This window comes from Ambystoma mexicanum, chromosome 6p, assembly GCF_040938575.1.
Source record: "Ambystoma mexicanum isolate Mex_15411 chromosome 6p, UKY_AmexF1_1, whole genome shotgun sequence".
Classification (NCBI taxonomy): domain Eukaryota; kingdom Metazoa; phylum Chordata; class Amphibia; order Caudata; family Ambystomatidae; genus Ambystoma; species Ambystoma mexicanum.
Window position 1 is genome coordinate 249,746,205 of NC_090935.1, and position 144,179 is coordinate 249,890,383.

General features: G+C 44.1%; 1 long non-coding RNA gene across 1 annotated transcript; it reads left to right on the plus strand.

Annotated features, from left to right (window-relative positions):
- Window positions 1-50,874: 50,874 nt before the first annotated feature.
- On the plus strand, window positions 50,875-115,566 carry LOC138510904 (uncharacterized). Its single transcript, XR_011280455.1, has 3 exons — window positions 50,875-51,558; window positions 69,407-69,534; window positions 115,169-115,566. It is a non-coding gene; the product is annotated as an uncharacterized lncRNA (long non-coding RNA).
- The last annotated feature ends 28,613 nt before the right edge of the window (window positions 115,567-144,179 follow it).

Sequence of the window (144,179 nt, forward strand, 5' to 3'; positions counted from 1 at the left end):
GAATGGGAGACAACAGCGGAAGAGGTCAACTATTTATGCAAATGCCTACGTACACCTCTCAATAAGGAAGCAAGAAGTAATTTGAGGGTGGAATGCCCCAGACCATCGTTACCAGACAAGGTGGCAGAAACACCTGAGGTAGATCCACATATGCTGACTTTTGTGGCAAAATATGCCATAGATGTTAAGAAGGGCATAGATCGTGGAAGGCTTGCCAGGACATTCTCCTCGATATGGAGGGCCCTCTCGCCAAAATCCTTCAGATGGCAGAGGAAGCAAAAGGAGAAGCCATCGACCCGGACATCCTGGCAGGATGGGCAAAGTGAGCGGTGTGGCTATTGGGCAACACGTACTGGACCACTGCCGTAGAATTCTGAGGATGGATCCTAGTCAAAATTGATGCCAAGCTGGGCTAACTGGCGTCCTCCGAAGCCGATCAGTGGCTAAAGAACTCCCCTTTGGCAATAACTTTGTAAAGGACATGTCGAAATTCGTGAGTACATTTGCCGCCTTGGATAACGCCCAGTCCTCCCTCAGAGAGTGTCTGCGCCTCAGGTTTTTGCCAGAGTTGGTAGAGGCAGCGGTCACTCAGACAGCCACAGAGGGAGTTAAAGGCCCTACAGGAGCAGTAACTGGCAAGATGGCAGCAGACCCAGCCCATTCTTCCCCTCTGCAGGCGTGGCTGAGGCAGAGGTTGGCTTGGCAGCTAACGGACCTAGGATACTGTTGCAGGTGAGACTGCAGGTGCAAGCGGTCAATGCAGCAGCAAGCAGTGCAATCCCACCCATCGGGGGAAGGCTGGAAGCACACAAACTGGCTTGGCAAGAGCTTACAGCGGATTCATGTCTCTTGGACACTGTGCAAGGGTTCCGTCTTGATTTTTTGTAGGCGCCAGTGCAAGCAAAACTGCCCCTCCCTTGTGTAATGTCAGACGCTGATCAGGTCCTCTTGGACATGGAGTTAAAAAGGCAATAAGGCAGGTGGTTGAGAGAGAGCAAGGCTCCCTGAGCAATGTCTCTCCAGTAAAAAGGAAGCTGAAGGTCAAGCCAGTGATCAACTGCAGAGGGATGAATGCTTTCCTTGTACCAGCATTTAAAGATGGAGGGAATCCACCTCCTCAGAGCTATCCTTCAGAAGGGAGACTGGCTACCCCACATAGACCTGGGAGATGCCTATCTAGTGGTCCCTGTTACACTCACCTGGACCCCACAGGGGTGTCGATCGGACCCGGACAGCTGCGGTCTCCTTCAACGTGATGCGTAGTGCAGAGATGACTGTCTGGACTGGCCCGCCTAGTCTTGTCTGCTGGACCTGAAGAAGTATTTTCCTGCAAGTGGAGACAGGGATTAACCACCTGTGGGTTTTAGTGATGGCCTCCCAACTGTTCTCGCTCTCCCCCACTAATCACCTCCGATATCCCCTTAGTAACCTCACCTTATGTTCATAAAAGATGAGCTCTCCATCCTGCGTGTCTTGCAGGGGTGCGTAGATACCAGTTACTTCACTGGTTTGAAGGCGTTGGGAGAGTTCCGGTAAGTATTGACTCTGAAGTCGTTGGCGGGAATGGTAAGTATCAAGTTCAAAGAGTTCAATGTGCCCGATGTTCACTCTTGTCCCTTCCTTCCTTAAGTTGCAACTGAGTTTGTGAGAAGAAGGTCTCGTAGCTGCTGCTGGCGTTCAGGTAAGAGTCTGTGTTATCCAACGCTGTCCGGTAACTATTGCATGCGTTAACGTGTTGTTTTTCTCCCTCTTTACAGATGCGGCATATGAAAATGTGGAGAGTTATGGAATAATACCGCCGGTGGTAAGTCTATGGTGGTAAGAGGTTGTATTTGTTGATTCCCTTGGCTCACCTTGTTTTTTCTTGTGTCCCCTAGGTGCCGGATTACGGCGAAGAAATGATGGAGACAGTGCCAGATCGAAAGATGCTGTGAGAACTGGTGAGTATGGTGCCGTGCTGAGCTGGTCGAAGCGACGCGTGCAGGACTGATGTACTTTCCAGGTCCGGAGATGAAATGGTTCCGGAATTAGGTGAGGAATTTGAAATAAATTCGTTTTCTAACCTTGTCCTTTTCTTCTCCTTTATTCTAGGAGCTCCGGATTCGAGGCGGGTGTGGCAGAAGACTGGATTCTGGCTGCAGGCACGCGGGCGTGGCAGAAGACTGGATGCTGGCTGCAGGCACGGTGAGCGTCACGCTGCTGGATGCAGAATAACGCAAAGCATGTGCTGCTGTTCGGGTGTGGTTTAAATAGCCTCCAAAGTAGTTCCAGGTAAGAAGTTCCCTAGAGCCACGCCCGAGTAAAAAATAGTCCCTGTAAAAAAATAGTCCCATCCAGGCCTCATGTAGGCTTGGACTCTTTTGCAGCATGGTCTGCATCAGGTAAGTAAAGTCTATGAGTCTGGCGCCTACGGCGCCAGGACTGATTTCTATGATGAGCCTGGCGCCCAAGGCGCCAGGACTGAACCCAGACAGCCCCTAGCCGGGGCTGCTGAGGTTTAAACAAATGTCTGGATGCCTGCTCCCAGAGCTGAGGGCCTTGGTCCTGATGCCCGGGGGTAGCATCATGACAGTCCCCATCCACAAGTCGCGCCAGCAGTTCCTGCTTTTCCTTTGCCAGGACCTGAAATGGGAGTTCACCTGCCTTCCCTTCGGTCTAACGTTAGCACTCTGGTGTTTCACCAAGGTCCTCAAGTTGGGGTAGCAATGCTACGTGAAATAGGTGTGTGAATGATACTGTACCTAGACAACCTATGCCTCATGACAAAGGATCCGAAAAAGCTGCCAGAAGAAGGTAGCCCTCACGTCAGGCCTTCTGGACTCTCTAGGCTTTCTTGAAAACACAGATCAACGCACAGCAGAGAATGAAATTCCAGGTGTTTGTCACAGACTCCCTGGCGGGGACACTGAGCCTACCTCTCTCGAAGGTCAACGACATAAAGAATGAAATCAGAGCAGTTCTAGCGAAGGACCAGATTTCTCTCAGACAACTGGCAAGGATAGTGGGGCACCTTGTCTACCCAGGCAATTTCTCCAGGGCCCCTCCATTACGGTGCCCTTCAACGGCTTAAGATCCAGTTCCTCATACAGAGATGGTCATATGAGCAGCTGGTACCCACGTCCGAAGAAGCCAATACCGAGTTCAACTGGCGGCTCAGGCACATGGAATCATGGAACAGAAGGGCCTTTTTCGGCTCTGCTGCGGGACCTTATCATAGAGTTAAATTCCAGTCATAGGGGCTGAGGGCTCGCTGCAGGGACAGACAACTGGGGCACAGTGGTCCCTGGAGGAGTCCAGGCTTCACATCAATTGGCTGGAGCTTTTAGCTGGATCCTTTGCAATCAAGTCCCTATCCCAGGACAGAGTTCAGTGCTGCATCCTGCTGAAAATGGACAACATTTCAGCAGTCCGGTACATCGACCACCTGGGGGGGACGAGGTCCAGATGATTAGCAGAACTGGCCAAGGCCTGTTTCTTCCGCTTGGAGAGGGGTATCTACGTCACTGTGGAGTACCCCTCTGGAGCACCCAATCAAGTGGCAGACTGGAACTTCAGACATCTCAAGGACTCCAGCGACTGGAAACTGGATAGAGGTGTCATCCATGCCCTCATGCAGAAGACCGGTCCTTGTCAAACAGAACTTGTTTGCATCCAGGCTAAACTTCAGCTGGAGGTAGGATCCTAAAGCAGCAGCCACGGATGCTTTCCTGCAGTAGTGGGGTCCGCAGAGGAACAATGCCTTTCCTCCTTTTGCTATGATTGTGAGGACACTGGCGTATGAGAGACAGCAGCAAGCGAGGCTGATGATAGTGACCCCAGCCTGAGTTGGCCAAATAATGATGTCTTGTCCAGGAAGATTGCAGCCAAGTTAATGATGCTACTGTGTTTAGTCAAGCATGGTTCCCCGACCTGCTGGAACTCTCCTGCGACACCCCGCTTCTGCTGCCAGACTTCCCATACATACTGCTAGACCCAGCAGGGCTCCCACACCTGTTAGTTGGAATAGGGTGTCTACGCCTTATAGCTTGGGCGATTTCAGGGGTACCTGGCAAAATCCAGGACTATCAGGAGAGGCTGAGCACCTCATCAGAGAATCCTGGGCTCCCAAGACCGCTAAGGCCTACAGGTCAGCTTGGCACAGATGGCACAGCTGGTGTGTGGCTAGGAACGTGCATCCCACTTCAGCGGATGTAGTTTGCATAGTTAATTTTCTAGCTAATCTCCCCGTGCAAGGCCAAGCCTATCGGACAGTTAACACATTAAGGTCTGCCATCTCCACGGGGCATGATCAGGTCGATCTAGGTGCAGATGTTATAATGCTTGCTCAGTTTAAGTATAATCACCAAATTCCTAAATCAAATGAACAAAAACGTTTTCAGCTTTGAGCGAAAGCAGCAATAGAAGGGGCCTTCCACAACTCAGCTGGGAGTGAGTTACAGAGGCCAGGACCTTTGATGCAGAAACAACGATCCCAGCGGGTAGCGTGATAAGAAAGGGGAAAGACCAAAACATTTTGGCTGAATGAACACAACGCTTGAAAGGGCTGATAAAGCTGCATTTTGGATATCCAATATCTGGGTGCCGTTCCTTGAATACATTTGTAAATCAAACAAATTGTTCTAAACTCAGTCCTTTTTCTGACAGGCAGCCAGTGCAATATGTGGAGATGGGAGCACGTTTTGGAAGGTTATAAATCAGTCTGACGGCAGCATTCTGCGCTAACTTCAGATGATGTAATTGACTTTCTGAGGCACCCAAAGGTACGGTGCCACAGTAATCAGGCCTAGAATTTACCATGGTATCCACAACCACCGCCCAATCTATTTATGGAATGTACTGTGGAATAGGTTTCAGTAGCATAATTTCATCAAAAACGGCTTTCATTGTCTGTGATACCTGTGCATTATAATCCAACGATGCTTGCCAAATGGAACCTAGATTTTTTATTTACTGGAAAAGGAAGTGTTTGCATCAAAGATAGCAGGACAGGGATAGGTGGCATGGTAATCCTTACAAATAAATTTGGTCCAAACACTATCACCTCTGTTTTTGGGGGATTAAGCTGAAATTTGCCTATCATCCTCATAGGAATGGTACTCCAGATTAAATCTTGAAAAATTATCCATTAAAGGACAAAGATACATATTAAATATAGGGGACAGTGTTGACCCCTGTCGAACTCCACAGAGGACTGGCAGGTAATTAGAATTAAGGGCTCTAAGATTGAGTACTTGGGTCCTATGTTCCAAAAAAGAGAACCATTTCAAAGTGTCCTCCGAGACCTGAGCAACCATCGAGATTATCTTCAGCAATTGACAAAAGTCACATGTTTTAAAAGCGCCGACAGATCAAGCATGATCAGCATGCGCAGATCACCTTCATCAGTGGCTCTTAAAATGTCATCCTACAAACCGGGTCTGAAACCAGACTGAAGATATCTAAAATAGCATTTTCCTCCAGGTAAGTCTGCAGCTGTGTGGGGATTGTCTTTTCCAATGTATTTGCTGTCCAAGGCAAGTTTGCAATCTGCCGATAATTTCCTAACACCTGATGATCCAGGGTGGATTTTTTTTTAACAAGGATGTAAGGACCGATTTCTTTAATTCTTGTGGCACCAGCCCCTCGGTTAGGGAAGAATTCACAAAATTCATCAGAAAAGGTTTAAGAGATGACGCATATTGGACTGCCAGATTAGCTGGGATAGGGTCATAATCATGATTAGTGGGCTTCAAATTAAGAATGAAGGCCTCAATATGCTGTGAGTCTACTAGTGAGAATGAGAGAGTAGATGTCGCAGAAGTAGGAGCCTTTGAACAAACCTATCAATTCCTAATCACCCCATGTGGAATGTAAACGATGTTCTCCATCTTTTCCTGAGTTGGCCAAATAATGATGTCTTGTCCAGGAAGATTGCAGCCAAATTAATGATGCTACTGTGTTTAGTAGCCTGCAAGAGAGTATCAGACGTAGGAACTCTAGAGGTGGGGAGTAAATCCTTTTATCCAGACGGAGTCACCTTCCACGTTATGTGCAGTACTAAAACCTCCATCAGAACGGCCATTTTCCAGGCTTTCCTGAAACAGCCTAAACTCTGTCCGGTCAGATGCCTAAATAAGTACGAGTGGCAGGCCAACAGAGGAGTGCAGCCTTTTCATCGCACTCTGAAAGCCATTCAAAGTGGTATCCACCACCACCCTAGCCAGATGGGTGATGCAGGAAGCAGGGATAGATATCTCTCTTTTTAGAGCCCACTCAGCACGAGTAGCCATGCCATCTAAAGCTTTTGCCAGCAGCGCTCAACTACAGGGCATCCTAAAAGCCACAGACTGGTTGAATGTCGAGCAAGTGGCTTTGTTGGTGGTGAGCTTTGAACAAGCATAATATGAGCCTCCAGGTCTTAACATAGAAATACGATGTTTGAAGTAAAGTTCAGTAAAAGCAGAGCACTGCAAGCACAAGAGGTGCAGCCAGGAGGCAAAGCTGAGCAGCAATTCCTCACCCACAGTTAGTCTGAAAGTTGGTTGCGTTTGTTCCCTCATTTCATCCATGCAGGTTCAGACACTAAACAGACAGGCTCCTGAGTGCCATCAGGGAAGCCAAGCAGCAGTAAAACAGTTTGCAAGTTCCAAGGACACCGTTCGTAGAAAGTTTGAGTTACATTATTTCAACAGTTAAGCCGAATCGTCTCAACAAAGGGCTGCAGCGAGTCAGTAGAAGAAAGAATGTGTTGTGAGGAGGATTTGAAGAAGTGATAGCACCGAGAGGTCATGATTGGTTGACTGTGACATTCAAGTTCATAGACTACATTGGCTAGCAAGTTGTAGTTCTTTCCTAGTATATTGTTGTTTATTTGTATAAGGGCTGCTCCAGTATTCAGTAAAGGAAGCGAAAGCATAAATCTTTTCCTCATGAACAAAATAATGACTTTCCGGAACGTTAGTATAGAAAATCTGAATTGTTCCTGGATGGCTATCAACCAAGGAAAAATGTTCCACCTCGGAGTTAAGAGTAACATTACAGACAACGCAAGCTTTTCTGTCGTCTATCAAATTGGACTCTCACCTCTTTGGTGGAATATTTCCCCATGGGTTAATAACACAAATATATATTTTTTTAACCATATAATTATATCATTAAGCAAAGTTTGGTAAAGAAAAATACTTTTGATTCTCGACTATTTTTACTTTCATTTGATCCCAATTGCCTACTTAGGGGTTAATTCACAAAGATTTTTCCAGGAGTAAGTTTGACAAACTCCTGTAATAAATAGTAGCTGACTTAGGAGTAAACTACTAACAATTCACAAACAGATTGTTCTTGTTTACCAACACCTAAAAACACTGGATTTAGGTCATCTGGAAATTATTAATGATGACCATGTCAGAAATGTATCTGCTCAAGGATCGATTCTTGTAGGTAAACATTCAATAACAGACGAGTAGTTTCCCGGTGTTCACTGACATTAGTTCAGAAGTCTGTTTAGTAAATTACAATATCTGGAAACGTTGTGAAAGTGGCGTGGTATCCCCTGTCCTTGGTGGAGCTGATTAGCTCCACTCCAAGGCAAGGAAACTTAATTCTTTAAGCAATTGATATACTATATTTTGTCCTGAGGGGGTTATAAAGATTTCCGCAGGGTTTTATGTGCGACCCTTCCAAGTGTGTTGCCCTTGTAAAATGGTGTGTCACTGCCGATGTGGACTTGCAGTTCAAAATGAGACACAGACTCAGTCATTCCATTCTTGGGGTCTGCAAGCCATTCTCACGCAAGCGCCTGCAGTTGCTCCTTTTATTAGATTGGGCCATGACACAATCATGGCCCATATTAAAAGGGCAATACACTTGTGAGGGTCAATCATAACACTCCTCGTTTTTCATAACGAACAAAACAAAAGTTACTGAAACATAAATGATTCTCCCCCCACCTCTACCCGCCATTACAGAACATCAATACTTATACCACTAGGGAATTGTAGGGTAGACAAATCATGGAATAGACCAATGATACACATACATAGGGACTCAGATAATTGCAGACATGTGACACATATCGATCACCCTAGACATATTTAGCGGGTGACAGTTAGGGTTGCTGGTGGAATATTGGCAGTTCTACCACATTTTATAAGACCCTTTATTAACCTGGGGTAAGTTAAACTTCAACCATTGAATGACGCCATTGTTAGCAGCTGGCACCATTTAGAGCATGCCTACAAACTAAGGGAGCACAACTGCACATCCATCTAGCTGGGACCACTTTAAGCATATAACCTACATGCAGGCTCACAGAATGTAAACACATGTTTACTGACTCCTCTTGGAGAATTTGCAGGACTGCAGGAGACCAGTTCAATTTGCATCAGTGTCGGGTCAGGATAGTCACTACCACACGTCAAGGTCCATTAATGGCACAGTTCAAAGGCCAGCCAAGCCGCACCTGGGATCAACAGTGGCCACATTGGCTTTGTCCCTTGATGTTGGGGCAGGCAGCGAGAAGCGGGTAGCAGGGCGTCTAGGCTGCATCACATGATGTTGACAGGGCATAGGGTGACACCATGTTTTTCATCCCCTCTTCTTGGCCACGATCCCCCAGGCAGGAGTGTCTCTTTACTGTAGTGGCACTGGAGGGCGCTCAAGCACTCATACAGACCTGCAACCTTCTCTTGCTCGTTACACTGTTTCTTGGTGGCAGGTGGCAGGTGGCAGGCAAGACGTTGGTTGACCGTACACAGGTGACAGGGTGTCTGGGCCACTTCTTATACTGCTCTGGGTAGAGGCCACTGCCCCATAACACAGGGGTGGACTGGAAACCAAAAGAAGCCCATGGAACTATTTTCAAAGTGGCCCCATATTACACATTTTCAGCAAGCCCAACCCCTTTCCTGTTTTATGAGAACATTTGAAAATAAAATAGATTACCACAAAAAAGGGGCCGCAGGGTGCAGAAGCCTCCTGGGATAAAGGCCAGTTCACCCCTGACCGTACATCATTCATAACGTTTCCAGGATATTGCAATTTGGTAAACATACTTACGGATCCACAAATGCTGGGAAACTACCCATACCATATTGAATGCTTCACCAATTGCGAAGAACACGGATCTATTTAGGGAAGTTATCCAGTTAGATTACATGTCTGAACATTTTAATTCTAGTAGTGAAACACGTGATACATGTAGGCACAATGTGTATAGCACTATGCGTAATGTGGTCATTTTGGTCCAATGACTTGCAAAAAAAAATGCTTTATAAAATCCAGCCTTGGACAGATATATTTCCAACAAAGTCATCAACTGATCATTTCCAGAATACTAATATCCAGCTCTGGTTCCTTAAATGTTTGTTCCATTTTGAATTAGATAGAAATAGGGTGGAATGTCCTTGCCAATGGTTACCACCTGGAGCCAATGCTGCAGCCAATATGGTTGCTCAGAACACAGGCTGAATCTCATGATAAAAGCCTGCAATCCGAGCAAGCACACTGCTGTTCACATCCATCCGCCATCTTCCCTCCCACTCCCTGCCTCACTTTCTGACTCCCACTCACATGTAGGTGTTGCAGCACAGTCGCTTTGCTCCTCTCTTGACCCTCCAGGCCATCATAAAAATGGAAGAGGGGCTCCGCTTGGAGCCTCGCTTCCATTGCCATGGTGGCCATGTTGTGTGAGCAATTGTCTGAAATAAATGCTTAAGCATTCACTGAGACCGTTGACACAAACAAAAAATACATTGCTATTTGCACTCTGGGGTTTTAATCAGGGTGTTAATAGCAATCATTTCTTTTACTGATAAGTATGTTACTCTGAAGCCTTACAAGGGGTTCACCGAAGGAGTTTTGTCTTGTCTGTTGACCACAAGACCAGTGAAAGTGGGGTTTTCCCAGGTGTGTGTTTGGGAGTTGTGGCTGTATCAGGAGGAGTTCCCAAATGAGGAGCTAGTAAAGGGCAACACAGGTTTAACTTTACATCTATTCACAAACTGCATAATTGTCTTACACTTAAACATTCCAGGCGAAAATGTTGGATGTGCAGTGGGCAAGTGAAAGTGGATCTGTGGAATGTGTAGAAAAAGAAAAGATTTGTGATGGAAAAATATTTGAGTCTTACAAAGGTCAGACCATCAGTTTCGGTGTGAATGTTACCTTTCTGTGAGTCAGATGCAATGCTCATGTATTTTCTGACAGTAGTAAGTTACAGCTAATTTCAGATGGGGATGCTATTTTGAGGTGTCTTCTATGACCACACTTATAGGGAACTTCACCTATGAGTAACTTAAACCTAATAATAGATTATTTGTGAATCAGACCCTTGGTGTTCGGGTCTTACAGCCTAGAAGGTATTATTCATGAGTAGAAATATGGTGAAAGGAACTTTCTGTACAATATATATGGTGTGCTTACAGGCAGCTTACCCAACACAAACCCGCACCAATTGTCACTTATATGCAAATGATTAACCACTGGTATGAATGTTAACATATTTCTGACAACCAATTCAAGGCAGAAAGAGGATAACTATTTCCATTTCTCTGGGTTTTTCCATTTCTTTCAGGGCTCCAATGTTTGATCCCGGTTCTCAAGGGCAGCTTCCGCTATCTACAAGTTCCTCTGCGGTTGGTAATCTCAAGAGATGCCAGTTTCGTTTTTAGTTTGTTCATAACGGAATTCTGAAATTTAGCTCGCCCTTTATACTGACTTTGCAATCTCAAACTTGGCGCACCGAATGAGCTTTAGCCCTGAACTGCCTAGAAGGTAAGATATGGCCCAAGAACTACAATTGCAAAACCTTGTGCTGCACAGACACATTAATATCACATTTTATATAGCACTTCATGACAGATTCCTTCCACTTCCAGGCACTGTAAGAAAAGGTGTTATTGTTGCACAGTTTGCAATGGTTCTCAAATGATCAACCTGTTATGATAAAGAACTGGGTGGGCCTTGCTGGGATTCAAATCAGCGTCCAGAAAGCTGAACACAGATGACTCAGGCAAGTGTTTTACTCGCTGGGTTAGCCTATCATGTGAATGTACTGGAAAGCCTACCACTGCTACCAAACAATGACCAACTGGAGAACTTTAAGGCAAGGATCTGCAGACTGCAGCTCTGTGAGGTCGGCCAGGCAGGAGTACAAGGATGAGCAGAGGCTAAAGCCGCCTACTCAGCCCTCACACTTTTACAAACCAAGAGTAAACTCAATCTTAAAGTTAAAACAGGCACAGTTAAGAGATATACCTCTTCATCTTTTGTGGTGTGGGTCGAGGGAAGGCCCTACTTCCAAGAGGGCTGTGAATGTGATTCAGTAGCAAACCAAACAGCAAAGTATAACAGTCCAACATAAAAGGGATGTTCAATCAAGGTTTTATAAATAAATATGGATACTTTAATTAAACACACAGTGTGCAAAAATAACTAAATTAAATATATTACTAAAGCCTGCCCCTGTTGGAAGAGATAGAAAGATGCAGCACTCTGGGTAATGACACGGTGAAAGGTAATCAAAAGCAACAATGCTCTTTAAAAAGGATATGGTCTTGTATACTGATTAAAGTGGCCTTTCCAGTGTCAAGGGCCTAAAACTGGACCAGAACCGCAGTTATCAATCAATGAATACATTTCTGTTCTTGGTGGTTCGACAACTGAATCAGTTTGATTCAGGCTCGAATGCAGCGGTCGTGGTAGTTCAAATTGCATGCAGAGATTGAGGCGGCATCAAACTGAAGGTTGCTGAGGTTCAAAGCGATGCTCTATCGATGAGAGGCCATCAGGTTTCGTTTGGCGGTCAAGGTTTGACTGTGGGCGAGCTGATAATGGGATGTGCTGGGGGAGTTGGTTCGATGCAGTGCTCGAAGGTCACAGTTGGGGAAGAACACCAGTGTCAGTTTGACCGCTGACTGGGTCACTGACAAAAAGTGCTGGAGTTTCAGATGGTAGTTTTAAAGCGTTGCAGATGCAGCAATGCTTCTTTATTCGAGCCAAGGAAAGGACGTGCTCAGCGCATGTGGAAAGTGCAGTACAGCGGTTGGATATAGAGAGAAACAAGATGGTAGAATCTTTCCCCAGTTGTGTGCAGTTTCCTCTGTCTACACAACCCCCACCCCTTCCTGTGTCAATACCATCAAAGGCCCATTTGGTATGCAGCACACTGGTGTGAGACTAGTGCTTTTGGGATGGGTGTGCCCTTTAATTGCTGTTTCCCAGGCCAGCTCCTGCTGGGAGGCTAGCTTGCTGTAGCCCAACCTCACAGTGGACCATAAGGGGATACATAGCCATTCAGTCTCCTGACTCGTCACTTGGTAGAGCGAAGCTCTCTGACCAGAATAAACATGACTCTTACACAGCTAAATTTAGCCCACAGTGCCTACAAAAGCCACACATGTTGGCTTAACCAGCTGATGTTATATGTGTGTTTTGTAGCTTACTGATCTGGTTTCCTTTGTTGTGTATTCTTACTTTCAGGTGTTTGCACTGGGTATTGTGGATGGTTTGAATTATACTCTTTTTTTCATGCATGTATTAATTTGTTAATTGGGGTGTTGGATCCATTTTGTAGGTTTGAAAAAGAAACTATTCATTTTTATTGGATTTTAACATATCAACAATAAAGACAGCAAAGCCCCCAACATGAACAGTCCCATTATAGTGTGAACCACCCAGAGCACAGTAAGTTGCCATTTGCCAAAACAACAACATGGGGTGGCAGGTGTTTTTCATCCTTTGGCCCCCGTTCTTGTAACTCTTTACCAAGGGACCTTCGACAGATTGAATCTCTATCTATTTTTAGGCAGAAACTAAAAACGTATCTTTTCATGTAATTCGTCCTTACCAATTAAAACAAACTTTAAGCAATACCCTAGTAAAGTCTATGACCAGCTATTAATTTCCATCTGTGCCTAGATGCAGTTCTGCTTCGACCCTATGTGGTATGCGCGTTACAAATATTTAAATCAAACAAATCAAAAACATTAATTTGTTACTCATACATTTGAATGATCCGATTTTGATCAAATAAAATAAAATGAAATAAAACAAATGAAATCAGAAAACTTCACAATAAGCTGATGGGCCTCTTCTGATAGTCCTCTATACGATGTAGGGGGGGGGGGCGGTGAGAGGGCGACAAGTTGCTTCTCCATAACACCTACTTCTTCAGGCTCTGATGACTCAAACTAATCGGAAGGCATACTAAGGCACAAACACCTACCAACTCCACTCCACATTCCCCTCCTCTGTACTCATACTGCTGTACCTAACCCTTCCATGCGGTTATCTCCCATAGGCCACCCCTGGACTAATAAGACATCCAAACCACACGCTCCAACTAGCCAAACGTACAATGCTGCTTAACATTCTAGCCCCATAAACTGTTCTTAACTCCTTAAACACCTTTCTTAGATATGTCCACCAGGGACGTCATTTCACCAAAATGCCAGGGGTAGCGGAAGTGACATCACACGACTCTTGACCCCTGATTACATCACAGGAAGTGACAGGAAATGATGTCATTTGACCCCACCCCGAAGTGATATCGCGAGAAGTGATGGAACACGACCTTTCACCAGTTGACAAAACAGGAAGTGACATCACATAGCATTGTACACTACGAAAAATATGGTTACGATATCACTATAATGTGATGTACATTTCATGCAAGAATGGATCGCCATATATAGCGTTAAGATCAGTGTGTATACGCCCATATTATCAAATGACTGTGAATGCAAGCAGACGTCCATGACCAAATGATAACGATGTGTTATTATATAGCACTTATGCTTAAGCGCTTTATATAAAAAAATATACACCCGATATCATCCAACCTGTGTTGGTATTCATTTATCAACCTCAGAAGGATGAAAGGCTGAGTTGAGGCGTTTAAGAACAGGCCTGAACATGAAAGCCAGCCACTCCAGGACCTTGCATTACAAAAAACGAAGAAAAAAAAACCGTCGCAAGGGAGACCACAGAGGTCACAAGGGAGACCTCAGAGGTCGCAGTTGCGACCTCTGGCGACTCCCAAATGACGTCCCTGATGTCCACTCTGAAAAAGAGTAACCCCAATATGGCCAGCCATTGACTGCATCCACATCAGCTTCAACAGAGATCAATTTCAACGACTTCCCCGCTCTGTCCGCGTCCCAAAATATTTACTGTTTCTTTTGAGGTAACTCAAAGCTTGGCTGGCTGCAATAACCCTCCTTCACCCCGCATGTAAGAAAGAATATCTTAAGTGAGTCCAGGACCCTCCTCCTCTTCTCGGTCACCGATGCCAGATCAGGGAAGAGCAAGATGTTATGATGTTGGTAATAGAGGGAACCTTTTGCATTTGAGGCCTTCAGGATTCTTTCTTCATCTCTGGCATCAGAAAACTTTAACTGTCGGAGTTGGGGCCACTTAGGGATATCGCCTTTTATTTTAAGTACCACTCTTGATTCTTTAGCACTCTTCTATATATATCAGATCATTCTCAATCTCCAGGGCCAGCCTCTTCGGAAGCCAGTCTGCGGCAAAAGAGAATGGATCATCACCCTGCGTGCCATCTGGGAGGCCAATAACCCTAATTTGCTTAATTCGAGTCACATTCTCCACGTACTCAAGCCTCCATTCCATGGCTCTATGGCCTTTGACCACTGCTTCCATCTGCTTTGCCAGGCGATCCACTTTTTGAATCATACAAGTGCACCGTTGATCAAACTCTGTGGTTCGATGCTCTAAGGTGGAAGTCCTGGGTTCCAATTGTGCCACTTTCTGATTCAGCTTGTCAAACGTACCCTCCATGCATGACATTGTTTTCTCAATACGTCTCAAAGCCGGCATCCCTGGGTCCCTTGAGGGCGAGCAGGGTCTGGACACTTACTGGGCAGATGTAGGTAGGGGTGTGTGTGTGTGTGTGTGTGTGTTTGTGTGTGTGTGTGCTAAATGCTATTGTAATCTTTTCGTTTTCAGGCAAGTAGGTTGGATGGTACTATTTATGAGTTCTGTTATGCTTTCTTCTGTTGGGGTATTTGCCTGATTTAATAGGGTTATGGTCTACTAGCTTTTGTTTTCGGTGTGTTTGTGTTTTTGTGTGCATCTGTGTTTTGGATGTGTCTGTTATAAATTGTACTTTATAACATGAGATTGTCCTAGTAGCTATATTTCAAAGCGTCATTCTGTGCAATAGATTTTTCTATTTCTGTGCATTTAATATCTCCAGATAGCCAGCATATGTTAACAAATAAGACTGCAATCACTAGTTAGTTATGATTCCACTTATTTAATCTTTTTAGTATAGAGTGATGATATATGAATCATCACACTCTTGTTTTTTCATTTTTCAAAAATTACTACAACCAAAAACTTTTTGGGGCTTTTTTAGTGCAACACAATGATAGATTATGCAGCATCTAACAAGTTATGCTCCTGCATATGTTTATCATCTTCTCTAAACAGCATATATTGTGACATACATTCATTTCTAGAGGTTTCTTCAAGTCTGAAACACTTAATACAAACATAGAATTAATTTATAAAACATATACGTTCAGGTGGTACATTGTCAAGGGACGCTCCTGATGCTGGATCTCTTTTCACTCTACTCACTTCTACAGACCTCTTCTTTCTTCTTGCATCATCCATCCTGGGGAAGTCTTCTGTCTTGACATCCTTCTGTGGTACTACTAGTGCTGGTGTATTGATGTGTACCAATGAACATACTCCTCCCCAGTTGGGTGGAAATTTCTTGTACTCCATGGATCTGCAAGCCCAGTAATGATCCACTAATACTGCTGTCCCAACCTTCATTGCTGGATGCTTTTTTGTGTACTTGCACTCACGGTTTTCTGCAATCTTTACTGCGCCATCATCTGCAAACATAATGCTGGTTTCTTCAGTGGTATTATGGGCATTAGTCCAGCTTCATTGTCTACCCAGGTCAGTAACTTCATGCTCGTGTCCCATTCTTTCAGGCACTTGTCATTTCCTCCCTTTTCCGTGTTCACTGGAGCCTGTAGGAGGTGAAAGCCAGCACCCCTCCCCAAGGCCCCCTTACAAGGCCCCTGATTGTTCCCTGTTCGTGCGGTACCCCTCTAACCCTTGTTTTTCCATGGTTGGTCTTGTGCCCCCTACCCCGTCCCTGTCCCCTGTGATGTCTGTTGTGCCCCCCTTGTTGCCCCGTGATGCCCATTGTGCCCCCCTCCCTGATCCCCTGTGAGGTCTGTTGTTCCCCCCACCCCCTCCCTGTGCCCCAGTGATGTCTGTTGTGCCCCCCTCCCTGGTCCCTCATGATGTATGTTGAGCCCCCCCTCCCCCTCCCTGATCCCCCGTGTTGCCTGTTTTGACCCCCCCGGTCCCCTTGTCTGTTGCACCCCCACTCCCTCCCTGCTTTCCTGTTCTCTTCTTTCCTGCTCTCCCCTCCCCTTTCCCTTATTCTTAACCCCCTTACACTTCATCACTGCATGAGTTGTCTTGATTCACCATGGTTTCACCTCCTCCTCTCCCTTCTCTTCTCTCCTCCCACCCTCCTTACTTTCTTCTATGCACTTACTCTATCAGAATTGTCCCTGGACCTAGTATGATAGCAACAATTGCCTGTCTCCTCCCGCCTTCCCTTACCTGTTTCCACCCCCTCCCCCTCCAGCACTATTTGAAATGTCATCAGGCCTAGTACGATAGTCGCTTGTTTTGTTCCTCTTCCTCCTTTCTCTCCCCCTCTCCCTCACCTCTTGCAATCTCCAGCTCTACCAGAAATGTTATCAGGCCTAGTACAGTAGTCGCCTGTCTGTTTCCATTTCCCCCCCTCCCTTCCTTATCTGTGTTTTAGCTCTTGCACTATCTGAAATGTCGCCAGGCCGAGTACAATAGTTAATTTCACATTCTTGTTGTTCACAGCCTTATAAGAATGTCATTGTATTTTCCTTTGTTCCCTCCCTTCCCTTGAAGCACTTTGAAACACATTGTGTGTAGGCGCTATATAAATAAACTATCATAACAAACTACCATATCATAAACAAGGTGGTTTAACAAAACATTACATGTGGTGAGAAAAAGGAAAAAGGGAGGTTGATTATTAAGCCATGTCTAACGTAGGTATTGAGCTTAGTAGAATTTAAAAGCTTTTAGTGTTTCCGGCTTATGATTGCACCTCTGTTTCAAAGTTTGTTTTAGCACTATAATCAGTGGGAGTGTGCTTCTCTATGGTCCCTGGTAACAGAGATCTTGAGTATAAATTGAAGGTCTACGTCACTGTTTATTAGTAAAGAGCTGCGTGTAGGTCTTCCTATTTGCGAATCGTGGCACTTCTTTAGCTGTTTCGGCAGTTAACAATTGGGTGTGTCTTCACCTGGACCTGAATGGTGAGATCCCTATTGGGGAACACTAAATAGTGAAATTGTAAGATGGGACAACTTCTAGTAAAACAGAGAGTAGCCAGACTGCTACAGAAACTGATAAAAGGGCTAGAGGCTGGTCAAATTATTGCGGGTTGAAGACCCAAGTGTGGGTAGTGTCGGGGGGGTTGGAGCGTGTCTGTTACGAGACGCCCGCTCGCGCTGTGTATTCAGCACGTATGAAAACGGGCCGTTGTCATGGATACCAGTAAATAGAGGGCCACGCACGCATGGGTCGGTCTAACCAGCCGTGGGCTATCCGTTGCCTGGCTGTGTGGATTAAGGAGTAGAAATAAAGTGAGAGTCAGCGCGCATATATTTAAACATGGCGCATGTATGGATTAACATATCCGTATGCATGAACGTTTCCCTGAGGTTCTTATACTCTACACAATCAGCGTACATTCAAGGTGGACCTTCAGGGAGATCGTGGGTCACCAGCCACATGGCACCTGCACAGCATACCAGTTCACAAAGAAGATGAAAACCTCCACAGTGACAGAAAGGGTTTGGACCCTAGGACGTTTTACCAATTGCAAGACTTGCAAGGTGATCTACGTTATTCAGTATATATCATCGGTCTATACTAAAAGATTAAGGGGGTAATTCATGGATTATTTGCACCAAAAAAAACGGGATTTGTGCGCCATTCTGCCCGCAAATCCCTGTTTAACAAATGTGGATTTGCGGGCAGAATGGCGCACAAATCCCGTTTTTTTCAGCACAAATAATCCATGAATTACCCCCTAAATAAGTGGAATCATAACTAACTGGTGAGTGAAAACTTCTTTGTTGTTAACGTATGCTGGATATTTGGAGACATTAAATGCGCACAAATAGAAAAATCAATTGAACTGATTTATGCTTTGAAATATAGCTATTAGGACAATCTCATGTTATAAAGTATTCAGACCCCAGGTCCTAATGTAAGGTGTTAGCCCTCTGGTTAAATATGTTATACATTGTTACCTTTTTCTTTTGGGATTGTTTTCTGGGTTTACATACTTTATATGACTTTATTCTATTTCTACTCTTGTCCTTTTGCTGATTTTATGTACTTTTATAGTGGATTTTGCTTATTGAGTAGGTTTTGGTCTACTAGTTGTTTTTGGCGTGTGTTGGGGATGAGTTATTTTATGTTATTTAGAGTTAGAAAACACAGTGACACCACAAGTAGCTTCCAGGGCTAGCCTAGAATACCAAATAGCTGTAAATCTGTAAGGGAAAAGATGAGCAGGCCAATTGCCAATTGACGCCAGAAGAGAAGGAATGGATCTCACTGGGAGAGGGAGCAGATCCCAGATGGTGCGGGCAAGACTGGGTCAGACATTATATGGGTACCACCAACCGATTGTGATTAGTGGAACATAACATTAGTTCTTTCTGGATGTACTGCTTAATCCTAGATGGGAAAAACACCGGGCCAGTACGAGGCAGGAATCGATATACAAAACACACGGCTTTAAGATTTCCGGTGCTTGACCAGAAGCCAATGCAAGGAGTGGCATCCATCTATTCTGGGTAATCTGGAGGCGACTTAAATTACACATTGGAGGCCCCCAGCTATAAAGAGCTGGCATAATCCAGCCAATACTGTATTAACCCTTTAAGTGCCAAGGACGAGTATACTTGTTCTTTTTACATATACTTCAATAATAGCCTGGCACTTTGCAAATGCCCCCGATTTCCATGCTAACAAAAATAAAAAAAAATAAAAAATCATCTAGCCAATCAATTTGTTTACATTTTCTTATGGGCATTTATTAATCCATTTGCACACTGAAGCCTGTGTTGAATGACATTTTGGAAATAAAATGTAACTATCTACTGCAGAAGCCGTATCTGAAAAACCAGGAAGCGGAAACCATGTTAATCTGAGGCTCGGTGACAGTACATTGTCTAACTTAATCAACAGGGATCACTGGGAAAAGGCCCAAGTGTGAGAGGCCAAAATCGGGTGTCCCAGGGTGATTTGGGGAACCCAAAAACAATCTCTTCTGTGTTTTCAGAGTTCAGGTTGTGAAAGTTTGTTATTTATGCATTGGTTGGAGGGTCAGGGGGCGTTTCCCCAATATTTCAAAGCTACATGTCATCAGCATATGCATAACACAGGAATCCAAATGATGCCCGGGCTGCCAAAGTTCGAACATACCCATTAAACAAAGTACAGGAGAGGCAAGAACCCTGTACGACCTGGCACATGAGAGGTTACGCCTTTGCTAACAAGCATTGGCAATGCCAATAGTTTTGGCGATTGTAGTTCATTGCATTTTACATTTAGCATGGAGCGGAGGAATGAGGAATGACAACACAGGTACGAAGAAATGACAGCATGAAGGGAATTAATCTGAGTGCAGGAGGGAGTGATGGAAGCACTGTGGGGGGAGGAGTAAGAAATAAATGGCAACACGAGAGTGAATAAAATATCCAATTGTTTACAGCTAGGCCAGCAACAGTACAAAGGAGCATTGTACAACATAAGAAGGAAGAAGTGGCAGTGCAAATGGGGGGAAAGAGTGACCGCGCAAATGGAAGGAAGGAGTGACAGCAGAAGGTGGGAGGAGTCAAAGCACTAGGGGGAAAGAGTGACAGCACAAGAGGGAGGAGTAATAGCGCAAGGGGGAAGGAGCCACAGTACAAGAGGGGTAGAAGTGACAGCATAAGGAGGAAGAATCGACAGTGCAAGGGGGAAGTAGTGACAGCGCAAGGGGAAAGAGCGACAGCACAAGGTGGAAGGAGCAACAAACGAACAGGGGAAGGAATGACAGCGCAAAAGGGACTGAGCCACAGCGCAAGGTGTAGGGAGGGGCCATGCAAGTGAGGGAGGAGTGACACGGAAAGGAGGGGGAGGGCCAGTGCAAAGGGCGAGGAGGGAAAGCAGAAAGTGATAGGGGGGAAGCACAAGGGGCAGGAGAGACAGCGCAAGGCATGTAAGGAGCAACCGAGCCAGTGGGGAGTACATATGGTGGCTGTATGTATAATTGCAGCCTGGATGTAGTTGTCCAATATTGTAGTTTTGCTCTCAATGGGGCCCATTTTCATCCCGGTGGAGATGTCCTCAAAATGAATCTGACATTTCTTCATAGTCCTAGGTGAACACATTCTGATGCTCTTTTTCCCTTTTAATTTATAGGTTTTATGCTGTTGTTTCTAGGCATATTTTGATGTTAAATAATAAGAAAGGTGCCAAGTCCATTCAGCAGTTTTAATCCTATTTAATCACTTCTAATATAGGAGTGAAACACCTAGGTCGAATACATATAGTAACACGAATCACATATTTAACAGGAAGTCAATTATCTAGGGCTGTAGTAAGCCAGGAAATAAAAGCTGCCAATACTAATTTGCGGTCATTATCTCCTCTACCACCTCCTCATCGCTTCCTCCACTACTTTCTCTCCACTCAGCTCCTTCGCTACCTACTCTCTTCTTCACTACTTACTCTCTCCCTTGCTCTTCTGTCATCTCCTCTCCACTCATATCCTCAACTACATCCTCTCCCCTCTCTGTCTCTGTATCTGTATATCTCTCTCTCTCTCTGGGACTCATTACACGGATGGCGGAGAACCATGGCGCTATTAGCGCCATGGTTCATGCCGGTAAAATACCGGCACTGCCTTGGCGGAAAGGGGAATTACCGGCCCATTCCAAGGTTGGCGGGGCGGTAATTCCCCCTTCCACCATTTCCCTTCCCCATTCCCATTTTTGCCCCATAGGGCTCAATGGGAATGGGGAAGGCGCTAATTACGGTACCGCAAATTGCGGTACCGTAATTAGCTCCCTGGGTCCCTTTGCGGGTTGGTTTTTAACGCCTGAAAAAAGCAGGCGTTAAATCCCCCAACCCGCAAAGGGACCTCGTAGTAAGGTGGTAAGGATTTACCGGTACCTGTATTTTACCGGTACCGGTAAATCCTTACCGCCATCTGTGTAATGAGGTCCTTCTCTCTCTCTCTTTCTCCCTCTCCATCTCTCTCTCCATCCTGATCCAAAGTTGCCTTTTCCCTAAATGCCAACACACCATCAAATAACCCTCCTTTTAAGTGGAGCTGGCCCCACCCCAAGGACAGTTCGTGCTCTATTTGGCTCAGATGTGAGCGCTCTTCGTGTGGACTTGTGTGATTGGGTAATGCTTCCTCTTGTGCAGTCTTCTAGCTACTTTTATGGCTCTAATCCTACCCTCTTTTTACCCATGGACTGAGCATATTCCGCTTTCCTAATCAAGGCCTGTTGGAATAATGGAGTGCATGAATGAAATTTCAGTGGCACCACTCATTTCAACAGAAGCAGCGTGCACCAGTTTACAATGCCACTATGGGGTTTAGCATAGCATAGTGAAGTGTAGAGTGTTAACATCCTTAACCACTAACACTGCAAACAGTGACTAATTATAATCCTACTGACATTAGTAATTAGACTGGGGTTAGAGCAGGTTTGGTTAGGCCATAGCCTGTGCTGCAGGCTGTAAGTACATTAATTCACACTACAATATGGGTCTAGGAAATAAATACGAAAATTGAAAGCTGAACATAAGTGTGCTTTGTGGATGTTAGATTCAGAGCACAATGAGGTGGCAGAATGTGTGCTGGAAAAGAACTGTTTCTTTCTTCAAACAGGAATGCCAGGGAGGTGAAAGGATGCTATATTTCACATTTCATCTGGAATTGATGGCATAGTGAAGGGTGCTGTACAAAGGTCATTCTAGAAAAAGCCAGAAGCCTACACTGTAGCAAACAGAAATCCTTACATATTTGGTGGGGAATTCAGGCACTGTTGGCTAAGTACATTTGTTAGGTATGGCACTTTATAGTGGGATCATTCCAGACTGTGCTGGTCACGCTTTGAATTGTCTTTTGAATCAGTTTAGTAGTACTGTATGTTAGACATTGGTACACTATAGATATGACAGAAATTGAAATAGCTGATCCCTTCACATATGCAGAAACCAGGTTTTATGCTTTAGTGACTTTGACATCAGAAACTATCTTGGGTTGGCAAAAGAGAGTAGTCTCAGAACTTGATAAAGAATGCTCCGAGCAGTTGTTTGCAGAGGGGACGGTATTACAGTGATGTGTATTAAGGTCCCTTCAATCCGAGGACTGGAAGACACAAAAAGATTGTTTGATTTGTCTTGGCACGAAAACTTGATTTGCTTTACACAGGCTCATTGAACTGAGAATGAAGGATTGTGAGGACATTGCAGGCTTGCGATGTGACTTGGCAACAATGCGCAGAAAATGAATTCGGGACAATATGAGCTTAGTGCACAATTACAAACCAGATGTCATGCTTTAAATGTGCAGTTTGCACAGAAAGACAGGCGCATGATTGAAAATGAAGGGGCAATTGCCGGTTTAAAAATGGTTTTAGAAGATGTCCGGAAGGACAGAGACCTTGCTTTATCAGAAGTGCATGCACTACGCAAATGTGGTAGTTAATCTTCTAGGGCCTATGAAGCATTAGAGGATGAGATATTCAGATTAATGTCTGAGGATGATAGAAAGTTGAAAGCGATCGATAATTACAAGATGCAAAAGAAACCTCTACACTCTATAAGGAAACGCAAGAGCTCCATGCACAGTTTAGAAACATGAGGTGACAAAGTTCACATTTTAGAAATCCAGAACTGTTCTCAAAATCATGAGGCAACAGGGCATTACTCTCACTGAGGCCAGATTCAGTAACAGTCTGGGAACTCTGCCAGCTGACGTTCACTCGGCAAGAGCTGGCTACACTCCAGTACTAGAGATTGGGCCTATCTGCATGGAGCAGTGGGGGTGGGGGAGAGTTAAAATGAAGTAAACTTAATCGATTAAAATCATGAAAAATATTAAGAGCTTGATCAAACCATTCAGCATAGATTCAGGTATAAATATCGAGGAACATTTGGAAGCTGTTGTCGAGCTATTTCAGACTTTGAGGCATTCCTAAAAATCAGTATGTCCGATTTTTCCATCTCATGGTGGAGGACAGTTCTGCTAGCTTTATAACAGGTTTGAATGAACTGGAGAATTTCCCATGGGATGCTTTTGAAAGAGAGATTAGAAAAGAGAGATTAGAGAAGGAGAGTGTTCTCATGCACGGGGCAAATGTGTTGGCCCATAAGCAAATGATCATTTGTTGGGAAAATGGGTGTTAAGCAGGAGTGCTAAAGTTGTTAGTTATACCCTCAAGGTCGCATACAAATTATGCATGAAGTCTTCCAAGTTTGCTAAGGAGTAGCTAGTTTCATTGAAGGTGAAAAACAAAACATTGTCTTGGTGGGAGATATTAAGGGAATTTATGCCAATATAACTGAATATATATGCACTGACAAATTATTAAAGCTTTGTTTTTGCAAAACTATGTTTATGTCTTTCTTCTCGTTTCTTGCATGTGTTCAATGAGGATGTATTGCCAATATGTGCTATCACTACATATTTTTTTAATTCTGGTTTGTGGAATGAATACTAAGTGCCTGGGAGCATAATCGTGAAAGCCTGTGTGTGTTTATTATTGTGTGGCCTTTTCATTTTTTTTTTTACACGTGGTGAATTCTGCTGTATCCAGTATAGTCGATCTGAAAACTTAGTGTGCCTAGTGTAGTGCTAAGCCTGCCATTTTGCGAGCCAAGGATCCCAAATAAAAGCCTAGCAATAAACAGGTGACCAATGAACTAATTCCCTACACTGTAGCAAACAAATATCCTTACAGGCCACCCAAGTCTTTAGTCAAGTGTTTGCTGTGCGCTGAGCTGAACGTGGTACGCATGTGGGGGCCTCTCTCTTTCAATCCAAATTCAGCGGTGCAGCACTTCTCATGCAGCTTACTCGCGAGGTCTCCTAGTTTAATGTAACTTGGGTTTCTACTGCCATGGGGGAAATTTTGCAGAATCATATGGGTACTTGTCCTCTATTTATAATTCTTACAACAAGTGACTTTCTTAAAAGGGACAGTGTTCTCTAAACTCTCAATGTGGCAGTCCTTGCTTCCCTCGACTGGCATGGTCCCGATGATGCATCTGGGCCCATAATCATGCAGCTTGTGATGCCCCCTTTGGTGACTCAATCATCCACCCTAAAGGACATACAGGGTACCTTTCAAGGGCTAGTGTGCTTAGACAATGTTTACGGTCCTTGTTTGTTGTTTTGTTCTGGAAGCTTTTGTGTTGGCTTTGGCTTTGTAATTTTGCAATTTGTGTAGGCATGCTATGGAGACAAGAAATGTTCAAGTCTGTTAAGTGCTTGTAATTTGCTACAGATTTTTAGTGTATTCTGCATGCATGTTTTGACCTATATTGTATTCATATTTAACATATAAGGAATCCTGCATAACGGTATACACCAAATTGTTCATTTACAATTGTTCGAATGAACAATTGACCGATTTTAAAGGGTCACAATTGACCTTTTCACAATTGACCGCATATATATGTATAATAAATAACCAGGGTGATTTTTACAAATGCACAAAATGCAAGGCTTGTAAACACGGGGTATCTTTGAAACATTATGTACAACCACGAACCCAGAGGAAAGTGTTTATTAATAAACATATCACTTGTGCAACAACTTACGTAGTCTATGCAATCACATGTAGTTGTAACCTCTGGTATATAGGCAGTACAAAGTTAGAAGTGAAACTTCAAATATTGCAACATCTTCGAACCATTAAAAACAAAGATCCAACTTACCCCCTTGCTAAGCATTTTGAAGAGAAGCATAATGGAGACATTTCATCGTTTAAATACTTTGGCATAGATAAAATCTTACCACACCCGAGAGGAGGCAATCGAGAAGTTAAGCTGAGACAAACTGAATGCAAGTATATTGTTGACTATCAGACAAAAAATCTGTGTGGTCATAACAAGGACAAGAAACTCTACACTTTTGTGGGAAATTAGAACATTTTTGGGTATAACTGTAGCAAAACAATATTGATGCTGTGTTTGGAAGTATGAGATTACAATACTGCTGCTTAGCTTTGTGATACCTTTTTAATGCACCTTTTTCATATAATAGTTTTTACATTTCTTAACATGTAGGAAACTTTTTAACATTTATATATTTTTTAACATGTTTGCATTTTGTCAATCTGTTATAGGCTTTTTTGACACTTGAAAACACTTGAAAAATATGTCTTCTTTTTTGGCTTTCCTTATAATTAACATCTTATATATTTGAAAATTGAGAATACTGTGGATAATCAAATGGCTTTGTATATTGTGAGCACTAGGCACTTTATCTTGCCAATTGGGTCTTTTTAAGTGATGAATACTGCTGAATGATGGCTGCTTTAGTGCACTATGCACTTTATTCAAAGTACTACCTCGTCCCGGGAGGATAGCTCAGCGGCAGCGTGCGCGTATTGGAAGCAAGACGACACGGAGCAACAACAGGTTCGATCCCCGGGTCCGCGCTTAGAAACCTTTGGGTGTTTAAGCGCGTTATAAATACGTAACTAAGAAAACAAAAAACCACACAATTACGCAACTAAGAAAAAAAAAAAAGACAATTCCTGTAACAGCGCCTCGATGCCTGCGGGCTGTGTGAGCGCTTTATAAATGTGAAATAAATAAAATACTAGACATTTTGGAAATGTGTAATATTCACTGTTATAGTGCACAATGCACTTTATTCAAAGTATTAGGCACTTTAATAAATATGCAAAGCGCAATATAGGCATGACGCACTATGCACCTTATTAAAAGCATTAGCCACTTTGAGCTATCCGGGAAATGCAATATATGACGTAGACATATTGAATGTAGATTACATCGGGCTTTTCCTTTTGGCAAAGAATACTAACTCATATATGTAAAAACAAGTAAAGAAGTCATTTTTTCACAAAGTAAATCAAAAAATTATATTGACACGGAAGTGCAATTGCTATTTTATTATAAATGGCAAGCACTAGGCACTTTATGAAAATTATGAAAATATAAACAAAAATACAAACAACTGGGTTTTTTGGAAACATGACTGAACCATCAATATTGCTGATAGTTTGCCGTTGCATTTTTAAAACTATGCATGTCATGCAAAGCATAAAACAATCCGATCTGTCAGTATTCCCGAATGTATTTTGACTATTCCAAGATGTCACTCAGAGAAACATGTATTGTGAATAAGGACTTTGGTCAATGGAAAGCAAAGTAGGACTTTTTCTATTTTGTAAAAGTGTTTAAAAAGAGAAGCCTGTCATTTATGTCTACAATCTGACAAAGCCCATAAGGGTGAAAAACGTTGTTGTTTTGTTCTCTCCTCAGCAACTTGTCCACTGTATCTGTTAAATAAAGGAAGTTTGATGGAGATCCTTTTTTAACGTATCCGGGTGATTTTTACTACTGAGGAGAGTGCCGTCCAGAAAGCTGTAATTTGCTTTCAACTTTTTCTTTGTTTTGATATATATATATATATATATATATATATATATATATATATTACATGGACGCAGTAGCGTCCATGTAGTTATGGTTAAGTTGGTGTTTCCATAGGAAGAGCATTTGTTGGGTGGCTTATAACTTCGCTCCCTCTCGATGAATCCTCACCAAACTGTGCAAAAATAGTATATGGCCCACTCTGAATTATTTTGCAAAGTTTGGAGAGGTTTGGTCCAGGGGGGGCAAAGTTATAGGGGGGGTCCTAAAACTTTTGTTTTTTCCCATAGACATAATGGGAAAAAACTTTGCGCATGCCTACAGCCCAAACCGCTCAACGGATTTACACCAAATTTGTGGCAGGAGCGGGGGCTTGGTCCCGAAAGCGTGCTTTTGCAAATTTGGTGTAAATCCGTCCAGTAGTATTTTTTAAAATGACCAAAATGTAAGGCAAAAAAATTAGTGATAACTCCGTTCGCTTCGCGGACGGACTTCCCGGTTCGCTCCGCGGACAGTGCCCTGATTGGCCGAGCGGCTTGCGCGATGTCTGCGGACATCCGACTTGTTCGCTGATTGGATGGCGTGGGGCGTGGAGCGCGTCAGTTTTTTGGTGGCGCCCGACATCTTGCATTCGCGGACGACAGCGGACAGCGCAGTGAAACTTGGTTTAAAATTGTATTTAGTGGAGTGTGTTGGTGTGTAAGAGTGTTTGGGGACGGTGGGGGAGTATGAGATAGGTGCAATGTTGTATTTTTTTTATGTGCTAGACGCTTTTGTTGTGTTCGATTTGTCTGCGGACAACACGGCTGTTCTGAAATGTTCGTAAATAAACAGAATGGATTCTGTGTCAAGTTGAAAGTGTTCTAAGAAGACTCGTGGGGTCCTGGAATGTTCGCAGGGGGTGTCCTGAAGACGTTGTCTGTATTGTTCGTTGTCAAGCTGAAAGTGTTCTAAGAACACTTGCGGTGTCCTGAATTGTTCGTACATAAAGAAAATGGGGGTGTCCTGAGGACGCTGTCCGTATTGTACTCTGGCAAGTTGAAAGTGTTCTAAGAACCCTCCTTATGTCCGCTGATTTTACAATTTCCTATTGGCCTTACCTGACTTTTTGTCCACTAAACAAACGATAAATTAGGCTGCTGTGCGCCGACATTATGTGATAATCCTATCACTTGCCCCATCGACCTGGCTGACCTGCTTTTGCGACACTAAATCATATCTCCTGCCCCTAAGCCTGACATTATCAAAGCATTCATATTCCCTGCCTCTTTCCGTGACGTTACAGGGTGAGTAGTCAAACGTGCCCAGTCGTCTCCAGTCCTTTGCGACTTTACACAGAACCAGGAAAACAACACACATCATCTCACAACAGAGCGCGCCACAATTCGGAATATGAAACTGTGATTTAAAAGCAAACAGCAAGATTCTACATTTTGTAAAGTACATTTATTAGACATCAAATGTTTAGAGAATATTCAGCGATTTGCATTTGTCTTTGCTGTCGATCCGCAAACGTTCATCTTGAGCCACCCGCTGTTCTTTTGCGGTACAGAGGGTGTTAGATAATCTCACAACACAGTGTGCCACAATTTGGAATATGAAACTGTGGTTTAAAAGCAAACAGCAAGATTGTACATTTGGTAAAGTACATTTATTTCACATCAAATGTTAAGAGAATATTCAGCGATTTGCATTTGTCTTTGCTGTCGATCAGCAAAAGTTCATCTTGAGCCACGCGCTGTTCCAATGATCCTTGACACTTTTTTCACAACATTATAATAAGAATCCCTTGTACACATGTTTCATGAAAAGTACATACACATGTGATGTCATCAGTGATGTCATCAATGACATTTGTGATGTCATATTTGATGTCGTGGGTGTTAGTCTTAGCAGTGCACAGTGGTGGCGCGAGTTATGGTTGCTTAGCTTACCATAACTCGTGAATTTCAGGGGTTTTTCGGTTTTACTTGGAACCATAACGTCCCTTTAAGAAAGTTTTTTCACTGAATTTCATAGGTTTTTAGTAGCGCAACTTAACCATAACGCCCTGTTAACAACGTTTTTTTACTGAATATATATATATATATATTACACAGCCACGCTAGTGGCTGTGTGTTATGGTTAAGTTGCTGTTTCCATAGAAAGAGCCCTTTTTGGGTGGCTTATAACTTCGTTTTCCCTGGACGAATCCTCACCAAACTTTGCAAAAAAAGTATATAGGTCACTCTGAATTTTTTGGTGAAAAGTTTGGTGAGGTTTGGTCCAGGGGGGGCAAAGTTATAAGGGGGGTCCCAAAACTTCTTTTTTTCCCATAGACTGAATGGGGAAAAAACTTTGCTCACGCCTACACCCCAAACCGCTGGACGGATTTTCACCAAATTTGGACCAGGAGCAGCGGCTTTGTCCCGAAAGCGTGCTTTTGTAAATTTGGTGAAAATCCGTTCAGTAGTTTTTAATAAAATGAGCAAAAAATAGGTCAAAAAGAATTAGTGATATCTATGTTCGGTCCGCGGACACACTTCCCTGTTCATTCCGCAGACAATGTCCTGATTGGCCAACCGGCTAGTGTCATGTCCGCGGACATGCAACGTGTTCGTTGATTGGACGGTGAAGAGCGTGAAGCGCGTCAGATTTTTGGGAACGCCCGCTATCTTGGATTTGCGGATGTCTGCGGAGAGCGCAGTGAAACTTGGTGGAAAAATACTATTTAGTAGAGTGTGTTGGTGTGTAAAAGTGTTTGGGGAGGTGGGGGAGTAAGAGATGGGTTAAACGTTGTATTTTTTTAGGTGGTAGACCCCCCATTGTGTTCACTTTGTCCGCGGACAATGTGGATGTTCTGAAATGTTCTAAATAAACTAAATGGGGGTGTTCTGAAGACACTACGCCTGTACGTATTGTTCGCAAGCAAGCTGAAAGTGTTCTAAGAACACTGACGGTGTCCTGAAATGTTCGAAAATAAACAAAATGGGTGTGTTCTGAGGATGGTAAGCCTGTTCGTTTTGTTTGCAGGCAAGTTGAATCTGTTCTAAGAACACATCATGTGTCCTACGATGTTCGTCAATAAATAAAATGGGGGTGTCCTGAGGACGGTATGCCTGTCCGCTCTGTTAGCAAGCAAGTTCAAATTGTTCTAAGAACACATGTTCGCAAGCACGTTCAAAGTGTTCTTAGAACACATTATGTGTCCTGGGATGATCGTAAATAAACGAAATGAGGGTGTTCTGAGGACACTACGCCTGTCCGTACTGTTCGTAGGCAAGTTGAAACTGTTCTAAGAACACTCATGATGTCCGCGGACATTAAAAGTGTCCATATGGCATAGTTAAAATGTTTGACTCTATGGGTGTGATATGCTGCGGTGGTTTATAACTTTTGGGATCCATATGGCATAGTTAAAATGTATGACTCTATGGGTGTGATATGCTGCGGTGGTTGTGGGCAGGGCATAGAGTCTTGCACCCAAGACTCTATGCCCTGGCCACAACCACCGCAGCATATGACACCCATAGTGGCTTATAACTTTAGGATCCAGGAACAAATTTATAAGCAACGAAGTTATAAGCCACTATGGGTGTGATGTGCTATGGTGGTTGTGGGCAGGGCCTATAGTCTTGGGTGCATGGACAAGATCAAATTTATAGGCAGCAAATTTATAAGTCACTATGGGTGTGATTTTCTGTGATGGTTGTACTTAATATAATATACTTACTGTTTGGTTTAGTAACTGGAGTACATGTATTTCTAGTTTATTTCTGTGATAAAAGAAAAGATCATGTTAGTATTGGTATTGTGTAACAACTTAACATTGAATAATCAACATTTTTTTTACCCTCATATTTAGTAGATTACAAACCAGTGTACTGTGCAATTTGCTCAGTTTCTGTGTTTGTTGCTAACATCATTGGGTCTGTGGGAGAGAAAAAAATCCATGTTGGATTAAAAAACAAACTTTTTTTGTTATGCTACAGTCTATTTGTTTGTTTGTTTTCAGTGTTCACTTGTTGTTTCTGTCTAATGCTCTATATATTGGCTTGTTGCAGATTTTTGGAGTAGTTAGATACCAGTTGGCGTATTCTAACTGTTTATTTTTTTATATAATTTAGTGGTATTCATTTATCTGTTTAGTTGTTCTAGACTCTTGGGGCAGTTACATAGCTGTTGGCATATAGTTTTCTAATACAAGTTTAGTTAATGTTTAAGTACAGTTTAGTTAATAAAGTTTGGTTTTAAGAATATTAAATAAGCGTTTGTAAGATTTGCAGGTAATCTCTGCTTTAGAGTAATGGTACTATCATTACATTCGAACCATCCACCTCTTTTTTTTATATATGCAGTATAGTGACCTGCATTGGTTGTGGCTCCTGTGTGGTAGATTATACCTATTGTTGTGAAGGTTTTTTTGCCAAGTGATACTTGACCATGTGTGAATCCAGTCAGCTTGCAGTTGTTTTTGGTACCATCTGCATTGTAACTTAGAAGCATTAGTATTACGTATTTACTATGTGTTTGTATTAGTAAGGTGGAGTGATTATCCGAATTGCATGTAGTACATAATCTACCATGGTTTGCAGTTTGTACAAGTTGCTGAAATGGAACGGATTCACAATTCGTATTGATACATACACAAAGCGCTCATTGGGGATTTGTTCTTGTGTCACATTGTTGCACAGAGTGCATGTATGTTTCCACATGTATGAAATCTGGAAGATTTCATTTATAGGTATGTTTTTGTTTTCCAGTACTTGTAGTAAGTACATTAGACATTCATATGGATCTTCCTGTGAGTTTATAGTGAATTTCACCATTCCAGCACAGTAGTCCAATTGTTGTCTTATTCCATAAACACTATACGTGTTGTCAGGATTGTTTGTTGCGTTTCTATGAAGTACTAACATTTGCAAACACAATTGGTCTGTACTGTGTAATTAAATGTTGTCAACTATTGGTGGTAATTGAAATAGAATATTCATTGCTACATATGCGTAGCAACTTACACCAATTACATTTGAAAGTTTAAATGGACCAGGTAGTTCTGTATCTGAGTGCTTTTTTTGGAGTTTGTCTTCCTTCTTTGAAGAAGTACCTGGTTTACTTTCCCTAATAGGTTCTTTTTTGATTGTGCTACTTGATGAAGTATTAGTTTCTTTTAATCTCTTTGGAGGATTTGCAGTGACATCCTGTTGCATTTCTGTTTGATTTAGTTTTCTTTTAGAACATTTTACTTTTTGTGGAATAGGATATGTTTTAGATAGGGGGTGTATAGTGAATGGAGTCTATTGTATTCTAAAATGCAAGGAATATCAGTGTTTACTTTACTTGCATCAAAGTTGATTAGAAATAGACCGTCAAGTGTACGTAAGCGTGATAGTGCTACGTAGCTCATGCCTTCTTTAAAGACTGTGTTACCAATGTCTATCAATGCTTTGTCTAGGGTAAGACCTTGTGATTTATGAATGGTGACTGCGTATGCAAGAGTTAGAGAAAATTGTTCTCTTCGTACATACGTGTCTTTGAAGAGAAGGAATAGAGCTGTTGAGCGTCCTATCCTTTTCACTTCTGAAAGTTTGTCAAAGAGAATATTGACAAACTGAATGTTGTTGTCACGTGGGTATGTTTGAAAGCCAACAACTGTACCCAGTGCTCCATTAACTAGTCCTTGATCCACGTCAAGGTTACGTTTAAGCATTACTCTGCAATTTAAGAATAATTTTAATATTTTTTCCAATCCAGCTGTGTTGGAGATTGAATTTTCTAAACTATTTAGTCTCGTTGTGGTTTGTTCACACGTGGGTAGTGTCATACCATGTATGTCTAGTTTGTCTGTGGCGCTAATTTCAATTATTGGCTGCATTTATTTTTTTAACATTGTTTCATTGAATTTAAACAGCTTGCAAGAGTTGTCATTAAGGCCATCCAATTGACATTTTTGTAGGCTAATTGTTCCATAACATCCGTAGCACACGCATTATCGCCATAAAGTGCATGAATGTGCCGGGTTTTCAATATTGCCTGTGCTTCTTGAGATAATAATATACCAACTCTAATACTTTTAAAGATGTTGGCATAAGTGAGATCTGCAGATTGCCGCATGTTTTCTGTTAATTCTCTGTATTGGAAATGTTGCCAAAGGTTGACATTTCCAATGCTGCCAACAGTTTTATGGCAGAGTTTGTGTCCTAACGTTTTAAAAATAGGCTCACCTTTCACTGGTGTCAATTGAAGAAGATCTCCGAAAACAATAATGTGTTTTCCTCCAAAGAGCTCTTTGTAGTTTGTTTTGAGTACTTCTTGTAATCTGAGGTGAATCAAGGCCAACATTAGGTTGGTGACCATGCTCACTTCATCTATAAGTAGCATTTTCTTTTGTTTAATACTCTGCAGTAAAGTGACAACACCTATGTTGTAGGCCGCTAAACCTGTGGGGGCAGTGACAACAGCTGACAGTTTGTTGTTTGTCAATTGTTGAAGGAATTTACTGATGATTTTGATTAAGAATGTTTTGCCAGAACCAGCTTCACCAATGACGTACAGTAGTATAGGTTTGTAATTTTGGCAGGTGCATTCTTTGTTTTCATGTTGTACACCATGTGCAATTTCTTTTGTTACTTCTTCAAAAATGCTATGTTGCTCATTGTTTAGTTTTGATTGTAGTATAGTTAAGTCTTCTTTATCTTCATACTGACACATGGTGTTTTCTACTTCTGTCATAGCTAATTCTGCCTCATTTGTTATTAGTGGCTCTCGCAGTGGTTCTTGGCTTCCTGTTACAGAAGGTTGACTACTGTCAGGAGTGTCCTTATCTAGTTGGGCCTGCAGTTCTTCTTCGTGTTGCTGTTCATTGTGCAACATTGTTTTGTACTGTGTAAAGTTTACATCAGTTATAGTGCTTTCATTTGCTTTGAAAGCGTCTTCATAGGAGTCATAGTTATCTAGTATTTCTTCTTCTTTTCTGCATGGAGTTGTAGCAGGAACATTTAATATAGTTCTTTATGTTGAGCAGTCTTTAATGACAATTTGATATGATTAATTAAATTTGGTTTGGTGAGTTTTACTAAGCTGCCTTCACAAGTTGTCACTCTGTATCTACCTTTTTTTCATCAGGTTTTATATTATTTTTTGTATGTGAAGTTTGGGCTATTTGGTATAGACACATGGTTTCCAAAGTGGTACTTCTGTTTGGGTAGTATGTGTCCGGCAAATTGTTTTTTAAAATGTCTTGGCTGTTGGGATCATGTTTGGCTTTTGTTTCTATATCTTCATATGATTTTAGAACTCTTTTTCTAGATTTAGCTGGACCAATACTTAGCCATACTATATTTTAAGATTTTCCATACAAAGCAGTACCAGTTAAACGATCTGCTGCTTCATAGGAGCCACATTCTCTATGGTAGAGCATTTTTATGCCCAAGCTGTATAATTTCTGAGACAGTGTTTTGTCTGATGACAGGTCATTCCAGAGGTCTTGTAGCTCTGTTTTTTCTGCTCTGGTTAAGTATGCTGTAACATATCGTGCAGCAACTGCAGTGGAATTGTCTGCAATGCACTGCACATCTATGTCTGCATTCCATAAGTGGGCAATGATTGCATTGTAATCATTGATATATTTTTCTTCTTCTGTTCTTTTTATGAAATATGTATTTTTAGGTGATTTACTTTGAACACTATGTCTAACTGAAGACATGAAGTTGTTCACTTGACCTGTTTTTGTAACCGGTCTAGGGAAACCAAAGCGGCATTGGTGTAGTGTTTCCCTTTGTTTTTGTATTTGCGACGACAATATTTTCCACATTTGTGTCTTTGGAATTGTAAAATTTGTGCATGAAGATCACAATGTGTTGCTTCTGATGGAATTTGACAAGTGACATATTTTTCAATAAACTGTAAAACAGTGGCGTCACTGTCTTGACCAAATTTAGGAACATCTTTAATGCATAAAAGCATGTGGATATGTGGTGCTCCTCTGGCTTGGTATTCTTTTCTCCAAAAGTAGTGTTGCACTTCTCCAAGGGGAGGAGCAGTTTTATTACAAATAAAGTGTAGCATAGCAATGAAGCGATGGTGAAAATATCTTGAAACATTAACAGGATCTAGAGAACAAAGTTCTCCAGGCATTAGTATATCTTTGTTTGTTTTGTTTTTGTTTGATATGCGTAGAAAATCATGTAAATCTTTCCATGCATATTCTGCACAACTTAATGTAACAAACCAAGTGGGTGGGCCAAGGTTTCTTATCATACAACATATATCTCCATGACGTCGAAACCAGTATTCTTTAGTACCACGCATATTTTCTAATAGATTTGTAATATTTGATTGTAAAACCTCATCTTTTTGTTGCACCTTTTGTAATAATTGTGTAGCTGACATATTTTGAAAGTGGGATCCTAATTTTAATGTGTGTGCAACTCTGTAACATAAAGTTGCTAGTTCACTTTCAAAGAGTAGGTGAAATATGTATTCCACATTTTGTCTAAATCTGGGATCTTCAGAATACATCCGTAATGAGCGATATTCTGATGCTATTATCTGAATAGGTCTATCATCGTACCTTCCTCCTTTGCCAGTAGGAAAAAGTAGAGGAAAAGCACGTGCTTCTATACTTTTTTCCCATATGCTGATTGGTGATCCTTTTGTTTGACGCATTTGGTATGTTTCTAGTGCATCTTCTAGGGTGTCATTAGAGTGCAATGGGTGAATTGTATAATGGTCTAAAGTATTGGATATTGTAACAGGATCTAGGAGCTCAAATTGACCAGCTTCTTGTGTCTCTTGAATTATTTCAGTGGTATCCTTCAAGTTTTCTTCAATATTTAATTTCTTTGTAATATTCATTATTCTCTTTAAGCTATTGCAAGGCTTCTCTAACTTTATGTAAATCTACCAGCTGTTGCCAATTATTTTGTCTTTTGTAGGTACTCAATTTACCAAGATAATTAAAGATTGTTGCATTGGACGTTGCACTCCTAGAGTGTGCACATTTTCTTTTAGACCTAATGGTAAATACACTACTTTTTGTAGTATTCATTATTGTATTTTAGATATTGCAAGGCTTGTTTAACTTTATGTAAATCTACCAGTTGTTGCATATTTTCTTTGTCTTTTGTAGGTACACCATTTACTAAGATAATTAAAGATTGCTCCATTGGACCTTGCACTCCTAGAGTGTGCACATTTTCTTTTAGATCTAATGGTAAATACACTACTTTTCCCCGAATACCTTTCAGTAATTCAGAGGGAGGTAATTTTGCTGTTTTTGGTTGAAGGCGTATTAATGCTTGAAATGGGTGCACTGTTTGAATTATGATGCTTTCATATAAATTCAGTTGTTGTAGGGGTTTTGGTAGTGGAAATAATTCCAAATTATTTGTGATAGCACGTGAAGGAGTTTGGTTGTTGTCAAGTTGTGTAGTGCAGTAACTGCAAAGTATTAAGGGGTCAGTTATTTCATATTTGTTTTCTGCTATAAGGTAGAGAGCTAATTCAAACCATTTAGAATCTTCATTGTCTTCTATTTTGTATGTTAGGTCTACAGTTTTTGTGTTACTTTTATAAAAAGTTCTACGGCAACATACACACACATGGTTTGGTATTTCAGCAGATGTACTTTTAAATTTCAGTATTTCTTTTTTGTATGTGTGCAGTAGAAGGTTGCCATGCATAGAATTGTTGATAATTTGTTGTAAAGCTATTTCATTCTATAAGTCGCTTGCACTTCCAAAATATTTTTTCTGGATATAGTCGTTTTCTTCAAGTAGGTCTTTTGCTGTACCATGTTGAAGAATGTTATTTAAATTGCCTAGTGCTAAAGCAGGACTTTTAGCATAGTACAGTTTATAGACTAGATTTCTTATAGTTGAATGATGTGTTGATATCATTTTGATATAATGGAAGGTGGTTTTGCAAGAAGGTCCTAAAATGCAGGCCAATGAATGTCCTTGTAGTCCTGTGTACTTGTGCACTGGACAGGTATCCATATTTTGCTGTAGTTTAATTTTGATTTTGTCTTTGCCTTTCACATATTGATTGAGGAATTGGCGTAAAGACTTGAAAGATTCTTTGGGAATGTTACACATTGACCTGCATGGCCGTTTGTATACTAGACGTTCTGATTCAGTTGAATGGAGAGGTAATTCTAAGTCTTCTGGGGATATTTTTGTAAGCAGAATTTCTTGTTCCATTATGGTATTATTAACTTTTTCATAACCTCGTCCGCTGCTATGTATGGAAATTGTATTTGTTTGCTTTTGTTTGTACGCTTCTTCATTAAAGAATGGCTCTGTGCTCGTAGTGTGACTCCATTCACTTCCACAGATACATAAGAAGTTATTTCTGTTGACATTTTGTTTATTGAGAAGTCTTTTTTGTAATTTAGTCATTAGTTTTGTTAGTGGTTTCATTTTGTTTAACACTAAAATAAATAACTTTCTTTTGAGAAGGATTGCACTGCCTATCAGCGCTTCTAAGATGAATTTCCTACGATAGGTTATAAGGGTTGAGTTTGATTTCTCTCCTGTTTTTATAAGATTTTGAAGGACTCTGTGACGGAACATTTTTGCTAAAATACTTTTTTTGGTATGCTTAGTTTGCACTATATCAAGATTTATAGGAGCAGTTTTATCTGTTGTGGTAGCTGATTTTTTGTTAATTGTTTTGTGGTTTGTTTTACATTTTGATAGAGGAGGCAAAGTTTCTGTACTTGAAGCTTGTTTTGTTTTGCTAAATGACTGTATTAGCTGTTTTGTTTTAACTTTTTTTACAAATTCTGCTAGAGATGGATGCTTGTTTTAGACACTTCTATTTTCATTTGCTCTGCTTCTGCGTTGCTTTCTACGGACTTGATTTTTGGTAGGCATTCTTTAGGGTCTGTTGAAAAAAATAAAGAAGGTATGGGTTGGGGTGTTCTTAATGTATGTGTGCTGTGTGCATGAGTGTGTGAGTAAGATGATAAAGATGTATGTAATGGTGTATGATTGTGCATTGGGCAACTACAACTAGTTGGGATGGGTATTCTTGAATTTATGTGCTACTAAACTGGGGTTCAGATGATAGTAGAAAGTAATCTGGTAGTGTGGAGAAGTACAAATAGTAAATCTAATGGTAAACAATTACAACAGTTCTTTGTTCTATAATATCAAAATTCTAGGGGTTGAGTTGGGTTATTTGTGTGTTTTGTGCGCATTCTGCCTGTACATCTCTGTTTAAGAAATGGGCTTTGTAGACAGAATGGTGCACAATCTCAATTTTTAGACACTCTATTTTTAGACACAGAAAAAGCATGAATTAACCTTACAGTGTGTTTGAATAATAGTACAAAATAATATGGTGGTATTCAACTTTTTTTCTGAAATGAGCAGGTTTCTTCTTAGTTGTTCTTTGTACTTCAAATTCGGCTGCTTCTTTTCAGGAGAATGGTCTTCACTGCAATTGTAAAGGAAACAAATAGGGAATTTTGTTTGTATATAGCATTGTTTTTAATTGACATTGACCCTCAGCGCCTTCCTCAAAATCATGAAAACTATCTTATTCACATACGATGGGTCGCACCAGTTGAATACATATCATATGTTCTTAATGCATAAACTGTATTGTAATAACTAACTGTGACAACCAAAATATCATTTGTATGCCTTGTGGAATTAATAATGTACCACTGAATACCACTATTTCTGTAACTAAGCTCTTGTAAGTAACAGTGCCTCAATGCCATGGGTTGCTTGTGCAGCATATAAATATAAGTAAATAAATTTTTATATTTTTGTACAGGTATTGTTGTTTGATTTTTGAACATACTGTGTGCATGCAATTTTGTTTGAGTATGTTAACTCTTCATATTGTACTTTAAATATGTTAGTTCAACATGCTTTGAAAATGTGTGTGTAAAAAGAAATTAAATAGCAGATAGGTTTGGAAGTGACAGTTGATTTTAGGAGATGGAAAAAATGACAGTAAATTCATTTTATAGATTATACAAAAAGTCATTTAATCTGTTCATATGTATTTATAAAAATTGTACATGTACTATATAGAAAATATGCATACCTGTAGTTTGTGTTCATGCATATGGATATGCATGCAGCTGCAAGTAGAAATCTTGGAGACTTGTACAGTATTTCTGGTAGAAGGTGCTTTCCAATGATATGACACTTGTACTCAGAGAGATTAACAGTACATTTAAAGTGCTGATCTATGATGATGCAGTTAGATGTAGAGGTCTTGGATGTGATTGGTGGATGTTCATGTGACTTCTTAGCTATATCCAATGAGGGAATGGCACAGAAAGTGAAAAGGAATTGGTAGAAGGACTGTCCATGTTATGATATGTCCGCGGACATGGCAGTAATCCGCGGACATCGGGTGTTACATCCGGGGGTTTTTTGGATTGGGGAGCCATGCAAATGAGAATGAGCAGAGAAAGGGATTGGTCAGGAAAGTTTAGTGGGTGTGTTGTGCCAGGAGAGAGTTTCTCAGATACTCTTTTTGCTGAGAGAAGAACAGATAGCTATGGCTGTGTGTTTCAAAAAACAGATTCTTTGGATTTTGGGAGACTCGTGGATACATTGGTTGAAGGTGCATGCAGAAAGCTGTGGAGTAGCTGTAGATCTTGGATTCCCACATGTGGAAGTGTACTGGCATAGAGTACGTGGAATGAAGTGGTTGGACTTGCTACCTCTCTGTGCTACTTTGGAGACAGAGCAACATCCAGACATAATTGTAATTCATTGTGGAGGGAACAGTTTAGGACATGTGACTAGAATTTCTTTGCAATTTGCAATGAAAGAAGGACTTGGGAAGGTCATGGACATGTTTCCAAATTCTCAAGTAATTTTTTCACGGATTGTGCAGAGACAAATGTGGCTTCGTTCTTCTTCATTTGGTCGACAAATGGAGAAAGCAAGGCGCAATGTCAATAAGGCTGTTTGTGCCTTTCTAAGAGATTTTGGCATGTCCTCTTTTCACAATGAAAATATTATGTTTTGTAGTACATAGATTTTTCGCAGAGTCCATCTTACTTATGCTGGCAATCAGATTTTTTTGAGAAATGTACAAAATGCATTGGAATTACAGCATCCATTTTATAGTCGGTGTTGAGCATTTCACATTTTTCAAACACAAATAAACACCACCAAAAGGCTTTTTTCAGAGCCACCACTTCCTCCCAGATAAAACTTCAATGGTTATGATAGAGTAGCACCCCAAAATTTTAGATGTCCTTTCCGCGGACTTCTAAAAAATACACAGGGACCTGCTTCATTTATTTTCACTTCTATTTTTAACTGTGAAAGGCTGCTCTGAAAAGAGCCTTTTTTTTATTTTTGTTGTTTTATATTTTTTTGGGGTTTTCATACAAGACACACTAGGAGAGGAGGGGAAAAGGGGGTAAGGGGGGGTACCAACCACGGGGATAAGAAAGGGCGAGCTGAGAGAGGAAGATGTAGAGTGGTTTTCACTTGGGTAGTGAGCTGACCTTCTCGTGCTCTGAGACGATAGCCTCAAAAGCACTACGAAGTCTCTCCCCCCTGCATAGTACTGCATAGCTGTACATACACACAACTGTGACCCTCGAAAGGTAAGGGTCATCAGCATTGCGTATGGCCTGTGAGGCAGCTTGAGGAATACGCTGTCCCACAGGAGTGTTCCTTGTGGTGACAGGATCGGAAACAGAGGATGAAGTAGAGGAAGTCAGCCTGCTACGCTCCTCGCAAGGTACAACCTTGCAAACGGCCCCCGAGTGGAATGACTTTAGGTGTCGCTTCATGGTAGTTGTCCCAAGGCTGTATGAACCATGCCTCCCGCGACTGAGTACCATTTTGCACTCGTTGCAGGTGACTTGGTTCGCACGCGCCTTAGGACCATTACCACAAATGGTAAATAACCGCCACACCCAAGACTCACGCCGAGTGCTGGTAGTAGGGACTTCCACTACCTCATTCTCGTCATCCTCTTCATCCCCCTGTGCATCCTCACTCCTGTTCCCCTCTTCAGGCCCTTGGGGAGGTGGTGGAGGGGGTGGGGGTGGTGCTGATGCAGATGCAGCACCAGGTGGCAAGAGTGGAGCCATGGAAGCCATCAGCTTGGCGTTGAAAATCTGCAAATTTGCAGAAAAATTAGCTGTGCTCTGTAGGATAGCCAGAAACACAATGAGAATGAGCTCTAGGGCGTTGTCTTTTATAGGGGTGCTTTTGCGTGGTTCGCAGACATGCGCTCTGACAGCGGACAGATCGAACAGAAAAAGGGCTCAAATAGTCACAAAAAGTATGTAGAAACTCAGGATTACTATGTGGGACTTGTTCTATGATGAGTTTTTATTGGAAAATATTGTAGATTACTTGAAAAAGTAGTTTTAAATTGTTCGGGGACACGAACAGTGTTCGCAATCAGAACATACGCTGATCGTGGGCACGGTCACATGATAGGTTTGAGAACATGTTCGCGAAGGGAGCGGGTGCCCGCAGGACACCAAATGCACTGAAACTATTTTGCACATGCGCGTTGGTGTTCTACGGACACTGTTCGGGTCCTGAAGTGATTAAAAGTGCGTCACAAGTGAAACGAACAGTTACGGACAGGCGTTTGTTCTTAGAACAGTTTCAACTTGTCTGTGAACAATATGGATAGGCATAGCGTCCTCAGGACACTCCCATTTTGTTCCTTTACAAATATTTTAGGACACAGCCTGTGTTCTTAGAACAGTTTCAACTTGCCTGCGAACAATACAGACAGGCATAGCATCCTCAGGACTCCCCCATGTTCTTTATTTACGAACATCCTAGGACACATAATGTGTTCTAAGAACACTTTCATCTTGCCACCGAACAATACGGACAGCATCCTCAGGACACCCCAATTTCGTCCATTGACGAACATTTCAGGACACAGTTTGTGTTCTTAGAACAGTTTCAACTTGCCTGCGAACAATACGGACAGGCATTGCGTCCTCAGGAAACCCCCATTTTGTTTCTTTACGAACCTTTTAGGACACAGCCTGTGTTCTTAGAACAGTTTCAACTTACCTGCGAACAATACGGACAGGCATAGCGTCCTCAGGAAACCCCCATTTTGTTTATTTACGAACATCCCAGGACACATAATGTGTTCTAAGAACACTTTCATCTTGCCAGCGAACAATACGGACAGCGTCCTCAGGACACCCACATTTCATCCATTGACGAACATTTCAGGACTCCACGTGTGTTTTTAGACCAGTTTCAACTTGCCTGCAAACAATATGGACAGGCATAGCGTCCTCAGGACACTCCCATTTTGTTTCTTTACAAACATTTTAGGACACAGCCTGTGTTCTTAGAACAGTTTCAACTTGCCTGCGAACAATACGGACAGGCATAGCGTCCCCCATTTTGTTTATTTACGAACATCCCAGGACACTTAATGTGTTCTAAGAACACTTTCATCTTGCCACCGAACAGTACGGTCAGGTCCTCAGGAAACCCCCATTTCGTCCATTGACGAACATTTCAGGACACAGCTTGTGTTCTTAGAACTGTTTCAACTTGCCTGCGAACAATACGGACAGGCATTGCGTCCTCAGGACCCTCCCCTTTTGTTTCTTTACGAACATTTTAGGACACAGCCTGTGTTCTTAGAACAGTTTCAACTTGCCTGCGAACAATACGGCAGGCATAGCGTCATCAGGACACCCCCATTTTGTTTATTTACGGACATCCCAGGACACATAATGTGTTCTAAGAACACTTTCATCTTGCCAGCGAACAATACGGACAGCGTCCTCAGGACACTCACATTCGGTCCATTGATGAACATTTCAGGACACAGCGTGTGTTCTTAGAACAGTTTCAACTTGCTAGCGAACAGTACGGACAAGTATAGTGTTCTTAGGATACCTCCAATTTCGTTTCTTTACGAACATTTTAGGACACAGCCTGTGTTCTTAGAACAGTTTCAACTTGCCTGCGAACAATACGGACAGGCATAGCGTCCACAGGACTCCCCCATTTTGTTTATTTACGAACATCCCAGGACACATAATGTGTCTAAGCATACTTTCATCTTGCCACCGAACAATACGGACAGCGTCCTCAGGACATCCCCATTTCATCCATTGACAAACTTTTCAGGACACAGCTTGTGTTCTTAGAACAGTTTCAACTTGCCTGCGAACAATACGGACAGGCATAGCGTCCTCAGGACACTCCCATTTTGTTTCTTTACAAACATTTTAGGACACAGCCTGTGTTCTTAGAACAGTTTCAACTTGCCTGCGAACAATACGGACAGGCATAGCATCCACAGGACTCCCCCATTTTGCTTATTTACGAACATCCCAGGACAGATAATGTGTTCTAAGCACACTTTCATCTTGCCACCGAACAATACGGACAGCGTCCTCAGGACATCCCCATTTCGTCCATTGACGAACTTTTCAGGACACAGCTTGTGTTCTTAGAACAGTTTCAACTTGCCTGCGAACAATACGGACAGGCATTGCGTCCTCAGGACACTCCCATTTTGTTTCTTTACGAACATTTTAGGACACAGCCTGTGTCTTAGAACAGTTTCAACTTGCCTGCGAACAATACGGACAGGCATACCGTCCTCAGGACACCCCCATTTTGTTTATTTACGAACATCCCAGGACACATAATGTGTTCTAAGAACACTTTCATCTTGCCAGCGAACAATACGGACAGCGTCCTCAGGACACCCACATTTCGTCCATTGACAAACATTTCAGGACACCGCGTGTGTTCTTAGAACAATTTCAACTTCCTAGCGAAAAGTACAGACAAGTATAGTGGTCTTAGGACACCTCCATTTTCGTTTCTTTAAGAACATTTTAGGACACAGCCTGTGTTCTTAGAACAGTTTCAACTTGCCTGCGAACAATACGGACAGGCATAGCGTCCATAGGACTCCCCCATTTTGTTTATTTACGAACATCCCAGGACACATAATGTGTTCTAAGCACACTTTCATCTTGCCACCGAACAATAGGGACAGCGTCCTCATGACATCACCATTTCGTCCATTGACGAACATTTCAGGACACAGCTTGTGTTCTTAGAACAGTTTCAACTTGCCTGCAAACAATACGGACAGGCATAGCGTCCTCAGGACACTCCCATTTTGTTTCTTTACAAACATTTTAGGACACAGCCTGTGTTCTTAGAACAATTTCAACTTGCCTGCGAACAATACAGACAGGCATAGTGTCCTCAGGACACCCCCATTTTGTTTATTTACGAACATCACAGGACACATAATGTGTTCTAAGAACACTTTCATCTTGCCAGCGAACAATACGGACAGCGTCCTCAGGACACCCACATTTCGTCCATTGACGAACATTTCAGGACACCGCGTGTGTTCTTAGAACAGTTTCAACTTGCTAGCGAAAAGTACGGACAAGTATAGTGTTCTTAGGACACCTCCATTTTCGTTTCTTTACGAACATTTTAGGTCACAGCCTGTGTTCTTAGAACAGTTTCAACTTGCCTGCGAACAATACAGACAGGCATAGCGTCCTCAGGACTCCCCCATTTTGTTTATTTACGAACATCCCAGGACACATAATGTGTTCTAACAACACTTTCATCTTGCCACCGAACAATACGGACAGCGTCCTCAGGACACCCACATTTCGTCCATTGACGAACATTTCAGGACACCGCGTGTGTTCTTAGAACAGTTTGAACTTGCTAGTGAACAGTACGGACAAGTATAGGGTTCTTAGGACACCTCCATTTTTGTTTCTTTACGGACATTCCGGACACCCGTGCTGTCTGCGGACAGCTCAACTGCTTTTTTTAAAAAAAAACAAGAAATGAATTAGGACACAATATAATAATTTTACTTTATTTTACATGTTTGTTAAATTTATGACAGAGAAGGTGAGGCAGAAGCTGAAACAGAAACATGAGAATTGGGGGTTTCAATACAATTTATATGAGGTGAAGAAGGGATGGAAGTCTCATCAAAACGTTTTGGTTCATGGAGAGGGTTTGGGGATAATTGACTGGGATATGCTGAGGGGGGACAGGTACATGTGGGACAATGGTATGTAGTTGCTTGTTTGAAGTGATCCTCCGCAAAGTTTTTTAAATTATTAAAATTTGTCAAGAGTAGGTCCATTTTTTCTTCTATGTGCTGAAGAGTCTTATCCAATACAGCTTTTTCTTTAGTATTTTCAATTTTTGAATGGTCTGTACAAAAAAAATATATATGTTAAATGTATATAAAATAATATTAATTAATTGGTTTATATAGTAAAGTGTCTACCATTAGATTCACTATCTTCTGACATTTCCTCACGTGGGAAATGCTCCTCTAGCCACTCCAGAGTACTAGACATTTCTGTGAGAAAAAAAACATAATATCATTTTTTTTTGTATCTAATACAGAAAGTTTACAAATGCATGAGTAAAATGCAGTACACTTACTATTTCAGGTAAGGTGTGTTCTGAGTGGTCTGTAGATCTGCTGTTGCTCTTAGTTGTGGAGTTTCTGTGAGGTAATCCTGTTGGAAGCCTATCTTTCTTCTTTTCATATATTCCATTTTAGAAAATATTGTATTTAAATGAATGGTTAGTGTGTTATATATATGGGTTACAATTCTTATTTATTACTACATTATAATGTGTATTTGTGCTGGTTTGTGAATTTGTAAAATGTTCATATGTTATGATATAACTTTTTGGGTAGTGGTGCTGTTATCCGAACATGTCCGCGGACAGTAAAAGAGTTCACAGACATCAAATTCAGTAGAGGGGGTTCAGTATGTTCCATGTTACATGTACATAAAGTCAGAGTTATTATTGTTAAGTTGCGCTACTAAAAAACTATGAAATTCAGAAAAAAAACTTTGTTAAAGGGACGTTATGGTTAAGTTGCGCTACTAAAAACCTATGAAATTCAGTGAAAAAACTTTGTTAAAGGGACGTTATGGTTAAGTTGCGCTACTAAAAACCTATGAAATTCAGTGAAAAAACTTTGTTAAAGGGACGTTATGGTTTCAAGTAAAACCGAAAAACCCCTGAAATTCACCAGTTATGGTAAGCTAAGCAACCATAACTCGCGCCACCACCGTGCACTGCTAAGACTAACACCCACGACATCAAAGATGACATCACAAATGTCATTGATGACATCACTGATGACATCACATGTCTGGCTCACTCTTTTTCCCTTTACTGACATATCTAGGCCACATGGTTTTCTTCAGTAACTAAAAATTATAAACGTACTATATTTGTAGACTTATCATTCAAGTATGTTCTTACATTAATTCCCTTAGGGTCCAGTCATATCATATGAAACATATGCATATGGGAAGACACAAGCTTCAAAAACAGCAATTTTTTCTGTGCATGAAGATAATCAGTAGAGTTGTCAGCACTTTCTGATAGTTCTGTTGTTTTTTTTATTACTGTATTTTCCCTGTATATGCTCATATTTGTATACATTGTACTCACACTACTTTCCTTAGGGTCCAGTCACATCATGTGATACATGTACATAAGTTAATAGCAGCTTTGTAACAGAGCAATCATTTATTTGCGTAAAGATACTTCTGCTTTTTTGCTTACTTCACTTTCCCTGTATATACCCATATTTGTATGTGTTATTGTGTCTTTGTGTTTTGTCTGTAATAATGCAATTATGTTATACGTGGGTTTTATTAGCTATTTATTACGTATTTCACAGTACACAAAACTCTAATAAGAAAACAGTTATCATTTCATTATTCAACATATCAACATTATGAATATTATACCTTAATCATGTATGCTGCACACAATGCCTATGTTTCTGCATGAGTACCTTAGTATACTGGATAGAACTTCATAATAGAATGCTATTTATATCAATGCATTGCTTAATGCACTAATTAGCTCTTGATATTTATTCCAATGATCGTTGACACTTTTTTTCTCAACATTATAAGAAGAATCCCTTGTACAGACATTTCATGAAAAGTAAATGCACATGGTCGGGGGTTGTGGGGGTTCAATTGTAATTCGAACAGTTGTAAAATGAACAATTGTATACAACCTGCATAACATGTGTTACGTGCAGAAGTTCTCTTTTGTAGTTTATTGCAGAATCTTATTTCTACCACTAGAGTGCATTGTGCATTTCCATGCATACTCTTTTACAGCTGCTTATATAATTTATGATAATCTGTATTGTTTTTTATTCTACAACAATTATACATTTTCATTTTGTGTTTTTTTTATCTCACCACTACTTATTCATACAGGGAGTAATAGTTGTGAAGTGTGTACCACAGGCGGTCCCCCATGGTACCTTTTGTAATGGATACATAGTCAGTGTTTTCTCCTTAGAATAATGTATGTGAAGTTTGTACATTTGTACCGTTCTTATTTTTTATTTATTTTTTAAAATTATTTTTATTCAGTTTATTACAAACTTTTAAAAAAGGAGAAAAACAAAAGAAAGGATCAAAAGAAATCACAACATCGTCCTTCCAACTTAATTCATCACACTCCATTTACATTTCACAGCTTTCCTTAGTTAAGTATTCTTCATGTCAAGTCAATCATTCAGAGTCATGAGGACTAATCACCAAGGAATAGCAGTGATCAAAATGTTCCCATCACGTTATTTACTTTCATTGATCGACAGGTTGTAGGGCATCTTTCACATGACCCAAAAAGTAAATCAAGGCATAAGTCAGTTTATTATTCGATCCTTCGAATAGCGCGGACCACCATTCTTCACAACTCCAGGACGTTCTTTTTTCAATTTCTTTTCCAAAAGTTAAGGTCCTGTTGTCTCGTAAAACTGGACAAATGGCCACGAGATGTTTCAAAGTCTCTGTTGCATTTTTACAAGTAAGATCATTCGATGGTAATTTGTTCCTTTGTCTTAGTACTTCCTTATTTTCAAATTGATTCAACCTGAACCATAGAAAGATATCACTGAAGGTACTATCTGAGAACTTTGTTATATAACTTGCCAGAATGTTATAGGCTTTAGCTTCAATCGGCAACAGTTCCATGCATTTGTGGGCAGGCCTCTGTTGACATGTTTCTAGCCAGTCCCATTGCCAAAGTTTTTCCTTAACCTTGTTTGGATTACACCACAGGGTATCTTCACATATGCTCAGAATTTCAAGGATCGTCTTGCAATTCTTGGCCTAGAGGTTTTAGATTGATTGAACGTCCGTACCACACTGCATTTTTAATATTTTAACTTGTGGTGCGGAATTAGGATCCATTATTTTACCATATAATGATAGTGAATTCCAATACGATTTTTGCTGTAATCGAAGTTAAGCCCAGCTCATAACAGATACAAGTCTTTGGAACTCTGTTTCCCAGGTGTAAGATTGTTGTCCAAAATAAATGTTCACAGGTTTTCCACACCTTATATGCACAGCCAAAACTAGTCTCTGCTCCATATATTACAGTCTGTACAACCTTGAGCTTATAAAAGTCTATCACCGGTTTCAGGCTAAATTTTCCATATTTTTTGTTAATAAACAATCCTTGCGCCATTAGATGTTTACATTTTACCTTTACTGCTCTTGACATTGGTTCATCATTAATGTTCGCACTTATTATAGCTCCAAGGTATCTTATTTGGCTAGCTCTTTTTAGAGTATCAGATCCTATCTTCCATTGAAAGTTCAGTTTCCGAGTTCTCTTTTGCCCATGCAAGTTATTTAATTCAATTATCTCAGTTTTCATACTGTTAATAACCATGCCATTCTCTTCGATATATAGATGGAGAGCTGTTAATTTACGCTGTAGGGTGATCTCTGTTAGATCTATAAAAACGATGTCATCTGCATAGAGCATCCACTCAATTTTGATGTTATTAATTTTTGGGGAAAAAGATCTTATCTCATCGAACGAGGTTCCCACATCTGCAATAAAGAAGTTGAAAAGCACAGCTCCTAATGGGCAGCCCTGTTTCACACCACGTTCAGTATTTCTTGCACTTGACAGTGAGCCCTTTCTATCAAGCCGAATTCTTATATTGGTGTCCGTACATAATTGCTTTATTGCACGAATGAGATCTTCTTGACAGTTTTTTTTTTTTTTCAATTTGTTCCATAGCAGATTGTGATCCACTGCATCAAAAGCATGTGCAAGATCTACAAATGCTGCAAAGATGGTTTTATTCTTTTTTATTGCCTCTATTTTCAGGCAGTTGATCATGAATAAATTCAGATTACAACCAACACCTTTGATAAATCCTGATTGTCTTGTGTCGAATTCTCCCGAATGTTTAATCCATGCTGTTAACTGTGGCTGGAGCTGTGTTGCAAAAATCTTACCCACGACATCTAAAAGTGCAATTGGTCTATAATTTTTCGGGTCTGGACAGATCCCCTTTTTAAAAATCGGAACAATTATAGCACCCTTGCATGATGTCAGTATTTGTTTTCTTTTCATAACAATGGTAAAAACCACTTCACAGAAGTCAGCCTACTTCTCCGGATGTAATTTTAACATAAAGTTTGTTAGGCAATCTGGTCCAAAAGCCCTGAAGAGCTCAATCTTTTGATGTTGTCCAGAATATCAGATGTGTCGATAGCTAAATTCCAAGGTAAATCCTCGTCAAAAAAGACTTCATTCGTTCGATCCTGGCACTTGAATCATTCGGTATAGTGTTAAATCCACTGGACTTCACTAACCATATTACTTTTTAGTGCCTGCTGCTGTGCTTCACAGTTGTTAATTAATGCCCAAAAGTCTTGCAGCTGTTTATATAATTTACGTTAATCTGTATTGGTTTCAATGCTACAACAATTATACATTTTCATTTGTGTTTTTTTTTTATCTTACCACTTCTTATTTATACAGGGGGTAATAGTTGTGAAGTGTGTACCACAGGCGGTCCCCCATGGTACCTTTTGTAACAGATACATAGTCCGTGTTTTCTCCTTAGAATAATGTATTTGAAGTATCTACAATTGTACTGTTGTTATTATTTTAAAGTTTTGTTACTTTTATTTTCTGATTGTGTATATTTGCTGATGTTTGTGTAGCTCCTGATGCAAAGTGGGCCTGCCATGAATGGGCATTTTCTCTCCCCTGGGATTACCAAGTACATTTTGCCTCGAAAATATACACATTCGAAACTTTGTCATTTATTTAAAACCATTTATTTTATTCACCTAATTTAATTTTGTCATGTCTCAATGTCTCAATGTCTCAAAGGAAGCATTGCTTTACTCTAAGACCTTAACAGGTCTGGACTATGGGTGTGCAGGGGAGGGGGGGCATTTGAAACATTAAAAAAAGCTGTCAATGGACTATCCAGCCCTGGTTAGGGACAGAATGGTGTATGCCTCGTAATGGAAAAAACAGAAAACTCTGGCCTTGTCAGTGCTGGGATGGATCCAAGCCTGTGGGTGGAGGTGGAGCCCTGTAGTGCAACCCCGGGGAGGGAGGACACTGGGGTGACGTGGCCCAGAGAAGTTCCAGTGGCCAATAGTACACAGTGTGCCACACTGTGCACTATGCAGGAACACGAATGCATGGGTGGCAAAGTGAAGCGTCCTCCAGAAGTAAGAAAGTGTCTCAAGGAGTCATAGCAGCCCCATGGGGCCTGAAACCAGGTGAGGGAAAGAACTGGCATGGGCTTGCTCGTTCCAGTGCCACACCAGCGCTTTGCTATGAGGCAAGCTGGACACCTACTGGAGGTAAAGCGGCGAAGGTTATTGCCTTCATGGAGCAATGCCGGGGGATGGCAGCATGGTTGCATGCTAAGTGGCGCAAGCTCACTGCAAGGTGTTTCTGTCACAAAGTAGGCAGTGACCTTAAGCAAGGACCCGCAAAATTATCTCAGGCAAGGAGGTTGAATGAGGCAGGGGGGGGTCTACTGGAGAACAAGTATTGCAGAATGGCAGAACACATCGATGCATGGTGTGGAGCCGGTGTAATGCAGCAAGCATCAAACTGTGTCTAACGGCAGAGGATACAGGGAAAACCAGTATCTTGCATCTTCTGGAGGGAGAAAAATTGACATGCAGTTATTATATGTATTAATTTGTAGACATAATAAGAAAAAGCAGGAATATGAGATTGTTGACTTATAAAAAGCAATTAGTCTAAATGCGTTCAACCTGTTGAGTTACCAATACAAGGTGGGCCTAAGTTTAACCAGTCCTTATAAAGTCATGTAAGATCTGCAGAGTAATTAAGAATTGCCTGCCCCACACTCCGGTGTTTTGGTCGCGCATTGTCAGTGCAATCCATGGGATAATAAGGTCATGTCTGCACCACTCAATATGTATGTATAGTAGTGGCAAAAAAAAGAGTGTGTTCAATTGGTGTTAACTGCTTTACACTGTTAACGCTGATGGCCCCAGAGGGAGGCAAGAACCCGATTTGTAGTGGAAAATGTTGGAATAAAGGCTATTGAATGACTATGAACATAATGGGTAAATAAACCATGATCCAGGAACAGTATTCCAAACCTGCAGTATTATAATTATGTATGTGCCTGATAGTGTGTTATTTTTCTTTTTTTATAAATGGATATTGGATAGGAACATCCCAGCCTATTGGCTGTTGGTAATATGTGCACAGAGAGCTTCTACTAAAACTGACAAGTGCAAAAGGACTGCAGAGGCAGTGCTTTTGGGAGCTCTCCGGGGGGCACTGGGTGAAGGCCACCTGTACCCCCATCATGGATTGAACTAGCCTAAACCTGTTTTGACAATGAACCCTTATTCTCATCCAGATGTGCGTCATAGGACGTCGGCCCCCGACCCCTCACGTGAGGAAGATGACACAGATATCGTCAGAATGGAGTGACTGAGCTGAAAGCTGAGAAGCACGCGGTAATGGGAGAACGAACAGGAACTGAACAAGGACTACAATGGTATACAATGTTTCCCATTGACTTACCTGGAGTGGCAGGATGATCCAAATGGAAGTTATGTTTATTTTAAGGGGCCAGGACCATGAAGGGGATATAATGGAAGGCAACCTGTAGGCAGGTTGGGTTATTAGTTTAGGCAATGGGTTGATAGGATGCTCTCTGTTTATGATGGTTCCAACCAGGCAATAAATATAGTCTTGCTTTGTCTGTTCCAATACAACTCCTGAGTCCTTTGATTTTACGTTCCTCGATGCGGCCCAAGACTAGGACCTGCCACACAATGCTGCAGACCGCCGGACACCGCTCAACACGAAATTGTAGGAGACCTGCTTGCACATCTCCACAAGGGGCTTCCACAGGAGGTCAGGGCTGGTGAGAGTGCATACAAAGTCACACAGGGAATTCAGAGTCCTGCTTGGGATCAGGGAATGGACAACGTGGGATGGGATGTGTTTAGGGGATATGCTGAAATGGGATGGAGATTCTGGGCATGGTATTGAACATTGTTAGTAGTATTTGCATGTGTAATAACTGATTATTTTAATGTTGTCTATCTTTTGTGTAGAGATTAACATAATAAAATATCAAGGTTAGGAACGAAGCTTGGTACAACGCACTGGTATTGGTTAAAGTAATGTGTCTGGGAAAAGGGCAAACGCCCATCAGTAAATAGGAACAGGTGGACAAATGCATGCTGAGACCCCTTATCCCTACCAATACCACTCCGCTGTGTCTTCGGTTACTGATCTCTTTTCCGTCTCTGAACCACAAAGGAGTGGAGTCAAACAACAAGTAAAGCAGGGGTACCTGGGTAACGGAGCAAGTGAGGAGTTAAAGCAGGTTTAAAAAGGAAAAGTAAAATGGGCAAACAGCAGTTGAAAGAGGCAGAGGAAACCTCCAAAGGGGTCGCCCGCCCACTATATGTTCAGACAGTTTAACAGTTCAACTTGTGACTTTTTGGACTCCTGACATTATATGACATGACGAAACACCCAGCCTGTTTTCCCAATTGATGGAACGTTTAACATAGATAAACTAAGAGCCCTAAGATGGGTATTGGAAAAGGAAAGTATGTAATTACCAGAAGTACAATGCGGAGCGTTCGCTCTGTGACTGGAAGAGGCCACAGCTAGAAGAGATGACAGGAATGTTAGGGGATTAAGATAGAGTAATGATCAATTGAGAAGCCAAATAAAAATGTTGAGGGGTAGAGGGTATTAGAGAATATTAGATATTAGAGAAGAAGGGACTGATGGATGAGAACAAGACAGAGGATCCGGATATTAAGACACCGGAGGATATGCTAGAGCCGGAAGTGCCCGCCAGAAGTGCCTGCCTGTTACGCCTGCGGATCTCTGCTCAACTGTTAGAGCTTTGCATTATAGCATCTGGGACTCGCACCCTCACACGTGCGCCGAGCCAGAAGTGCCCGCCAGAAGTGCCTGCCTGTTACGTCTGTGGATCTCTGCTCAAATGTTGGAGCTTTGCTGACATTTTTGTATTTACTGGACATTGGGTGTGTAATTTTGCTGGCAATCATTGGACTGGCCCCGGCTCCCCACAATGACCTGGTAACGGTCCCCAACTTCGCTCTGTAATGGTCCTCTATCTTGCCTTTTAGGAACACGCCCCCTCTGCGCGTCCAGCCAGCTTTATAACATCCGGGACTCGCGCCGTCACGCGCGCACCCAAGCCAGATATGCCGGCCTGTTATGCCTGTTAGACCTGGGGCCGGGGGTTGGGGCTTCCCCCATTCCGTAACAGGCGGCCTTGGCGGGCAAAGTAGAGGGGCGGAAGGCAAGATAGGTATTTGTACTTTTACCGTACCTTTATTTCTTCATGGTTTAATTCACAGTCCATAGCTTTATTGTGCTACTACTTCAGTGTGCTTGCCTGTCCTATTTGCACTTTGTATTGCTGCTTGCTCCCTGCCCACAGTTATTATCCATAGAGTAACTCTTTGAGGGACACTTTGTGTGGCCAATGGCTGCTAGCCATGTCGAGAAGATGTAATAGCACGGAATACGTCTATACTCGACCTATATCAACGGGTCCTGCAACGAGGAGCTCAAAAATACAGGTGGTGCAGCTGTATGATGACATACTGTCCACACCCCTTGTATTTACTGTGAAAAACATGTTGCGTATGGCAATGAATATGCCTCTTCCACTGTCTCCCCCAGAACCAAGTGACTCTTTGTTGCTGGACTCTGAGGCAATGGCACACTCCTTGATGTTATCACTCGGAGGTCATGTGCAAGTACACCAAGAGGAAGCTTCAAGTTCTTGTCTCTTTGAAAACTCAATCCCAAAAAATATTTCCTCCTTGCCAGAAATATCCTTTTTTGATACTCCCCCAGATCCCCAGATTTTTTTACAGCTGATGCAGCACTACATGCAATATCTCACCATCTTCAAGAGACTTTCAGCTATATAGAACCCCAACACTCATCTCAGAAAGCGGATATGGCAGGGACCCTGCTATTAGTCCTACAGGAACTAAAAGCTCCCTCCACCTGTTTTATGGAACTGAGAATTCTCATGGAACGTTTAATAGTACAATCTAAAAGAGGCCTGGACATATTGGAATTGCTTCCTATAAAGTTGGCAACCCAGTTGACTGCCTTGGAAATTAATACAGACAAGAAATTAGATACTGAATTGATTCAATCTGTACCTTTTAATAATCTTTCACATGGATCAGTATCCCTAGAGCCACAACTACAAATATAAATCCCTATTGGTAAAAACCTTAAACCCCCCACAAAAAAAGGTCACAAAAAATAAGAAAAATAAAAAAAAATTGAATTCCTCTATATATAACCAGAGGAATAAATTCCCTAAACATACTTGGCGAAATGTTATCAGAGAGGAAAAAGAGCAATCCCTATCCTCGGAAGCGGAAGTGGTTGTGAGTCCCTCCACTAAATTAACTACCAATGGCGCAGAATATATTATTCCCACCAATACACTTTCAGATGAAATGAGCCACAAAACAATTATGAAAGAAACAAATGTGGCTTCAAAACCAAAGCAAGTCGCGGGCGTCCCCCGGTGAAGATTGTGCATCTTAAGGATAATTTGCCACCAATCTTGGGCCAGAAGGAAATCTATGGTCTATTTTCTAAGCCCAACTCGATAAATCAGGAAAAATTGACTACCTTTCCCGCTGCCCCAGTAATTTTGCCTCAATCAGATACTATCATACCAGAGGACCTCAATTTGAATCTGTATTCAAATCCAATTGATTGCCTCCCAAAGATAGTTGATTTAACTATAGAAAAAGATCCTCCGGGAAACCCATCACGAGGTGACCTGGATAAACGTGCAATGAGCGACCCTCATCTGGAATTGTTGATTCACACAGCTGTGGAAGTAGCATTGAAGGGTAGGGGTGCACCACGGGATGTAGCTGAAATTGATACTTATCAAGCCATGATGCCCTGTGCATCCACTAATGAGGCTTCCCTAGAAGAGGAGGAAAAACATACAAATCTGACTGGAGCTGCAGATGGCATTACTCCATTGTATATCAGTCCTCTACACCTCCCAAAAGTAGTGGATAAAGTCCAAACAACTCCTTCTTCAAAACTTCCGAATCCAATGCTAGCACGCCCTAGAGAAATGTTAGGGGAAGCAGTCACGAGGTTCCCAAAAAACTACCTAGAGACTGAATTAAGATATACTTTATGGAGGAAACCATGACATCTTGACCTTCCAAGTATCCTTTTATATCCCCTATTTGATTGTGGCATGCAGCCAGCAATGAATAGGGAAAGATCCCTGCAATTCCTTAATGATATTCCATCTTTGGCAAATCTGGTCTTGGCCGACATTAAGAGGATTGATTTTATCCACCCAATGTGTTACGATCATGTGAGGATAGTTTTCTATTCCAAGTTGGTCTACCAAAAAGTGCTTGCTGAATTGGATCAGTTTAATAGTAGGAGTTTTGATATATTAATCTTTGGGGATGGATTGGTACAACAAGATGGAAATAATCAAAACAAACTGTCACGATCCCTACATTCAGAGGTGTAGCATCAAACAAAGGAAACAGAAAGTCTCCCTGATCAGGAAACGAGTTGGAGGTGGTTGGCTTTGAGCCTTCTAGACTCTATATCACAGCTCTAATCACTAAAACAGCAACTGTAACCCAGAAAAAACAATATCCATACTTTGTTGGAACTCCCGCGGTAACTCTAATTTATAATCTTCTCCTGAAATATGTCAAAAGCTGAAAGTCAAATACGTACTGTGTATCTAGGAAAATTGGATGACGAGCCCTGCGCAGCTTGATGGCTTTCAATGTTGCCATCTATTAGCCACCAAGGGCCTCAAAGGTAGACCCTCGGGAGGCCTTCTCATCGCCATTATGCTGGGCGCAGGCCTTCATCTTATTGAAATCTTTCCTGTTCCGCCTCATGTCTTGGGAGTATTGGTGAAGTTAGATGGCAATCCTTATGTTTCACATTTCCTGATCTTGAATGTTTATTGGTCTCAGGGCTCTAACCTCTATGATCTAATTACAAAACAGGAAATAATCATGAAGAACTGCCTCTCCAAATGCATAGGTCTTCAGATCCTCATCATGGGTGATTTAAATACTAATATGAAGCTTGTGACTGATGATTTAGAGGTCGCCCCTGTTGTACCGATGAATGTGATTGGGCAATCCACTGGGGACAGAAACTCAGATTGTCTGGGGTATCTATATAAAAAATGTGATTCTATGCTGTGGGATATGCTATTTAAATCTTGGGGCTTGAGATCATTACATTCAATTTTGAGGTTGAAAGAGAATTATACAACCTGGTCATCGGGAAACAGGTCATCTGCAATTGATTACATTTTTGTTTCTGATTATATCCTTAATTTAGTGGAATCTTTCACCACAAATTCAACAATATTGAGTAATCACAAGATGCTTGAGTTACTTTTGCTTATTCCAAGAGGAGTTGTTCCGCTCAATGGACCGAACTTGATATGAATTCTGCCAATAATCGTATTATATGGCTTCCTGGAAACATCCAAGCATGCAGTGCCCTGTTTCGGAATGACAACGGCATATCGATTATGAAAAAAAACAAGTAAGATTTACTCATGCCCATTTCATTCCTTATGTCAAAACTCTTATAGATAGTTCAACGAGGCAAATAGGCAAAATTTAGAGAAAGAAATCTCACGCTCATAAATATGATAGCATTGTTCGGGCTAGCAAAATCCTTCTTCGCCGCTCCTTAAGAAAACTCAGATTATTAACAATCTCTGAAATATCTATGAAAGAGGGGGCAAAATGTTTGAAACAACTTCACAAAAATTGGCTAAGAGGCCATCAAAGCTTAATGTTTCAAGGGGATAACAAAGAAATGTTGCGCTCCTTGCAAGACAATTCTGCGAGACAATTCTGGCACCTTATTAATAAGAACTCCTCTTCTAATTTACATTGTGGCCTTAATCCAATCACTGAACAGGTCTGGTCTGGGCACTTTACTGATCTCTATGCAATAAGAGCCCCCTCGCCCCCGTTTCTAATCACTAACACTTTATCAACCTCCCAGTGGAATTAGAATTTTTCAATTGTTCAGATTCGGGATAGGATTCTCCTGGCCAGTCCGTCTAGGGCTGCCGGTCTTAACGGTTTATCCAATGCAGTATTGAAGGGTGACCCAGACATCTGGTCAAGAGCAGTATCCCTTCTTTTTGCAGACATAAGCCAAACTAAGATTATTCTGCATTCGTGGAATATGTCTTTTATTATTCCAATTTCCAAGAAGGGCGATAGATCTTCAACGCTAAATTATCGACCAATCGCATTATTAGATGCAGGCTCTAAAATCTTTGCTAGCCTTCTTCTTCAACGGGTTGAAGAGTGGTCATCTGATAATGCAATAATTTCGTCAGCACAATTTGGCTATAGGAAAGGGGTGGTGACCCTCGTGGGTGGACTTTTAATATGTCTCCTCCAAGAAATGGGATGCAAAAGAGGGGCTACCCCTATTTATTTAGTGAGTATGGACTTATCCCTAGCGTTTGATTTGGTTGATCGAGCCACATTATGGAGGAAATTAGATCTACTAGGCATTCCGCAGAAGATTTTGGCCATACTGATCCATCTTCATGAAGGCTCTAAAATTCAAATTCGCCTAAATAATGAAGGGCTCACCTCTTTTCCAATCAAAACGTCTAATGGATTAAGACAGGGCTGCATTTTTGCTCCCGCTCTCTATAATCTCTATACGTCTGACATTGGCCCTTGCTTACTGACTGCTTCCTTTATCCAACCTATGCTACAAGGGAAAAAAATGAGTTGGTGCTCTTATGCGGATGATTTTTTGCTATTTGATAGGACGTTGGGGCTTCAGCGTTTGCTAACAGCCTTTGCAGAATATATGGCTATACATGGCCTGATTGTAAACGTGCAAAAATCCCCTGTATTGCGTTTTAGCTGAAAGAAAAAGCAGCCACAGGAAAAATGGTTCTTGGCTAAGACTAAACTGGGAACTAGGCATTCTATGATATATCTTGTTTTTTTGGTAATTGACAGCCCAAATGGTTTCCAGACTAGAAATCATCACCTCATAAAAGCTAAATTATTTACTATCCAAATGCGAGTAGTGGATTGTAAGTTGGGCACATTTTCTTGCATTCCTTTTCTTTGATGCTATATACAAAAAACGATTCCAAAAATGTTGTATGGCCTTGAAATCTTGTTCATAATAGGCAATTCAGATCCATGGCACTTGCATCTGCACACCCTCCACCCTGAAGCCAGCATTCTAAGAGAAATGACATTCTGCCTCCCAAAATGCATCCATTTAGTAGCTCTGCGACATGAATTTGACTTGCAATCATTACAAAGCATTGTAGAGTGAAATGTCTCTTGTTATATTGAAATCTCATAAGACAAAATGGAAATACTGTGTATAATGACTTGGCTTACCATATGAATCTAGATATCTCAAAGTCTGCACTACTTAAGAATTTAATGGAAATATGCAAGAAATTATTGAGCATTGCGGGAGCATCTGTGAGTACATTATTGAATAACCCAAAAAGAGTAAAACAATTGCTTCAGAATAGAGACGGGGCCAACACAATTCATAAATTGACTAAACATAGTCTATATTGTCATATGGTTTCCTATTACAAATGTATGGGCTCATCAGAACCATATCTAATCTGCTTTCCAAATAGATGTTGGAGAAAATCATTCATGCGATTTCAATTTAATGTGTTGTTAACAGGAGAATTCATCGCAACACGTGCCAAATCTTTGGTCCTTATAATTTTATGTAGACACTGCAAGGAGACGGGGGTCAAAGAAACCTTGCGACATCTGTTGATTGAGTATCCAGCTTTAGCCTTAGTTAGACCACTTTATTTTGGCCGCTTTATTTCGGATCCAAATAATGTGGATCTTGACCTGCTATGGAAACGCATGTTATATGACAAAAAATACCTTTGCAATTAGCAGTCGTAAGATTTCTAAAGATGGACTGTGATCTTGTCTAGATACACTCTTAATTAGTTAAGACAAATGCTTAGCTCCATATGAAATTTGCTGAAATTTTGTTTTTCTTTTTACCTTCCTATTAGCTGTATTCTAGATGGAATGTTAAATATGCTTTGAACTGTTATGGGAAGTTTACCTTTTCTCTTTTCATATGAAATTTATTGAAATCTGTATACTTTTAGAATTATTGATTTCCTTTTTTATGATGTTTTAGTTTTAGTTGTATTTTAGATAGAATGTTAAAAGTATAATGATGTAGAATTGTATCTTTTGTATTGTTTATTCTTTCTCTTACAATTTTGTAAAGGTTTTTCTAAAACCATATACAAATAAATTAAAAAAATTAAAGAAAAGATATACTAGATATTTTCGCATACCTGAACAGACGAAATCTGGAGGGGAGGCCAATTGTGAAGAGAACTCCCTGTTAGTACCCACAGCACCAGAAATAGTTGGTCCAAGTGGACGGGAACCAGTGGAATGCCATCACTCATGGGACCTCCATCAGTGTACAATTCCTCAGTAACGAGGAGAGAAACGGTATATGGAAGGGAATCACATATATTTGAAGTTCCACTTAGACAAGTACCACCTGCACATGGAGATGGGGGAAATCCACATGTACTGCTGACAGTCCCTGTGACCCTGAAAGACCACAAGCATTCCTAATATGTGGGAAGAACCACAACCATTTGTGGAGGAACTACAGACAATAATGTAGTGATATAACCCATCATGGGAAGACATGAATCAACTTATGAGACTCATGATGGCAGCAGAGGTAAGACAACAATTAACAGAATGGGTGGCTTGGCCAGCTATCGATACAGGCACAGGGGACACTCTGATGTAGGCAAGGGACAGGATAGTGACGATGGTCGCGTAAGTATGGCCTAGAAAAACTGATTGGGCAAAAATATTGAATTGTAAACAAAATAAGGGCGAATGATCTGCAGACTAATTAGATAAACAGAAGGAGATGTTCACTCAGCACTCAGGTATTACAAACCCAGAAGATACAGCGAAGCAAGCTATAGCAAACTAATTTGATGCCAGGTTACTCCCGAAGGTACAAATGCAGCTAAAGAAAATACGCATAGGATGGCATGTCAAGCCTTTAGTGGAGCTGGTGGTGAATCATTGCCTTGCTTGCCAAGATCAAAGAAAGGAGTCATTTGATAGCAAACCTATGACATAATAGGTGCAGGAACAACAGCCATTGCAGGAAACGTTAAGGGGAATCAGGCCCAAAGGGGGGGGGTCGACCGAGAGGCAGAGGAAGAGGGGGAGGTTAGATGCGTCAGCAGATGTAGCAGAATCAGCAGGGGTTTATAGGGCACAGCAACACCAATCGAGATAGAGGGCACATTTTGAACAATAGGCATGGGGAGGTCAGGTTCAGCAGGTGCTGGGACATCTGAATAATCACGAGGATCCAAAAGCTATGGCATCAAATCCATTGATTTGTACTATTATAAACAGGAGTGCCATTGAAAATGTCAGTGCCCATTCAGACTGCACAGTACGCCACACCCACTAGAAGGCTGACGTCCAAACAATGCATAAATGCCACCACAGGGAGTACAGGTCCAGAGACAGACCTCACCCATGGGCCAGATGCCCCAGTTTCCAAAACCAAATTCTAATCTATTCATCCCAGGAGACCAACAAGTGCATGGAGGAGATTTGACTGGAAATTGACAATCAGAAGGGGAAGGGACTCTGGAAGTATCAATGATTCCAATTGACCAGGAGGGTCTGTATGTGCAGTGCCAGGTTCAGGTGATGCCAGTACCATGTCTGTCATATACGGGCCAAACCGATCCGCTTTACAAATTCATAATTTTTCACAAGTCCCTACATCAGAGGAGATGGTAAGAGTGGTAGGAATATCAAATACTACTGTCATAAACCAGGTGACTGAACCCCTCTCTGTTACAATAGGCCGCATCACCAATCGACATGCATTTTTGTTAAGCCCCACTTCTCCCATGAATTCGTTGGGAAGAGATCTGTTGTGTAAGATGAGATGCACCATTTACTGCACTCCAGATGGAGTGCTTCTAAGTGCACCCACCGATAATTCGGTGACGATGATGGCTTCACTAAGGGAAAACATAGAAGGAAAAGTAACAGAGATAGAGTAGCAATGGTCGGAGGACATACAGAAATTAATTTGTTTCAATACCAGGGTGTTTGTGTACCACTTTCCACGAGAGGCTCAATGTGACCCAAGCCCTAGTTCTCTCTAGACTTGATTACTGCAATAGCCTCCTCCTGAATCTACCATCTTCCACTCTGCGACCCCTCCAGCTAATCCAGAATAGGGCAGCAAGACTTATCTTTGGCCTCAAACCCAGGGACTGCATCTCTCCTGCACTAAAAAGTCTTCACTGACTCCAGGTTGCTGCACGGATTAAATTCAAATCCCTCTGCATCATCCACAAGGCTGTCTGGGCCCGGGGACTACACTATGTTCAACTTTATCTCACTAAATACTCTCAATCTAGACCAGTAGGTTTCTCTGGCACCAACTCTCTGTGTGTAAAGCGTTTTGCTAAACAGAGAGTAGGGTTTTTTTCACTTTCGTCAGCGGGTTCCCTCCTATGGAATAGCCTCTCCCTTCCTCTGCACCTTGAGTAGGATCTCCTCAAATTCCGGAAGCTCCTTAACTTTCCTCTTTTCCTCCTCCTTCCCTTCTCCTCTCCTATGCTAATCCCACAGTTGCTGCAATTGGTGTCCTGGGCCCTTATGCATCCTCGGGCCCTGACCTCCCACACCAATTCTGCCCAGCTCCAGTCTATCCATGGCACTTGCATCTGCACACCCTCCACCCTGGAGGTTCGCACATACTCCTCCAGCGGACCCAGTCTGCGTAGCACTCAACCTCCCTAGTACTTCATCTGTGGCTCACCCATGAGCTCGGACTCCCCAGCACGTTCTCCCATCTTCCCTCCTCCTTGCTGCACTTGCATGTTCTGAATACTCACAAGGCGTAGAAGGTTTGCCCTTCTACCTTTTTCCCCCTCTGCTCTTTTTCATGTTTTTTTCCCACCCCATCTCCCTCCCTGCCCTGTGGGTGCTTTGAACATTTTCTTATGTATAAGCGACTAACAAGAAAACAATAAATAAATATATACACCATGCGGAAACAATAAAGATAAATGGTAGATCCTATTAAAAGATTGCCCCGTACCCCCCAGTAACCTTTAAAAACAAAAGCAGAGGAAGGAATCACCCCAGTGATTGAATCATTTTTGAGTGAGGGAATCATTGTTTCAACTGGCAGTATATGCAATACTCCAATTTTTCTTGTGAAGAAGCCCAGGAAGGAGGCATATCATTTTGTACAGGACCTACATGCTATTAATGATACGGTGATACCTTCCTTTCCCATGGTACCAAATCCATTGATCATATTATTGTGTATTTCACCAGAAGTAACACATTTCATGGTGGTCGATTTATGTTCAGCTTTCTTCTTGGTCCCCATACACAAGGATAGCCAATATCTATTCACATTTTCACATAGGGGTGTGCATTACACATTGACCCATTTTCCCCAATGATACACAGATTTGTCAGCCCTCTTTTCACAATAGTTAAAGATTTACATGATACAAAATTACCAGGAAAATATGTGCTCATACAAAATGTCGATGATTTGTCAATTGCCTCTATCTCATACAAGGCTTGTAAAGAAGATACCAAGGTTCTGCTAACAACATTGACAGAGAAAGGGCTTAAGGTAGTGAAAAAAGTTACAGTTATGCACCCTGAGGGTGCAAATGGACCTTTTCTCTTGGCCATGGGTTACTGGCGGCAATGGTTCTCAGAATTCACTGAGATAGCTAAGCCACTACAAGATTACACCTGATTAAATACTGTTGAACCATTGCGATGAGGAGGAAGAGGCGTTGACAACAATAAACCAGTTATTAGCTGAGGCTGCAGCATTAGGTTTCCCGAATTAGAAAAAGTGATTTATCTTGTAGTGCTGTGAAAGAAAATGATTTGTTTTAGCTGTCCATACCCAGACACACAGGATTCCTCACAGACCTGAAGCACCCTATAGTCATTCATTGGATCCAGTTGCGACAGGAATGCTGCCTCGTCTCCGATCAGTAGCTGCAGGGGCTCTGGTAGTGAAACAAAGGGAAAATATTATATCTGGGTCACTTTGAGGTGGCTGTCCCATACGAGGTACCGTCAAGATTATTGAAAACCCAAAATACAGCACAAGTCATGAGATGGTTTTAATAAATTCTTCTATTATCAATTTGACTCGATGTTCGGTCTTAAACCCAGCATCATTTTTACCAACTCCATGAGGAGTGGGAGCCACATGATTCCACCCCACACTATTTTGTATTGATGACAAATTGCCTGGTAATGCCTCGTGCAGACATCTCTGACATTCCACTGCCAGACCAAGATCTTGAGTATTTTGGTGACTGGTCATGTTTCAGAAATCATAATGGCCAAGTTGTCTCAGTTTATACAATATGTGCACCTGGAGAAGTAGTGGAGAGCAGGGAATTGCTGCAAGTAACACCAGCACAGATAGCTGAATAAGTGGCCCTTATAAGAGCGTGTCAAACAGTGGCTCAGCAATCTGTTAATATTCAACCAGACTCAGATTTGCCTTTGGTGTGGCCCATGACTTTGGTCACTCTGGAAGGATTCATGACCTCAACTGGTAAACCCTGTAAAAACAGTCAGTGTATGTTAGCATTGTTAGAAACCATTATGTCGTTCGAGCGATTGCTATCATCAAATGTGCTGCCCACCAGACATTGGATGATCCTATTAGTTGCGGTGCAAGCCATACAGGAAGGGACACTGCATAAAATATTGAAGGACATTGCGCACATGCAAGAGAATGCTCCTGCAGATGAAAAAGACAAATGGATGAGAAAGGGGTGTTGGTTGCATGAGTACTCCCTGTGGAGAGATGAATAGGGTCAGTTAGTGGCTCCAGAAATACTAGTGTCACACCTAATCAGGGTGTATCACGGGCAGGCATATATGGGAGAGATGAAAGGACAATAGTATTGGAACAATCCTGGTTTGCACCAAAGTTTACAACTATGTTTGAAAAATACTGTCAAACATGTGTAATATATTTACATAATAACTTGGGGAAGAGGGTGCCGATCAGACCCAGGGCAAACCCTCCAACGTATGGCCTGTTTGAAGGGCTACAAATTGATTTTATCCAACTGCCAAAATGTAATCAGTAGCATTACCTCCTAGTAATAATGAATGTTTTATCAGGATGGGTACAGGTACTTTTTTGTAGAAAGGCAGATGCAGTGACGGTCGCAAACATTTTGATTCAGGGATTTGTGCCAAGATCTGTTTTGAATTTAGTGGCACTCATGAACCAAGCTGCATTTTTAATCTAGCTGTGTGTTTGACTCTATCCATTGTTTTGAATCTAGATGTACTTTTGAATATAGCCACTGCTTTCTACCTAGGTGCACTTTGAATCTAACAGGCTTTTGACTCTAGCCACTGTTTCGTATATAGTTGCGCCTTTGAATCTAGCCACGGTTTTGTACTTAGCTGCATCTTGAATCTGACTGCGCTTTGACACCAACCACTGTTTGAATCCAGCTGGGTTTATGAATCTAGCCACTGTTTTGAATCTAGCTGCAATTTGAATCTAGCTGTGTTTTTGATCGTAGCCACTATATTGAATCTAGTTGCACCTTTAAATCTAGCCACTGCTTTGTACATAGCTGCACTGTGAATGTACCTGTGCCTTTGAACCCTTGCCACTGTTTGAATCATACTGTGGTTTTGACTGCGCTTTTGAAACTGCTTACTAGTTTGATTCCAGCTATTGTGGGATCCCTACACCTGCTCGGAATCTGGATAGGCCCTGAATCTAGCCATTGGTTTAGGGCCATACCCCTCAACGTCCCCTGATATAGTACTATAGGCCTGGGAATTTTAAGTCTCCTGCAGTTTAAATTAACTATACCTAGTGCCTCTACGCAGCAGCCATCCCACTGGGATAGTGCTATGGGCCAGGGAGCTAATGTTTTCCTGCATTGTTATTCCATCCACTGGCTTATGTCACAACCATGCCTCCTCCAGAGATAGCGCTGTAGCCTGGGATCTAAATAGCCTCCTGTTCTTTGAATATAGCAGTATTTATTGCCATTACCCTTGCAACTTTCCCACTGAGCTAGTGTGGTAGGTCCATAATTGCAAATCTATCCTCCAGAGCCGAGGCAGAGGATCCTCCATCATCAGATTAGAGAGGCACTATGGCATCCCAGAAATCTAGCTCCTCCCCCAGCCTCCTTCCCCACCCTCTCACATCCCTCCACATGATTACCCCCGGGGGGAATTTACCACCTCCCACCTGGATCCCCTGACTTCTCCTGCTTCACCCCCCTACACAGACCTCCATCCAAACCAACCCAGCCAGACGGCACCCTTCCCAGCCCCCTTCCTTCACCCTCACTCCCACCCTGCCCTCCACCCCCACTCATTCAATGCCTTTGTATCTGTAAATGGTGTTCAGGCTACCCTGGCAATTAACTCTCCCTCAGGCTCCCTGCTGACCCTCACACACACACTCACAAACACCACTGGCACCTCAAAATCCTTTAAAATCCTTTAAAACACAGACACTGCACCACCCGGAACCTTTAATCTCTGCACACTTCACCCTATCTCCCACTCAGATCCATGTATTCACTTCTTACTTACACCCTTACCACCTCCCCTACCTCACCCAACACAGTGAAATCACTCTCCAACCTATCTTACAACTCTCCAGCAACCGACTCCATTCAACCCTCCCTGTACTTCTATAGAAATCAGCAACCCGATTCCATCTCTGACCTCACAGCCCCCACCTGTCCACCTCCTCTCTATTTCATCCCCTCTCAACAGCCCCAATTGCCACCCTTCACTTATTCAGTCCCCACTCCCATCACTGATTCCACTCCTCAGGTGAGAAACACCTCTGCATTTCACACCTCAGCTATTCCCTCTCACACACACACCCCTTCTACCACCTCCACACTGACCATTCCCTAAGGAACGACACCCTGCAAGCACTCTTCCCTCACACACAAAGAATGCTCCCAGCATCCTCCCCATCGTCGCACCACAGAGACACCTCTCCTTCATTAACAACCCCACTGTTCCTATCAACTACCCCACTCCTCCCCTCACTGTCCACCCTAACCATCCTCTGATTCAAACTAACCCCTCCAACCAGACCCACCACGGGACCTCGACCCCTGTCCCGATTCACCCCAGAGCATGCCTTTCTCTACTCCCCTCCTCGCAAATAGCTTTCCTAGTAGCAGACTCACATGTACCCTAATCAAAGCCAGATCTGTTTCCAAAAAACGCCACAACATATACAACTTAATATTCACTGAATGCACTGAGATCCTTTTCATCACAGAAACCTGGTACTCTGACGACTTCCGACCATTGCAAATGAGGCCTTTCCCACAGGCTACACTCTCATCATGCGCAACAGAACCATCAGGGCAGGTGGGAATGCTATCTTCCGCAAATCACACGTCACCATCTCATTCTTTGAGGAACAGGCCTGCAATGGAGACTGCAGATCTCTCTCGTGTGAACCTTCTCATTAACCCCTTTTTTACTCACAGACTCTTACTCATATACAGACCCTCCGGCTACAAGAGAAACTTCACTGACACCCACAGTGGCTTACTAGTGGTCATCCTGGTTGCCCACCCCTCCCTCACCATGCTATGAGATCTCAACATATGGGTTGATGTTCCACATAACCTCATGACACGACTACTACTGGATGCCCTCCACATGACTCATCTGGTATCTGATGCCACACACACCGCATTACTTACCCTAGACGCAATCTTCAGCACCTCCAATCCGATTTCCATTCCCCAACCCCCATCCACTAATCTGGGTGGACTACGCAGCTATCTTTTTCACGCATTTGACAGCAAATCCTGCTCCTCGAATAACTATCCATGGACTGCCCTCCCGCTTTGCTCTGTGGGAAAAGGTCATAGTAGCTCCAAACTTGGCTCACTCCGTGCTTGTCCCTCTACCCTCTCTCCCTCTCCATTGAGGTCTGAGCTCCACCAGCCATTTCAACCAATGGCTCACCAATGCCTTCAGACCACTCACCCCCTTCAGATCCTCCTTCCACAGACAAAGCCATTACCCCAGATGGTACATCCTATCTCTCAAATCCCTCAAAACACAAAACCACTCCCTGGAAAGCAGATGGTGGGTCAAGCCATCACTCCAGAATAGAGCTCTATTTTCCTGTAAGATAAAATCCTACAAGGAAGGCCAACAAATCCATCGACTGGAATAGGATCTCTAATGCCCAGAACACCAGCAAGGAACTAGACAAGATCATCTCAGAGTTCAAGGCCATTCCCTGCACTTCCTCCACCCCTCCCCACGCCCAAGCAATCTGTGAGGCCCTCTCGTACCACTTTAATAATACAGTAGTGGAAAGAAACCGCACCATCGGCACCAAACTAGCAGCGATACAGCCCTGTTCGCTTGCACCCAGGCCCGACCTCATAGAAACACCCTCAGCCCTCCCTTTCTTCTCCTCCTTCTCTCCCACGCTGCCACCTGAACTCCAGAAGCTACTTGCCTGCAGCCACCCGTCGGGATCCCTGGGAGACCCATGCCCTCCAGCTCTTTTTAAAGACATCCTTCCCTTAACCTGCACAGGCAGCATCGCAAGATCTATCTTTAACTCTTCATGTGGCCCAACCCAACACATGCCCATCCTCCCTAGGCCCTCCTCTAGCCACATCCAACTCAGTAAAGAACCTGGGATGTACCATGGATGCTGATCTGGCACATTCACACCACATCAACCCTGTCTCTAAATCATGCTATCTACACTTTGCATTCTTCGACATATCTTCCCCTTCCTACCCTGCCCTCACAGAGTCACAGAAATCATAAATATCTTTCTCTCCCTCCTAGACTACGCTAACTCCCTTCTTCTGAGTGCCCCTGCATCCCAACTAGGAAAGCTCCAAAGAGTCCAAAACACTGCTAGGCTCCTCCTAGCCGTTGGCCCCAGAGAATACATCATAACCGCCCTCCCGTCGGGCGACGGTCCGCTTTCAAAGCCATGTGCATCACCCACTCTGCACAAGAAAAGCACAGAATACCTACAACACAAGCTCACCACTTACAAACCCAATAGAAACCTGCTATCAGGCACGACACTCCTCGATGTCATCCCTCCCTGTAAGACCAGAATAAGGGGATTCTGCTTCTCTGTCCAAGCTTCCACAATCTGGAACACAATTTCCCAAAATCCATCGCTTAGAGGATGACATTGCCTGCAAGAAGGCCCTCAAGACCTGAACCCCCACTCCCACATCCTTATGAGCTCATCCCGTCCTTCGGGTTACTTTAACCCCCTTTCAGATAGGCAGACACTCCAAAGAACATACTGAGCAACACAGCAGTATAAATTCCAGCAGACCGTAGGACAGAATACGTGCCACGTTAACAAAACAAGAAACCAGCCAGGACACATGGGTACGTATCGCACTCCTCGCCGATGGAAGCTAATCGCAGGCACAGCCACCCACCGTACGCCTCTGCTATCATAATTTACTTGATGACACATCGCACAACACCTCTACCATTAGAATGCACCTATGTCCCACAACACAAATGTGGTATAAATGGACACAGAATCAGTCTCCTGCACTCGCATACTGTCCCGACAAACTCACTGCACCCATCCACAAGCCAGCACGACATGAGTCACTAGCAGGGACTTGGCCACCCCTACCTACCTTCGTATTGGCGATAATGCACACACTCATTCTACACTCCCCTAACAAATCTCCCATACCTCAGACTTCAGTCCCCCAAGGGCATTCACCTACAGCGCTTTCAGGCCATACCAAAGGGAAAAGGTATTAACAGTGATCAGGGAACTCATTTTGTTAATAACATTATCATAACACTGTTGTCCAATTTGAAGGTCCAGCATAATTTACATTGTCTTCACCGCCGCCAATCAGCCAGGGCAATTGAGAGACGAAATGGAGTATTGAAAAATAAATTGGCCAAACTATGCCAAGAAATAGGACTGAAGTGGGCACAGTCCTGCTCGCTAATTCTGTTCATTATGAGAAGCACACCCTCCAGGAAAACTGGGTTGAGTCCGTATGAAATCCTCCATGGAAGACCTATGGGATTACCTGTATCACCACCAGGAAAAAGTGTTCCAGATGATTTGCAATTATGGGATGATCGATTGTTGGAATTTGTTAAGACAGTAATGTCCTCTGTCATTCCATTCACAATCAGGTTCAAGCTGGTCTGCCATGGAAACAGCCTTCCAACACAGCGACATTGTCTGGATAAAGGTCCACCAAAGAAAGACTGCTCTAGCTCCAAGTTTAACATGGGTGCATGTAAGCCAACGCAAATGGATGGTAAGCCCACAGTGTAGCTGCTATTGTCTGCCTGATTTGACTTTCTGTATTGGCTTATTTTAACGTAATTTTAGGAGAACCGGACTCTATTGTGCAAAGCATATTAGATGTCAAGGCTTGGCCATAGTATAAGAAAGGATGGATAGTGCACTAGCAGGGGGAACTTGAAAACTCAATGGATCATGGGAATGTGGAGTTGATCTTTGGTTGGGATTTAAACCACGGCCAGCCAAGTGTCCAGTGGAGATAGTACTATCTCCCTGTGATACGCTACCTAATTGGATGAGTAATGAAGACTATTTGAAAGTGTTGAACTTTAATTGTTTTAAAACCTAATTGGATGAGTGATGAAGACTACTTGAATGTTTTTAACTCATCAGTGGAAGAACCCACATGGAAACCCCCACCTGGCCTCAGATATAGAGATACGAGTACTGCCGTCCCATTACCAATCTTCCTTTTCTAGGTATGGTCCTTGAAAAAGCAGTAGCCAAACAACTCCAACACATCGAAGCAAATAACCTTCTTCAGTCCAAGCTAGCTTTATACTAAGATGTAGCACAGAAATGGCTACCATCAAAGGGATTAAAAAATCCTTTAACATCCTCGATGATGGCCATCGTTGCCTCCTAGTTCTCCTTGACCTCCCAACAGCATTTGACACAGTAGATCACCAGACACTTACTGACAATCTACATCGCTGCATGGGGATCAGCTAGATAGTCCTCTGCTGGTTCAAATCATACCTTGCAACATGCCAACAGTTCATACAAATGGATGCCAACTCTACCCATCACTTGTGGAGTCCCACAAGGATCCATTCTGTCCCCTATGATCTTCAATCTTTACATGGAACCACTCACAACCCACCTCTCTCCACACAACATCAACATTAATCAATAAGCAGATCTACCTCAGGAGATCCTCCATCAAAATCACCCACAGGCTAAAGGCTAGCCTCACATTGATCCAGTTCTGGATGTCCAGTACTTACCTGAAGCTCAACCATTTCAAGACTGAATTTTTATTGCTGGCCAACAACACTGAACATCCTGACATCCAGACCTGGCACTCTGCTATGAACCTTGAGGGATTCACACCAAAGCTGGTCCCCTGTGCTAAGTCCCTTGGGTTCAACATCGACAAGCACCTCACATTCAAACAGCCCATAGCAAGGAAAACACAAAACGGCATGGTACCAACTTCCTCTCCTGTGGAAAATCAAGCCCTTAATCCCAGAAATCAACTTCCGATCCACTGTCTAAACCTTGTTCCTCTCCTACTCCATATTCATGTTGGAACGTCCACCTTCAACATTTGCCTTACACAACGTCAACACGTATTGGTATGCAGCGATTGTGAATACAATACACATGATATATTGGTAGGGAAAGTTGTACTTATCTGAAAAAGACATCAGCTAAATGCAGCCTTCCTCTCTAAGAAACAGCAGCAGTGGTGTAATGCAAAAGCATAAGAAACTGTGTTGCTACCTTGCACATAACAGATGGAAAAAATGTGTTGCCACACATACAGTCACTCATATTACCGTTTGATGTCTTTTTCCTCAATGCTGGTCGCATATTACCTTATTGCCTGCCGTGGCAAAAAATAAAGCCACCCGTAAACAAAGTTAATAATGGGTTAATAACGACCTTTCACAGTATAATTGAAAAAAAAATAAAACTTGAATACACTCCACGTACGCCTTATTTCTCTGTAAAGTACATAGGTGCAATAATCTTTGCCAGCAATAGTCTAAATTACGAATGCAGTAACGTGTGCTACTAAAAAGTACATGTACTTGTAATCAGAGGCGACTTTGGCAGTAAGGATCACAAAAGAAAATCCTCTTTCAAGATGGCCACCATAGAAAGGGAAGGCGGTTATTGCATACATAGCCCCTCTTCCCTTTCCATTGTAGGTTGCAAAAAGCTCAAGTACGTGGCGTGACGCAGAACCTGTAAATAAACATTCAGCGACGTACAAGGTAATAAGTTACATTTGCAAATAAAACAGTGGAATGGTAAAGAACACATGACCATTTTACAGGTTACAACGTAGATTTATTTAATAACAAACTTGCAGAGACCATCGGAATAATCGCATAATCAATGCAATGATTACAATGCTGGTTAGGGAGGCATTGCAAATGTTGAAGATGAGGAGACCGTTTTTTTTTGCTCAAACAAACATTTTGGGGTCTTCGTTGAAGCAGTCGCTTTGTTTCCACAGTTATTTCCCAGAAGTCGTCATGACGTTGAGCCTACAGCACCATAAATGATGTCAAGTTGCTCCGAATAGCGAGTTCAGCGAACGGACAAAGCGGGCTTACAGTGTCATTCCACATTATTGTTATGGACAGGCAACTGCTCACCAGCAGTTGTATTTGCCGTCCGAAGAAGTCCTCACTCGGGATTTGAAAACCATGGCACGCACAGTATGGCAAAATATACCTAGGCAGGAAAGGTTACCAAAAATAAGTGTCAGTAACCAACCTGTACCAACATTTTTTAAAAGATCAAATAGAAAATGTGCAAAGTGCTACACAAAAATACGTGCTCAAAGTTGACATTTTAGTAATATGGTAGGTGGAGGTTAGAAATGGCGAGATTTTGCATGCGCCGTAAGGGAAAACAAAATGGCAAGTACACAGAAAGACGATAATTTAGGTATGAAACAAAAAAGAGTGGACAAATAAAAAAAAATTATGTCTCGTCATTTCAAAGAAGACCAAAAAAAGTGCAAAGTTATACACAAAGCTATGTGGACAAAGTAAGCGTTTCAAATTAGAAATATAAATAGTAAAAAAGGTTGAGTGCAGTCATAACCTGCAAATGAGCAACCTGTGCACTCTGCAACATTACAGGAAAATTGTACAAGGGCAGAAAAATAATACGGAAATTATATAAGCACAATTAGATGTGCAGTTATGTAAAATAAAGCACGGTTCGCTGTACAGTGGGCCAAAGTAAACTTACAAAATATTTACAGCCTCCATTCTTTTTCGGCAAATCAGTCACGAATGTTAGCAGCGAAGAATCTTTGTTGACTGGTATGCATGTCCCTTACAAACTTTTTAAAACATAACCTTATCAATTGCTGGTTTTTTTTACCCTTTCATTCCGTGAATAGCGAGCGGGCCCACTGAGCGGTAAACCAAAAAAGCAACTCGTCTGGCATTCACCTAGAAGGCAAATACATTCTTGCTTTGAAGCAACATAATGAAATCTAATTATGAGAACCTCCACTCCCATACAGCTTCAGAAGCGCTGTTTCAAGCAAACAGTGCAGATGATGGCCTTAGTTTTCAAAACTGAAGAGGCCAATCTGAGGGAAATATTAGTCCAAAACACATTTTAATCTACACACTGTAGATGGTCATGGTGCAGTGAGCACGAACTTCCATTTAAACGTATCATTTTGCAGACAAGAAAACTGCACTTTTTTCACTTTGTGCTTCCACAGCTCATTGGCCCCCCTCAAAGGTCAGAAATACTATTACTTGAGTATGAGAAGTCTAATGCTCTCTTGTTTTGGAGGTGTTTCTGGCGGTATCCGCGCACACGAAAGCATTAGTAAAAGATAGGGGCCACCGAAGAAAGCTCCCTTACTGCACGCTGTTCTGCAAACAATCTGGGAAAGAGCCACATGGTCGTGAACACAACCTTTTTCCCCCGTTCAGTGTAAGGGGAAAAAAGATGTTTTGAGAACCTCGCCCCCCTGCACTAAACATGACAACCAAAGACAGAGTGTCCGATATATATATATTTTTTCAAAGTTTGGCGACGATTCGTCCAAGGGTAGTACAGTTATAAGGCAGCCAAAAACAGTACTTTCTATGGAAACAGCCACTCCACCAAAGCAACACAGTCACTAACGTCCCTGTCTAATGTTCTGCAGTGGGTGACGGCACGACCTAGAGGTTAATATATATGTCCACATATTTTTGAATGTATAGGTGTACAATGGCTTATACCTCCACCGCTAACAAGGTTGTTTCTGGGTGCATGTGCTTCGGCTATGCAGCCAAGACTGTACACCCTCCCCAGAACCATCTGACATGCTAACCTATAGGATGAGTGTATGCACTGCAGTAATATGAAGTGGTGTTTCTGGGCAGTGCCTAGGGTTTTAGGAGTATGATGTATGGGCTACGGGCTGCAGCCATGGAAGCAAAACTCTATATCCTGCCCACAAAACTCTATATCCTGCGGGTGTATTGATAGGTGTGCTATGCTTCACTTATTCTGGCCAGACACTGCACTCCTAGCTGTTTGAGCATAGATATTATTGCAATGTGTTGATGTGCGCTGGCTTATAACTCCAGTGCTTATAACTTTGTTGTTGGGTGCATGGCCCTTGGCCATGCACCCAACACTGTACACTCTCCCCTCAACCATGGAAGCGATAATCAATACTACATGTGTAGCCTACGGCCTACGGTCATGCATCCAAGACTCTAGGCCCTGCCCACAACCACTGCAGCATGTCACGACCATGGTAGCGTACTATGCAATAACACACCCATAGGAAAATGTTATATAATAGGGAAATAGACACAAAAGCAATGGTCACTAACGCCACGCGTGTCCTGCAAAAATTTTCAAGGTGCCTGTACACAGCACAGACTCAAATAGTAACCTTATTAGATCCCTCATTTTCTGCACGTACAAACGTCCTGAAGAAGGCGCCAATGCAGAATATATAATAGACAATTGCCGCCCAAACAAGTACAGTAGTTCATCCGTCGCTTACTGTTTAAAACTCCCCAAGCATTGTAGGAAATCGAAATAATTTTCCAAACACCATTTGCCATGGCGAGTACATCATTAACATCTACCGGCTAAACAAATACAGTATTTAACCCATCTCTTACTCTGTGACCCTCCCCACGCACTGTAGGAGAGCAGAACAGTTTCGAAAACAGCATTTTGCCTCTGGTAAGTAGCGCGCTGTCTTCGGATCCAAGATGTCGGGCGCATCCACACATTCTGACATACATCACGGCTCACTGTAGCCAATCGGCGAAGACGTTGCGTGTCCGCGGTGATGACGCCATCCCCCTGGCCAATCGGTCTCATGTCCGCAGAGCGAACAGGGGAATGTGACCGCGAAGCAGACATAGATATCACTAATTTACTGAGACATATTTTTTGGTCGTTTTAAAGGAAAGTACTGGACGGATTATCACCAAATTTACTAAACCACACTTTCGGGTCCAAGCTCCTGCCCCTGCCACAAATTTGGTGAAAATCCGTCCAACGGTTTGGCCTGTAGCCATGCACAAAGTTTTCTCCCATTCAGTCTATGGGAAAAAAAGACGTTTTGGGACCCTCCCTATAACTTTCCCCCCGCTGGACCAAAAATCACCAAACTTTGCAAAAGTGGCCCATATACTTTTTTTGCAAAGTTTGGTGAGGATTCGTCCAGGGGGAGCAAAGCTATAACCTACCCAAAAAGTGCTCTTCCTATGGAAACAGCAACTTAACCATAACTACACGGCCACTACTGTGGCTGTGTAATTCACTAAACAAAACTTTGTTAAGGGGATGTTATGGTTAAGTTGTGCTACTAAAAACCTGTGAAATTCACTAAATAGACTTCAGAAACGTGACATTATGGTTCAAAGTAAAACCAAAAAACCCCTGAAACTCGCCAGTTATGGTAGGCTAAGCAAACATACCTGCCCTCACCACTGTGCACTGCTAACACTAACACCCAGGACATGAAAGATGGCATCACAAATGTCATTGATGACATCACTTATGATATCACATGTGTAACCCCATTGTTTTTGTTCATTGCCTTATATATATAATTCAGTAACAAAACTTTGTTAAAGGGACGTTATGGTTCAAAGTGAAACCGAAAAACCGTTGACATCCGCTAGTTATGGTAAGCTAAGCAACCATAACTCGCACCACCTACGTGCATTGCAAAGACTAACACCCAGGACATGAAAGATGACATATCAAATGTCATTGATGACATCACTGATGACATCACATGTCTGGCTCTCTCTTTTTTCCTTTAGTGATATATCTTAGCCAGTAATACATAGGAACAAAAAAATCGAAAAGTACTATATTTGTAAACTTACACTTCAAATATGTTCTTACAGTAATTCATTTGGGGTTCACTCTTATCATATGAAACATATACATAGGGAGAATACGCACTTGAAAGATACCAATGCTTTCTGTGTATGAAGACAAGCCCTTTAACAATGTTTTTTTACTGAATTATATATATATATGGCAGTGAACAAAAACAAAGGGACTACACATGTGATATCATCCGTGATGTCATCAATGACATTATTGATGCCATCTTTCAGGTCCTGGGTGTTAGTGTTAGCAGTGCAAAGTGGTGCGGGCAGGTATGGTTGCTTCGCCTACCATAACTGGCGAATTTCAGGGGGTTTTCGGTTTTACTTGGAACCATAATGTCACGTTTCTGAAGTTTATTTAGTGAATTTCACAGGTTTTTAGTAGCGCAACTTAACCATAACGTCCCCTTAACAAAGTTTTTTTGAGTGAATTTTACGGGTTTTTAGTAAGGCAACTTAACCATAACGTCCCTTTAACAAAGTTTTGTTTACTCATTTGGACATGTTTTCAGTACAACAACTTAACCATACCATCCCTTTTGCAAAGTTTTTTTGCTAAAGGTGATCGGTTTATAGTAATGCCACGTAACCATAATGTAATGCAACTTCTGACTTATTTAAACACCTTGCAGAGAATACCACTTGACAATATGCTCGTGTACAGCACTGTAACATGTCCCAGAATCTGTAAACACTTAACAGTAAGATGTTTGTGTTGTGGACAATGTGGAAGCAGATTTCATATTGATATAGGAACGTCCACCTGCAACATGTGCCTTTCACAGCGCCAACACATATTGGTAGTCAGCCATTAACAATGTAGTACACATTACATACTTTTAGCAAAGGTTTTAGTTATCTGAAAATGACATCAGCTAAGGCCATCCCTCCTCTCCAAGAAACTACTGTAATGAAGGAGTATGACAAACACTGCCCCAACCTTTTAAATAACAAACGCACAATTTTTTTGCACTGGCCACCCACCCCCCCATACCACTGTTTGATGCACCATTCCTCATTTCAGTTCGCAAAAGGCCTTATTAGCTGTCATACCAAAAACAAACCCATCCGTTAACAAAGTAAATGTTGCAGTAAGAACCACCTTTCGCAATGTAAGTGTATTAAAAAAAAAGAAATTCGCATTCACTCCATGTACTTTATATTTCTCAGCAAAGGATATAGACGCTATAAGATTTATCAGTAATAGTATAGATGTGCAAAGAAGTAACGTATACTACGGAAAAATAGGATCTATGGTTATAATCCAGCCTGCCGAAGGTGAGCCGGATTACAAAACAAAATCCTTTTTCAAGATTGCCATTATCGAAAGGAAAGGCGGTTGTTGCATACATGGGCCGTCTTCATTTTCCATGGCAGCAAGCTAAAAGCAAAAGTACGTGCCGAGACGCAGAACCTGTACATAAACATACAGCGATTGCAAATCAAAATCCTTTTTGAAAATGGTAACCATAGAAAGGGAAAGCGGTTGTTACATACATTGCCCCTCTTCACTTTCCATAACAGCCTCCAAAAAGCAACAGTAGGTGCCGTGACGCAGAACCTGTAAATAAGGCGGTTGTTGCATACATAGCCGCTCTTCATTTTCCATGGCAGCAAGCTAAAAGCAAAAGTACGTGCCGAGACGCAGAACCTGTACATAACCATACAGCGATTACAAAACAAAATCCTTTTTCAAGATGGCCACTATAGAAAGGGAAACCGGTTGTTATATACATTGCCCCTCTTCGCTTTCCATGACAGCCTCCAAAAAGCAACAGAACGTGTCGTGATGCAGAACCTGTAAATAAACATACAGCGACGTATAATGTGGTACCTTACATTTCGAAATAATAAACAGGATTTTAAAAGAAAAAGTTAACATTTCAGAATTTGAGCCTTCCATGAGTTCGGAGGCTGCGAACTCCTAGCAGCCCACCCCGCTTGCCTGGGAGTTCTGCCTAACAAGTTGGTAGCAGAGGTGATGGTTCGAGGTGTTAGCCTGGCCAGAAGCTGCCTCCTTCGCCGCCGGACCTCAAAGGCTGTGGAACTTTCGTGGGTATTGCGAGAAGAACCGTGAAAGCGCTAACTGGAGAAAGGCTGTCGGGAGCCGTTTGGAAATCATCCCGGCTGCAATCGGTGAAGGGTCCAAGGTAGACCAGAAGGGCGAGGCGAGCGGTTGACAGGGAGTCAGTGGGCGAGCAGCGTCACAGAGCGCGGAACGTGAGTATTGGTCCAGGAAATTAGCAATTTGGGCATAAGGGAGGGTGTTGCGTAACTGCTGAGCAGAGGGGAGCATTGTTGACAGTATTAGTAGTGTTTTTAGTGTTGTTAGTAGTGTTATTGAGCAGGGACCAGAGCGGATGAAGTAGTCCCTTTTCTGTGTTTAGGGAGCATTTGGTCTTCGAGGTAAAAGGTCCTAGTGAGCAACTAGGACTACAGACTTGAACGGCTTGGTTTATAGAAGTATGTAAATAGCAGATACCTGTGAATTGGGCATTGTAGCCCGGAGCATAGATGACAGTATTCCTGAAGGGGTTAGCTGGAGCTATCCTAGATTGTGGAAGTGTATTAACTGGATAAGTCTCCTGGAGAGAGGTGTTTCGCATGTTAGGTGACGCAATGGGTGCAGTTAATTACAAGGAAATAGAAGTATACTCTGCCTTGGAGAGGTAGGAATATAGCTGATGGGTTACGGAATTATTGGTGAATTTTTGTGTGGGGATAACAGCAGCTTTTCATTGTCTTGTGTCGGTGCAACCTGTTTTGTCCATTCTGTCCTAGGGTTAGCTTGGTGCAGGGGTGTTGCTAGTTCTGGAAAAGATCAGGGGCTAAACTAATGTCGGGACTGCCGGGATTCGGGGCTAGCTATAGCCTTTTGGTTGTAGTCCCTGAGCTTCTATCCGGGGCTACACCCAAAAGACCCGGGGCTATAGCCCCCTCAGCCCCCCCTAGCAACGCCTCTGGCTTGGTGACGCCACCCTCGAGTTATTGCAGAGAGTTTGATGGTGAGGAGCTAGTGATGTGGACTTGGGATTGATAGAGAAATGAACGAATGAACGAGCGCGGAAGGTGCATGCACATGATTGTGGTGGTGTCAGAGAAGGCAGCAACTGTGAAGGCGGGGCTGAGTGGAGCATGCCGCGTAGAGTGCAGATCAAGTAAGCTTGTAGCATTTGAAGTACATATCCATTGCAGCTTAACCCTTTCTCCCTGACAGCGGATTATCGAAATCCTAAGTTAGAGGTCAGATAAAGGCATAATGTACCCTATATATCAGGGAGGCCAACCCCTATTCAACAGCTTTGCAAAGCCCTGCCACTATATAAAGATAAGATTATTAAATACAATGTGGAATGAGTCAGGAGCACTGGAGGAAAAGTACATGGCACATGACCGCCAAGCAGCAGTTTCTCCAGGGACGTTCAGCAATCACTACTGACACACTTACAGAACGCTTATGAGGGTAAGAAGTTGGCAAAACCCATGGCAATATTTGAGCTATGTCACATATTTTAAGAGGGGGCGGCAGACAGCGTGTGGATGATGAACCAGCAGGAGGTGAAGGAAGAGGCACCTGACCCTTCCGCACCTCCTCCTGCCCCTCTTAGTGTACTATCTGATGACACAGAGGAAGACTAGGGAATATATCCATTAAGGGAAATACGGGGAGCAGACGGTTACTCAAATCCAACATATAAACCACCACCATATACCTAGGAAGAGAGGTCTCCACCACCAGCCATGAGACAGACGAAGAGGGGTTTCAGAGAGCAAAGGCAGAATTTGAGGGTATAGGTACCGAGGAGTGGATAGCAGCACAAATACTCCTAAAACTTAAAGGTAAGACAAAGGGGGACGCATTGGGAGCAACAAGGTCAATAGAGGTATTGGAAAGGGAATAGGGAAGGCCTGATTGGGTGGCTCAAGTGCAGCAGGAGGAACAACAGAACAGAGACCAGGAGGCTAGAACAGAGCGGGAAGAGAGGGAGAGGAAGGAAAACTTGGAGCAGAAGGAAAGGGAATGGAGAAGGAAGAAGGTGCGTATGGATAAGGAACAGGCAGAGAAATTGGAAAGGGAACAGAGAGAGAAGGAGAGAGAAGAATGGGAAAGAAAGGGAAGTGACGAGAAAGAATCAGAGCTGGCAGAGTGGAGGAAGCAAATAATCGAGCAAGAAACACGTGAGTATGAAGAAAGGAGGCAGAGGAAGTTGCAGATAGACAGGCTAGGAACGAGAGGGGAAAGAAAGAGGAAGATGAGCAAGCAATAAGGATGGCTGGAGAGCAAGCTGCATTAGAATGGGAAAGGAAATGACGGGAAGGGAGGAGGCGACCTGAACCATATAGCTCAAAGGTACGCCCAGACAGTTCAGTAGGGCAAGGCACTGCACGCTTAGGAATATGGAAAGGAGAAAATAAATATAATTTAGCGGATATTGATCTTGATATACAGAACAACCTTGATTCTACATCACGCAAGTTACCTTTTGTAGATGACTTCTATAGTGACCTGGACACAGAATCTGGCAAGGCGGACACACATGGTAGGGATGAAAGGGGTGGACATGACAAACACTATATCATGAGAATGGGTGAAGGGACATCCTGGGAATGCAGGTCACAGGGACAACGAGGGTTAGGGTTGGATGTAGATGACCAAAAGCGATACACACATGACCAGAGCGCCACACCAAACACAGCGGTTGAGGGACCGACCCGGGTGTAGGAGAGTGGAGACAGCATTGGCACATTCCAGGGGACAACAGTCTAGAGCACATGAAGAGACAAAACGATACCCATACTAGAACCTACAGACATATGTACAGCTGTCGACGAAGAGAGGGGGGCCATTCAGATCAGACAGTATAGGAGAACACCAGAGGAGAGAGCAGCATTCTCACAGATGTCCCTACTTGAAAGGGGAGGGACAAGCCCTCAGTATGTACCCTGGAAACACACAGATAAAAAGAATGTCAAATGCCAACTACCCTCAATAAGTGCGGGAGCAGAGAAATGGATTCATGAAATGGAAAAGTTCACAGTGGGTCACAGGCTGGCGGTGGATGACATCAAGGGGCTATTGATATCGATACTGGGTGACGCAGCTGATTACATATGGAAGAGGGTGGGGTTTCCCGGGGTGACGATACATAACACAGCACACAACAGGTCACCATTCGCCAATTGTAGGGCTGCGGTGTGGCAAGCACTGCAGACACAGTACCCTGACACATCAGACATAGGGGTGATTACGTCACGCGAAATGTGTGACGGCGAGGATCCTGTTGAGTACATTCAAGCAATTCAAGAGCTCTGGTGCCTCGAAACTCGAGGGCCATGGGACAAAATGATAGCAATCTTTTATCACATCTTGGTGCAGGGGCTGCCAGAGCCCATGCAGACAAACTTAAAGAAGTTGGTGAGGATGGAAGCAAACGGATGGCCAGAGATACAGCTCACAATAGTACACCATTGCAGGCTGTGGCAGGAGATGGTCAAACAAAAGGCAGAAGAGAGAAAAGCTGATGAGGCCAAGCTAGTTCAAAAGAAGTTATCACAATATGCCATGGAAAGGGCAGTAATAACTAGACCTTCAACACAGACACATGTACCAGCACCACAGCAACAGTAGCAACCACCAAAATCACCAGAATACCCACCACCCATGGTGGGAGGTTACATGGGGCGAGGTGGGTTGCAGCAGGGGTTTAGAGGCAGAGGAATATTCAAGAGGGGGCGTGGGATTGGACCACAGATGCACCATAACCAAGGAAGGTGTTCAGAGATATGGAGAGCATTGACCACAGAACGCAGGATATTTCTCGGGGGGCTTCCAGAGACAGGGGAGGGTGCCACCACAATGCTGGACCTCAGACTGCTAGGACATATTTCCAGAAATTGACAATTTGGTGGGCTGCAGCAGAACTGGGGGGGATCAAGGGCAAACCCAGTACACAGCAGGGGATGGAGACTATGGTGCTCAGAACCAGCCACAGCAAGTGCAGACACAGGGCCCATTCCAACAAACACTGCAGACACTAATACAAGCACCATCACCACAGGTACAAACACAGACACCCAAAATAGCAGCACCCTCACCCCATTACCTATAAGCATCACAACCTGTCATGGTCATTGGCCAAATGGACCCAGCCTCTGGCGCCAGGCACATGGAAAAATGTGCTTTACACACTCTGTGCCTAGGGCACGTGCATCAGGGCCGGGCGTGGCTATAGACCATCATTGGAAGGCACGTGCAAGAGTCCCTGGGAGGGGCAAGGTGGAGCAACAAGGCGGGGCCAAAGGGAGGGGCCAGGGCCAGCCTATTTAAGGCCAACCCACCCAAATGCCTCCGCTTCGTGTTATTCTGCTTTCAGCAGCGTAACACTTATCGCTGTCCTTACCTGTTCTTCATTTCCTCGTGCATCCACTTGATTCCAGCTGCTCCATCGCTGAAGACAATCTTACCTGAATCTAGCTACTCCATCACGGAAGGCACCTCTTACCTGAATCCAGCTACTCCATTGCTGAAGGCGCACCTTACCTGATTCCAGCCGCTCCATCGCTGAAGGCACCACCTTACCTGATTCCAGCCGCTCCATCGCTGTGCACGCTGTGCTCCATCGCTGTGCACGCATCTTACCTGCATCCCATCGCTATCGGAGTGGGAGCCTTTCCTCATCTGTTCCGGGCGTCCAGCTATTCACTTCTTTTCTTCATCTTCACGGTACCTTCACCCTGCAGCCGCGGAGCTGCTTCCGAGCATCCAGACTCCGCTCTACGCCGCCAGTCTTCTCCTGCAAGGGAAAAAGAACACAACAGGTTAGGAGCCATATAAATAACAAACGCTTGGCCGCGCCATATCTGAGCCTAGAGTTCCATTATAAAAGCCAACTTACCACCTAATTCGGGAACTCCATCATCCTCTAGGGAATCCCCGGACTAGCTCTACGACTCCGATCTGCCATCTTCACACCTGTTGGGAAGAGATAAGACATTGCAAGAATTACTATTAATAATCAAGGCCAGAGACATTATAACAAAACGAACATTAATCATAACCAAAAGACTTACCTTCTAAGTGGATTGGTCGCAGCCGGTCTGGATCACCACTTCCACGGACTAGTGAAGCAACTGGTCCACTGTACGTGCCTCTGCTGCAAGAAGCAGGATGGAGAGCTCACCGTTACAAAACCACAGGTGCGCTTGCATGGGAAAACGCTTGCGCACTTCATTTTGGCACGATAGGGTGGAGGGAATTCACAACACCACCACGCCATTCTCATAGCCTCTCATCTTCTCTCAGGGGCAATACCAGCATCCAGAACAACAGGCTCAGCAGCAACGCCCCTGCAGAGACCAGGTGAGCGTAACAGAACGCACAGCCTCTCAGAATATCTGCCTGTGCGTTATGGAAACCTCTGAAACCGACCAGTTAGCCCAATTACTGGGGGAGCTACGGGCCGAAGTGCATGTCTCAAGACAAGAGACTAATTCCTTCAGGAGAGACATTATTGTAGCCCTAGAACAGACAGATGAGTTGGCAAGGCAAATGCTCCAGGCACATGCAGGACATGTTCCGTTACCCGGTATTCCAACTCCTTTGCCTCAACTGTCACCACCAGTGCAAGTGGTACTTCCAGGGGCAGTCCCACTGGCTCCACCAGAACGCTTCTCCGGCGACCCGAACAAATATGCTGTGTTCATTAACCAGTGCCGCCTCCACTTTTTGTGCCGACCCGGAGCCTTCCCTAACGACAGCGCAAGGGTGGCCTTTGTACTTTCCTATTTGGGAGGCTGTGCAGCTGACTGGTCCATACCATTAGTAACCCAGGATGATCCAAGACTTCAGAACTTTGGGGAATTCGAATGGGAATTGGAAAAATTGTTTTCCAAGCACACCCAAGGTCAAGCATTAAACAACAAACTACTATCTCTTAGACAAGGAAACCATGACTTATTGACTTACATTGCCACTTTCAACTGCCTCATAGCACAGACTAATTGGCCTGAGGAGAAACAGAACACACTTTTTGTTACCGGGGGCTATGTGGTGAGTTAAAAGACGTACTAGCTCAAGTGGTCAATCCGCCCGAGTGTTGTGCGAAATATATCAACCTAACTGTGCAATTGGACCACTGGTTACAAGACCGAAAAATGGACCGCACAAGGGCGGAAGGGAGATCAGCTTACATGCGACCTTGGGAGAATCAGACCAGGGCTCATGAAACCACTGAACCTATGCAAATTGGAGGATTACAAGCTCCCATTTCCAAGGCTGAGAGGGAAAAAAAGGAGACAGCAACAACTTTGTTCATATTGCGGAAAGGCTGGACATTTCTTGCGAGATTGCACTACTAAACCCCACCAAGAAGATGGTAGGTGCCACGCACAATGACAACGTAGAAAAGGAACAGAAGTTGGAAAACTCAGACTCCCGGCAGGTGTAGGGGCCCACTTTTCAAGCGGAATTATGAAAGGTGGACAGACCTCACACCTGGTCATCCCGGTATTAATAACCCATCACCAACAACCGTCAAGAGTACATGCTCTAGAAGCCTACATTGATAGTGGTGCGGTGGGAAATTACATCGATCAGGATTTGGCCACACGGATAGGCTTACCACTTCAGCAAAAATCCCACTCGGAAAACGTTACTGCCGTGGATGGCTCTCAGCTATCTTTGTGGCCAGTAACTCAACACACCGATAAGGTAATGCTGACATGTCAGGATGGTCATCAGGAAAGCATTGTGTTTGATCTTATATGGGCCCCCCAGTTCCAAATGATCCTAGGAATGCCGTGGCTTGAAACCCATAACCCAAGGATTGACTGGTGCACAAGAAAGCTGACCTTCCCTCAAGAATGTGCAAAGAGCTGCTACCATACAGACAACTCAAGGGGAAACCCATCCTAGGAATTTCTGGTTCATTACCTTCCGAATATCAAGATTTTCTGGACGTGTTCCAAAAGGAACAAGCTAACAGCCTGCCTCCACACAAAACCTATGAATGCCAAATCAATCTGGTCCCTGGGGCACAAATTCCCTGCAGCAGAATCAACGATCTGACTGAGAAAGAAAATCAGCACCTCAGAACATATCTAGATCAGTACCTAGCTAATGGGTTCATCCGCCCGTCCAAGTCCCCAGAATCCTCAGTTCTCTTCTTCGTGCTAAAGAAGGAAGGGGACCTCAGAACTTGTATAGATTATAGGGCGTTACACCAGATTACCTTGAAGAATAGATACCCTCTGCCACTCATTGCAGAACTACTTGACCAAGTAAAGAATGCTCAAATCTATACAAAATTGGACCTACGAGGAGCTTACCATTTGGTAAGAGTGAAAAAAGGCGACAAATGGAAGACAGCATTCCGAACCAAATACAGACTTTTCGAGTACCAGGTCATGCCCTTTGGGTTCTGCAATGCACCAGCAGCATTCCAGTTCTTTATGAACGATGTACTCCACGAACTGCTGGACTTCTGTGTCCTTGTCTACATTGGCAACATCCTCATCTATTCAGCATCCAAGGACGATCACGTGGGCCATCTAAGGGCTGTTCTGGAAAAACTCTGTAAGAATCAGCTGGTTGCCAAATTGGAAAAAAAATGTTTACATGTCACGGAAGTCAAGTTCTTGGGCTTCATGCTTACCCCACGAGAGGTGCACATGGACACTCGTAAGGTGGAAGCTATTCTTCAGTGGCCATCCCCGACATCGACCAAGGAGGTTGCATAGCGTACGTTTGGTTTGCCAATTTCTACCGGCGATTCATCCCGGGATTTTCTCAAATCGTTCATCTATTACTTCTTTACTAAGAAAGAATAATACATTTTCTTGGACTCCCGACGCCGAAAAGGCCTTCCAGGAATTGAAATTGGCTTTCACTTCAGCACCCGTTCTTCGGTATCCTCGACCCGATCTGCCCTATGTAGTTGAGACTGATGCCTCAAGTGTGGCCATGGGGACGGGATTATCACAAAGGGACCCGGACACGGGGCAGTTACATCCCATAGCATTTTGGTCCCGTAAGTTTACAGCACCAGAAATGAACCATGCCATAACCGACAAAGAATTATTGGTGATCAAAGGAGCCCTTAAAACTTGGAGACACTACCTCCTGGGGGCTAGACATACTGTCACTGTTATCACGGATCACCGTAATTTGCAATATTTAAAAACTGCCAAGGCCCAATCTTCTCGTCAGCTTTGCTGGACTCTTTTCTTCGCGGAGTACGATTTTGTGATTACATACCGACCAGGAGTGTGTAACGGAAAATCTTCCCCTACTGGGAAGATTTGAAGGTCAATCTCTAGTCTCAAATGGACCAAACCGCCCAACAAGAATGGTTAAACAAGGGAGACCAGTACTCCATCACAGATAATTTACCCTATTTCCAGGGGAGACTATACATTAAAGACAAAGAAACTCAAAATAAGATTATAGCAAATTACCACAAGTCATTAGTGGAGGGACATCCCGGGATTACTTAAACAAGAGCCAAAATCAGGAAGAATTATTAGCGGCAAACCTGGAGAAAGGACGGGGCCCAATTTATTGCAACCTGCGGAGTTTGTGCACAACAGAAATCCCAAAAGTCAAGTCCTGCAGGTTTATTGCATCCACTGGCTATATCACCAGTCCCTTGGCATAACCTATCCATGGACTTCATTACAGATTTACCTCCCTGCAACGGTTTCAACACAATTTTAGTGGTGATAGATTTATTCTCCAAGATGGCACACTTTATTTCACTAAAAGGACTTCCTACTGCTGGAACTCTGGCTACTGTATTCCTAGCGCAAGTAATCAAACTACATGGTTTCGCTTCGGTACTGATTTCTGATCGAGGAACGCAATTTGTCTCAGCCTTCTGGAGGATTTGTTGCAAGATAGCGCAGATCGATCTTCACCTGTCCACCAGTCACCATCCCCAAACCGATGGTCAAACTGAGAGGACTAATCAGACGTTAGAGCAATACCTGAGATGGATGCTGCAGCAGACAAAAGGACCCTGGAAGGACGTTCTTTGGTTAACTGAATTTGCATACAATAACTCTATCCACACCAGCACTGGACAAACCCCATTCTATATCATGAATGGTCGGCATCCTCGGACGTCCTCCTTTGACCCGCTTGACGAGCTGTAAATGACGGCAATCACCTCTCTACATAAGACTATTACTCAAACTCTTAAGGAAGCAACCAAGAATTTAACTAAAGCCAAGGAAAAACAAAAGAGGTTTGCTGACAGGCATAGAAGGGAAGCTCCACATTACCAAATTGGGGATAAAGTATGGTTGGCTGCCAGAAATATACCATTAAAAGGACAGTGGGTCTTCCGTCCCAGATATCTCGGACCTTATCCCATCAAGGCCATCATCAACCCGGCCGCAGTAAAACTAGATCTACCCGCCAATATGCAAATTCATCCAGTGTTTCACCGGAGTCTGAAGTTATCGAAGGAGAACCTGAGTACGAGATGAAAGACATCCTAGATTCTAAAATAGTAAGATCAAAAATGTACTTAATCGATTGGGAGGGTTATGGACCTCAAGATTGCACTTGGGAACCTGTGGAATTTGTCCATGTACCTCGACTAATCAGACGGTTTAACCATAACAACCCCACCAAACCTAGACCGGGGAGAGGAACACCCGTGGGAGGGGCCTTGTGGGGGAGTGCTGTCATGGCCATTGGACAAGGGTCCAGGTCTTCCATACCCCAGGGTCCAAATGGACCCAGTCCTGGCGCCTATGGCGCCATGCTCATGGAAAAATGTGCTTTGCACACTCTGTGCCTAGGGCACATGCATCAGGGGGGCCATAGACCATCATTGGAAGGCACGTGCAAGAGTCCCTAACGGAGTCGGAGCCTTTCCTCACCTGATCCGGGCGTCCAGCCACACGGGAGCTCCATTTCTTTTCTTCATCTTTGCGGTACCTTCATCCTGCAGCCGCGGAGTCGCTTCCGAGCATCCAGACTCCGCTCTACGCCGCCAGTCTTCTCCTGCAAGGGAAAAAGAACACAACAGGTTAGAAGCCATATAAATAGTGAACGCTTGGCCACGCCATACCTGAGCCTAGAGTTCCATTAAAAAGGCCAACTTACCAGCTAATTCGGGAACTCCATAATCCTCTAGGAAATCCCCGGACTCGCTCTACGACTCTGATCTGCCATCTTCACACCTATTGGGAAGAGATAAAGACATTGCAAGAATTACTATTAATAATCAAGGCAAGAGACATTATAACAAAACAAACATGAATCATAACCAAAAGACTTACCTTCTAAGTGGTTTGGTCGCAGCCGGTCTGGATCACCACTTCCATGGACTAGTGAATCAACTAGGTCCACTCTATGCAGCCCTGCTACAAGAAGCAGGACAGAGAGCTCAACGTTACAAATCCACAGGTGAGCTTGCATGGGAAAACGCTTGCGCACTTCATTTTGGCACAAGAGGTCCGAGGGAATTCACAGCACCACCACGCCATTCATATTGCTTCTCATCTTCTCTCAGGGGTAATACCAGCATCCAGAACAGCAGGCTCAGCAGCAGCTGTGGGAGAGAGTCTATCCAGAGGAGCCAAGTCGAGGGAGGGCTCCAACCATGCCCCAACACCCCCGCAGAGACCAGGTGAGCGTAACACAACCCTGAAGAACGGTACAGAAATGTTCACAAATACAGAGCACTGACACCACATAACCCATGGACACCATAGCAATGGTCCCAATGAGATGATTGGGAGGGGTCACCATGGTGGGAAACAACCTAGGGGGTAGAAAATGCACAAAACAGGATTTACAGTGCATTGTAGTAACATATGGGGTTGGCATGGTAACTCGATGACTCTGAGTGCAGACACACTCAGAGGCAACAAGTTTTGAATTTCACAGAGCCGTGTGTGTGCGCAGCACTTAGGGGTGTCCCGTGCCTGGGGTGGGCAATATAAGAGCAATACAATCCTTCCTTAATTATACAAGAAACAATTGTATTGTTCTTGTTGATAATTTGGAATTGATTAAATTCAAGTGTTGCCCCAAGACTCTGGGGCAATATTACAGATGAGGCATTTCTGTGTTTAGGAGGTTTTAGGATTCTTCCAATGTGGTGTATAATATATAATGTGCAATTTTTAAGAGCAACTACACTAGAGATTGACTGATATTTTTATATTTTTTGTGTTTTTCTCTACTTTCTCTCCTCCCTTCCTGACCTTACTAATAGGCAGTTTTTAGGACTGGAATATGAAATATACAAGAAGGACTACAGTTGAACATCGAAGAAATGCACTTTATTATACACCAACTGTTAGTCATTTTTAGAAGGTTGTTTGTATTTGTATGTCCTGATGAGGTGCAGTAGTTGGAAAGAGTTCTACCAACTATTTGCCCGAAACTCGAGTCGACAAGACTAGAGTGTCCACTCCATTCTAGGGTTGGACCCTACTTGGGTTACAGAGACATTTTGGAGCTTTTGTATACATTGAAAGAAATGTGTTAATATATATTCTTTTTAGAACACACATTGATGCACTTTACAAGACTAGGAATATGTTTTAGAGTATTTAGGTCTATTGGTATAGACTGGTTTGTTCTGTCTTTGGAACACACAATAGAAACTGTGTTGATTTGCACAGGTATGAATAAGTATGTTTTGGATTTTTTTAATGTGAATGAAAGTTTAGGTGATGAAAGTTGAGAGATAATGGTTTTTGGTTGGTGTGGTGTTTTTTGAATTTTCAGATTTTAATAATTGTTCAACTAATGAATGCTGTATTTTGCACACATTCTCCTATGCGTCGTTAGTTATGACTTTACAAATAAGAAAATTAAACTTAATGAAATTAGCAATTCCTTGTCTATAAATTGTTGTGCACAATAACTGCAGTCCTCCCATGGAAGGAATTTGTTGGCAGGTTCTCCATGTTAGTTACATATTATAAATGGTTTGAGGGAGGTACTTGTCTGCTGACATTTGTACCCTTTGTGTGGGGAAACAACCCCTTGACAGGCAAAAGACTATCCATGTATCCACAATAGGACAGCCCACAGACGAACGTGATGTATCCCATGCTGTCAATCACACCAAATCCTGTGGAGGAACCTCGCATAACGGTGACGATAGGTGGAAAAAAGCTTTTTCCTTTCTCGTTGACACTGGAGCAACTAGGTCATGCATTCAGGAGGGGACATTTGCGTTGTCAGGCGATGCCATGAACACTCAAGGATTCTCTGGGGCTCGAGAAGTGGTTCCTTTTACTGATAACATCTCTTTATCAGAGATCATGACTTATCTTTAACCTTGCTATACACAAGACATGCACCTGTAAACCTACTGGGACGTGACATCATGAGCAGACTGGACATGACCATTTCATTCACTGACAAAGGCATAATATGCTCCACATCAGGAAAACACATATTGAACATGCGGTAGATTGTCCAGGCACATTGTGGGAGCACTTTACAGAGGGGGGTGCCATTAGACCCAGAAATGTTCCAATTGGGGCGGCTCCTGTTTGTGTCTGCAGGTGCCCGCAGGGGAAGCCAGTTGTCAGCCATCAACCAGGGTTGACCCACATGCTACCCTGCATACCTCTGTTCACCTAGCAGACTCTCAAACTTAGGTGTGTTTTTTCTCCTGTTTTTAAATATTGCACTGTGAAAGTATTTACAATTGCACTGTGAAACCTAGGATTTTCCCCTCTACTCAGGATTCGCAAACTTACGTGTGTTGTTCTCCTGTTTTTAAATATTGCACTGTGAAAGTAATTAAAATTGCACTGTGAAACTATTTAAAATTGCAATGTGAAACCTAGGCCTTTTCCCATCTATTCAGGATTCTCAAACTTAGGTGTGTTTCTCTCCTGTCTTTAAAATTGCATTGTGCTAGTCTTCAAAATCTGCGGCCTGTTGTCTTGTCCAATTGTTCAACTTGTCTCGCCTCTCAATGTCTCACCTGCTTCCACCCTGCCCTGTGTCCTTTCCTAGTGTTCTCCCGTTCCCTCTCCCGTCCTCTTCTCTCCTCTCCCTACCTACTCCTTGGTGCTCTCTGTCTCTCCTATCTTCTCTAACTGCTTCTAAATCTGGTAGAAAGAAGTTTAAAAAGGACTGCCTGGTCTCCAACCCATGCCTCCCTTTCGCTGACACCTATACCAGTGCCTCCTCCAGGCAAACTTTCACCAACATCCTCTTTGTCGTTCCCTCACCAGACCTATGGATCCTACATATGGTCTCTGTGCTCTCTCCCTTCTCCTCCTCTCCCATTAATGGTGGCACCCGGTGGGAGGCCCTCCTGGCCTCCTTACACTCCTCTAAGGTCATCATTAATGTTTATGTGAATGGTACCATCTTGGTCCCAGGTCCTCAGGCCAGCCTTCTCCTCTTCGATGGGTGCTTCCCGTAACTCATCAATTTCCTTTCTTCTACTGCTGTCCCCTCTCCACTCTCCATGGCTTCCTTGGCTCCCCCTGCTGCCTCCTTGGCTACCTTGCCCTCTCGTCATTCCCTTTCTACCTCCCCTCCAGCTTCTTCTACACCTCCGCAGGGCGTACCTCTAATTTGTACCCCTCCCTGGAAGTCTTTCAAGAACAGAAACCTTCTCCATATTGCCACTCTCAACTCTCGCTCCGCTGTCAAACACTCCTCTGACATTTGCTGTCTTCTGGAGGAACTTGACATCAATGTCCTCAGTCTCACCGAGACATGGTTCACGGCCAGCTCTGTCACAAGCTCTGACACTCTCCTCCCTGACGGCTACAAGATCCTCTGCGCGCCCAGGTCCAACGGTTCCCGAGGGGGTGTAGCCCTGATCTTCCTCGAGTGGATTCCTGCCTTCGTCATTCCTTCGCAGGCCTACTCCTCTTTCGAATGCCTCATCTGCAGACTCTCTCTCTCTCCTAGCCATTCTCTTACTGTGGCTACTATCTATCGGCCACCTGGTCAGATCTTCTCCTTCCTCTCTGAGTGGGCAGACCTCTCCTCTTACCTCCTGGTCTTGAACACTCAACTCCTCCTTCTTGGAGACTTCAACACCCACCTGAATGCTTCCTGTCCTTCCTCTGGACTGTTTCACGACCTTTGTAACTCTCTCTCACTCTCTCTTCTCCCCTCTAGCCCGACTCACTCTGCAGGGCACACTCTGGATGTTCTGATCTCCTCAGACCTTCCCCTTTCTATCCCTCTCACCGCCCTCTCTCCTGGAGTGATCACTTTCTCATTTCCTCCCAGCTCACCCTCTCTACCTCTCAGACCAACCTAATTCCATCACTGCCACCCACCTTCTCGGTCATCTGACCCATGAAACACGTGTCAGTTGAGGCTTTCGCTGCCACTTTCTCACCCCCCCATCCCTTTTGGCTGACTCACACCCTGACACAGCCCTTTCCATGCTCCACTCTGCTATATATGATACTCTCGATGTTCTTGCCCCTGTCACGAGAATCCGCCTGAAGCCCAAAGCCAAGTGTAACTCCTGGTGCAACTCAGACCTCGTCATCCTCAAACGCAACTGCAGGGTGGCTGAGAGCAAATGGTATGCTTTTGATACATCCTCTGACAAACTGGCCTGCTGCCTGCTCCAAAGGCAATACTGGCTCTCTGTCCTCACCAAGAAGAGAGCTCACATCCAAGCCTGCATCTCTGTGGCTTCTAACAACTCAGCTGAACTCTTTAAAATATGCAAGGAACTGGCCAATCCTGCTACCTCTCCTGTCCCTTCCAGGACCTCTTCACGGCACTGGCTTCTCATTTCATCTCTAAAACTCAGGACATCCTGTCCTCTCTCTCCTCCTCTCCCCTTCCTCCCTCTACTCCCTGCTCTTCCTCTGGCCCTTCTTTGGCCACCTCTCCTCCCTCCTTCTTTGCCTTCCCCTGTTCTCCCTAGATGAGGTTTCTAGACAAGTCCGATCTATGAAAGTCTTGTCAAAACAGGTTCATCCCTGTTCCTCCAAAACCATCAAGGACCACATTGACTCCCCGGCTCCTGCTCTGGCCAACTTCTGCAACCACTCCTTCACCACTGGAGTCTTCCCTTCCCCCCTGAAACACTCCCTTGTGCACCCTCTTCTTAAGAAACCCTCTGCAACCCGTCCTGCCCGGCTAACTATCACCCAATCTCCATCACTCCTTTACTGGGCAAAATCTTGGAAAACTCGTGGAAAAGCTGGCCATCTCCCAGCTCAATCTTCACACTGAATCTGTTGATCATCGGTCTAGCTTTAGAGCTGCCAGAAGCATGGAAACTGCTCTCCTGAACATCCGTGAAGACCTGCTCTCCAACCTTGATTCCAGCACCCCCTGTGTCCTCATCTTACTTGATCTATCTTCTGCCTTTGACACGATCAACCATGCCATCCTGCTCAACCATCTCTGTGATAACCCAGCTGTCACCAGTCAGGTCCTGGCATGGCTGACTTCTTTCCTCTCTGATCGACCCACCCATGTTCAACTTGGGTCCTTCCTCTCCTCTGTCTCTATCTCTACCTGTGGTGTTCCCCAGTGGTCTAATCTCTCTCCCTGGCTGTTCAACCAATACCTGGTACTTCTTGCCCACTGCATTGCCGTGCTCTGTCCCAACTTCCAGTGCTATGCGGATGACACTCAGCTCATTTTCAGGCTACCTTCAGCCACCTCTTCTCCCTCTCTCAACTCTGACTGTCTGTCTGCAATCCAGGAGTGGTGTGCCGCCAATGATCTCTGCCTTAATGCCAGCAAGACCGAGATTCTCCTCATCGGCACACCTGCTCCCTCCTTTCTTGTTACTCTTTGGCCAGCCTCTCTTGGCCCTCTTCCTGCTCCCATCTGTGAGACTAAAAACCTTGGGTCATCTTCGACTCCACACTCTCTTTTTCTCCTTACATCTTTGATGTCTCTAAGAAGTCACACTACCAGCTGCACCTTCTCAGAGGAATTCTTCCTTCCCTCTCCTTCTCCAGAAGCTCACTGTCTCTAGAGCTCTGGTTCTCTCTAAGCTGGACTATTGCAACAGCCTCAAGCCCAGGGATCGTATCTCTCCAAGACTGAAATCTCTGCACTGGCTCCCAGTGGCTGTGAGGAATTAGTTCAAAACCCTCTGCATTGTCCACACAACTTTCTGGGGCCTAGGGCCTCAATACCATTAACTCGCTCTTCTTAAATATCTTCCTTCTCGAGCTCTTCGCTCATCCGCCTCCAACTCCCTCAGGGTCAGTCGCTTCTCCAAGCAACGAGTTGGTGGTAGATCTCTTTCTTCGGCTGAGGCCTCCCTCTGGAACAGCCTCCCTGAAACTTGAGCAGAATCATATCCGGTTCTGTAAGTACCTCAAAACCTTTCTCTTTGCTTCTACTTTTTTTTCTCCTCTCCCCTGCTGTCTTCCTGGCTGAAAATGAAACTACACTGGTTACCTGGCCACCCTCTGATCTCGGGCCCAGGACCCCTCCCCCGCCAGTAGCACACCTGCACTGCCTTCCTGGCAACCCCTGCACTTGGGGACTGTTTTCTGTATCCCTATATTCCCACCACTACCAGCACTTGACACCTGTTGTCTGTACCTACCCTTGCACTTGCCACCAGCTGGCCATACATTTACTTATTGTTATTTATTCTACTATCCCATGTACTGCACTGTCCCCACCTCCTTTCCCCCACACTTTCCCTCTTACCCCTTCCCATGCACTTGCGCGATCTGAATGAGACCTGGTCTAGTATGATCGTTGTCTCTCTTCCCTCTGTTCCCCACTCCCTTGCCTCAGCACGCCTTGAAACACTTGTGTATAGGTGCGTTATAAATGCCATATCATATCATACTGCACAAACCAAAGAGCACACTGACCACACAGAGAGCATCAGGATATGAGATAATTCTATCAAGACCAGAATTGAGGATAGTAAGATGCAAAACTGTAAACCCAGCACTGTTCATGGCAGATGTCTATCAACCAGGAGATTGGGCTCATGATTGTATCAAAAACATAGAACAATTCAGTGAGATGCGCAAGGTGGAGGAAAATGAATTTGAGGGGGGAGACAGCCTCTACATTGATGGTTCTTCCACAATCGATCAAACTGATGGTGCCAGGAGGACAGTGGCTGTTGTAGTGACACTAAAAGAAAATGGGACGAGTGAAGCAGTGGCAAGTGTTCAGTTACTATCTCATTATTCAGTGCAAGCAGCAGAACTAGTGGCCTCATATTGGCCCTATAGCACACTGTGGGAAAACAGATGATGATCTATTCTGACAGTGCTTACGTCACATCCATAGTACATTCAGGATTGGCACGATGGCTCAGGAGAGGGTACAGGAGGGCAGATGGGACTCTGGTGCAGCATGCACTACTGTTGGGTGAACTGATTGAAGTAATAGCATACCCAAAAGAAGTGGCATTGGTGAAGTGCCAAGCACACACCAAAGGGGAAGATGCCATCTCAAGGGTAAACAAAGCAACAGACTATGAAGCAAAATGCGCATCCTATTTTGGGGAATTATGGGAACTGAAGGAGAGACCCAACGTCCAGGGAGGGGTGAGGAACATGGTGCTGAGAGAAGCGTACAGCTACCTAACAGAAACTCAGATTATGGAATTGCAGGAAGCCACACCCAGAGAACAAAAGGAACTATGGGTAAAACGAGGCTGCTCTATGTCCCCGCAGAGCCCTATGGTGACAGAACAACACAGGGAAAGTGGTCATGCTGCACGTATTGGAGAATCATGGTTTTGCCCTAATCTAAAAGAACATGTGGCAGATTTCAATGGTACTTTTCTGACCTGCCAGCAATTTATGGCTGGACACACATTGAGAGTGGTGAGAGGAGCCATACCCAGACCCAAAGGCCCACGTCTGCATCTCCATATTGACTACGTGAGCATGATCCAGTTATGTCAAGGATACTTCTATTATGATAGTCGTTGTCTGCCCATTCTCAAGATAGATAGAGGCTGGACCCAGTTCCCAAGTAGACACGCTGCGGGCAGCCAAATTCCTAGTCCGGTAAATATTCCCAAGATGGGGTGTATGTGAGGTCCTGCGGTCTGACGATGGCCCTCACTTCACCAATGAACTGTTCCAACACATCACTACCCTACTAGGAATAAAACATAAATTTGCATGTGCGTACCACCCACAAGCAAACGGGATGTGTGAACGCCTCCATGGCCTCCTGAAGGAGAGCATTGGCAAAACTCATCAGATCACTAAGAAAAACTGGCTTCACTGTCTGCCATTGGCACTTTTCGAATTGTTTAACATGCCAGGGTCCAACTACCATTTAATGCCCCACGAGGTGGTGACGGGCTGGCATATGCATTTCCCATTGGCTCCTCTCACCAAGGCACTAAAGGACTCTGAGAATCCTGCTGAAATTTTGGGTCAAGAAATGTTTGACTACATTACTTCACTGGTTTCTAGTGCTTCTTTTATCTCTCGCCAGACCCAGGGCAGGCCAGAAGACGATGAACAAGAGACCTCTAATGACAAAGCACAGGAAGCAATTGAGGGACCAGTAGTCGAAGTAGGAGATCTTGTCCTGTTGAGGAATTTTATTAGATGCTGGTAACGCGCCCTGGTTCACAGGACCTCTCAAAGTGGAGGCTGTGACAGACTGCGCCATTGGATTAGAAAGAAAACAGCTTGGAATTTTGTGCAAGATGTCAAGCCCTACAAAGCATCAGCCTCGTACAGAAGCACAACTGCAGAGATCGACAGGGCCAACGTTTCAACAACCGACAATCCACCAGCAAGCGCAACTACCCCTGGAGTAGTAGTAGTATAAACACATGTTCAAGGTCGGCCAGGACACCACCGGGGTGAGCTGTGATGTCTGCTCTTTAATCACCTAATTCCCTATGCCTTGAGTGCCTCCAGAACCTTTGTTGCAACATAAATACCCTCATCAAGAGCACAATGTCTGATGTACCTCGCAATGTTCCAGACACAAGGAAGATTCCAAGGCAGAACAGCCCCTATGAAGATAACTATATCAAGACACTAGTTATGATGAACAATTACTGGCAAATCCAGGAAGGACTGCAGTACATAACGATGGACCAGATAAGGGAGACACCAAGACGATCACATTGAAAGACTTGCCATGTCAATGGACCAGAGTAAAGGGTGTTGGAGGCCAGGCAGTTTTCTGGGAAAGACCACAAATATTGATCTATGGACAAGTATATACTAACAATGGTTCAGTCGACGGAGTGGTGGGAAGTAAGGCACTAACCTTAACAAAGTCAGCAGTGAACAAGGTACAAGAAGAAAATAACAAGTGCCTGAAAGAGTGAGAGAGGAGTGCAAAGTGGGTGACTTGGGTAGACAACGAAGCCAGACCAATGCCAATAATTCCTCTGAAGACACCAGCAATGGGTTATCAACACAACGGCAGCAAAGAGGTTGGTGAAACCGAAGGGTGCATACGAACTGATACAATCCCGGAAATGGGAGCAGGAACAGCAGTGCTGATGGATCACTATTGGGCCTGTGGATCCAAAGCATATGAGAAATTGTCACCTGACTGGGGAGGAATATGCTCCCTAGTGCACATCAAAATGCCTTCATTAGTGGTACCCAGAAAGGACGTGAAGCTTGATGCCTTCCCACAAATGGAAAACAACAGAAAAAGAAAGAGGTCATTAGGTGCAACACCAACAGCCCAACCTGGTAACGCAGAGCGCAGAGAACACAGAGCAGAGTGAGAAGAGGCTGGAACTATTTCTCCAGTCAATCAGAAGCTGCATTGGATAAAGTACCAGCATCACACCGACTGTTCAGCAGAACATAAATGTTCTTTGCATCACTGGAATACAAATGTATACGAATGCCAAATGGTTGCAGATCACTCAATGGGAGTTGATGGGAACTATAAACTCAACCGTGAATGGATTCAACGCTATAAAAGAAGAACTTAGAGCAATAAGACTGGTGGCACTCTAGAACAGATATGCCCTGGACCTTCTCTCGGTGATGGAAGGAGGAGTTTGTGCCACAATCGGGAGTCCATACCTGCCAACGACGAGGACACCAGAACAAATGCTGTCTAGCACACCTCTGGTCATGGATGCCATCCTGGCTGGTGGATGGACTGAAGGTAATGGCTGGAGCTCTGATACTCGGAGCAGCATCTATGTGTGGGATGAAGATATGTGTCGGGAGATGAAAGACCACAGCAGAAGAAGCAATAGGAATGCAAATCCTTATGGACATGATTATTGAAGGGACCATGGATGATACTGTGAAGGAAAGAGACAGACTGAGGGTGAAAATAGCAGCATGTGACCAGTTTCCAGCTGGAATAGAGGTGGACAGTCCACGTAACCCAAGGAAGTATGAAGGGGAGTGGGTATGGTGCAAACTGAAGGAGGATGTGTCTACATGGACTGGTCATTCCATGATCATGTGAACTATTATGGACACCTTGCAGGGATCACAAAGATATGGCGATTAATAGATGATCCATGGTTTTATCGTGATGTGGTCAACTAGTTGACCAGAGGAAGGACTGAAGAGCGAAGGTCGAAATCAGGCCCTCTACCCCCAACCGCCAAACATTCAAACAGGAAGAAAAACCAGAGACAACATGGCCACCGATCGCACAAACCCTCACCAACACCCACTGAACCTCTGATGCACAAGTACAATGCAAGATACTCTCTCAGCCAAGCTTACCACCCCAGGGCAGCGTGAACATTACATAGCGTGAATGAAAACCCACAGGGCAAGACCAAAGATAACTCCATTGACAGTCTCGACTAAAGCACCAAGCTGCCATGCATCTAGCTGTTAGAAGCAACATGACATAGTAGCACCAGGCATGAAGCACACATGCATTTGCACATCAGGACACAACCGGACACCCAAATACACGAAGAACACAGGTGTACAGCTCTATTAGTTAGAGGACAGTAACATATACATACTGCCTGCACTTTTATTACTTATTCGTTAGTTTGCCGCAGCAATGCAGAAACCGCAAGAAGCAAAGAAGAGATTGTGTAAATGCTTGCAGTTGCGTAAAATGCACATAACCTGATAGAGTACAGGAATATTCGAAGGACCCAGCATCACTGGGGTCCACTAACCTATAGATACTATGGAAATACACATACAGTAGAAGCCAGACTATGGCTCTGGAAGGCACAGTAGGCCACAATGAGCTCACAAAGCTGAATCTAAGCTGACTGCAGAGCGACCCAGAGAGCTACCATGTGTGGAACAGGACCCTTGCGAATGTCGCACTGTCGCAGATGACATTCTTTCTCCTGACATGAAGTAACACTGGCAGGGCAGACCAGAATAATTCTCCTAAATTCGAACAAATTCAGAGCGCAGAAGCCCACAAAGGCGGTCTCTGGACACATGGTCCGGCCGAGCTGATGACGAGCCAAGAATTGACAGCTGAGAAGAGCAGAGATCCCACAAGCTGGACAGCGGCTGGCAACAAAGTTGTTACAACCAAAGCCGAAGCTAAACGATGGAAAAGGAGCACTCATAGGCAAAGGTGGTTCACATACAGGTATAATGCAGACACATAATTGCACATGTTACCTTTAACAGGTATGTACTCCGAGACCCCCGGCCGGCCCATAGAGCCGTGGCTTGCTCAGAAGTACTTTAAGATGAGATACCTGCTTCCTTGTGATGAATGGGGGTGCATATTCATTACTCAGACACCAATCGATAAGGACAACTCAATGGTTTGGCAAAGGGAGTCCATTTAATGAAAATTACAAAAAACGGGGAATAATGGATCTCAGCGGTGATGCTCTCATCCTTCTCGCTTCAAATTCCAATGAACTTCATACAAGTAGTAACATTTATACTCAAAACTCGTCATCACTGTAACACTCAAAAGTTAACATGCAATTCTATTGGTTAGGAAAAGGTAACTTTACTATAGGTACTATATCTGTACATGGTAACGAAGTGAGGGGATTGGGTAAACTCTGTCAGGTGGGCATCTAAGCCCTTCCTTCAAAAATGACTACTGTAGACGTCACTAAAAGTACAATGTCTCATTGGTCCTACTAACTATAGGACCCTAGATTATTTGGTCCACTGTGATTGGGTTGGCACCAACCCCATGCATACTTTTCCACCTTGCTTAGCAGCATGTAGAATGGTCGGCCATGTGCGGGGTGCCCCTTAGTTACCTCCTCTGAATAAGGTTACAATCAATCATCACTTTAGTGTCCATGTGTCAATTAGTTCACATTGGTTGGCCTCGAAACTGCATCTTCTGTCTGGAAAAGTTCTGATATCTCCTCCTGGTCTGGTGCCAAGCGTAGGTGTGAACCCTCGCTTCTTCTTGCTCGGCTGGTCACGTGATTCCCACACCGTGAATTTGTCTCTTTTCTCTCAATGTGTGTATTTGATTCTTATTTGGCCCGCCACCTGCCTTTGTCTTCTTATCTCGACCTTTCAGAGGCAGAATATTCTGTTCTCAGTTTCAATTAGATGTAGCTACTGTTCGCTTCTTTTATTAGTATGACCTTGGCTTTGCTGGCATGAGTTGCCTCTGCCGGGTTTCGATACATCCCTCTCTTCTCGTTTTGTTAAATATGAATCTGTTCTCGTTTTGGCCTTTTGTTACCTGGGTTGATTCTGCTTCTTGTTCAAAGTAGAAATACACTTATAATACTGTGCTTTATTTTGAGGTGGATTATGTATAATGGCACTTGCCGCACTATTCTCCTACTAAGCATAGCAAGTCACACTGTTTTCTTAGCTTGGTGTACAGGTACTGGCAGATTTGCATCTTCAACATTCAGGTATACAGGTACGGGTAGATTTGCATCCTCGACATAGAAATGAAACTGTGTTCACTGTCATTCTGTAGGCTGTAGATGGGAAATAGTTTTTTAAGAATAACCAATATATCGCAACAAAGATACCTCATGTGACAAATGAACATATCTATGCATTTAAAGTACCTGTGAAAGGATCCCTCAATTTAACAATCCCAAAGAATTATTCTTATTAATTGAACTAGAAAATAGTATATAATTGTAAAGAAATAACGACCCAAAAAGCGAACCAGAAAAATAATACAAAAGGCCAAATAATCACTGCACCTTTTTGCAAGGGAAACAATTTTTATTACATGCAAAAACTCTCAGAGAGTCCCGTAGAACTGAACTGCCATGGAGCTCGTCACATCCCACAAAGTTACATCTTTTATTGTGGGAAGCTACAACATTTGGGCATTTAGGTTACAATGTTATTCCACCACCCTTATTGGATACCACTTATAGAACATGGTAATGTCCCCCTATGTTCCCTGGACTGATTGGCTACACTAAAGTTCATTTCATCTGTCGGTCATGCTTCAGCTGTGTCTTCTCTTCTCTTCTAAGAGCAATCTGGTGCACTAAATCTTTTATGCATCTTGTCAACTCATGCAAATACTCCAGAAACCCCTCCCCAATCCCTGTGAGCATCTGATACTGTGCATGTCCCAGTAAGAGGCGTGTTCATCCATCTTCCCATCACTATCTCATGTGCGGACAAGTAGTGATCTTTGCTGGGCTGTGTTCTCAGGCTAAACCAAGTCAGGGGGAGACACTGCACCTAGTTCTTCCTAACATTGCACATATCTTAGATAACTTATTCTTCAAAAGTCCATTAATTTTCTCCACAATTTCATTGGCCTGCAGATGATATATTAAGAAAAGTGTGTGCTTTATTCCCAGTAGGGACACAATTTCTTTAAACAACTCATTAAAAAAGTGAGTTCCATTATCAAATTTAAGGACCACATACACCTCCCAATGAGGAAATACCTCACAAACCAAATATTTTGCCGCTGATTTTGCATCAGGTTGTGTGCAGGGACCAGCCTCAACCCAATGTGAGAATGGACATACTACAACTATAGGGTAGCAGTAATTACTGACTCTGTTTATCATGTCCACATAGTCAATGTGAAGCCCGCAGAGCAGCCCAGAGGGAATTGACAGTGTGCCATGCAACGTCCCGAGCGGCGGGCCAGTGTTGCAAGGATGTCAGCACCAATGTGCTGCTTGGAAACATGCACTGGGTAGTGCAGCTGCTCAAAAGCAACCATTAGGAACGCCTGTGGCATTATTACTTGACCTGTAATGTTTTGTCTCCAGATGAAGTTGGTTGGGTACTGTGAGCAACCCCTTTTCATCCAGACAACCTTCTCATCCTGGGGTGCCTGAGCTTGTAACTCAGTTATTTGCGTGGTGGTACAGCAGTGTATGGAATCGCTAGCTGCAACTGTTGGTTTGCCACGTCAGCCTCAGGATATGTGGTGACATCTGGCTCTCTAAGATACGCCACTTCTTTGGTGGCCTTATCTGTAGCATCATTACCAAGACAAACAGGGTTCTAAGTGTGGGCGGCATATTTAACCACTGCTACTAGTGTCTGTTGTGACAAGCCATACATACATTAATCTCTTCAACAAGGCTGCATGCTAGGCGGGTGTGCCGTCCAACCTCTGAAAGCTCCTCCTTTTCCATCTGGCTAACCCTGAATGTACGGTGGTGGCCACATATGCAGAGTCAGAATATATGGTCACTAAGCATAATTGGCATGCTTTTAACAGTTCAATCAATGCAATCTGTTCTGCTGCCTGGGCGGAATAATGTGTTGGTAACCTCTTTTGTACTGTAAACTCATATTCCCCATCTACAAGGCGGACCACTGCTGCACCTGTGTGTCTCTGGCCAGTTTTCTGATCAATCATCGATGACCCATCAACAAAGAGGACACCCCCCTTCCTAAAGAGCCTCTTCCCTTGCTCATACTAAATCATCTTCAGGGCATTCATAAGTGACGCAATCATGCACTTCCTCACCTTCCTCAACTGGTATGGCAAGAAATGTGCCAGGGTTCACTGTGCGGCATCGCACAATGTGAATGGACGGGCTTGACAAAACACCTTCAAATCCAGAGGCCTTTGGGCCATCAAAGTGGATTTGGATCTCTCAAGAATCGCAAACACTGCATGCTCTACATATAGTGTTACTGAGCAACCCATAGTGATCATTGCAGATTTGTCAATGGCAAAGGCTGCAATGGCTAATGCCTGTTCACAACGGAATTGACCCTGAATCACTGAATCTATATGACAGGGGCGTGTGTCCTAGGGTTGTTTGCTAGGATAACACAGCAATGATTACCTGCCCGTTGGAGTGTGAGAACACATGAAATTACTTTGTGTAATCAGGGGTTGCCAATACTGGTGCATTGCTTATGGCACCTTTGAGTTACTGGAAACATGTTATCATTTCTCCTGTCCATGTAAGTGATCCTTTCCTTCTCTGTGCTTCTTTGTGTCCCTGCAGTAAAGGTTTCATGTAACTGGAAAAGTCAAACATCCATGTTCTACAATAGTTGCACAAACCCAGGATGGCTGCATTTCTTTTACTGTTGTCGGCTGAGGTGTGTTCTGTACTGTGGCTGCTCTTTCTGGGGTAACTCTCTTCCCTTCGGATGATGTTATTTGCCTCAAATACACTACCTCTTTATGACAATATTGCATTTTATCTGTCTAGTTTATATGCTTTGTCTGCAAGCAATGTCAGCAGTGTTATGTAATATGCTCTACATAGGTTTTCTGTTGTACTGCACACTAAGAGGTCCTCCACATACTGAATGACTGTACTCGCAGTACACCTGAGGATGTCTAGTGGGTTGGAACCTTTGCACACAATAAGTAAACACAGTGAAATGTTGAGAATCAGGGTGCAGTGGGATAGAGAAAAATGCATTTTTCAAATCAATGACCGTAAAATGCATGGCCTCAGCTGGTATATTATAAAAGGATCATGGCAGGGCTTGGTACAAATGGGAACTCTGCTTCAACAATATTATTCAAGACATGCAAATCCTGTATCTTCCTCCAAATTGAACCCTTGGCTTTTATGACCCGGCATATCGTGGCATTACACAGGGACTCTGAGGGCACTATAATGCCTTGTTGGCACAATGCCACAATTGTGTCATGTATCCCTTCATCTGCCTCCCTTGACAATCGATAATGTCGTACCCTGGGTAACACTGCCCCTGGATTCAGCTTAATGGCTCCTGCTCCTACACTCTTCAGAAGCCCTACATCATGTGGGTTGTCTGCCCATAAAGTGCTAAAGACCTGTAACAAATTCTTCTCTAAGCACAATATATAATACGAAGGCAAACATTTAGCAATGGGTATAGGACAAGGAATATTCCTATGCTGAATCATTATTTGACATGGGATAGAACCCTTCAATTTAATTTCACCTTCCTTATCCACATCCTCGAACAGCTTCCATCTGTCACATTAATCAGTGGTTGGGCTGGGTCAATACACAAAACATAACACCACTCATCACCCTCCTCATCAGTACCTTATAATCTCCAATCAGCACCCCCTCCAAATCTAACGTTATAATGGTACTCAGAGCATGATCTTGGGGCACTGCTGGCCTAAACAAAAATTCACAGGGTACTCTCCATAGTTTTTTCCTGATGCCTGACACCCAACTCGGCAAAACACAGTTGCTCCATACATGAACACATCTGGGTAAAAAGGTACTCCTCTAGTGGCGCCATCACTATACAATGCTTGTGTTATCACCATGAACCTAGCATAACATATTCTTGGTATGAAGCATGCCACCTCTTCTTCCAAGAATTACTTTTTCATATTCAATTTGCTTAACAGATCCCTCCCTAACAAGCTCACTGGGGTTGGGGTCAAAAACAATTACGGGGCTAAAACCTCCCTGGTTACCTTCCTTGATGGGTAAAACTTCTGTAAATGAATTAAATTTATTGCTCCAGAGAACCCTTGTGTGTCCATCACCCTTTCTCATAAGGGAAAGTGCCATTCTTTTACACATGATTTTGTTGGACCTGTGTCAACCATGAAAACAAATGATTTGTTGCCTATCTCTACACCTACCTGGGGTTCCTCTTCTGAGTAGGCAATACCTGATAGGACTAGGCACACCAAAGCTCTCTGTGGGCTGTTCTAGTCTAGATATGTGTTCGACCCTGTGAACACAAAGGGGTTACCACCCACCACACCTGTGCCAGTATACAGTGTCACTGTGCCGTTCCACAGAGCATTTTTGTCCCACACTTGTACTGACTGTTGTGGTGTGGGCTGTTTTGGCTGCTGCTGTGCACACACTGCCGTGTTGTTGGGCACTGGAAATTGCATATGTGGTGGTACTGGTGCTTGATATTGATACTGGGGTGGTTGCACCTGCCGGGGGAACCTGCACGGGCAACACACCACATTGGGCATTTGGAGGCATCATTGTATACTGTTGCTGCAATGTGATCAGGATCCCTAGTCAGCTGAGATATGTGTGGGAATCATATGCAGTTGCTTGCCTGCTCCTACACTCTTGCGTGTAAGGGAGGCATAAAATCACAGAAAGACACTGACACAAGAGTTGCAAGTTTCAAAACCTTCATTGTTAAATTCAACGGGCTTGGAAATACTCCTATCTGGTCCTATAACGAAGATGGGAGTAATCTCGACCATCAAATAATAAAGAAACAGTCCTAATCAGTCTCAGTCAAACCTATACTAAGAAAAACCTAATGCCTGCCCTTACGCTAATACACTCTAATGTGATATAGGTATATGTATCTACAAAAGGAAAAATCAGTGATGAAATGTCAGAATGGCAATATAAATCATTATTCATCCCCATGTTGTACAGCATTGTGTTAGGTGGAAGACTTGATGGATGAACACACATTGGCTTGTGAACACAGGCAGCTGGCTCTGCCTTCCAGAGCCTTCTTGGCCCTTCAAGTGTGAGTCACATGTTCACAGGTTTTACCTCTCGGGTTCCTCTCACCCACAGTTTCAGAAAAACAGTCTCTAAGTATAATATTTTATCCCAATTCACTATAGTTTCCCCTCAATCGGGCTCAAACCTTTTCTCCTTGGTGGGGTTCCCTTCCCCAAGCTTTCTTCACATTCCACGCTATAGGTTCGGCTCAGTCGGGCTCAAACCTATTTTGATTTTGCTGTCAAAGACTTTTGAAAGGGGGAGGATGTGCCCTTTCACTGCCACCTGACCACTTCGACCCTCCTTTCTTTCTTTACTTCTTCAAACGGGTCTCCCTCAGTCGGGCTTGGGCTCTTCTTTAGTTCTCTTGCCAAATTCAACAAAACAAAGGTCAACAGTTTGTGAGCTTTTCACTTAATGCTCATCCCTCATTTCCCGCGGCCTCTACAGCTTTAAAACATTTCACAGAGACTTTTGATTGGGCAATCTCACTTCACCAGACTACTATGCTACTTTGTATTTCGTATTCACAGTTCTTAACAATGGATTCACTTTCTCTCGCAGCTTATCGGCGCACGCGTAACATTCATCCCTCGGATACTGTCGCAAGCATTTCAATTTAACACAGACCAGCTTTCTTTGCTTCCTTGAATTCACTGGTTGGGTTAAAAAGCATTCTGTCTTTTGCGCCTTTGATGTAGTAGTCAATTTTGTTACCACTGTCGCTTCTGCGTCTCGCCAGCTCTACCGTTCACCTGAGAGGGTGGCTGGTAACCATGAGGCACTCAGAAGCCTCTTTCTCCCTTCAGCAGGCTGTTGGGCACACAACCTTTCAGAAATAACGATCACTCGCTGGGAGGGTCTCTGGCTTCCTGTCCCTTCAGATTAACCCCTCGGTTTGTCCGTCTCCTTTGCCTGATTTGCCATAGCCCTGGAGGGACTGCTCCTTCTCGTGCACCACCTTGCTGAAAAGTTCAACCCAAAAAATGTCTTTGGACTTCAAGTCCCACAATGCAATGTTTTTGGTTTGGGAGCTGCACGATTGTAAATGGGATGTTTCCTGAGGTCAGGGTCTCACCACCTGGCCCTCAAAGGCCTGGGCTTTCCTGTCTGGCCCAGGGGAGGAGCTCTGGCTTAGGCACTGCCAGGTAAACCCAGCTGCCCATGGTTTTTCTCCCTGGAGTCAGAGCTCCCTAGCCATACTGCCGACTCCCCTGTACTCACAGGCTCAGTAATCTGGCAGTCCTCCTTGCTACAAGCCTTTCAGGGTGCCTCCAGCTCTGGTTCTTCACACCTGGCTTCTTTGCATCCTATAGCATCCCCAACTCACTCAAAGTGTGTTTGCGAGCTCCACCTTTTACACTGGCTGGGAGAGTTAACCAGAAACAGGTGAGAGTGGTTGCCCTGCCCTGCCTGACTCTGCCTGTCCTTGTTAACAGGACGAGATGGAGACCACCTATAGGAATTCATTGCACATTGCTTCCTATGGGTAATCTTCATAACTCCAGTCTGCCTCTTACTCGTCCATGTGGTTTTGGGGAAAACAGTGGGGAGGAATTATGGGAGTTGTAGTATTCCTGAGTGGTGATATGAAAAGGAGGAAAAATATTATCAAGAGGAGGGGAATGATCTTGTTGTTGTAAAATATGGGGTGCTGTGTTTGTTCTCCTTTTCCACGTTCTACTATACCCTTTAGTTTTGGTACCTGTTGGAATTGGGGAGGTGGCAACGGGACAAGACTTCCAATAATCTATAAAGATGGAGGGAATGTCAGGTGGGGGTGTGTCAGAAAGGGGGGAATACCATGTCTCTCCCAAGGGTGTTCCCCCCGCAATTCTAAAGGGCCCGCTGCCCAGGTGATCTTCCCTTGCTTGTCGCACCTGGGTTGGGATCCAAGTGCAGTGGCCGTCCCCTGGCCACCTGAACAAAGGATCCCTGGGGTCTACAAGTGAGAACACCCTCAGGTTTCTCACATGTGCAAAATGGCCCATTCTTCCACATGACCAACACGGTCATTGACTACAAAATTTCAGTCCTGCTCTACCAAAACCTCCTCTACAGCCATGTAATCCTCCTCTCCCTCATTGATAACCACCCTGGTACCCCCCAGATAATCTCCCTGGTACCCAACCTGGTACCCTCCTGTCCATTCTGGTGCCATCCACGGTTTAATTGGTGCCATTCATGGTTCTACCTGCCCTACAGGAGGGTCCGTAATCCCAGCTCCTGCAAAGCTTAAATTTGCTCATTTCTCCTGTACTAACTTTGCTTCAGCCTTCTGGGCATTATCCACCACTTCCTTCACCTTCTCCTACCCTTTGCTTGCAATGGTGTACTATAATCATATACATCTCTGCCCATTCCTTAGCCTTGATGCCTCCACCTTATCCAAAGCTTTCTGCACCTCCTTTGGAAGCACCTTCTTTAACATGTGATAAAATATTGCTATAGTCTTATACCATGGCTCCCCTGTCTCAGCCCTCTACATCTCTTGAATCTGTATTATATATTGTGCTTTCATAGTTTGTGCCATTATCAAATATATGTCTGGTGTATCAGGATACGCTGTTCATAAGGCATCCCATACTTTAGCCTGACACCCATTAAAACAGGCCCCATCGTGCTTGTCATCATCCATTTGTATCCCTACATAACCTGCTCTTTTCCAGATATCGTTCACCTGGTATCCTAATAATGCAGTGAAAAAACGTTTCTTGTCTCCTACTGCTAGTGTAATACCAGCTGTCTGTTTCTCATGCACATATATCCATTTGCCTGCCCCTGCTGCAATCAGTGCCTTTGACTTCATCAGATTATTTCCATCCATATGGGGCCATGGCACATTCTGTGCTCTGCCGGGAACTTTATGTAACAGTGGAAACTGCGCTCCCACCTACTTAGCTAATGGTTTTTCTCCCTCTTGCTTCACCTTTACCATGCTATGCGACCGTGTCATGCTTTCAATCTCGGACCCCACAAACCTTCTACTCTTGGTGTTACTGGACAGGTATCTCCTCTGTCTGCTCATCATACGAGCCCTACTCCTCCTCCTTCACTGCTCCAACATCGACGTCTGATCGGACTGACTCTTAGTCTAAATCCCTTATTGTATTATATTATATCTCTTATCTTTCTTTTTCACATGCATGTCCCTAATTGCAATGCTATTGATTTGATTTGATTTGCTTTATAATGTGCATATCTCGTAGAGCCAAGCAAATAAATTGCATGTGGTTGCAGATGATATAAGTAATAGAACAGAAATCCAGATTTTTAGCAGATAATTATTCAAAAAGGAAAGTTTTAAATATTTTCCTAAATTCACATAGAGTTTCAACTTTCCGAAGTTCATGTGGCAGCAAATTCCATAATCATGGTCCTGCACAGGAGAAACGCCTAACACCCCAAGAAACAGATATGGAAGATGGAACTGCCAGTAGATGTTGTCCCGAGGACCGTAGAGGGTGATTTTGATAGTAGGCAACAACTTTTGAGGAGAGGTATGAGGTGGCCAAGCCATGAAGACATTTGAAAACTAAGCAATGGGCCTTAAACAGGACTCTCTGCTGTTGTGCGAGGCAATGAAGACTTCTCTGGAACTAAGGGATAGACGAATACCTAGGCACATGAGAAATTAGGCTTAGATCTGCATTTTGAGCAATCTGCAAACGCTGCATTGGACCCTTTTGGGAGCCCCATGCGCAAGGCATTACAATAGTCCAGTCTAGAGTTAACAAATGCACCAACTACCACTGAACGATCTTTCTCTGAAATAAGTGGCAACAAGGGCTTTAACTCTTTGAGATGAAAGTAGACAGCTTTAACAATTTTATTAACCTCCAGGTTGGAATTTAGGTTTGCCTGCCAGATACATCCAATGTTCTTTGCCTTGGATGAAAACATTGTTGTAACTTCAAAAAGTGTTGGGCAGGAAACAAACTGGACCCGTATAAAGGTACTAGCGCCTGACATCCCGGTGCCACCGGCTCATTACGAGTCCAGCGGGCGGGAAGTCAGGCGCCGGTAAATTTGTTAATCCCCATTCCCATAGAGTCCAATAGCACTCTTTGGGAGTGGGGACACGCAAGCACAGGCACCGTTGCTAACAGTGCCGGTGCTTCCATGACAGGTTTGCTTACCATGGCCGCTGCACCCGGCAGGGTCAGACCTATCGGGCACAGCAGCTGCAGCAGGCAAACATTTTAGAATATTAGCTCGGTTTTTCTTGGAACAAAACACAATGATTTCAGTTTTTGATGGATTCAATTGAAGCTTATTCTCCAACATCCGGCACGATATTACTCTGTCCATTGCTTCCAATGGTTGATTTAGCCGGATGTAGATGTGTTCACTGGACCTCACTTCTATTATATTTCTTGCAGCACTGCCTGCCCCCCAAAATTGCAGGAGATCCCGTTTTCTCTGTCTTCTCTTTTACCTCATAATATACCATGAGGTCACCTTTCCTCTCAGGGAGGAGGTCCATTTGGCCACTTCTATATATAAAAAGCACAATATATTGCCACATGGTCTTATACAACTGACACACTCACCATCAACTCACTCCACACATACACACTCCGCGTTCATTGTTTTCTTCTGCAAAGGTGCTTGTACATCTATGCATTCTCCCGAGTGCCTCCGATGCGGGGTCCTGTCAATGGCCTGCAAAATCTGGAATCAGCACACCACTTCAAAAGGTGGACAGGCCATCTGGTGACACAGTGCTTGTGGACCCTTTCACATTAGTTCAGAGGGGACTGGTCACTTCAAATGGGCGCTGCAACACTGGAAGCGTGGCTGGGGCACCCCAGACCATATAGACAGTCTGGGTTCTTGTTGTGGTCACCAAATTGTAAAGATATAATGACCCAAAAGCCTAATGAGAAGCATCATCAAAAATGCCAAATAATCCCTATAACTTTTTGCAATGGAAAACAAGTTGTATTCCATGCAAAAAGCCACTGACAGTCGCGTAGAACTGAACTGACACGGAGCTCATTACAATCTACAAAATTACACGTTTTATAGTGGGAACCTACACAATTGTGGAAATGAGGATATTCTCGCTCCTATTCCCCCTGGATCCTCTTCTCAGGTGGCCAGGGAAAGGCCATCGCCCTTGGATCCCGACCCTGGGGGTAGAGTAGCGAGGGGGTATCACCTGGGTGGAGGGTCCTCAGGGATTGGGAGGGGGTGCCCGCAGGCAATGCACTGTGTCCCTCTTTCCCAATGGAAGATCAACCTCATCCTCCCCCAGCCTTGATAGGCTATTGTAGGCCAGTTTCCATATTTACCCAACATGTGATGGTTGACAGTACTGGGACGAGGAAGAGGCAGCTGAGTGTTATAACACTACACGATTTCACCACTTACGTACTGGGACGAGGAATATGCCTGTAAAGTGCTGTGCTGGTCAGGCATGTCCTTCTGATTATAGTCAGGCAAAACCAATTAAGAATCTACACCTGCAACTTGTCAAGTGGTGGCATGTGTAAATAAAATAGGGCCAGAGAACAGTGAGTGAGAAACAATAGGGACGCCTGTGTGGGAGATACCAGCAGGGATCATGTTTGAATGGGAGGCAGCCTTGGTGGGACTGGAGAAGGAGCCAGGAGACCGGCAGATATCCTGGAGCGAACCAATAGATGAAAGGACGATGCCTGCATCTGTGAAGAAGCAGATAAAGTGCTGGAGTGCAGAGGGAAACACCCGGTGAGCGAGCTGGGCTTACGAAGGTGGACTTCCCGGCTTCAGAAGCAGAGAGGAAGCAGAAGAAGACGCAGAGAGCCGGTGAGTGCCGGACTGGGGCATTCCTAAAAGACCGCAAACAGGTAACGGTCCTTGAAAATAAGCAAAGCAAATGCATATTGAATACCAACCTCAATGGGAGCTTAAAATTAATCAATGCAAATGCATCTTGAATACCAAAGTAAACGGAAACTTAAAATGAAGCGAAATTAATACATATTGAACACTGTGTTGAATCAAACCTTGAACCTACGCATATAAAGTGCTTAATGGAGTAAAACTTTATGGACAAAACAAATAACAAAGGACAGCTAAAAAGCCCATGTGAAAGTGAATCACAGGAAAAGGGGCGCAAGTATGACATACCTTGAGTTGGGTTCAACCTTTTGAGAAAGTTAAAGTCTTGGTGAAGGGAACCCTGAGACGTGAGGAACTACATGTGTTTTCTTGGTTTGGGGTTGTTTGACCATGTGGAAGTTGATCGCAGCATAAGAAAAGTGCTTGCATAAACAAATTAATCGTACATTGTTACATACAATTAACAAGCCTGAGGGTAGTCTAAGGGTATGGTTGAACAAGGAATTTGAGTGCGGATAAACAAATTTAATGTTGCTAAGCTTGTACGCATGCTCGTTTTACCGGAACAACTGGATTCATTAGAGGAATGTACCCGAGATCAAAATACTCAAAATGCGTAACGGAGTATGTTACATCTTGAAATAGATAACCAAACGTATAAGAAAGTGAATTCAAGGCGCTGAGGAGTGGAAAAATAAATATATTGTTATTTTAGCAATCAATCAGGATTTTGAAAAGAAAATTATACTCAGACGCACGCAAACAGGGTAAGTGTACTTAACAGGAGATGAAAGGAAAATAAAGAAATGGGACGAAGATCACTGACTACAAAATGTCAAATTTGATTTATTTAGGAAAACGACGCAATGGAAATGCACTTTAACTACCATAGGGAATAAACAATTAAAACAAAATGGTTATATTTACAATTTGGAAAGATTTAAAGGCGAAAGGAAATGGTGGAAATGCATAGAGTATAAGAAAATTAATCTTAGAGGAAGAGCAATAACTACTGGAGAACATATTGAAAAAACAAGAAATCATAACCATGAACCTAACGTAGGAAACATTGAGGTTAAATAAAAAATACATGAGTTGAAAGGGAAAGCAAAGTCAGAAGCATGTACTAGTGGCCAATTGGTTAGGTGCATATTAGGGGAGCGCCTAGCGCGATACCATGTAGTAAATTACTAAAAAAATGAATAATATACCAGAGGAATTAAGAAAATAGATACCAAATCAGGATGATAGCAAAACAATGGATAACAGATATATTATTTTTGGAACAAATCAAAACTTGAAACAATTAGAAATAAGCAAAAACTGGATCCTAGATGGAACAATCAAATGTTGTCCTAAACCTTTCAGTTATATAGTGTACATGGACAAATAGATACAGAATTTGTTTGCACTGGTATCCATATTGGTGAGAGAAAAAGGAGAAACAACTGCAGAGAGATGTTTACAAAACTAAAAGAAGCTATGCCTAATGCAGGGAAAGAGGGAAAAACATGCTCAATGGACTATGAATTAGCATCAATTAAATTAAAGCAATGAACCACATTTTCCCAATGAATGTAATACAGGGCTGCTACTTTCACTACAGCCAAGTCTAATGGCGCAACCTTCAGAATCATGGGCTACAAACGAAATATAGCGCTGATAGTGAATTTCTATGTGATGTTAGAAAACTGTGCGCTTTTCCATTCATACCAAAGGATGATCCAGTGGAAGCATACATTGTAATGTTAATGTTAATGTTAAAGGACATTTGTATCACGCACTATCACCACCGGAGTTGTCCCCTGGCGCTCTGGCGGTTCTGAAAGAGGAGGGGAGGTTGAGTTAGTGGGAGGAAGCAGGAAAAGTGCAAGAGAGCAGTGATGTGCTGTTGGCGGCCTCAGCCCGGTGGGTCTGTTGGCTGGGCCTGGGGTGTTTGCGGCCGATAGTCGTTGTGTACTGTTGTGCAAGACTATGGGCCTCATTACGACCCTGGCGGTACGGCGTGAACGGCGCCGTAAAACGTGCCGGCGCTGTTCACTCCGTACTGCCGCATTACGAGTTCCCCTCGCGGGACACGTTAAGCACGCCTGGGAAAACCAGGCGTGCTTACCGGGTCCCGCGAGGGGAAGAGGGAGCAAACAACGGGCCATCTCGTAATGGCCCGTTGTTTGCTACCTCTCCCATTCAGCCTTATCGGGGCTGAAATGGGAATGGGGAAGGACCGTGTCCAGGTCCTTGGAGGGAGGAATTACCGGGCCTTCGGAACTCGGAATGGCCCGGTAAGTCCTCATTCCGAGGACCCGGAACCCGACGTGATTTCGGCAGCAGCCATGCCGCCAATAGCGGCATGGTTACCGCCGAACTCGTAATGAGGGCCCATGTGTGTTATTGTTTTGTTGTTGCGATGTAGTGAAATTTGCGCGTTTTTTTGTGCTGTAGGTTTTGATTGTGTTTGGTTTGGAGTTTGAGAGGTGCATGCAGAAAATAAAATTGTTAGTATGGTTGGTTAGTCTGCGTCTCTTTCCTGAATTGAGGCGCTCAGCTTGCGTAGTCTCCCCTGATGTGGCTCTGTTCTGATTTCGGTCCGACTAGGATATAAGGTTAACCATTACCGCCTTACTACGAGGTCCCTTAGCAGGTTGGTGCTTTAACGCCTGCTTTTTGCAGGCGTTAAAAACCAACCCGCTAAGGGACCTCGGAGCTAATTACGGCACCGCAAAATTAGCACCTTCCCCATTCCCATAGAGCCCTAGGGGGCAGAAATGGGAATGGGGAAGGGCAATGGCGGAAGGGGGATTTACCGCCCCACCAACCTTGGAATGGGGCGGTAAATCCCCTTTCCGCCAAGGCGGTGCCGGTAATTTACCGGCATGGTCCAGGGTGCTAATAGCACCCTGGATCACCGCCTTCCGTGTAATGAGGCCCATAGTATAAAAGAAATGAGAATGAAATGGCAGATTTTTTAAAATTACTACAAAGAAACATGGATTGGTGGACAGACTTTAATTGTTTTTTGGCAATTATAAAGAGATCAGCAAAAACAAACAATTAACTTGATGGGTGGCATCATGGCCTATGTGTGACCATGAGTCATGCACAACCGACAATATGGACGATTTTGAGTGTGTTACAGATGGAATAAGGAATGCAAAAAAACTCTATAATTCAACAAATCAGTGGCAAGAATCTGCAGAAAAATGAAACTAACAGAGTACACATCATAAGACAGCTCAAAGAAATAGCTGAAAAGTATGCAACACTGACTATGGGCCTCATTACACGGATGGCGGTAATGGTTAACGGCCACCGTTAATGGTAATGGTGACCGTTAACCATTACCGCCTTACTACGAGGTCCCTTAGCGGGTTGGTGCTTTAACGCCTGCTTTTTGCAGGCGTTAAAAACCAACCCGCTAAGGGACCTCGGAGCTAATTACGGCACCGCAAAATTGCGGTGCAGTAATTAGCGCCTTCCCCATTCCCATAGAGCCCTATGGGGCAGAAATGGGAATGGGAAAGGGCAATGGCGGAAGGGGGATTTACCGCCCCTCCAACCTTGGAATGGGGCGGTAAATCCCCTTTCCGCCAAGGCGGTGCCGGTATTTTACCGGCATGAGCCATGGCGCTAATAGCGCCATGGCTCACCGCCTACCGTGTAATGAGGCCCAATGTCTGATTATTTATCAAGCATGGCCTTCACAGTGAATTTTATTACACTGTAAATGAGGAGTTGGTAAATTGTGAATGAGGACTAGAAATATATATGAAATATGCAAGTAGAAGGGTAATGTTATGGCACAATATACCTGTAGTAACTAACTATTTATCTGGAATTACCATGATTATAGATTTAGTTGCATTACTTATAAATGTTATTAACAGAAAATCTAAAAAATAAATTTTGGTTTTGGAGTCACTTACATTTTGTTTCCCACACCTTTATTTATTAGTTAATGAGGAGACAATGTAGAGGATTTCTGTTGTAAAAGCAAAGCAGGATCATATGAAGGTAAGGAAATGAAGAATTAAGGTAGGTGGCGGTCATATAAAGAAAAGCAATGAAAAAATGAAAATAAACACAGGAGATCAAGTTGGACCTCATAAAAACAATCAAATAGGTCATTAGACCAACATTTTCTGATCAAATATGCCAATTCCGCTGTCTTGAGGATAGTGTCATGCCTGCGCCATGGGCGCATCCATTTACGCTCAATTTGGACTATATGTTTATCATTTATTTACAACAGACTCTTGGATCTATCTATATGTACTTTGGAAACTTTATTTCCCATTTGCGAGACTTTGCTGCTTAATTATTATTTCCAACAAACTACGCATACCATAATGCACCTGGCTACAAGCATTGATTCCTGGCTGTTCCTATTGGTTATCAATGGAACTACACCCCCCAGAAGCCCTAGAGACTTGCCCTGCTTCCACCAGCCCAGGAAAGAAAGGGAGGTGGCTGATTGCCTGCAGGTGTGTTTAGCCAGGTGCAACCAATTAGCCTGCCTCTGTGCAGGGCTAGGCAGTATAAAGGCTGCTGCCTGCAGTGGCTCAGCCTCTTGCATCTTAGAGTTCTTCCTCCACTTTTTGCTTCTTTCTACGGATCTTGTATGCTGCTTAGCTTCACTCCTGCTTGGACCCTGCCTTGTTGCTTGCTCCACCCTGCTGCCTCCAGCCATAGCCTTCCAGGCTCCCTGCCTCACAGCCCTGCTCCTCTGGGCTCTCCACACTGCAGCTGATCACGCTCTGCTGCCTTCCAGTCTCTGCCCTTGCCCTGCCGGGCTCTCCACATTACAGCGGATCACGCTCTGCTGCCTTCCAGCCTTCGCCCTTGCCCTGCCGGGCTCTCCACATTACAGCGGATCACGCTCTGCTGCCTTCCAGCCTTCGCCCTTGCCCTGCCGGGCTCTCCACATTGCAGCGGATCACGCTCTGCTGCCTTCCAGTCTCCGCCCTTGCCCTGCCGGGCTCTCCACATTGCAGCGGATCACGCTCTGCTGCCTTCCAGCCTTCGCCCTTGCCCTGCCGGGCTCTCCACATTGCAGCCGATCACTCTCTGCTGCCTTCCAGCCTCCGCCCTTGCCCTGCCGGGCTCTCCACATTGCAGCCGATCACGCTCTGCTGCCTTCCAGCCTCCGCCCTTGCCCTGCGTACCCTCTACATTGCAGCTGATCACGCTCTGCTGCTTTCCTGCCTCAGCCCTTATCCTCTGGGCTCCCTGCCCTGCAGCCTGCCTCACTCCGGCTGCCTTCAGCCCTTGTCCTCAGGGGCTCCCTACTTTGCAGCTTATCACGCTTCGCTGCCTACTACCTACCTTTTCCGCTGGGTTCTCGGCCTAGCAGCTCTCTAGAGTCCTCTGCTACCTTCTACGTTCATCGGCCCTGTCCCTCAGGGTTCACTCCTTACTGCCCAGCCCTTACGGGATCCTTGCCGTGCAGTCTGCTTTACTCTGCTGCCCTAAGCCCTTTTCCTCTAGGCGTTCTACCTTACAGTCCTACCCCTGTGGGCTTACTCATTGCTTTCCTGCTCCTCTGAGCTCTCAACCTTGTTCCTTACTGTCCTCTGCTATCCTATCCTGTTACACGACTTTCCTTTCATTTCCTTCTGCTAGTTTGCTATCACCTCCTTTACTGGATTTGTCTGTAGTATCTTCTCTTGTACTGTTTGTAGACCCTTTTGTACAGAGCTTGTCTGTTGGTTCCCATCAGTCAACCTCTGCCCCTTCCCTTGTCCTGTTTCTACATTACAGACACCCAGAGCTGCTGTTCCAAGTCATGAGCAATCAGCGTGGGCCTCTGTTATAGCAAACTGTGCAGAAGGCTAGAGTATTTCCAAGGTTCGTGGAATACTCTTTTCCTATATCTGCATACACCCCAAGAAGGTATTCATTCTGTATCTTTTCCCTTGCTACTCTTGCTTACTCTTCGTTCTCTTTCCTTTCCGCTGTGTGTGTTCTTATCTGTCCACTTTATTTGGCATAACCACCCAAACCCTTTCTGGGTGTCCTGTGCCACTCTTAATAGAGTGCCACTCCTGACAGAATGCAAGAGCCAAAAATTTCTTGTTCCATAGGCCGGAAAGGCACACACAGAACAAAGATGCTTTCCTTTCGGGTAAAGAAACCTTTGCATAAACCTATGGTTTCCCTAAAGACAGCAAACAAGAACCTTAGTCTAAAGGACAGTCTCGCCTCAGTAAACAAAGATTTACAAACACGGTACTATACTCACTGGCTAGCTGACCCTTCTTCCATGTACAATTATTATGACATCTGCGACTATGACCCGCAGTCCTTATCTGTTGCAGAGCTACAGCAAGATAATGAATTCTTACAGATCTTGTTAAACCAAACAGTGAAAAACACTCCTGCGTCTTCTGACAAGCCTTCTAACACCGCAACAGCCAAGGATATAGCACTCATTGTGGGCGACTCTAAACCAGAATACGCTGTTGCCAGAGTGATATGCGCAAGATCAGCTTAGCAAGCTCCCCAGAATGCTGGAAACCCTTATTTGACAGGACAAGGCAGTCATTATCCTGAGGTTTGTGCATCTGGTCCTGGGTACAAAAGACCTATACTAACCATCGGTTGTCTTAATGCTTCCACAGTATCTACTAACCACAATAACCCTAAGGTCAGTCTTCCCATTGCTACAACCAAATTTTCTGCCACACCAGCTTCTGAAGCTTTAGATCAAACTAATGATACTTACCTGCTACACGAACAACTCCTACGCCTTAAAAGAAAGACAGAAGACCTCTATGATGACTTTGTTTATTTGCATTATAAGAATCTTATGAAGGGACACAAGTCACCAGACCATCTGACACTATGTCCAACACCTGACATCTTATCTTTAGAGATCGACATGATAAGGCCTGGAATTGCCATACAGAAAAGTATACAGACTTATACCAAGCAGATGGAAGACCTATATATCGCATATGTATCCCTTCTAAAGAATGACACAGCTCTTTCACCTTCCAGCCACAGAAACTCAGGTTGTTGTACTGACAGAAAAGAATTAACTCCTCCGGTGGGTCAAATCACGCACACAGCCAATACACCACAAAACAAGGGTGGTCTTCTGATTGGAAATCCCTCTGAGTCAAAGGATGGTTCCGCCTCACCCTTGCCTATTGTCCAGTACTCACACTTACAACCTCTTCTGAAATGACAATGGCAGCTGAAGAGACTGGCGCAGTTCACACCGAGCATGCTGAGTTGGCAAGCGGGGCTTGCCAAAGTGTGGCTGTGCTATCAGACAACACTCTTGAGCAATCAACATCTTCAGTTTCTTTGATACCCCCTGAATCGCCAGTGGTTGTGGTACTCGATCTACCAGTAGTTGCAACACCTGAACTATCTGTAGCTGCTACAGCACCCGAACTTCCAACTGCAATCCATGATCTTCCTGCTGCTGTGGTTCCTAAACTCCCTGCCACATTTGAGACTCCTCAAGTCTCTGCTGCAAATCTTGAGGTTGCTATAGCTACTGTGATTCCTGAAGCTACTGCTAATTCTGATGCTCCCGATGCCCAGATTTCTACTTCCTTCGCAACTGTGCTCGCTGCAGCAGAATCCTCTGCTACACAACCTGATCCCTCAGCACCTTCTCTTCCTGATCCTACATCCGCCATGCTAACTGTTGCAGGGTCAGCGAAGGGTTTTCCTGTTAAGACTACTGCTCCAGTTGTTTCTGCTGGTGTATCTATAGCACTAAGACTGCCAGACTCTACTCTACCAGTCTCAGGTGCGTTCCAGCCCGCTGGCTCTCTCATGACACCCACACACCCAGTTGCTACCGCCTTGATACTCTCTACAGCCATTCAAGACTCTCACCTTGCAACCCGTTTCTGGTGCTTCATGTTTTGCCTTTTTGGAGTAAGACTCTTGTACGGTGTGACAGACATTCTTCCTATAGGTCGGTCTTCAGGGAACCTGGAGAGGGGCCTGGAGAGGGGCCTGGAGAGGGGCATACTGTCATGCCTGCGCCATGGGCGCATCCATTTACGCTCAATTTGGACTATATGTTTATCATTTATTTACAACAGACTCTTGGATCTATCTATATTTACTTTGGAAACTTTATTTCCCATTTGCGAGACTTTGCTGCTTAATTATTATTTCCAACAAACTACGCATACCATAATGCACCTGGCTACAAGCATTGATTCCTGGCTGTTCATATTGGTTATCAATGGAACTACACCCCCCAGAAGCCCTAGAGACTTGCCCTGCTTCCACCAGCCCAGGAACAGAAAGGGAGGTGGCCGATTGCCTGCAGGTGTGTTTAGCCAGGTGCAACCAATTAGCCTGCCTCTGTGCTGGGCTAGACAGTATAAAGGCTGCTGCCTGCAGTGGCTCAGCCTCTTGCATCTGAGAGTTCTTCCTCCACCTTTTGCTTCTTTCTACGGATCTTGTATGCTGCTTAGCTTCACTCCTGCTTGGACCCTGCCTTGTTGCTTGCTCCAACCTGCTGCCTCCAGCCATAGCCTTCCAGGCTCGCTGCCTCACAGCCCTGCTCCTCTGGGCTCTCCACACTGCAGCTGATCACGCTCTGCTGCCTTCCAGTCTCTGCCCTTGCCCTGCCGGGCTCTCCACATTACAGCGGATCACGCTCTGCTGCCTTCCAGCCTTCCCCCTTGCCCTGCCAGGCTCTCCACATTACAGCGGATCACGCTCTGCTGCCTTCCAGCCTTCGCCCTTGCCCTGCCGGGCTCTCCACATTGCAGCAGATCACGCTCTGCTGCCTTCCAGTCTCCGCCCTTGCCCTGCCGGGCTCTCCACATTGCAGCGGATCACGCTCTGCTGCCTTCCAGCCTTCGCCCTTGCCCTGCCGGGCTCTCCACATTGCAGCCGATCACGCTCTGCTGCCTTCCAGCCTCCGCCCTTGCCCTGCCGGGCTCTCCACATTGCAGCCGATCGCGCTCTGCTGCCTTCCAGCCTCCGCCCTTGCCCTGCGTACCCTCTACATTGCAGCTGATCACGCTCTGCTGATTTCCTGCCTCAGCCCTTGTCCTCTGGGCTCCCTGCCCTGCAGCCTGCCTCACTCCGGCTGCCTTCACCCCTTGTCCTCTGGGGCTCCCTGCTCTGCAGCCTACCTCTCTCTGGCTACCTACAGCCCTTGTCCTCTGGGCCTTCCTACTTTGCAGCTTATCCCGCTTTGCTGCCTACTACCTACCTTTTCCGCTGGGTTCTCGGCCTAGCAGCTCTCTACAGACTTATACCAAGCAGATGGAAGACCTAAATATAGCATATGTATCCCTTCTAAAGAATGACACAGCTCTTTCACCTTCCAGCCACAGAAACTCAGGTTGTTGTACTGACAGAAAAGAATTAACTCCTCCGGTGGGTCAAATCACGCACACAGCCAATACACCACAAAACAAGGGTGGTCTTCTGATTGGAAATCCCTCTGAGTCAAAGGCTGGCTCCGCCCTCACCCTTGCCTATTGTCCAGTACTCACACTTACAACCTCTTCTGAAATGACAATGGCAGCTGAAGAGACTGGCGCAGTTCACACCGAGCATGCTGAGTTGGCAAGCGGGGCTTGCCAAAGTGTGGCTGTGCTATCAGACAACACTCTTGAGCAATCAACATCTTCAGTTTCTTTGATACCCCCTGAATCGCCAGTGGTTGTGGTACTCGATCTACCAGTAGTTGCAACACCTGAACTATCTGTAGCTGCTACAGCACCCGAACTTCCAACTGCAATCCATGATCTTCCTGCTGCTGTGGTTCCTAAACTCCCTGCCACATTTGAGACTCCTCAAGTCTCTGCTGCAAATCTTGAGGTTGCTATAGCTACTGTGATTCCTGAAGCTACTGCTAATTCTGATGCTCCCGATGCCCAGATTTCTACTTCCTTCGCAACTGTGCTCGCTGCAGCCTAGCAGCTCTCTACAGTCCTCTGCTACCTTCTACGTTCATCGGCCCTGTCCCTCAGGGTTCACTCCTTACTGCCCGGCCCTTACGGGATCCTTGCCGTGCAGTTTGCTTTACTCTGCTGCCCTAAGCCCTTTTCCTCTGGGCGTTCTACCTTACAGTCCTACCCCTGTGGGCTTACTCATTGCTTTCCTGCTCCTCTGAGCTCTCAACCTTGTTCCTTACTGTCCTCTGCTATCCTATCCTGTTACACGACTTTCCTTTCATTTCCTTCTGCTAGTTTGCTATCACCTCCTTTACTGGATTTGTCTGTAGTATCTTCTCTTGTACTGTTTGTAGACCCTTTTGTACAGAGCTTGTCTGTTGGTTCCCATCAGTCAACCTCTGCCCCTTCCCTTGTCCTGTTTCTACATTACAGACACCCAGAGTCATGAGAAATCAGCGTGGGCCTCTGTTATAGCAAACTGTGCAGAAGGCTAGAGTATTTCCAAGGTTCGTGGAATACTCTTTTCCTATATCTGCATACACCCCAAGAGGGTATTCATTCTGTATCTTTTCCCTTGCTACTCTTGCTTGCTCTTCGTTCTCTTTCCTTTCCGCTGTGTGTGTTCTTATCTGTCCACTTTATTTGGCACAACCACCCAAACCCTTTTTGGGTGTCCTGTGCCACTCTTAATAGAGTGCCACTCCTGACAGAGCCTAAAGATCTTTTGGTTCCTGAACTGTATCGCTTGTAACTTTGGGAAGGGAACCCTGAGGATTGTTTGGAACTGTATTGGGTTGAGCTTTAGAAAGGTAATCTTGAGACTTTGTCTGAACTTTCTTGTACTTGGGGAAAAGGAGCTGAGAGGAGCAGGGAGCTAGAAGAAGCTCAGAAATTTGAGTTAAACACAGTTTATTTTATTGTTGACGTATCTACACATTATTTGGCTTTAGTTGTGAGGGCAAGTATAGGTTTTGGACACAGAGAGACTTTTAAGTTGAACTCTTTGACTCAGACTTACCTTAGTTTCATTCAGATAGGGAATCCCCAATTTAGCATAGGGCAAGTTAGGCCTTCTACCATTCTGATATTTGATTTAATAAAGTATTTTATTTTAAACTTGAAGTCTGTTGTCTGTGCCTTGCTTCATGATGCCACCCTCATTTGCTACCATCTACAGAACATGCTAATGTTTCTCTTTGGTCCCTGCACCGATTGGGTAGACACTATATAAACCAACTCACCTAACATAGGGTCACCTGCATCGTCACTGCCGGATCCAGGGACGGGATTGGCTGTTCACGCTTATTGATGAATCAAGACTGCCACGTGATGTGCACCCCCCTCCAATCCCGACACCACTAGAGTAAACTGGCGAGGCCAACTCTGCTTAGATAAAACAATAGGCCTTCTCATTATACCCGACGCTGTGGTGCACACAAGCTGCCGCCCCAACCTTATACTTAATTTACTGGCATCACCTCTGCTCCTCATATACCATATAACAGCGTCGCAGACGCAGCTCCCCACCTTATCTAGCCCCCTGATGCCCATTAATGACGTGACTGGGAAACCACTGTTGAATCTATTTGCTTTGGTTGGCATCACAAAACCTTATGCCCTGTACTCATGAATTTGTCCTTCAAAGGGCACATACCTACCAGCTCACATTCCATTCCCACCAGGTGCAGGCCCTGCAGCAGGATACAATTAGCATGTATCTGTGCATTTATCTGTTGCCTCCTACCTCTACCAACTCTCTGGCACTCTCTTCTTCCTCTCTGACTATCCTGCCATTTCTTCCCTCCTCCTCTGCCCATCCTCAGGCATTTTGAACACTTCTGCAGGGCGTACCTCTAGCCTGTACCCCTCCACTGAAGTCCTTCAAAGGTAGCAACCTATTCCACAATGCTACTCTCAAATCTCGCTCCGCTGTCAAACACTCTTCTGTAATCTGCTGTCTCCTGCAAGAGTTTGATGTGTATGTATTCGGTAAAACTGAAATTGATTTGGATGTTCTCGGTATCACTGAGACTTGGTTCAGGGCCAGCTCTGTCACGCGTTTTTACACTCTTCTTCTCGATGGCTACAAGATCCTCTCTGAACCCAGAACCAACTGTCCCAGTGGGGGTGTAGCCTTAATTTTTCTGGAGTGGATCCCTGATTTTGTCATTCCAACGCAGGACTACTCCTCCTTGGAATGCCTGGTCTGCAAGCTCTCTATCTCTCGTGGCCTCTCAATCACTGTGGCTGCTATCTACAGGCTTCCTGGCCAGGTCGCCCTCTTCCTCTCTGAATGGCCTGACCTCTCCTCCTCCCCCCTTGCCTCTACCTCTCAACTTCTCCTCCTCAGAGACATGAACATCCACATGGATGCTACTAGCCCCTCTTCGGGGCTCTTTCACAACCTCTGTGACTCGCTCTCTCTCTATATATATTCTTCCCTCTGGCCTGACTCACTCTGCAGGACACACCCTGGATGTTCTGATTTCCTCAGACCTCCCTTTCTCTAACCCTCTCACCACTCCTCTCTCTTGGAGCGACCGCTTTCTCGTTTCTCCCACCTCTCTCTCTCTACCCCTCAGGTCAAGCCGACCCCAGCACTGCCACCATGAAGAGTGTGTCAGTTGAGACTTTAACCGCTACTTTCTCCTCCTCCTACACCTTTGGCTGACTCACACTCTGACACAGCCCTCTCTAATCTTCGTCTCGCTATCTCTAACACTCTTGACATCCTTACCCCTGTCGTGGTGATCCGTTTGAAGCCCACATCTAAGTGCAACTCTTGGTACGATTCTGACCTCACCGCCCTTAAACTCAAGTGTAGGGCGGCTAAGAGGAAGTGGAGGGCATCAGGGGCACCATCTGACAAACTGTCATGCCGCCTGCTCCAAAGGCAGTACAGACTCTCTCTGTCTCTGAGGCATCTATAAACTTGGTCGAACTTTTCAAAATCTGCAAGGAGCTGGCCAATCTTGTGTCAGTCTCTACCTACCTCTCCTGTTCCCTCCCAGGCCCTCTGCACGGCCCTGGTTTCTCATTTCACCATAAAAATCCAGGACATCCTGTCTTCTTTCTCTTCCTCTACCTTCTCTTCCTTCTCCTCTACCACCTCTGGTCTGTCTTCGGCCGCTTCTTTCTTCTTTCTCCTTCTTTCTCCTGTTCACCCCTGATGATGTTTCTAGACAAGCCCGATCTATGAAAGTCTCGTAAAAGCAGGTTCTCCCCTGCTCATCCAGAACTATCAAGGACCACATCGGCACTCTTGCTCCAGCCTTGGTCAATTTCTGTAATCACTCCTTTGCCACTGGTACCTTCACCTCTGCTTTTAAGCACTCCCTTTTGCACTCCCTTATAAAGAAGCACTCTGCCGATCCTTCCTCTCCGGCTAACTATCGGCTGATTTCTATCACTCCTTTCCTAGGAATACTACTGGAAAAGCTTGCCATCTCCCAGCCTAATCTGCATACTGAATCGGTTGGCTGTCTCCACAACCATCCGTCTGGCTTCAGAGCAGAAGCATGGACACTTCTCTCCTGAGCACCCGTGAAGACTTGCCCTCTAATCTTGACTCTAATGTTCCTTCTGTCCTCATTCTCCTTGATCTTTCCTCTGCTTTTGACACAGCCAACCATGCCATCCTGCACAATCGCCTCCGTGACAACCAGGGTATCACTGGTCAGGCCCTCGCCTGGTTGACCTCCTTTATCACTGACCAACCCTCCTAGGTACAACTGTGGCCTTTCCTCTCTTCTGGCTGTTTAACCACTACCTGGCACCTCTTGCCCACTGCATGGCTACTTTCTACTCTAACTTGCAGTGTTATGCGGATGCGACTCAGCTCTCCGTTAGACTCCCCTCAGCCACCTCTGCTCCTTCTCTCATGCCAGCCTGTCTGGCCTCAATTCAGGAATGGTGTGGCACCAATGATCTCTGCCTTAATGCCAGTAAGACTGAGATCCTCCTCATTGGGACACCTGCTACCTCCATTCCTCTTTCTCTCTGGCAGCCCACCATAGGCCCTCTTCCTGCTCCTTCCTGTGAGGCTAAGAACCTTGGTGTCATCTTCGACTCCACCCTCTCATTCTCTCCTCACATCTCCGACATCTCTAAGAAGTCACACTGTCAGCTGCACCTCCGCAGAGTTACTTTGCCTTTTCTCACTTCCCCCAGAAGCTATCTGCCTCCAGAGCCCTGGTTCTCTCTAGGTTGTACTATTGCAACAGCCTCTTTCTAAAAATGACTGTCTCTACTCTCCGACCTTTACAACTTATCCAGAACAGGACTGCAAGACTTGCCCTTGGCCTCAAGCCAAGGGGACACATCTCTCCAACTCTGAAATCTCTTCCCTGTCTCTCTGTGGCGTCAAGGATCAAGTTCAAGACCCTTTTCATCATCAACAAGGTTTTCTGGGGCCTGGGACTGCACTACCTCAAACTTTCTCTGCCTAAACATCTTCCTTCTCAAGCTCACCGCTCATCCACCTCCAACTCTATGAGGGGCAGACGCTACTCCAAGCAGAGAGTGGGGGCAGATCTCTGGAACAGCCTCCCTGCCTCTCTCAATCTTGAGCAGAACCACCTCTGATTCCGGAAGCAACTCAAGACCTTCCTTTTTAACTTCTGCATTCTCTCCTCCTCTTCCCTGCTGATGTCCCCGACTGCTCCGTGCACTGGCCACCCACTGATTTCAGGTCCAGCCTCCTGCTTGTCCAGTTGCCCTCGCACTGCCTCCGGGCTCCCCCAGCACTTGTCTGTATCTGCAGCCCTACAGTCCCTTCTGTCTGCACTTATGAGCCACCCTCCAGCAGGACTTACTGAGCTACCTGCACTCCGACCCTGGCACTTCTCCCCTTCATCTCCCCGCACTTGTGCGATCTGAATGACACAAGGCTGTGCGATCTGAATGACACAAGGCCTAGTAAGATCGTTGTTTTGTCCTCCCTCTGTTTCCCACTCCTTGTCTTGTCGCGCCTAGAAACACTTATCTGCCAGTGCGTTATAAATGATTTATCATATCATATCACCTCTGGTGTCTCAGCTTCTCTCCTGGGGAATGGGAAAGGGGATTTGATTCCAGAATTGAGCTACACAGAGTGAAAGCTACACATCAGGGCATGCGTTCTATTCTGTTCATAATATACTAGGCCTCAACTTCCAATATGGCGACACTTCTGCCATGTTAACACACTGACCTCGCCTCTACCTCAGCACCTCTCTGACTCCATCTTCCACCTATCTCGGATCTTCCAGCACACCACACCCCAGACCATTGCTTTCAATTCAAGTTTCAAAACAACAACAAAACACAGGGCCTATATTATTGCCCAATCTATAACCTCTGCAAGCGTAACAATAATACATTTGCTACTCTTTCTGCGTAGCTTTATGTGAGTAATTAATATGTGAGTAACTAATATGTGTCAGACCTAACTAAAAACAATATATGCTCCTTCGTCTGTGCAAACCTCAGTCTGCTCCTGTGATAATTTGTGCTAAAAGGTTTTTCTGAACTTGTACCTTTTTGCCCTGCTGGGACGCTGAATGTGCATCCCAACATTATGCATCCTATAGGACAATTAATGCCCAGAGCTAATCACTAAAAAGAAGGCAATGAATCACGAATTATACTTTAAACATCATTACATGACTGTGTATTGATTTGAATTGTCCTGATGAAGAGTTTTGAAATCGAAACTAATATAAAGAAATTGTGTATTGCTCACATCAGTATGCGTAGTTGAATCTTATAAATCCTTAATGAAAAATGGTATGATGCCAATTCAGATGACTCTGCATCCAGTCTTCTTCAGCCAGGTGGCGCGGGCAGGAGCCCCCACCTTCCACTGGCCAGGATCAGCTCATCAGAGCTGCAGCTCCGTGCTACGAGGCACGTAGAGGACAGCTGTGCATCCAGGCCCCCACGAGTCCCTACCAGCACCTTTGTGCTGCCCCCCCCTCCCAGAGGAACTTTTCACCTCCCTACTGGCCACCCCTTACCCAGAAGCGGCCCGGGGTGCGCTCCAGCAACACGCCGAAATTTGGAAAAAAAAAAAAGAAAAAGAATCAAAACAAAATGTCGGGCGCGATGCGGCGCCAGAGCGAGGCTCGGCATCCTGGTTGCTAAGCAACCGTGCTTCTTAGCACCGAACATCCGCCGGCAGGCGGAAGAGCCGGCCACACTCAAAGGCCACTCTAAGGCCCTGTTTGCCCCTGTTCGCCGCTAACGGCGCGTGGCGAGTTCCCCTACTATTCACTCACGAACCTCTGATGCCCCATGTCAATACATTGGCTTACACTGGGGAACGCAGCGGCTAAGTAGGTGCTCATGACACGGCAGAAGCAGCGGACCTGGCTTGAAAACCTTCCGGGAACAAATGCCTGGTAAGCGCGGCCACATTGCGCTACTTTCTAACTCTGTTCTTGTGTTGGTCTGCCAGACTCGATTTTGCTTCATTTGGTATAAAGGCACACAAGTGCTCCGAGTTGCCCCATAAAGGCCTAGGCAACGTACACATGCATGCCCCTCAGCCTCTGTATCACTCTCTTGCTCATTGCCTTATTCTGCACCCACCTTGCCACCCTCTTACCCTCCACATATAGCCACGTACTCAAATACTTTGACGCACTCTAGCCAACACACAACCGTAACGTATATGAGCTGTGTTGTGCCTTATGGTCGCCCCAGACTACATTTGAACTGTGTTGTGCCTTATGGTCGCCCTCGACCACATTTGAACTGTCTTGTGCCCTATGGTCGCCCCAGACTACATTTGAACTGTCTTGTGCCTTATGGTCGCCCCAGACTACATTTGAACTGTGTTGTGCCCTATGGTCGCCCTCGACCACATTTGAACTGTGTTGTGCCCTATGGTCGCCCCAGACCACATTTGAACTGTGTTGTGCCCTATGGTCGCCCCAGACTACATTTGAACTGTGTTGTGCCTTATGGTCGCCCTCGACCACATTTGAACTGTGTTGTGCCTTATGGTCGCCCCTGACCACATTTGAACTGTGTTGTGCCCTATGGTCGCCCAGACCACATTTGAACTGTGTTGTGCCTTATGGTCGCCCCTGACCACTTTTGAACCATGTTGTGCCTTATGGTCGCCCCTGACCACTTTTGAACCACGTTGTGCCTTATGGTCGCCCCTGACCACTTTTGAACCATGTTGTGCCTTATGGGCGCCCCTGACCACATTGAACTATGTTGTGCCCTATGGTCGCCCCTGTCCACATTTGATCTGTGTTGTGCCCTATGGTCGCCCCTGACCACATTGAACTATGTTGTGCCTTATGGTCGCCCCAGACCACTTTTGAACCATGTTGTGCCTTATGGGCGCCCCTGACCACATTTGAACTGTGTTGTGCCCTATGGTCGCCCCAGTCCACATTTGATCCATGTTGTGCCTTATGGTCGCCCCAGACCACTTTTGAACCATGTTGTGCCTTATGGTCGCCCCAGATTACATTGCCTGTCCCTGACTGTATTTAACCTGTCTCTGACTGCATTTAGCCTACATATGATTGCTCCATCTAGCCTAGAGATACCTGACTCTTGCAAACCAACAGCCTAAAACCAGGCCACAATGATACTAATTTTTATTTACCTGTCAGCCCTTTGGACCACAATGCCTATAGTAAACCACTATCCGAGGCCCACACTACAGGGCATACCGCCTGTAGATGAAGGACTCTTAACTCCCCCCCTAGAGCCCAGCCAGCAACTTTCACACTCACTTATTACCCACCAATCACTAACACACCTTCCCTGTGACATCGCAAATAGAAACGCAAAACTACGCTCGAGACTACCTAAAATTTACGAACCATTAGCCAGACTCAATACCTCCTGCAATAGAAGTAACGCTAACATCCGAAACACTCCCCCTGTAAAAATTGACCTCCATCGCAACAACCGCCTAAATAAGCAGCCCAACACCAACAATAGCATACCAAAAAAGAAAAGTAATGCTACCCAGGCCACAGTAAAGCCGAACATCCAACTGAAGTGCGCCCTTATTAATGCCAGGTCACTAATAGCACACGCTACTGAAATTGCGGATCTCATTCAAATAGGAGACTATGACATCTTCGCCATAACAGAAACTTGGCTGCACAAAGCTGCAGGACCTGCCCTAATGCTTGCCTTACCCCATAATTACACCATACTTAGAGAAGACAGAGTCAACTCTCGAGGAGGTGGCCTAGCTATTATTGCTAAAAATAATCTCACCCTAAAAATTGACTCAAGTTCAACAACTAACTCCTGCGAATCATTAACTGCTAAACTCCTCGCATCTCCCTCTCAAACTATTACTATTCACCTTATCTATAGACCACCTGGCCCTATTGGCACGTTCGAGGAGGACATTTCCACAATCCTCTCAAACAACCTAAAAACTTCATCCCACGCTATCCTTCTGGGAGACCTAAACCTAGGCTACAATGACCCTAAAGACCTGCAAGCAACTAATATCACTAATGTCATCTCAGAACTAGGCTTCTCCCAAAAAATCCTACAACCCACACACGAAAAAGGCCGTATAATTGACTGGGTTGCTGACTATAACTGCAATACAACGATTGTCGATATCACCCCACAAATCTGGACTGATCATGCACTGATAACTTTCCTCCTAAATGTTAACTTGGCCCTACCTATTGAAAATGTTCTGGCTCCCCCCTTGCCAACCAGAAACAAAAAACTTATAACTACAGAAAAACTGCTACCACTCATCCTCCCTAGATTAAACTCTCAACCTGACTCATTGGACACCTCATCACTAGTAAATGAATTCAACTCTTCTATGGCTACTGCTCTAGATACTATTGCCCCACTGAAACTGAGAAAGAGCAAGCCCAGAGCTCACCTAAACACCTGGTTTACTCCTCACCTTAAATCTCTAAGACTTGAAAAACGTAAATGCGAATCTGCTTGGCGACTAACCCCAACAGAGACAAACAAAATTACACTCATCAATGCCTCCAAGATCTACAAAAATGAAATAAAGAAAGCAGAAAGAGAAAACTTTAACAACCGAATACTGCAGGCCAAATCTGGAACGAAAGAACTATTCCTTATACTAAAGGAATTAGAAAACCCCATTCCTGTCCAAGATAATTGCGACAAAAATAAAATATGGTGCTCGAACATCCAAAAAGCGCTAAATGAAAAAATTGCCACACTCCAAACAAAAATTGAGATAAAGAAACAGAATATCCCACCCTCAACTAACCCAAGAGGCAAACCACCAACCAGCACTAAACTAGACTATAAATTTAACTTCTCGAAAGTAACTATACTCGAGACTGAAAAGATAATACTTTCACTCAAGCCATCCAATTGCCGAGGCGACCCATGCCCAGCCCAACTAATAAAGGAAGCGGCCAGAGACCTCTCCCCATTCATTTCTAAGCTTATTAATGCCTCCTTTGCTTCAGGCACAATACCAGATAACCTCAAGCAATCCTGGGTCCTCCCCCTCCTAAAAAAACAATCACTGGACCCATCCATCCCGACTAACTACAGGCCTATCACAACGGTACCCTTCCTATTAAAAATCCTAGACAGGGTAGCCTACCTACAAATCCAAAAACATCTGGAGCTGCACCACCTTTTAGGCACAAGACAATCAGGCTTCAGACCCCAGCACGGAACTGAAACCGCGCTCATCGATCTTAAAACTCAGGTTGATGAGCTGAGAGACTCTGGAAAGATGGCCCTACTCCTCTTACTGGACCTCTCTGCAGCCTTCGACCTGGTGGATCATGATGTGCTCTGCACCCACCTAGAAACAGCTGCCCATTTCTCCACACATGCCATCGCATGGATCAAATCATTCCTAACCGGTAGAACTATGAGAGTCTTCTCTACTTCTGCTGCTGCTGACCCTGTACCCATCACAAGTGGAGTCCCACAAGGTTCTTGTGTCTCCCCCACTATGTACAACATCTTCACGAAGCCATTGTTCGATGATCTAGATGATCTGGGTGTTACCTACACTAACTATGCGGATGACACTCAGATTCTCATACCACTTTCAGGGGATTATGAACAAGATTTGGCCTTGGTGAACAAGATTTATCTCATCATTCAGGCATGGATGGCCACCCACGGGCTATGCCTGAATGATGACAAAACGGAACTTATCATACTGGGGAACAAACAAAACATCAATAGATTAAAAGAAGAATACTCCTCCTTCATCATAGACGGCAATATTATCAAGGTGGCAAAAGAAGTAAAAACATTAGGGTTTTACCTTGATTCCCACCTCTCCCTAACCAAACAGGTGAACGCAATGGCATCCAGCACCGCATATACCTGCAAGCTGATTAGAGCCGCAAAACCATACCTATCCACTGCCAACTGCCTTACCCTTGCTCGAGCATTAGTGCTGTCGAAATTGGACTACTGCAACGCACTATACTTAGGAGCCAATAAACATACGTTGCAAAAAATTCAAACACTACAGAACAATGCTCTTAGAGCAGCCTTAGGAATTCCAAGAAGGGAGCATATTTCAGAAGCTAGAAGACAATCCAACTGGCTCTCCACAGTGGACAAAATCAAACTCAAGACAGCTTCTCTAACTTTCAAAAGTATCAACCATCTAGCACCCAAATACCTAGCCGCTAGATTCAACAGAAAAATCTCCACTAGACCCACTAGAGAAGCATACTCTAACCAGTTAGTGATCCCCCCATTCAAACTAAGTACGGCCGGAGGAAATAGCTTCCCGGTCAAAGCTGCCCAGCTTTGGAACTCCCTCCCGCCCGGCCTGAGATCTACCCAATCCTACGCCCTCTTCAGATCTAACTGTATCAACTGGATCAAAGAAAATGTCCGATAGTCCCGCCCTACACTAATATAACTACTGTCCTACATTCGTACTATGTACATAACCAAATACTCTCTATTTTCCTACTGCATATTTCCTGTATATATTATGTTATATGTTTATATTATGCACAATGTATACTCTATTGTCCTGCATTATGTAATTTCTACTATGTTTAACCACCATTTGTAAGCATGCGTAACCTGTAAAGTTTAAAGTATCCTTGAACAACGCGCCCGGTTACCCTCGGGTTTGGTGCGCGCTATAAATAATAAACAAACAAACAAACAATTCAGCTTGGTATTAAGAGCGGGCGAGAGTACAGCAGAGATCTGAATATAACAATTGACAGTTCTCCGGGCATAAGTAGAATGGCACGTTTTTTGCCTCTTGCTGCAGCACTACCAATAACTAATATCCAATAACTTCTGAATCCCAGTGCAGCAACCTACCCTCACTGCTTTTTTGTTTTGTCTCAGATATGCTTTTCCCAGCCATGCTTCTCAAAAGAACTGCCATAATGGGGCAACAGTCAGGTGTATAGATACAGGTACAGGCAGACTTTCATCATCAACAGAGTATAAAAACCGTGATCGCTTCCATTATGTATACTTTAGATGGAATATAGATACTGGAGCGATGGAACCTCTGGTGCCCCTGGATTTGCCAGCAGCAATTGACACCAACAGTCCCATTCTCCTAACATGCCGGTATAAACTGGGCGTTAGAGACACGCCTTTAGATTGGACTAGCACAATTTTAGAAGACCACTATCATTAAGTTAGCATGCATTTTGTCCATCAATACCTTACATACTAAGCAGTTGAGCCCATTATGTCAGGGTCCTGTTTGTCTCTGTAAAGACTGGAGGGGGGGTGTCTGTACTTCTGCTCTCTATATGGTAGAGGAGAGGCCCAGAGGACCCCAGCCAGGATTCTCTATTCGGTAGATATAGTCGAGCAATCAAGGCCTAGCTTCTCGGGACGGTGATGCGGGCTGGTTCTTAAGTACAGTGTAGTCCCCAAGCACCCAAAAAGGAATGTCCGCACACTGTATTGGTTAAAACACAGTCTTTATATAATTAATATTCAAGGTTATATACAATATCACAGTAACACACTTTATACTTGGTTATCTAAGAATGGCATATATATACAAGTCTACGTGGTACCACAATTACTATTAGATCTCTTTAAAGTGCATCAACTGTACAATTAAATGGCACACAAATCAGTTCGTAAAGGAAAACAACAATAAAGAAAAGAGGAACGCAGTTGATAAGAACAATCGGCAGAAATACTGGTCACTATCGTTAAGCACAGCTCTGTGTGGAGATCCCCCCCACTTGGGCAACCTGTAGAATAAAGATACAAGCCCAGTCCATATATTGTTCACAAGAGACTTCCCAATAGTTCTGCAACCCCAAAGTACCTGGCATTGTAGCGTTCCTCGTCGGGGAATCGACGGCCCTTCTTGAGTGCCCTCCCTTTTAAGGCAGGAGTCACGGGTCGTCGAACGTCCGACGGAGAACAGGGTGAGCTACGACGATGAAGTGGCAGCTTCGTTCCTAGCGGTGCTCGTTGACGGGGAAGCGTAAACGTCCTGCAAGGAAGAGGCGTGCGGGGCACCTCGGTGTCGATAGTTCTGGACCGCAAAGAGTTTGAAGAAATGTGGTCAGCAAGGGAGTCGAGTCGTCGGCGTCTCTGTGGTCTTTGGGTGGCGGGAAACCCACCGGTGGATGCTCCTCAGTGCGTCGACGGTTAGGCCTTCTCCAGCAGGATACAGCGGCGACGATGCGGATGAGAGCGTCCTTAGATTTGAGAGTTCTTAGGCAAACAGGAGCACGGCGGATCCGGCCGGTGATGGCGGTCGTCGACAGTGGCGGACAAAAGTCCGGGCGCTTGTCCATGGGATTCCGCAGCAGTCCCCGTCTCAGGTCGGTAGCCTGTCGAAGGTCTGTCTACCAGGGAGCTTTGGCAAAGATCAGCTGGTGCACGATGGTCCCTCGTAGCTCGGGAAGAGGGTGACTCACCAGGTCTTCTCTTGGGTCAGTCCTTGGAGACACACCAGCTTTCGGATTGTGAAGGAGAGCAACAGCAATTCTTCTCATCCAGCAGGGCTTCAAGGTCAAGCTTCAGTTACTCCAGTTACTCGTCATAGTGGACTTCAGCTTCTGAACACAATTCCTAGCAGTGCCAGGTCCCCAGATATACTGTTGATATCCCATTCATTCCGCTGCGTCATACTCAAGCATCCAATCACGGCGAAGGGCATTCATGCAGGCAGGCAGCCAATCAGGAACACACTGCATTCAGGCCATTCACTTCTCTCCAGACACTCACAACAAGTTATGTGTATTGGGACAAGTACCCAGCAATTCAACACTCCGCACTGCATTAATACCGGTTTCGGGCAGGGCTGTCTCAGTCATTGTGTCAAACTCCAGATACTAGACACCCACAACACAGAATGCATATTCGTCACACACTCCATTCACCCAGGTCCCATGCACAGGCGTACCCACAACATATGGTCGTTGAGAAGGCTCCAGCCAGTCTGGTCAGCACTTCCCCACACTACCATATATGAAACTTCCACCCAACAGCCAGTCCGGGGGAAGGGACAGAGTCACAGCTTCCCGGGACTTCGGGAAGATCAAGATAACAGGCGATGGAAGGCAAGAGACCACGGGGGCCATTTTGTCTCCATCAGGAATTTACCGATTCCTTGGGACTTCCCAAAATGGAGGACGTTCAGGGCACTAGCAAATTCAGCAGAGAGCGCACTAGTCAATTCAGCACGGAGCTGCCACCAGCCCGTACCCTGCTCTGTGGGCCACCCACAGGTGCCCAAAAACATACACTAGGGGCACAAGGTTGCACCCCTACCCATGGGTGCCATAAGGGTATCCCAGGGGTCTGTTCACCAAAACCAAAGGAGAGAGCTGCACCGCCAAGAGTCCCACATGAACTCCTGTGCAGAAAACACGACAGAACACACGATAAAAAGCAGTAAAGGACAAGGATGTGGAGGCCCTGTCCCTCCGATGCATTTCCAGCATCACAGTCTCCCCTCTTTTTTAATATATACTTGTCTCATGCGATATAGAGCATGTGCCTCTGTAATATACAATTATGCAGATGACACAAAATATTTAAACTTAACTCTGAGCTACAAAAATACAACTTCTAGTTTTCACAAAAGTGCTTTGCATATCTTTGTGGGGACGTGCAGCAATTACTTAACAGTGAATTCTACAAAAACTCAGATTTTGCTTGTAGGTTCCACTCAAGAGAGGTGGATAACCACCATATGCCCTAATCCCACACTAAAGTAAAACATCTTTATTAATGTATTTATTTATTTTCATTCTTAATAATGCGCCAACTCGCCCGTAGGCCTCAGGGCCCACACAAAACAGACAGGTCAGTAGACAAGTGATAAGCGGCAGGTACTAAGTGGTCTAGGTAGGGGTGCATTGAAGAGAAAGGTTTTCAACCTTAAATTCTGGCAAGGAGGGAATCCTTTTCAGTTGAAGCGGGATGGCTTTCTAAGTGGCCGGGGCCAGGACATCAAAATTAGTCTCCCCGTATTAGGCCGTCCGAAATCTGGGTTGGCTGAGTTTGGCCTGGTCTAGTGACCTGAGGGAGCGTGTGGGTCAGTAGCACTTCAAGCGCTCAGTGAGGAAAACAGGTGCGTCGAGGGTGAGGCACTTGAAGGTGAGGGTAAGAATTTTATATGAGACACAGGGGGTCATTCTGAGTTGGGTGGTAAGGGTTACCGGGCACCGGTAAGGAGACCGGTGCCGGTGAACCCTTACCGCCCAATTCCAAGGTCCCTTAGCGAGAACCGCAAAGAACATGTGGTCTGACCACACGTCCTTTATGGGTCCTGCTAAGGGACCAGGGCGCTAATTACAGGCCTGCTATTCACGGGCCCGTAATTAGCGCCTTCTCCATTCCCATTGAGCCTTATGGGGGCTCAAATGTGAATGGGGAATGGTTGGTTGAATGGGGACTTACCGGGACCGCATAGGTCGGAATGACCCGGTAAGTCCCCATTCAACCAGACCGGACACAGACCCGGTATTGGAGGCAGCCATGGTGCTAATAGCACCATGGCTGCCTCCAATCCCGGAATGAGGCCCATAGTGTCTAAAGGGCAACCTGTGCAGAATTCTTCTTGCTTCCATGATAGATTGCTGTCTGGGGGTGCCCAGAGCAGCTCTGAGGGCCCTATTTTGTGTGACCTGGAGGGCAGCGAAGTTAGACTCGGCGGTGCCTGCCAAGAGGCTATTGCAACCGTTGAGCCGAGAATTGACCTTGGCCTGATCATTAATGCTGTCCTTTCCATGTCGCCTCAGGTTACCACATTGGTGTGTTAATGGTCATTTCACCAAGAAGACCTTGAGCTGCAATGTTTCCTTGCAGAACCCAGACTATGATGAAACTGATATTGTTGCACTTAGATTATGCTAATTGTGTATATCTAAGGACCACCTCGTGCCTGATTGAGAAGGTGTTGCGTGATGTTCAGGAAAAATAACCTCTTGGAGTTGCAAGGGCTTTCCCTCTTGGTCTCCACAAAGTCTTACTTGGTAACCAGGCTGAGCAGTAAGGTTTAGGTTTAGGAGATCAGGGGTTACGTGGCAGGTACAGTTACCAACAACCGAGGCTGATAAATATTAGAATGTCCACACAGGTGTGTATAAAATATAGTATTATTGTGAACATGCATGCATTCAACTCAAAAACATTACCAAAGCATAATATACACATATACCAACACAGTTTGGTAATCCAAAATGGATTACATACCAGTTTTGTTTTTATATGGTTAAATAGGCGTATACACTGTTACCATACCATGGGCAAAGAGGGGTTACCACACAAATGACAGCCCTTCTAACTTCATAAGGCACCCACAAAACTGTCATCATTTAAGAAGTCCATTCCTATCCTATCCTATGCAGTAACCAGGTGTGCTACAGGTAAGTACCTCTGGCATAGATGGGACAGCTAAAGGCACGCCTATTAATCAACTGGTCAGACCAATGAACTCAGCTGGCTCAAATTCGATCGAAAAACAGTTCGATAGTTACATTTGCAGAATAAAAGAGCACAGTTCGGATTATAAAGTTTGCAGTAAAAAGTTTGCTTTCTTGTACAGAAAAGGGCTGGTATCAGTGCTTAGTCTCTATGGGGATCCCAGAGAGGACGCTTATACACAGGCACCACACTCTTAAACAAGGCAAGGATAGCTTCAGGGCAACTTAACATTCTAATGTTTTTCAATGGGGCACGGGGACTTAGATACATATAAGTAGCGTAGCCCCCTGAATCTGAACAGCAAAACCAGCGCCCCACAGGAAAAAAGGACAACTGGCCTCACCTGTGTGTTCTCCAATCACAGGCTTTTCGTCTCAGCTTCTTCTGATGGTCAAGTCAGATACCATCATGATCTCCTAAAGGGTCAGAAGATGGCTCAAAGTTGTATCCACCCAAGCAAGAAGATTCCTGTACTGGATGTGAGCAACAACCCTTTGCACCCCAGAGAGGGTCAGCAGCATCATGGAAGCCTAATTGTTATCCTAGGCAGGCCTTTCTGCACGAACAGCAGAAAGGTGAGAGGGCTTCTGCAGTGTAGGGAAGATACCCATGAAGTTCCAAACCCTAAGACTGGCAGGCATCCATGCAATAAGGCAATCCAGATTCAGGAGGAGGAAGTCATAATGCAGCACCATGACCCTTCCACGCTCCAGAACTGCGAGGACAATGATCATAACATCCGATTCATTGGTCCAACTAATGCAAGGGAATCCGGCCCCGCTGACAGGTCTCCCCAGTTGATAAGGTTGAGCTTTGCAACGCAGTGGTTGACAGAGCAAATGATGGTTCCAATAGCAGTGCTCTAGTGCCCCGCTGATTGTCCTTCTACGGGTGACGCTTGGATATTGTGGCCGATGTTCCAAAATGGCCACACGCTCTCTCCTTATATCCTAAATTGAGACGAGGAGTTAGCAGACCTTCAATAGTAAGGACCTGCACTAGTTAAACAGAAACAGGTATGGGCTGTCCAATATTGGGTAGCCAAGCACCAAGACCTCCCTCTGGCCGGAATGTGGGAGGGGCCGGATAGTCACCTCTGCCCTGTCTTTCCTGCCAGCACAGTCACTAGCAGGTATCGGAAACCCTCTCCTTGCAAGATTCCGGTTGAGATGCCCGCCCTAATACGTCTCTGAGCGGAGATGGGAGAGCGTAAACTAACACAGAAGATGCAATCAAGAACAGGACTTAAACCATGAGGACCATCCATTTTAGGAACATGGCTTTCAAAAAGGCCCTTTCGCATTTAAAACATAGATGCATCCTAGTGTACCCAGAAAAACAGTAAACATGGGTTCACTGCCACCTGGGCACATTTAAGAAGAGAAATTGGAATGACACAAAAAAAAACTTATTTTATATGGGTGGCACCTTAAATGTAGGCGTGAAAGCAAGGTGTAGTACTTGTATGCTTCTTTTTTACCGCAGTGATGGATGAATGAGGGGTCGGCAGCAGAGAGATCTCTGCAGTGTAGTCCCCCACCATCTCGTCACTGCCTCTGACTGTACGCCTGCTTGACATGTTCATGCAGGGTTACAATTAATGTACTTATATGGAATCCGCCTCTGTTTTGCACATGGACAAGACCAGGTGGATCCCATAGGAATCCCCCAGTAAATGCCACCTGCAAAGCAAGCAGCATTTACGTTGACAAAAAACTGAGCGGAAATGGAAAGAGTAAAAGCGAGTATGCCTCGCTTTACTCTTTCGGTGTAAACTTTCTTTCAGTGTCCTCTCCATTTCATGGACCATTACAATTGTACGCATATGAAGCCACAGCTTGCAAGTGCTAACCATGGCAGTCCCCTGCATGTATTTTAGATTTCTAATAATATGACCACAAGTGTGTCTCTGCGACAGTCTGCTGAAGTGGCGTGTGCTCCCATTCAAAAGTCAAGGTAAAGATGCACACGGAGAGTCCTCCTACGCTAGTAACTAAAGGGTCTACCTAGTGCCCCCCACTGAGTAGGAATTCAGCAGGTGAATGAGGCTAAAAAGACCTCCCTCATCCCAAAAATCAGAGTCCAGATACATAACAGATGTGCTAAAAGTCCCATTGAAGTCAATGGGGATGTTGCAAAAGGAGACCTCTTTCCTAACAACTTTTTACAGAGAATTCAAGATGCAGAAGGACATTTCAATATACACGTCCTTGATCGTGGGTCCTTGCACTGGCTGCCAAGGACAGCACAGGTTCATTTCAAGACACTATACATGGTGTACCCTGCTGACCATGGTACAGGGCCAGCTTTAATAGCGGATACATTCTGTCGCCAGGTGCACCTCAAGCCCACACACAAACACACCACGCATGCATGATTTTAAATACTTGTTTTGCTTTGGTTCAATGCAGGAAAACACACGCGCACAGACACCCAGTTATGGAACTCGGGGCAGAAAGAGGCGCGCCCCATTCTGGGTTCCACTCCACATCCCAGTGCAGCCACAAGTCGTCCACTCAGCCAGGCCTGCACCGGAAGCCACTCTGCAGACTGTCAGCACACACTGTGAACTCAGACTTGCATTACTTTTTTTTTATTGTAATTTTTAGTTATATCAAACTTTTTATTACAAAACAGAACAAATCAAAACACAACTCAGCAATAATGGCCACCTATGCAGAACTCAAGATGGTCACCCAGACATCTCCGTTTCCCTTCATCTAGCAGCGAAGTTCTCACGACAATTCATCATTCAGTAGAATTTATTTCCAGAAAATGTATCACCGCACAGGTTAGATGGACATCATTGCTGGCTAACATCCTAAACCACCATTCTTCAGAGTTTCCATTGAGAGGAGCATATTTGCCTAACAGCAAGGATCGCACACTTACAAGCTCCTCACATTCCGTTATTAAATGTTTCAAAGTTTCATCAGTGGCTTGACAGAATCTACAGATATTATCCGTTGTATTCATGTCATGTCTAGTCCAAAGCACATCTTTTGTGTGATAAACATTTAAGCGTAATCTCAAAAATGTGTTCCGATGGTATCTGGATGGAAATTGCTTCAGATATTTTGGTAAATTATCCAAACTATTTGCCGCAGTTCCTAAATCAGCTGCATTCTGTATCCAATTCCACTGACATAGTTTTTTTTAGCTAGTTGTGGTGTAGCCATCACCATTTCCCACTGGATGTCGGCGACGTCAGCAATGGTTTTAATTTTATCAAACCAACTTCTTATTAATCCTTCATGCGGTCGTTGCGATGTTGCTGACAATATTCTTTAAGCCGGTGCAGGTTCATTCAGATGAATTTTCCTAGCAGTTGTGATTGATCTCCATAATACCGTGATGTATAAAGAATCAAGGCCAAGTTTGTATCTAATTGCTTTAATTGAGACATATGAAGGAAGCTTTAGTACATGTCTCCAAAACTTTCTTTCAAGAATGTCCCAACAAAACGTGCTCAAGTTCCAACCTGCTTCCGATCCGAAAGTAATCGCCGGTACGAATTTCTGTTTGAAAAACATCAACACTGGTGCTAACGTAAATTTTCCATAGTCGGCATGTACGCGGGCTCCCGGCAATCCAAAGCCGCCCATTCGATTTTTTACGTCAAGCAACCAATCGGCTTCTCTTATTGAGTTATTAAAGAGAATTCCTAAATATCGTATCGATTAAACTATTTCTATATTCTCCTGGCCAATGGACCACTTAAATGATCAATCTTTTTTGGTTAATACCTTGCCGACAATCAGAATCTTTGTTTTTTTTTTCATTTATTGTTAGCTCGTGGTCATCACAATACTCTTGAAATTTAACCAGGAGCCTCCGTTGGCTGATTTGTGTACAGTCCACTAACACAATGTCGTCAGCATAAAAAGCCCAACTCAGGTGTTTTCCATTCACCTTTGGCGGAATACATAGAACCTCGTTAAGTGCTGTTGAAATGTCTGAGATATATAGTTTAAACAATAAGGCTGCCAATGGGCAGCCCAGTTTCACGCCTCTATTTGTGGGTATTTTGTTTAATAACTCACCCAGGGCATTCATGCGTACGCGCATTGTGGTATTTGAATGCAGGGCTATCACAGGATTTAATAACGATGATGGACAATTCCACTTAACTAGCTTTCCCCATAATTTGACTCGGTTTATTGAGTCAAAAGCTTGACGCATGTCAATAAATGCCAGAAAGAGCTTTGACTTTTTCTTCAGCGTCTCCAGTTTTAGTAGGTTTAATATTGAAAGGTTCACCTCAGTCCCCACACCTTTGGTAAAACCTGTTTGTCTACAATCCAATAGATCCGCATCAGTGGCCCATCTCGTTAATTTGCGCTGTATGCAAGTAGCGAACATTTTACCAATGGTGTCCAGAAGGGCAATCGGGTGATAATTTGAAGGGTCGTCCCGACTGCCCTTCTTAAACACCGGTACTACAACAGCTGTTCTCCACGAATCTGGCACTTCTTTCACTGTTGCAATTAGATCGAACAGATAAGCAATGAAGACCAACTTTCTTTTTTTTCAGCATGATATTTGTTATGCCGTCGGGTCCAGCCGCTCTTGAGTTTTTTAGATGGACAATTACAGCTACGATGTCTTTGACATTCTCGATGATATCCCAAGATGCACTACATTCTACTGACTGCATAAATGCATCTGCTGGTGTTGATCCAAATACTTTGGCAAAATGTTCTTCCCATTTCATCCTCGATATTCCGTTTGACTGCATAGAGTTTTGAGTTAAAGTACCTTGGTTTAAGATCTTCCAAGTTTCTCTTGAGTTATGACTCAGGATCAGCTTTAACATTTGTTCTCCTCTTTCCTGATCTCTCAAAAAAACAAAGGACTTCAACCAATTTCTATATTTCGACTTCCTTTTTTTGATTTTCAATGCTACGTTCATTCCATGTTGTCTCATAAAATGTCTTAAATCCGTTCGTAGAGATTTTTTTTCATTGTACACTGTGCAGCTAAAGACATGTTTCTGTTCTTTGAGTTTTGCTCCTGATTTATTTTTGAGACGAAATTCTGATAACAATGGCCCAAAATTTATTTAGCTTCTTGGAGACAGGTTTCCCATCCTAAGGCTTCGGGAGAACTTTGTTAGTTGTTCTGCGTTAATACTTAATCTATTTCCTCCGTGATTGATTGTGACGGCGGTCTCATATGTTCCCTCAGGCGTATATTTGTTGCACTTCCAAGTTAGATGCAAGGGATCATGGTCACTATTAGAGCACATTTTAATTTCAAGATCCTCAATGTCAGGCCACACATTGTTTGAAATCCATTTTTAGTCTAAGGTTTTATGCGTGGGTCCACAATGCCAGGTCGACTTGGAAGGGTTGTCACTTTTCGTCATCCCATTTAGCATTTCGCAGTCCTGGGTTTCCATGGCCATCATCCATTGCTGTCTTCTCTCTGCATTAGGATCACATGAGTCTTTTGTGACCCATTTTGTCAATTGGTTACCATCAAACCACGAGCAATTTAGGTCGCCACATATGATTATCTGCAGTTTATAACATATTAGCAGACTGTCATCAATGACTGCTGTTATTGCTTCCAAATAAGCTCTGGTTGAGATCATCTTTGGGTTCCAATATGTGTTGATCAAAAGTAATTTTTTAGGATCATCAAAGACGGTAGGTTTGAATTCCATCAAAATACCTTGAACAAACAGGTTGGGCATGTATGTTTTCCTTATTACACATCCAAAGGAGTTATTCAGCATTATTGATAGCCCAGAGAACGGATGGCCAAACTGATTTTTCCCTGCAGGATTGAGTAGTATGGTGTATCCATCTCTTACAGTTGGAACACGTAGTCACGTTTCTTGTAAGCACAGTGCAAAATTGTTATCTAAACAGAATGGTGAATCTAACAACAGATGACTAAAGCCGTGTGTATTCCATGACACCAGCTCGCAGATTACTTTTCCATTTTGCTGATCTAGTTACTTCTGTCGTCGCGTGTCTAGTTTTGCTCATTCTTTTGCATATGCAGCATTTTCCGTTGCTGTAGGCTGAATTTTAAATACCTCCTTTAGAATGTCTCTTCACTTTTCGTTGGTTGTACGAAGATCTTCAACCGAAGATGTACTCTCTGTCCTCTGTATGTTAAGATCGTCTTTCTGGTATGAAACCTCAAATCATAAGAGAGGAGTTCATCTTTCGCTGACAGTAGTGTTTTTTCTACTGCTTGTGATCGAATGTGTAGTAGTACCTGATCAGAATAAGACTCTGAAAGATATTCTACTATACGGATGTCTTCAGAAGAGATTGTACGTAATGATGAAATTACATGAAGTAAGCGCAACACATTACTTCTGTTTAGATTTACTTCATTTACGTCAGGAAAGATATTTTCAATTCGTACTTTCCCGCTCTGGATTTTCTTCACAATATTTTTTTCAAAGTGCACTTTCGGCTCTTGCATAGGTTGTTTTGACCTTTGCGCTTTCGTTAATCTTGGATTTAAGGTATTATTTAACTGAGGTTTTTTGTGGTTGTTCCCCTTAGACTGTTTAACTGTATTCCTCGGTGCTGATTTCGGAACAGCGGTCTGAGCCACTCCTCCATCGGCGATTTCTTTAGCTTTGTTATTTGTTTTGGCTCTACAGCTACAAGGTGATTGATTCACTAGATCAGGCACAGAAGTTGCTGTTCACAGGGATTCACCAAAGGCGACCTCATTGACTTCACTTGAAGAATCATCTTCAGCATCAATTGAATGCGTTGACCATTCACACAAATCTATTGATTCTTTTGTTGGCTCCATTGTATTCGAATCAGAGTCAAGCCATAGCCATGTTTTTGGATTTGGTTCCTGTCCAACAGTCGGCAGTTTGTCTTTCTTCAGCTGCCCTTGTTGGTTACTTTTAACTCCTATGGATGCTTGAGTCTTTACAGGGGGCTACCGCTGGAAGAGGCCTAATTTATGAGGTGTTGATAGGTTTCGTATAAACTGCTTGGTTTTTGCAGGGTTTTGCTTTTGCCGACGTTTGGTTGCAGCTGCCTTCTGCTTGTTGTTTATCTCCATTGTTTTCGTGGGAATTTCTAGTGTCTTTGCGGATCCCACGAAAATCCCAAATGTGTTACAAGGATTTTCTTTTGTATTTATTGGTGCTTTCACTTACTGCGGCTCTAGAGTGGTACTGGGCTCCACTGTCAGACTGGCACAAAT